Source organism: Patella vulgata, chromosome 4 (genome assembly GCF_932274485.2).
Source record: "Patella vulgata chromosome 4, xgPatVulg1.2, whole genome shotgun sequence".
Lineage (NCBI taxonomy): Eukaryota > Metazoa > Mollusca > Gastropoda > Patellidae > Patella > Patella vulgata.
Genome location: NC_065882.2, coordinates 56,601,736 through 56,730,628, shown reverse-complemented (window position 1 = coordinate 56,730,628; position 128,893 = coordinate 56,601,736). Strand labels below are relative to the sequence as shown.

At 35.5% G+C, this 128,893-nt stretch overlaps 3 protein-coding genes across 3 annotated transcripts; 1 reads left to right on the top strand and 2 right to left on the bottom strand.

Annotated features, from left to right (window-relative positions):
* Positions 1-31,770: 31,770 nt before the first annotated feature.
* LOC126817343 (peroxisomal multifunctional enzyme type 2) lies at positions 31,771-72,056 on the bottom strand. The gene is made up of 22 exons (XM_050544226.2): positions 71,917-72,056; positions 66,932-66,985; positions 66,628-66,735; positions 66,363-66,422; positions 66,026-66,094; positions 65,637-65,721; positions 65,311-65,375; positions 64,294-64,416; positions 63,345-63,461; positions 62,853-62,918; positions 61,339-61,401; positions 50,662-50,850; positions 49,618-49,775; positions 48,881-49,004; positions 45,458-45,630; positions 45,253-45,322; positions 42,684-42,790; positions 36,943-37,029; positions 36,244-36,330; positions 35,472-35,616; positions 34,114-34,247; positions 31,771-33,168 (listed from the first exon to the last, which is right to left on the bottom strand). Exons 1-22 carry the CDS (start codon positions 71,972-71,974, stop codon positions 33,079-33,081), a joined length of 2,232 nt encoding a protein of 743 aa, XP_050400183.1. The 5' UTR covers positions 71,975-72,056; the 3' UTR covers positions 31,771-33,078.
* A 264-nt stretch (positions 72,057-72,320) lies between these two features.
* LOC126817676 (myeloid-derived growth factor) lies at positions 72,321-78,727 on the top strand. The gene is made up of 5 exons (XM_050544785.2): positions 72,321-72,520; positions 73,424-73,474; positions 74,324-74,470; positions 74,915-74,975; positions 76,348-78,727. Exons 1-5 carry the CDS (start codon positions 72,368-72,370, stop codon positions 76,425-76,427), a joined length of 492 nt encoding a protein of 163 aa, XP_050400742.1. The 5' UTR covers positions 72,321-72,367; the 3' UTR covers positions 76,428-78,727.
* Positions 78,728-79,437: 710 nt separating this feature from the next.
* Positions 79,438-125,518, bottom strand: LOC126817675 (uncharacterized). Its single transcript, XM_050544784.2, has 3 exons — positions 125,361-125,518; positions 92,729-92,934; positions 79,438-81,031 (listed from the first exon to the last, which is right to left on the bottom strand). Exon 3 carries the CDS (start codon positions 81,001-81,003, stop codon positions 80,044-80,046), a length of 960 nt encoding a protein of 319 aa, XP_050400741.2. The 5' UTR covers positions 81,004-81,031; positions 92,729-92,934; positions 125,361-125,518; the 3' UTR covers positions 79,438-80,043.
* Between the last annotated feature and the right edge of the window lie 3,375 nt (positions 125,519-128,893).

Genomic DNA, 128,893 nt, shown 5'->3' with positions numbered 1-128,893 from the left:
AAAAGAACATCCAATGTCAATAATAGTATGATAATAGTATCGAATACAATACAGATTCTATTACTACACCTTTAATTTTGTTTCGAATCTGGTTACAACACAGATCATATTTCGTTACGTTTGTATGATTTAAAATTTATCTTTACTTTTCTTCACTTATACTCCATATAGTTCCAAGTGCAGGCCATCGAAAGCATCAAAATAGAACGAAACATAGTTCTGTATTTTAATCAGAATGATTGAAATTTATTGTTTGAAACTTTTGGAGAAGATATCGCTGTTGGTGTTGATTACAAAATAAACCGCCCTGTCAAATACCAAATCAAAGGTTTATTCAAAACGTACAATGACAGGCAAAGAAACAAAACAAATAAGAAACCGATTGGATTTCAGTCGAGTCCTGTGCACAATGAACCGAGCCAAGAAGACAGTTTGTAAGTCGGATTACTTTAATTCCACGGACGCGACCGGGGTGCAGCGAATAAAGACACTAGCTAACTTAACCAGGTACTGGCTCATTTAACCAGGCGCTGGCTCACTAGTTATAACTCACTTAACCAGGCGCTGGCTCACTTAACCAGGAGGTCAACCAGTTAGATACTGGTTTAGTCCGATAAAGTTTCTGGATTTTCGGCTTGGTTTCCCCTTGTCAGTGGTGCAGGATGTGTGTGTGCCTGTGTGTGTGTGTGGGTGTGTGTGTGTTGGGGGGGGGGACGTGTGGCTGCGTGTGTGTGGGTGTGTATGTTGGATGGGGGGGGGGTGTAGTCGTTAGGTGTGTACGTAAAAGAACCTTTGACAGTTGGTATTATGTCCATGCAAAACTCATAGCGTAGCACACTGTACACCTTATGTCCGTCTTCATTAGCTAGCTTGCACAAAAAGGAAAACGATGGGACCCATTTTATACATTCAATCCTACTTTAATTCTACGGGCTATACACACGTATATAGCCAATTGATAATCTTTACCTGAAGAACATGGCGCTGACAATCATTGTCAAGAATAAAAGTGACAAACAGCAGGAGATACGTTGAGCTCTGGTAAAGGTACTTCTGTTAGGTCTTAGAAATACCGATAACCATAGATGATTATCTGTAACATTGTTTCTGGCATGTTCGGTAAATAACCGAGTCAACTTCAGATCAACTTTGCCTGATACGGGTATAACCCTGTCTATCAGGCCATCATCTCGATGAACGCTTAACCATCGATTACAATAAAACACAGCTCTAAAAAAATGAAATATCATCTGTTAGTAATGGATACACAAAAATAGGATATACATTGACAAATGGTAGTGTTGACTCTTTGAATTATTATCATACATCCTGTGCAGATAAGCTATATGGATAGGATGTTGCACGAATCAAACATCTACTCCATAAAATATTCATCGGGTGAAGTGTTTGTAAACATTGCATTTAAAGTCTATTTTGAATCCATTATATTGAACACGTTTACCTTTTACGAGTTTGAAGATCTTCAACAATCATTTTATTGAAAAACCAGGAATTGAGTCGTCCTCCAGAATTATCATGCCATATTCGTAAATACACCATACCATCTAAATCGACATCAGTTGTCATAACAAAAGTCATCACACTTCCTGTTTCTAAAAACTTAAATAGAAAAAACCGAGATTTATATCTGTTTGCATAGACTTTTTGTTGGTATCTAATCTAGGTTAACCAAACCCATTGATCAACTTTTAATTCTATTTCCATATATTCAAACTATTTTCTCAAACATTTTCAGGCCAAATTTGGGACAAATAAACCAGTTTAAAATCCACAGCTCGCTACCTATCTTGTCAGTCTCAAGGGGTCGGCTTCAACTTGCCTGCTATATCAGGGCTCGGGCATATTCATTACGTTTTGGGGAAATTTGCGGTTACAAGGTGGATATATAAACAAGTACCAAATCAACTAGAGTCTTTGATCGTAGCTTTAGCTTATAGTGAGTGTGGACGCTACTGAGTGTTTCTTCAAACACCAGCGTTTCAAAACTAGCTTATATGGCCGTATGAACGGCATCTTTGGTTTTATCCAAGAGAAAGGAAGCCATTCTTACCCTTTCCCCATCACTTAATGTTCTAACACCACTATCAGCTTTACTTGCAGTTAATACAAAGAATACATTAGAACGAGTCCCAGAATTTTTACTTAATCCGGTTTCAACTGTCAGTAGATAAAAATACTTGTCTTGTCTCAAATTATCTTTTAAGTAACCGATCCGCCACTGAAATAAAACAAATGCATGAGTACTCATCATAAAAATCACCATTCTACAAGTAAAGGAAGGGTTTATACCAAACATGCAAATTTGATACGTGCATTCATCGTAGACCTATTCTTGAAACAATGTTTACGGGGATTATCAGTTAATGCTCGTTGCCATTGCTTTAAAAAAATGTCACTTCATTTGAAATTTGACCGCAACGTCAAGTCTAATCTTTTTATTATTTTATATTCTAATAATTATATTCTAACAAACCTTTTCTTTGTCACGTCTGTCACGACGTCTAGCCCAGATAAGGAGAAGCACATAAACAAACAAAGTGGCGAGAAGGGTACCATAAACGGCGGCGTTGCTCAGATCAAATTTAGCAAACACAGTTGTAAAATCTATGGTGTTAGGTGGTGCGTAAAAGGCACCTCCGAAAGTCAAGCCAGGCGGATCTTCACATTCACAAATTGTTTCATCCAGGGTCGAATAAGGTGACACCTATATAATTTAGAAAGAAATTGGATCAAATGGAGACAGCGGTTAATATATCGCTTTCCATATTACTTTGCGCGGATGGTGTGCAATTCATTTACGATCTTGTTTTATTGTTGTTAATGTAAAGATGATTCTTTACTAATGTTATAGTGTGTCTTTCTATATATTTTATTACTATTTAATTTTAGTTAAAATAGCAATTGACCAATGTCCGAATTGATATCTCTTTCATGTTTCTGGTCTTTTAACTGTTTGGGTTTATACTTAATGTAACGATATATATTACGTAATTATAGTTAACGCGCGTTTGTGCCATGTCGATATCTTTTTCTGTATTTAAACATCTGTTTCCTATGTACAATTTAATATCGCTGATCAAATATTATTATAGAATTATTTTTATCCTAGGCTTGTATATATGTTCTATATTCTAATGTGACTTTAGTCTGGTGACCGGCTCGCACTAGCGATACCTATCTCGTTATTGCGACCGTTAGCCAGTTTTGGACACTCGTTTATTAAAAGTACAATTTTAACGATTTATCTGAGTTTTGGACACTCGTTTATTAAAAGTACAATTTTAACGATTTATCTGAGTTTTCGTCGTTAGTGTTGGAATAAGCTACAATCCTCAGAAAAGAGCACTTTCGCACTAATATAAAGTGAGAATTATATCGGTTGTTGACACTTTAATAAATAAATTAGTATTGTCCTTATTATTTATGAGAATCCCGCTGTATGTTTATACAGAATATCAAAATGGTGGATACACCGTTGAGACTTGAACAACTATTTTAAGACGAGATTCATTAAATGTTCATATATATCTATTATGTTCTAGATACTAATGCTTTGCACTGCAACCGTTCATCCATTCAATTATTTGTGCTATTGAGATTAATCAAGATATTAACAATTGATGACTCGTCCCGTAAGTAAGATTAGAAGTCTCCAAAGTTCTGTCGACTGTTTGTTTCTAATAACAATAACAAGCAAAGATTAATTTACACCTTTTTATGTTTCGAAATAACATTTCGATAAAGTGACAAAATATGCAATGTGATATTTCAAAAAAAAAAAAAAAAAAAAAAAATTAAAACAAAAATGATTATTTCGTTATTTTTTTTTAATATCAAATATCTCGTTCTATCGTAATAATTATTTCGTTTTTATTTCGATAAAATTATTTAGTTTTATAAAAATATTTGTTCGATACAATTATTTTTTGTGAAATAATTACTATGTTATAAAAGAATAAAATCAATAATTGTTCTACGGTACATAGGTATAAATTTCGAACGCGTTCCGCGAAATTATCTTTCCGTTCGTATTCGGGGGGTTGGATGGCTGAATGGTTAGCGTGCGCGCGCTGTATCATAAAGTCTGTCATTGAGTCGACTGGCGTGGTTTCGAATCCCCGGTTGTACGTGGCAAGGAGTAGGGTCGCCTGTCCAACCTCGTGGGTTTTCTCCGGGTCCTCCCACTGCTAAAGACCCCTACGCGCAAGCGAATTATGTAAATAAAATTAAACCATATGTTAGTCCCGAAATGAACTAGTTTGTGTCGAGTGGACGTTAAACCCCATAAAAAAAAAAGAAAAAAAAAAGAACTTGTTCACCGGTGTTTTAAGGAGACGCCCTATCAAAAGTCACACTATTTCAAAATTTGGTGTTATCTTCGCGTTCATATTTTCACATATTTTGGGGGCCTATTTTGACTTTTAATAAAGAGGAACCATATCATATGTCAGAATATTTCGGTTTTAATTTTCGGCGTTATCTTCTCGTTTTAATTTTTAACGCGACACAATTTCGAATATTTCAGTGCTTGTGAGTTTGGTCATTGGGGCATCAGATACAACCGGATCGAAATTCAAAATTTTTGCATCTTTGTCAGAGAAATTTTTTTCTCGTTAACAATAACATTTGAAGTTAAATGTAAATTTTACAGAATATTTTATAAATGACACTTATTTTAGACACGTATGCTGTTTTTTGATCGTATTGGTCGATTTTTGAACGCTGAACCATTTATGTCTAAACATTGAGGCCCTAAAGTAATATTTTTTTTTATTTTAATTTGAAACAAATGACATTTTAGAAAACAATTAATATGTTCTTACTTTACAAGACTGGTCGTCCCAGTATTCCTTTTCTTTAACCCACACTCTACAGCCATCTGTGTTGGTTACCAGATTATATGATGTCAAAGCTGTGCTGTTTCCATCGTCTGAACCATTTCAAACAAAAGGGTAAAATAATCATCTAATTTAAGAAGAACATGTTTAAAACTCTGGCATCCAAAAATAGTTGTCAGATCAAAATGATACCCCCATCCGAACTACAGTGTCTCTTACCAGGCACAATTGTTATGGGTTATGGGTTTTTATATCCCACTGTTCTGCATTGTCTGACCACGGGCTAATAAAGACATACGGTGTTTGATGAGCAATAATTTTGCCCGGACAGTGGTGCTACGACCTACCCTTATTTCGAATTCCAACGCTGAAGGGTTCTTTTACGTGCACGCAAATGTGTACTTGGTAACTCGGTGTTTTGTCCCATCCAAACAACTAGACACTGTCCTTGCTAGACATCCCGTCCTACACCACGGACAACTGGAAACAACGCCGGAAAATCCCACTTAAAGTTCTCGGCCAATACTGGGAGCGATTCCGAAACCTTCTGGTTTGTGATGTAGTGCCTTACTCACTCAGCCCCTGCGGTGGTTAATATACGCGAAGGATTCAAGTTGCCGAAAAGATACAAACTAATACTTTTCAATGAACTATTTTATCGCTTCAATGGGTGTTATTGGACCTATTTTGTGTTCACGATTTAAATCAAGGACAGCCATGTACCAGGTATAGGCCTACATGTGATGCTTTATTGATTAGGCCCGACGACTACCAAGGGATGAATTATACAGATAATTACCTGTGTCATTCGAATGGATACTTCTTCGGCGTCTATTGTTTACTTCAGGGTCTGTCGGATCCGGTTCTAAAACACATTGAAAATAATTGTTACAGGAATTGATCTTCTGAGATATATTGTCAATTGTACCTCACCACTTCAATATCATTAAGGCCCCGAAGGGGATATGCATAACGAAATAAATCGGCTTATAAGAAAGTAAACGGCAACCCATTTTTACCGTCTTGTAAATTTATGAGCTCCTTATAGGTAGATTTATTTCGTTATAAATATCCCTTCTAGACCGTAATAATATTGAATCATTTGACTTCATTACAGGATTGTTAATTAGATATAGGAAGTCAGTCCACTTACCACTTTCCCGATTTTGCACAATCTTTATAAAGGCTCAGTCTTTGATTACCTCACAGCCATGATGTATCACTTACAGTATTTTAATTACATACAACAGGTTGTGCTCACCCACCTCCCACATATTCCCGAAGCAATGGCCCGAGAAAGCCCTCTTTGGCCATTGCTGGATTGGCTTCTGATACTTGAGCTTTTGAGGGAGTGTGTCTATTCTTCCCATTTAATCAAATCTATTCCAAGTGCATCAACATGACAGCCCTTCGTTTAATCTGGGGTCTTTCCTAAAACCTTGGACAGTGATTTAAGGTATTAAAAACGGTGAAAGTAGTGCACGTCTCCAAACAGTATTGTTTACATTGTATTCGTTTATAGATATCCTCGTTTGTCACGCAATTAGTTTTTCTGTGATATTCTGCTATGCACTGGATTATTGGGCAGAATAAAATCGTGAGTCATGACGTAACGTTCTGTAAATATATTTGGTCTAATTTGTTACCCAGTTAGCTACTGGCTGTTAATCGGACATAAAATTAGCAGTTACCATATTAACGATGAAATGCTAGGTTAGCTTTTGGCATGTTTATTGTTTTATTTCATACGTAGAATTAAATCTACACCCTTTTCCACACTATTACATATTTTTAACATCTAATAAGCGGGTGTATCCATTGTATTAAAGCCACCTGATACAGCCAATCGCTAATAAAATATGTTCTCTTGTAGGTAAGTCATATCAGATCAAAAGAAAATGTAGCTTTTATATTATTAAAAGACTGAAACCCAAGAGTCAAGTACGTTATTCTGATAAATAAAGAAAGCATGAAAGCGCTTTCATCTAATGCAATAGGTCGTGACACTCTAATATCCTAATCCCCGGTTGTACGTGGCAAGGAGTAGGGTCGCCTGTCCAACCTCGTGGGTTTTCTCCGGGTCCTCCGGTTTCCTCCCACTGCTAAAGACCCCTACGGGCAAGCGAATTATGTAAATAAAATTAAACCATATGTTAGTCCCGAAATGACCTAGTTTGTGTCGAGTGGACGTTAAACCCCATTTCTCTCTCTCTCTAATATCCAATATGTTTGATATACCATAAATACATAATACTACAGAGTATCAAAGTAAAATGAGGTTTAACGTCCTACTGTTCTGTCCCGACTGGGTTAACGAAGACGGACATACGCTATACAGTGTGCTATTTTGCCAGACAGTGGCGCTACGGCCTATTCTTATATCGAATTCCAACTGCCAAGGTATCTTTTACGTGCACGCCAATGTGTACACGGGACCTCAGTTTTTCGTATCATCCGAACGACTAAACAGCTGTCCGTGGTACAGTATCAAAGCATAAAAAAATCTAATGAATGAATATGATTATTAATAATAGTCATAACATTTGTTATAGTATATCTTTTCTTACCTTGCCCAAAGAGCAGACCAAATACAACAGTTCCTGGTTTTAGTGTTCCAGCGGGTACAAACAGCCTGAACATCGGTTCTCCACGTAATACAACAGGCTCCGCTTCAGTTTTGTAGTCATAGTGTCGCAACTTCGGGGTATTTTCAACTCGGAAATAAGCCGTCACGTTACCAGTATTATTTGGAGCATTCAAAAATATCAAAGACGAATCAAGTCGTTTTTTAAGGATAAAGGTGTGATAGTGCATTCCGTATGGTCCCTTAAGTGTTTCCTCGGTGTTAAACGACTTAAATGTAGGCGGATTCGTAGATTTCAGTTTCAGCGTGACTGGCATTTTTGGCGCATCTGTACCATTTGGACATTTCAGTTTCAGTGTAACTACCGGTGATTGAATATCATACGATGTTCCATTGGCGCCCCAAGAAAAGGGATTCCTCGTGAATACGGTAGCCTGCAAAAGGAAATCATAAATATCCAAATGAGTTATTGCGGTTCTTTTTTCAATTCACTTAGAAATGCATTATGTAAGACTTAAATAGATAAAGAGCTAGCAGTTAGCGCTATAATAGTGTAACCAGCGGTTGTCAGGCAAGATACGCCCACATTTTGCAAGAGATGAATAGAGAACAAGCTAAAAACAAAAGCGATTTTTCGTACAATCTGGGGCCATAATTCAGAAAGTTATGGTCTGAAATGCGCAAATATCGAAAGGGGCGGAGATCTTTGGGATATAAAGATATATTTTAAGTTTCGTCAAAATCGGGCAGTTCGTTTCGATTTTCCCTGAAATCGAAGTCAACCTTCATTATGGTGGAATGATGATATATTTAAACGGGTTTTTAACCTCTTGAGAATGTGCACAAGCTAAAGAACACGATTTTTCGTACAATCAGGGGCCATAATCCAGGAAGTTACAGTCTGATATGCGCGAATATCGAAAGGAACCAAGATCTTTGGGATATAAACATACATTTCAAGTTTCATCCAAATCGGATAGAAGTTATGACTTCTAGAGGGTCCACAATCTTGGTATTACAAACTTTTACATTATTTGTGTACAAGGACCGGCCATTTTGTCCAGCAGTTTCGGTCCGATTTTCACTACAATTGAAAGGTGATATATTCGAACTTTTTTTTTTAAAATCAGATAACAATTTTGACCTCTAAAGGGACCACAAGCTAAAAAGGCGATTTTTCGTACAATCAAGGGTCATAATTCTGGAAGTTATAATCTGCTCTGCGCGAATATAGACAGGAACTAAGATCTTTGGGTTATAAACCTCCTTTCATGTCAGAATCGGATGAAAAATTGTGAGCTCTAGAGTGTCCACAAGCTAAAAATGTCGTACAATCAGGGGCAATCCATGAAGTTATGGTCTGATACATGCAATTTCGAAAGGAACCGCGATATTTGGGAGATAGACATTTTAAGTTTCGTCAAAATCGGATAAAAATTGTGACCTGTAGAGTGTCCACAAAGAAATTGTGGACGGGCGGACAGATGGACGTCCGGACGGACAAGGGCGACTGCAATATACGTCGTCATGAAAATGTGGGCGTATAAAAAGGATAAAAGAATATATTGAAAATTTCAATCAGATTACTTTATCAGTGTTTGAAGTTTTGATAAGAAAGAATAACGTAGCCTCGATTTCCATTGCTACCATTGTTAAGATAATAAATAAAGTCTCGATTATCCATTTTTAAATTAAATTCTTACATGGCGGCCGTGTTTCAATGCATTCTACGGTCGAGTGTGTTGAGTATGGACTTGTCATTTGAATAAATGTCTAATTAAACTATAAAACATTTTAGACCAAAAGAAAGATCTGCACTGGGCAGAGTTGTTTTACAATTATACATTAACGATTTACAGTATACCTGGATATCTACAGCTTCGTTTTTTCCCAAGCCAGTGGTGTTAGCAGATGGCAGATTTAATGTAAAATCGCCGGCTTCAATGTCCTGTTTTGCTAAATCACCCGACATCAACTTCTGGGCGCGCAGCAACATATTTCCTCTCTTGATTGTTTTAGCGGCTTGACCTGTAACCAAACTCTTTACTAATGCATCATGACTTTTTTCAATGCTCTGCTCCATGCCGTTTATAACATTTCTAGTCTGAAATACATAGAAACGTGTAACGTATATATTTTTATATATTTGTTGTCATTTTATTCTTATGATTGTACAGTCTTCATTATCCCCATCGGTGCTGAAAAGTAGGGCGTTAAACACCGTTTCATTTCTTACCATTGCTAAACATTTGCTATTGTAAAACGTTGGCTGGGAATTATAAAAAGACCAACTGTAACTTACCGCATTCTTCTTTTTCTCCAATTCGAAACTCTGTGTGGTTGCTATTCTTTGTGCTATGAATGCTGCTTCTGCAGGAGATACCTCATCCCCGCCCGTTCCTTGTCTAGCAACCAATTCCCTCATATTGTCTGTATTTATTTCGGCAATTTGGCCTTTAAGGTTTGGTGTTAGTGTATCGATAACTTTATCCATCATTCCAGTCATGCCTAGAATAATACAAATATGCTTTTTACTGTTTGTATAAACCGCCTTGAGCATTTCTGTGAAGGAGGTTGGGAGGCGGTAAACAGTGATCATGCCTAGAATAATGCCAATATAATTTTCAAAGTTCGGATTAACCGTTATGAGATTTCTAGGGAGGGGGTTCTGGAACGGTAAACAGTCATGCCTGGAATAATACAAATCAACATTTTATAGTTTGTATTAACCACCATGGGCGTTTTGGGTGGGGTTTGGGATGGGGGAGACAGTTGAGTCAACTGCCGGCGTCTTAGCGGGTTTGTTACAGTTTGTTGCAGCCTACTGTGCGCCAGGAAGTCAGTATATTGTTTTTTGCTGAAAGTTACATAACTTATAGAGAATACAATCAGCAGAAAACTATTACCATAAACAACATCATCTATCCGTTCTTTTACTGGAAATGGTCTCCGTCGTAAAACTCCATTTAACCGATCAGACGCTGCCAAGGTTATATCCGCTCCTTGTATCTGTCAACATTAAAAATAATTTGTCAGTCAATGATCAGTCCCATTCAATAAAAATAATATCATAACAATGATTGACATCTTCGACTGATCAGACGTAAACAAACCCATAAATCTTTGTTATGGACAGTTCACTCTCAATGAACTCGCGTAAAGGAATCCACGTGTTATTATGCGGCAATACTATATACCGGAAAACAACCGGAAAACACCGAAAAACTACCGGAAAACACCATTTTATACTGAATACGGGAAAACACCGGAAAAACACTAAATACCGGAAAACACACTAAATACCAGAAAATTCCCTAAATAGGTAACTCGGAGACTGGCACCCTAAATAGGTAACCCGGGGCCTGGTCCTCTGTGTGCCTGGGTTAGAGTTGGGGTTAGTTTCCGGTTTATAGTACAGCCCTTCTCCGGGTGACCTATTTAGGGTGTTTTCCGGTATTTAGTGTGTTTTCCCGGTATTTAGTGTTTTTCCGGTGTTTCCCGGTATTCAGTATAACATGGTGTTTTCCAGCAGTTTTCTGGTGTTTTCCGGTTGTTTCCCGATGTTTTTCTGTGTTTTCCGGTATATAGTATAGCCCGTTATTATTGCCTTAGCCATCACAGACAATAAATATTCATATGCAGATCAGTATGTATTTAAAGGGATGTGGTCGTTTATATGTATGTCACTGATAGCTGCAGTCCATTAAACGAAATTGTATAATTATATAAGAAAGGCTTACTGCCGTGTCCAAGGTTGTGCTGTCCGGATTGTTCATTACATTAGCTAAACATTCTGCTACTGCTGTTACGCCTTGCCCATTCATCTCGCTTAAAGACTTTTTCCTGTTTTTCATTTCTTTCATAATATCTCCACTTTTCTGTGAATACACGTATATGAAAATGAGTTAATGTTCATTGGGAATTGCAAATAAAGAGCCACGCTTAATTCAATTAAAATTTTATTTACATATACATTTACATCTTTTATAAACTTTAAAATACAAACTAAAACCTCATCTTTCCTAAATTCCCTTCGGCACTATAATACTTAATCGATTAAGCATATGTTAAGACTTTGGTCTATAATTAATCAAAAATCATGCACATCATCTGCCATGTTTAGTCAATTAAAATAATTGCATCGATATTTCATTAAAGAGAAAGACTTCATCTCTTATTTTAGAAACTATATTCATATATAGATTAATAGCTTGATTTCAACTTACATTAGCTACAGCAGTTTGTGTTGACAAATCTCGAGGTCGGTTAAAATCATCCCATAAATCCTTCCAGTTTGGTTGAATCTGATTAATACCACCGGTTTGATCAATGAGCAGTGGGTCCTGGGGTAAGGGCTAAAACATAAGTAAAGCTCTCATGTACTAAAATTAATTTTTGAAGAAAATCAAATCTTCGGGACAAAAATTTCGAAAGTCCCATGTAAATGGATCCCAAAAATAGAAGGATATATAGCCACGTAATGGGAGGAAATACGACCACATAACAACTATGTCGCGGCAGCAGCTTAAATTGATAAAGGACCATTTATGCCTGCACACATCTAATCTCTATCGTGTTCACAAGCTTTTCCGGACAGGTAATATATATCTGAAACAGAAACTGCTAGAAAGCTGAGTGATTCTCATGACAACAATACATCACACCAAAATTGAAAAAAAAATATTTAAAACTATAGCCTTGAACTAGTTACCAAGGTTTTTGGATAAGGAAAGTAATTTCGGAACGGAAGGTCACAGAATGCAGAAAATCAATAAGGTTCGTCCACTCATGACTCCAGTGCTTTGCACCAAATTTGAATAAAATCCGTGAAATATTTTTTGCCTCGCTATATACCCTTCACAACCGAGATTTTAACGGATGGACCAACGGACAGACAAATCGCCCAACTGAAATGTGGGCGTATAATGTTCTTTTTTAAAATACTAAATGTAAATTTACCACGCTTTGTATAGCTGATACAACACTGTTTAAAGTTCTAGAAAAACGCACAGTACTGCTGCTGCCATTTACTTCTTTCAAATCAGTCTCTTTATTCTGTAAGAGAGCTTCTACTTGCTGAGCACCACTTTGATTAGCTAAACTATTCACAGGAGACTCAAGCTGAAGATTGAGAAAAATAAGAATGTTTTCAAAATAATGAGCATTGAAAGATATCTTATCATTTAAAAATAGAATCTTTAAAATCTAATTTACGGGTTAAAGGACGGATGACTCTATTTTTTTTAACCTTGAAATAGACAAAAATGGTTCTAAAATCACATATTAATGTAATATAAATATACGTAAAGTGATTTATATTCAATTTTTGAAAAAAAATATTGTAATTTCTAATCAACTATGTTGGGTGAAATACGTGAACAGATCGAATTGAACGGCGGTCGTGTATACCTTCTTAGTGCATTCTACACGTTTATTAAAATTATTTTGTCGTTTGTGAATCAGCCTTTACTAATTACTTATACATTGTGTTGTAGGATATGTATTATTTGTTTATTACAAAATGGCACCTGTAACCATAGGGTAAACGACTCGTGTGCTGATTATAAAATGTTAATTGTGTCTTAAAGGGACAATAACACTCTTGCTGGCTTGACAGCTAAAGAAAATAAAAAATAGCCTTATTCTAAGTACTAGATGTGTTAGTGTCTTACCTGTTGTGTAAATTATCCATTAAATCCTATTTTACTTGTCCAGAGGGTTCAAAAATATTTTAAAATCCAAGTCACATTTGAAAAGCTTTACGTCAGGCTTTTCAAATCATTTAGTTGAATTTTTCCAATTTTTTAAATTAGGTGTGTTAAGATGAAATTTGTATCATCAATTAATTGGAATATTGTAAAATAGTACAATTTGTTGACCAGAAAAAAGATTGGGACATATTATTCAGTTACAACAAGAGTGGTATTGAGCCTTTAAATATTGGATATTAGAAACCTGTAGTTTCACGGCAAGATAACAACATCAATATTGATTGAAATCGATCAATATTGAGTTCTAATTCGTGTTTTGAATTTCGAATATTATGAAAAATATTGAGTTAGAGACTTAGCTCCTTTAAAATAAGAGCCTTTATACCAAATGATAGAGAACAAATACCGTTATACCCAATGTACACAGCATTTTATCCAATACTTTGTCCCTTGCCAGGCTCTCTGTCCTGCACCATTGACAAGGGGGAACCACGCCGGAAAAACACGATGAACTTTCTCGGCCAAGGTAGGGATCAAACACTGAACAACCAGGTAAGCGAGCAAACGTCTTACTCACTGAGCCACAGTGGCTCCCGGCTATAGATGAACGATGATATATAGTTTCAGTTTTGGTGAAGATGTGTTCCTTTATACAAATTGTACAGCGGTTCGCGGTTTCTGGCAGTTTGCCGAGCGCAGAGACAATGAAATTTGATAATGACGTCACAGTGAGAACGACATAATGCCGTCAAAATGACATTACGACGTTACAATACGGTCCTAGGAAAAAAAATGTCGGCATTTTTGAACTTACGAGTATCGATTACCTATAGGTCGGTAATAAATTTATTTGCACTAAAGTCAACCGTTTCGGAGATTGCGTCGATTATCTAGTCCACTGGCGGTCATCTTGGATTCATGTTAATTATGCAAATTTCCCCAAGACCGCTTTTGTTATGGAAGTACTAAAGACCATGCCTGAACAGTTCCCAAAGAAATTATTTCTGTTGCAGTTTGTTCTAGGCCCACCTCTCATACTGTTATCTCTACCCACCTAATAGGGAATACATACCGTTCTGTTCAATGATGGAGAATAATACATACCGTTATACCCAATGACAGGGACTACATACCGTTATATCCAATGCACACACCATTCTATCCAGTGATAGAGAGTACATACCGTTCTATCCGACGATGGAAAATACATACCAATGATAAATAATGCAACCCGTTATACCCAATGAAAATTAATACATACTGTTATATTCAGTGATAAAGAATACATACCGTTATATCCAACGCTAGAGAATACATGCCGGTATATCCAATAATAAAGAATACATACCGTTATAGCCAATGACACTTCTGCGTAATCTTGAAGGATGTCGTAAACCCGAACCAGCAGAATGTAGTCAGTTCCATTAGTATCAGGGAATAAAGGCAAATCCATCTCAGGTGATGTACTTTCTCCTACAATATTTCGACACAGGCATACATTATGTGTCAAGTAATTAAACAAGTAGAACAAAAAGAATGCATAGATATAGAACTTCGTTAATACATTAAATTGGAAACAGACTATAGGGATAGCGGTTCCCGTCACAAATCGAGGCGTGGGTATGCCTTTTAAGAACTTCAAACTCAAGCGTTTCATTAAAAACAAAAACTTGGGTAATGTGTGCACCATTTAATTTTCCCCAAAAGAACAACTTAAAGGACCATCTATGTGTAGCTAAGTTTCGGATAATAGATGAGTTCGTTTATGTGAATTTCAAACTCCAAGACACATCAAATTTGTTACGACTATACGGAAACAATTATAGTTTCTTACATATTTTCTAAAATAAACATTTTGCTCGAAATATTTGAGCTAACTCTATAGGATAAATTAGATTAGTTTTCATTTTGCCATTTATAGATATTTTGAAATGAGTTTTTAGCTTTACCGCCATCCATCAAAGGTAACGTAACACCGTTTTTCTCTATGAGGTACTTATACGTTATGGGTTCATCTGCATCCAGTGAAGCATTATAACCACTTCTAAATCCTTCATCCTTCCAATCGGAACAAACAATTTGAAATTTAGTCTCTGTTGCGACTCCTGGCAAAAAAAAAAAAAAAAAAAAAATAAATAAAAAAAATAAAAAGAAGAGAAGAAATGCAAAATCCATATCATTAACACTTTGGAATGCCAGAAACGCCCGCTGATCTTTTGAAGAAAAAAAACCACAACAGATTATGCGAAGGACTCGAACGGAATTGTAAAAGGACTGTTATCTTACGTATGGACTGATAATCTATTTGATATAACCATGTATAGCCAAATTACCGACCCCTAAGATCTCCTAAGTTCTAATAACTCTGTAAATACTTACTTATTGTTACGTTTATCAGTAAGACATGTACAAACCTGTGGTGGGGTTGACGTAGCATGATCCACCGTAAGGAGGTAAGTTAGTAGTTATTATTGTTGAAGCAAGACCAGACAGGGGTCTGCCAGGAATATCAACCCTAACACTGATGCTGTATTCGTCACCTGGCACTATAAAACCTTTTTTCAGGACCAATGATGAAGGGTTATCTCCTGAATTGAAAGACAAGAATAAATTCATGTCATTATTGATGATGATGATGATGATGATGATGAGTATAAGTCGCTGAGTTTTCTATATTCTAAAAAAATAACCTAAACTAATGAAAAGCAGATCTGCGACGCACCTCCAACCTATAACCTGTACTTCATGTACAAATCAAACATATCAATTGATATCCGGAAATATCCGTTAAAGTGCAATTTGTATGACTCAATGAATGTTTATATGGACTAAAAGTGCTCACACATTAATTTTGTCACGGTAGTGTAGGAAGTATGCCAGTTGAATCCTTTTACGATAAATTTTGTACTCAAATGACCGTTTCATAAGTAAATCGTTCACCGAAAACAGCAATTTGCTTGCCAATGGATCGACGAAAACCTATTATTTGACATCCATGATCACCGTATTCCTTGATTTGGATTAAAAAAATGAAAATTAGAAAATGAAAATAAAATAAAAACTAAACAAAACAAAACCCTAACGAACCCTGTTTACTTGAAAAACTATCTGAAGGATTATAAACCTGGTGTTTGGCAAATTGGCGTAATTTTTAGTTACTATAAAAAGCCCCCCCCCCCCCTAAAAAACCCACCCAAAACATTGCCATATTTAATTATTATCACCATTTCTGATCTATTAAATGTTGCACATAAAAGGAAAAAACTATTATTTATAGTTTGGCACTTACCTGTGTAGATTACGTTATCTCTAAAATTTGGCACCTCAGAAAAATTTGCAACACTCGAGTTAGAACCAGGAATAGTTATATATACCATATTCCATGTAAACGTTGCTTCAAATATTTCGTCTTCAGAACAAGCGGGGCAGTAAACATCAATGGAATAATCAGATGTAACTGCTGTTTTTAATTCACAATTAATGATGCACCTTTAAGATAAGGAAATAACAAACACTTGACATCAATAATAAATCTTCAAAAAATAGAAGACTCGGTGCTTCAGCATCGGTCAAGTAAAGATGTAGCTCACATATTATTAGACAGTACATCATGGTTACCAGTCAGGCAAAATTCTTTGCATGCCATAAACCTCGCCCTTTTGGGCTGAGAATAACCAAGTTTTCAGTAGAATAGTAAATGCTAAGTATACTGCTCATTTCATTTTATTTTTCGAAATCGGAATAATTGATGATTTTTGTTTTGGGCAGATTATTAATCATCATCAATAATTTATGGTGAAATCTTACAGAATATTTTTAGAATGTTGTTTTACTTACCTTAAGTTCATTTTTGGAGTCCCGCCTTCGACAAGAAATAATTGAGTAAAAGAATCTGAAATACGATTTGGTTTTCCCACAGTCACTTTAAATACAAAGCCCTCTGGGTTGGTAAGGCCCGAAGCATCAAACATCAATACACCATCCACGAGGTTCGGTGCAATATTGCCACAGTAAACAGGCACAGATTCATTATGATAGGTCATCTGTAAGTCTTCCATCGACGTTACAGCTACTCTGGAACACTCCCATAAAAAGCTGATATTAGGGTCGTCCATTCCCATTTCCACTAATGGGTCGTAAGATACATCCTTGGCATTAATCTCGTGCTGCTCGAAGCTTCCACTCACAGCACTACCACCTACAATTTCTGCTCGTAATGGAGGTTCCCTGAACTCTATAAAAGTAGACTCGTCAAAATGAGAATAAGGCAATACGGCGAAGCTTACGTTAAGGTTTACTCTATAAGTGCCCGCTGGAACCGACCCTACCGGAAATTGAATTGCATCACCCCCGGGTTGTGTGATGGGAAAGAAGACTTCTGTGTTGTTGACGATCTCATACATAGCCCACATGTAATTTGGTCCTTTATTGATACAAAATACTGTCAAACGACTGGCTAAGTCAACTATGTCTGACGTATAGATTCTCATGGGCCTGGATATATTTGAATATTGTCTATCAAAAATGCCATTATTGGATACACACGTGTTAACAACTTCAATATCCAGAGTACCCGTCTGACTACTTAACTGTTTCGAGCAGTTATAGAAAAACGGATGTAGACCCAATGTAAAATAATGGTATTTATATACAATTGGGTTATCCACCGTCAAATTATAAATTTTAGTGTAAATTGCGCGATCAATGTCATCCCTAAAGTCAAAAACACACTCCAGGAAGAATAATCTTTTGGAACCATCAGGAAGAGATATGTTGAACTCTAAATCCCCCGGGGGCCAAATTATTTTACTTGAAACCAACAATGGCGTTAGACTTCCGGATACTATAATGTTTTCAACTATGATGGGTCTATCAAGACCAACATATTCGGTGTATGTAACGTTAGTACCTGTTATTATTGGATAATAATAATTATCATCAGGGAATATATGAGTGGTTATGGTTGCTGGGTTTATTGTGCCATCACCGAAATCACAAGTGATAGGTAATACGCTAAGATCATCATCCGATGATATACCCGCAGCAGCATAAGTCCATGTTTCGGTTGCTTGTAATACAAACTTGGGTGTTGTGAATTTAAGCACTCCCGTTTGCTGAATGATAAGAAAATCTGTTGATTCTTGATTCCTGGTTACGGTTACAGTTCCTTCGTATTCGCCCCTTTCCTCATACGTATGCCATGTAGTCCAAGATGTGAAACGAACGTCAGTCAGTGTGATTCCATCGCCAAAGTCCCACGTTAGTAAAATGTTTGATGGAGGCACTTGAATATCTAAGAGAGTGAAAAGAAAAGGGACAGGTATTGCTTGGGTATAGTTAGTTGTCAGTGGACTGGTGTGAGAGAATGTGAGGTCGTCCAAATCAAAGGTTTTTACGTTAAGCGTGGTTGTTGCACTGCCGCTTACGCCACTGCAGTTTGCCACAACATTATAATTTTTAGCGATATTAAAGTTGTGTTTAATAATGAAATTAAATGGAGAAGTGTTTATCTCGTTGACAATAAAGCGCTCAGTCTGTCCACCAGGGAAGATAACTTCACATGTATCTCCTACATGTGACGGTGTACTGAGGGTATAGAAAACTTCCGAGTTACCAACCGGGAGTATCAGCGATGGAGGTGAAAGAGTGACAGCACCCACAGAACCTGGAAATATAAATATCACTATTATTTTCCACACATACGGTGCCATTCCTGAAAATAAAACGGATTAATTCTGCGTGAACAACCTCAGAGACCTAAACTACCGAAGGATCTGATGCGCAGTTTTCATGTGTGATATGTGTGCAAGCCACACATACTTTGTGTTTCTGTCTGTATAAAATTCTCGATTGTGAAATATCAGTGATAGTTGCCATTTAATTAGGCTAACGAATACGGAACCTGAAACTAGAAACAGGATGAACGTTCTATTGCTTTACATTTCAGTGTTTTATTCAAGCTAATTTGATCAATACATGTTTTAGCCGTAAAATCCCTTTTGCCCTTAAGTTGCAGGTATTTTTCTTGACAAATTAACTAATGATGATATTGAAATACCCCCGCTTCTATCGACAGGGGTACCTTCTAAATAGTATCAAACTAGTCATTCTAGTAAATCAAAATATTTATCTAATCATAGGTTTATCACAATGACAAGGAGGCACACCCCCATTTACTACAATTCACTACAATTTACTACAAACCTACGAAAATGGGTAGAAAAGAACATGACATTGTAGCCAACTATCATTCCGAGTATCTACTAGAGACAGAGAGAGAGAGAGAGAGAGAATTTGGCGCCCGCTCAACACAAACTAGGCCATTTCGACGCGACTAACATGATCAGTGACATACCTTATCATGCAACGCGCACGCGCTAACCATTCTGCCATCAAACCCCTCTGATTTTGTGGATAAAGCAGGCTATGCGTATTATTTCTGGAATATCTAATCCATGTATAATTTAGAAATATCGCAAGACGATTATATTAAATTCCTCTAATTTTATGGTTAGATCTTATGTTACTAATGCCCCCGTCAGACAGGGGTGGCGCCCGTTCTTGGCTGCTGCGACCTACGGCGACCAGAAAATGTACAAGATCACCGGCAAACGTGAACACAAGGCTGGAAAATGTCCCAAAAAATTGCAAACTTGAAAAACGTCGCATTCTTACCGCGACCTAAGCGATTATACCGCATTCTCACGGCGCGCTCGTCACGACCTCTCCGTGCAACCTCTATTAAGATCTATTGTCTTGGCAAAGCAATCTTCGGCGAACCCATGGGGCTCTAACTACGCTCATGGGGTTCTTACCACACGTCTTCTACGTGTATCGCGATTGCACGTGCATTTGCACTACGTGATCACGGCGACTATTTAAGCTGGTCAGATTTTTGGAATTTTCAAGATAACGACATGTATGAACTTTGAATCGCCTGGTTTTTTTTATAGCAAGTCGTAAATGAAAAGCAAGGTTATCATGCCATGGTTGTATTAAGAACTCCATAAACGCAGTGGGAACCCAATAAGATTGCCATTGAAGCACTGTCGAGGGCCCCATGAGGACGTGGTGCAATCGCGCAACAGTGGAGAAATCATCCAAACACCGAACGCTTGGCGTGGTAGTGGCAGACACGCGACGGTCGTGGTGAAAACGCCAGGAAGTCGCCGGTGCAAATGTTCCAATTTTCGCAGCGCCTTTACGACGTGTGTACTGCGCGTGTACTACGTTATCACGCTTGTCTAGCGACCTTCGCGATCACACCACGTTCTCACAGCTTTCCAGGTCAGATCGCAGAACCTTGGCGTTTTTGAATATGCTCAAAACAAACGCCGTGACTCGGCGATCATTGGCGACAGCACGATATCTGACGTTTTCACCACTCTTCTACCACGGTTGGCAATCTTGGCGCGCTCTGAGACCATTTTCCATCGCCGTATCAGCGCAGTAAAGATTCCACCGCGGTTTGATTGGGCACTATCAATACGCAATCTTTTTACTCTTGGGTGACTACTTGCCACTACTTTGCTATTTTAACTTCAGTCACTTTGACATAAACTTTTACACCAGTGTGTAATATCGGAGATTGCAGATCGATAACATATTATATTTTATTCCAAGTAATAACACCCACGTCTTTTGTTCTACCATTTAATAATTTACTCGGCATCCGGTGTTTCAAATTTTAACCTTTTCACAATTTTTTATATCAATAAGATTTCAACATTTACCATCATGAAGTGGTTTCTTCGAAACTTACGCTGTTTCTACAATTAACTGCTTTTGAGAACAGTCGCGAAACTGGTTGGCCAACATTTTAATTCCTTCATCGACGATTTTAGTCGAAAACACCCAAGGATAATTCTGAGAAATATTTATTCTACTGTCATTCAATAAAATTTAAAATGTTCATTTACTCATGTGTATGAAAGATGTAAAACGGATTATAACCGGGATACAAAATGTTACGATAATACAGCCCAGAGATCTACTCTCAAAGTAGAATGTTATCTGTGTTCTGAATGAAAATGGTTGCAGGAATTTATTAAAGGTACATTCCCACGAACGTATTTATAGGGTAGTTATCTATCTATTCTACATATATATAAAATCAAAGTGTGTATGTATGTATGCATGTTTCTTTGTTCGCCCATTACGCATTATTGCCGCGCTCCACACCAACATGTGTGGCATCAAATTAACCATCAAGACCCCGCCGCCGCACTCCACCTCCAATATGGTATCAAATGAACCAGCATGACCCCGCGAATTTGGGCCCCTGTCGAATTGGGCTCCTGCCAAACTTGGGTTCCGGGCGAATTTGGACCCCTAGTGAACTGGGAACCGTGCGAATTTGGACCCGGGCGAAGCTGGGTATCCTGCTACTAAACCATGCATGCTACATCTTGTTAAAACTTTCAATACATCGAAAAGTGCCACGTTGTGTCATCCCAGCTACTGGATGTTAAAATATTTTCAGATATATTATAATTTTAATGAATTTTCTATATATACATTTTGTATTACCGATATCTTTTTCGGAACTATTATAGCAAGAACGGCCAGCTCTTTATTTAAATCTTACATTTAATCAACCACTTTTACACAAAGACTCTCTTCCAGAACTTATTTGTATAATAATGAATGAATGATATGGTGTTTAACATCGCACATTTGTGCCCCAGCCAGGATAATTCAGATAGGTGTCCGTAAGCGGACTACTAATCTAGGGCGTGCGGTATCTTCGGGTCTTCAATATAAGACACGCGCTGTTTAATTTTAGTCACAGTGTCCTGATTAGGCAATGACAGGTCAAATATGAATCACCTTATATTGGTGGCGTTTCTTGCGAGTCTGGATTCCGATAAACAAACTTTTTGAGATATCATTCGAAACTACGAAAGATTATATTACGGGTTTAGCCAACAGATTGGACAGTTATTATTACTATAGCATAGTTTCCAGTTATATTATGTGAAGACATCATAGTAGAATACAGATAACATATGCGTGGTTTTAATGTTTTGTTTCGAAAGATTAACCGGAAGTCGGCTTGTTGCCAATAAAAGTTGACAATTTTGGTATAAATGGAAAGTAGAGACACCCAATCTTACTAAAAAAAAACCCCGAATTCCATGGTGCGAGCACAAAACAAAGGTATGAGGGTGTCCAAGCAGCATGCCTCCTTAAGTGACGTATCACTGTAACATTGATATCGTTGACTAAGCAACAAATAACGGTTATAAATGAAAATATATGACACTAATAGATCAAAGTCATCAGTTTATATACATAATGTGTATTATTAGTTAGTTAAAATTGTTAGTAATCAGGCAGTAGTGATTAAGTAGGTGTTTTGTCACTAAGGTGTTAAAACTGTGACTATTGAATGATATACACCACTGTTGATGAGGTTTGTGTATTCAATAGTGATGGGTGTTATAAATAGTCACATTTTTACAGCTAGTTACACACTTGCTAACTAATGACAACTGTATAATTTCTAACCACTTTCTATACATACTAAACATTAGTTTAGAATACCGACCACTTACATCATTTAATGACAAACATTGTCATTACTAAAAGGCATAGCTTAAACGTGATAAGAGTGCTTCTTATGTTTTGATCTAATGGCTAACAGCTGTGAGGATATTGAAATAATTTAACGTCCAGAAGACGCCGCAATAAAATGCTGGGGAAAAGATTTGCCGCGGATAATCAAGAATTTACTTAGGCAACGATAGTTATGTTAAATGGATTCTCCGTCAATTAAGACACGTGATAAACCAGGCTGGCTCGGGATAGTTTTCTTCTGATTAAAATGTTTTGAGAGGGATTCGAAGAAAAATAGATCAATTAAATTGAATATGTTTTTAGTCCAATCATCGAATCACACATTTTGTACTCGTGAAGGCATCTTTAAAGTCTAAGTGTACTACAAAGTTTCTCACGTAAATTTAACAAAAAAATAAGAACATAAAATTGTTCCCTAGGTCTTATAGGTAGTAGTTTATACGATTACCTGTCTTTTTGAAATTCAGACGGCGCGGTTTCCGTACAGACAGTTACCGACGTATTATGAACATACACATTCATAGGTTATATGAATTTCTTTTTGTATCTAATGTTTTTACCCCAAATATTGAATCTAAAAACTAATAAAGATTTAAAGAATACCTACATCTATAAAAATCAAATCAAAGATGTCTGTATGTGTGTTCGCCCATCACGCTTCGTCGCCGCGATCTACCCGCCACATTGTGTGGTATCAAATTAACATGAATGTTTTAGGCCATCGAAATTGGGCCCCGGGCGAATCACGCTTCGTCTCCGCGCTCCACCCGTACATATGTAGCAAATTTTGGCCCCGTGCGAATGTGGGCCATGTGCGAAGCCAGGTATCATACTAGGTTTTAAATATGAGCCAGTTATTAAAGTTACAATATCATATTTTTAAGTTATATTTTTAAAATGTATTAAAATAAAGCCCTAAAATAGATGGTATCTATAAACAGTCCTACCTTGTTAAAGAATAATCCCATTTATCCTATAATTCACTATTGCCAGTTGAGAAATTCGCAAAAATATCATTTTCAACTTCAAATTCAAACGTTTGAAGATAGCTATTCCATGGTGGGGAATAGGAAAACAAGGAGGTAATTGGGAGGTAATTGTGTTATTATTTCCGGTGTGAAGATTTTTAAGTGTGAGAAAGATAACCTATGATCGTATAATTGTGAGTTGACAACCTATTGAGCAAAAGACATAGAAATAATTATGTTTTGACTTTCTTAGAAAATATGAAATTGTAACTTTAAGTTATTTTATATCAAAAATAAGTCTTATTTCAAAGAACTAATTCCAAATCTGACTGTGGATGCTTTTTCTTTTTAGATTTAAAATAGAGAATATGTAATAGACATACATGTACATCTTTAAGTCGACTTACCTTTGATGATTGAAAACAGGTAGATTGAAGAAATGAACCAAATTAACGACATTTTCAGTCTGTTATGTCGCGACATCTTTATTAAATATAGTTTCCTTAAACATATTTCAAATAATTCAGAGCTTAGTAAAATTAAGCCTTGTGTTGGCGGTAGTTTCTAAGAGAATACCTTATCAAAAATAGTATGTTATAAAGTACCACGAGATTTGTTACTTTTTGTCTTAACGAAGTCTTATTGTTGTATAAGGCGTGGCCTACAAACAAGGCAAACAGGGAAGTCCCAGTGGTAAAACTCTAACTGGCCGTGACTATTCAAGTGAATCTATATAAACTCTAGGCTGATCAATAATTTGTGAATGGTGTGCAACAAGAGAGTAGATCTCTCAAGAGTAAATGTATCAACATATAAAATATGCAGATATTCAATGCTTCATTGGGTGCAACTTTGACCACTGTTAGAAGGGAAATGAAATGAAATGGGGTTTAACGTCCTACTGTTCTGCTCCTAAACTGGGCTAATGAAGACGGGCATACGCCATACAGTGTGCTTAAAGGGAAATTTTGACTAGGCAACGGCGCTACGACCTGCTCTTATATCGAATTCCAACTGCCAAGGGATCTTTTACGTGCACGCCAATAAGTACACGGGATCTCGGTTTTTCGTCCCACCCGAGCCACTAGACAGCTGTCCTTGTCAGACCCTCCGTCCTGCATCACTGACAAGGGGAAACCATACCGGAAAATCAAGATGAACTTTCTCGGCCAATGCAGGGATCGACCACCCGACCTCCAGGCTAGCGAGCCAGCGTCTTACCCACTTAGCCACTGTTAGAGGGAATGCGGGTTTAGGTAGGCCTACTTCCTAAAGTAGACACCCGCGGCTTGTCAACAAGTAGGTCCTATTTAGCCAGAGTGTTATCACGGACTGGACGTGTTGCTTTTTTGTCAACAGTAAAACGGAAAGGGAATCAGGAATTATTCTGTCCGTTTATTCCTCTAAAATGGACTGTGTTAAAATAGACTGACATTACTCGATAAATTTTGACATTTGAACTTATACTCGGACATCATGCAGACGGAAAGATTATCCCAGGAGAGGTTATTTCGTAGTAAGATTCAGGACTGGACGGGCCCGTAGCTAAGCCCCCCCCCCCCAAAAAAAAAATCGAATTAGCCCCCCCCCCATAAAAATATTTTGACGACATTAATGATTTTTAGAAGTGTTCAAATTGGTAGGCGACCCGTAGGCTCGTATCATGGCCCACCGAGGCCTGCCTGTCATTATCACCTCCTGATCCTCTTGTCTTGATACCATACTGTGAGGACATTTTTGAACGTTTTGAGATTGAGAATTCGATAGCGACGAAGACGATGGATACATTTGTGATTAGAAAGAGACCATCGTCTTGTGATGACGTGACTATATCGTCTACCACACCGGCAACAGGATCAGCACTAAGGAAGGGGTTGTCCACCTCATTACGCTATAGGAATAAGAAATAGTTCAAAATTAGCTCGAGCTCTTGATGGTACCAGAGGCTGCATAATTTATCGCCATTTTCCTGGGACCTGCCCTTTTATACCCGGGTTACGGGTTAAAAGAGGCCCTGGTTTATTTGTTCGCCTACAAGGCGCCAGTTCAAATGTTGCCTATTGTGTCTAACATAAGGTGCCTATTGTGCAGCCTATACTGTTATTCTATGAATAGAATACCTATAGTTCACTTGAAATTTGATACTATACAGGGCCGGCGGAAGCAATTCTTGATTGGGGGGGCTACCATCCTAGGTCCTTAGGCGAGGGTGCAGGGGACGCCTTGTAAGCGATTTCTGGCTTTAAAATTATTCAGCAATGAAGTGAAATTTTATTTCATTTTTAACTCCCTTACCATAAAAACACAATCTATGATGGTTTAATCCTGTGATGCTGAAAAATGACAAATATATGCATGATGAAACTTACAATGTACGTATATTATCGAAAGATCTCGGTTCCTTTCGATATTGGCGTATATAGGACCGTCACTTCCTGGATTATGACCCCTGATTTTACGAACCGGGGACCCAGTAGAAGTAACAGTTTCTATTTGATTGTAAAAAAAACCCATTCAATTATAGCAGGTCAAATTTTTTTATCCGAAATTGACAGGACTTGAAATATAGGTCTATCTCCAAAAGATCTCGGTTTCTTTCGAAATTAGCATGTATTGGACCGTAACGTCATGGATTATGACCTCTGATTGTACGAAAATTGACATTTTTAGCTTATGGACACTCTAGAGGTCACAATTTTCATCCAATTTTGATGAAACTTGAAATGTATGTTTGGTACCTTACATATTCGCGCATATCTGATTGTAACTTTCTGGATTGTAGCCCCTGATTGTACGAAAAATCGCGTTTTTAGCTTGTGGTCCCTCTAGAGGTGACAATTTTATCCGATTTAAAAGGCATTCGAATATATCACCGTTACACCATAATTACGGTTGAGTTCACATTTCCTGAAAATGAGACGAACTGCCCGACAAAATGGCCGCTCCCCTAAAAGTATATAATATTCAGTTTAGATCTAAATATTAAGGCCACCTGCATATTTCACCAATGTCACGATATGTAAACAGGGCTACCGCAAACCCTAACCAAAGATCTAGCCCTTACCCTAACTCACAATCCTCTGCAACAATCACTTGCCCTAACCCTGTTTACATGTCGTGACCATGACGAAATCTGCCAGTAGCTTTAACATTTGGATATGATCGTAATACCCAGGTTGTAGACCATCCAGCGGTTCGAATTTTTTATCCAATTTTGATGAAATTTAAAATATATATTTATATCCCAAAGATCTGGGTTTCTTCGATATTGGCTCGTATTGGACCGTAACTTTCTGGATTCTGATCCCCTGATTGTAGGAAATATCACGTTTTTAGTTTACGGGCCCTCTAGAGGTCATAATTTGTATCTTATTTTCAAAACTCTTCAAATATATCACCGTTACACAATAATTAATTCCGCAAAATCGGACCGAAACTTCCCCGTCAAATAGCCACTCCACTTTTCGAAAATAATATTATAAAATCATGTAATACCCAGGTTGTGGACCATCTAGAGGTCACAATTTTATCCGATTTAGATGAAACTTTTTTTTAGCGTATCACTAGTTCAAAGCCCCCAACCACGGTCTCTTGGTCCCCCGGTGCCCCAAAAGGTCCTATTTCAATCATTATTTTTTCTAATTTGTTCACTTCTTCCGGGGAATTAGTCCTCGCGGCTACCCACCCCGCTCCCAAACTGCTAGACATAGCAAGTCAACTTTCTAAAGACTTTGATCTGAAGTTCAATCCAGATAAAACAAAACTTTTACTATCCCCTTTTAATAAAAAACTGTATCAACGCTGTTAAAGACGTATATATATGGATGGCAAAGGGTAAAACTACCCTTATGCGCGTCGCTCCCTTGCAATTTTTCTGCGCCGACCAGAAGTGGGTCAAAATGAAGCATAATTGTCATTTGACCTAGACCTTGGCCTATGGGGGCCAAAACAAGGTCACCATGTGACTCGCAGGGGTCGATTTAGTTTAAGAGGTCGCGACCTCAAGGTCGGATCCGGTTCGGGATGGCCGAGTTATCTTCCCATGGATCACACCAGTTAAAACTAAGCCGACTGTCCTCAGGAAATTGCCCAAAAACAAAAAGTGTCTTCAGATGGGCCCGGGATTTGGTGACTGGTAGACCGACCCCACATTTGCTCTTCATTTTTTTTTAAAACCGCCCACCAAACGTCGCGACCATGACCCGCTATGGGCCCCGGAAATATTTCCGTTTTTGTCCCCTTGACCTTCCGATATATCTACCGACTATGGTGCTCCGGAGCACCTGGTGCGTCCCCGGGCCCGCGTTGCAAAACAAAGGTCCTGGCCTTGGGATGAACACTTCATTGACCTTGACTTTTGTGTCGAAAAACTCCCAAAACTTCATGTACCATCTAAACTTTAGCCAAATGGGTCAAGGTCATGGGTCAGAAGGTCTGTCACGGGGCCGTCACCGCTCCTGGAACATGACCATGGGTGATCTTTGCTTGGAGGTTACTTGTCATCCTTGAAAATTGCACCCTTTTTAGGAACACGTTCACCGTGCACGATCGACTGACTTTCGATTAGGTCTGCTTTCCCCAAACGCCCATAAGAGCTCACGGGTGGGACCCATTAAGGTTGGATATTCTCGAACTAAATCTACCCCGGGAAGTCTTCCGTAACATCACCTTGTGACGTCATGTTGGACAAAAATAAACCTGTTGTTTGACTAACATACAGACTTCCCGTGGAACTATTGCCTATTTGCTTATATATTTTAAGAATTCCAAACGCTACCACTTTCTAATTTTGATGACAGTTTTTAGAACTATTCAGGATCCTTTTGTAATAAAAAAGTAAGAATATTGAGTGTTGTTTTCTTTATTTAAGCAAAAGAATGGGTCTGTATAATTCTAAATGGCGGAAATGGCGTCACGTGACCAATTTTAGATGGCAGTGTCAAGAAGAGAGAGAAATGGGGTTTAACGTCCACTCGACACAAACTAGGTCATTTCGGGACTAACATATGGTTTAATTTTATTTCAATAATTCGCTTGCGCATGTCGTTAGCAGTGGGAGGAAACCCACGAGGTTGGACAGGCGACCCTACTCCTTGTCACGTACAAACGGGGATTCGAAACCACGCCAGTTGACTCAATGACAGACTTTATGATACAGCGCGCGCACGCTAACCATTCAGCCATCCAATCCCCCGGCAGTGTCAAGAAAAAACGTCTTGAAGGAAAGGAGGTATCCCCTTGCAATTGTCATGGTACTTTGGCAGTGCCGTGACAAGTTTGTAGCCAGAGTTTTTAATTGGTAGTCATGGCATCATTGGTTCCAGCATTGCGCACGTGCAAAGGTCAAATATCATTTCTGCTCTGCGACATATCAGCACTGACCTTTTTGCTTAATTTTTGAACTAGGAAGCTGGAATTTTGAGAGAATCACCCTATATTATATACTCAGCCAAATTAAAAACTTGACACTCTGGATTTTTGGGGCTAGATTTTTAATATTTGGTTTAAGGCAACTATTTTAGTGTTATGTTGTGCACAGACGGCCTTGACATCAACAGAAAGCAAGAATATATCTCGCCGAAAGTCCTTGACATTGATAACGTTCGTGATGTCACAGTACCCCCCAAAATGAAATTCAGACTTGGAGAACAATCGGAATAGTGTTTAGTAACGGTTGTGGTCTCCTCTAGCGTCTCGTACTGCCACACAACGTCTTCTCGTGCATCTCAGAACATTAGTAAACACTACCGGAGGAAGACGTCGCCACTGCTCAACAAGAGCATGTTGAAGGTCCTGCAACGTCAGTGGTGGATTCACTTGCTGACGAACACGTCGACCCAGTTCGTCTCAGATGTGTTCAATAGGATTAAAGTAGCTAAGTCTCTAAATCAATATCAACCAAAATCTTCAACATTGAACACAAGGTTTATTTGTCAAATTAAATCAACATTGATGTTGTGGTCTTACCGGTAAAAGATGGGCTTTTGATATCCAATATTTAAGACAAAATAAACATTTTACCATTGGTACACGAGTCGTGTACCATAATGCGTTTCGATCCCAGTTGTAAAAAGAGACTCGAGGGACGAGGCTAGACACATTGCACCAAATCGAACGGCGTATGAAGACTGGAATAACCAGACGCTAGAAATTTGCACTTGATTGAGACTGCTGGCTTATTTCGCCGAACATAACTGATTTGAAATTGGAGTAAAAACGGAAACCATTGAATGTAAATCAGTTTATACACATTCATATTACAGTATTATATGCGTTGCGACCCACTTTTGTCAATTTCTAGGTCCCAAATGTTAGCGATTTAGCTCCTTTAAGGTCGGGGCTAAGTGATGGCCCACACAAGTCGGTTACGGCGATGAAGAGGTGTCAATATTGGTCCATTATAGGGCCCCCGAGCTCGAAGACCAGCAGCCTGCAAGTGATTTCGAACAGTTTGTGCAGTTACCCTTCCACCAAACATCTCTCTACTTGTGGAGGTTGCAGTGACAAATCTGTTTCTAAGATGACGTAATCGTATTGCTTAATCTTCCTGGAGTGACGTCACACGTGGCGCTCCCGCCCTTGGGTGGTCGGCAATAGTTCCAGTTTGAAGCACTCTCATTCTAAGATTAATTATTGTCTGGCGTGAACAATTAAAGGCTCTTGCAACAGTGACCACAGAATGACCAGCATAGAGCCTACCTATAGCACGTAGACGTTCTACATTTGAAAGGCTCTGCATTTTCTAACAAAGATGAAAATAACAATTTTAATTTGTTTTTCCAGTTCAAGTTACGTGTGCGTGTTCAGTTTAAGCAAACTTGCATCGATTGACCTAACGAGTTTGTGTTTGCACGTGTTTTTCAGGTTTTTCATCTTCATATAGCAAATTTGACCAAATGTCATTTCTTGGGCGTAACAGCCCCTTGACCCAACTTAGATAGCATGACCTTGACCATAAACTTTTCGACTAAAGCCTAGATGGTGCATGAGGTTTGGGGGTTGTTTGACCCCAAGGTGAAAGGCAGATCAAAGGTCAAGGTCACATATAAAGGTAAATAAATTATCCATCGAGTGGCGTGACCTTTTAATTCCCGGGGAGCCTGACGCGTCGGGGTCGGCCCTTATGTCTTGACCTTGAACCTTTGAGATGACCTTGAACGAATAGTCTTTAATATGTAAATAATCCACGAGTCCAGTTATGTAGTTTTTACCGCAGGCACTTTGCTTTTCCACATACGGCAAGGGGATTCTTTTTCCCTGCGTTTTTTTTTCTATTCGCACTGATGACGCCAAACATTGGTCAGCTGGACCTCCTGTATTAACCTGTTTTTATTATGACAAAGGGACAATATGACTGCACTCTTTCTTCTCACGACAGTGATTTTGTGAGTGTGTTTTAAAGTGGGTTTTTGATATACAATTTTTTTTAAATTTTACCAATATTAAGGTGACTTTTGATATACATGGGCTTTTTTATTTTACGTTTTTAGTAATTTTCAACCCATAAAGTGTAAATAATTTAATTAAATTAACCTGTCCATAATATCATAATTAATGTATTGTACGTATAAACAACAACAAGATCTTTAGGTTATAAACATGCATTTCAAGTTTCAAGACCTCTTGAGTGTCCACAAGCTAAAAACGTGATTTTTCGTACAATCAGGGGCTATAATCCATGAAGTTATGGTCCGATATATATGCCAATATCGATTGGAACCGAGATCTTTGGGAGATAGACCTATATTTTGAGTTTCGTCAAAATCGAATAAAAGTTATGACCTGTAGAGTGTCCACAAACAAATTGTGGACGGACGGACAGGGGCAACGACAATATACATCCTCATGAAAATGTGGGCGTATAAAATGTATTTATTTATGCATGTTAATATATGCACTTACTGCGTATTACGTATTTGTATATTATTGAAATTTACTTTAAAATCTAACAATGCACTTATTATTACTTATTACATGTATATATTTATTATATTATATATGTATTAATTTGTATATTATTAATATGCTGGATATGGGGTTTAATATAAGAATCCATATTATATGTATTTTTTACATGTAATCTTTTTCACTAAATATTGTTTAAATCATTTTGTTGAAGTGTCACAAACTTTTTACTATACTTTAAATCCCCTTTGTTAATTAATTAGTCCCCTTTGTTAATTAATTAGTCATGGCCTGGTGGACCCAGATTCTGAACAATAGATGTGGGGACAGTGAGATGTCCCCATTTGGATTACTAGTGCTATTCTATTGTTAAACTACTCATTAATCTGTGATTTGTGTTTCTATCTATATTTAATTTACTTTTAACTTACTTTTGTGAAATAGTGCAATGACAAATACCCTAATATACGAAGACAAATACCCTTATACACTAGTCCAAAGTTTTTCGTAAAGAAATGAAATGGGGTTTAACGTTTTACTGTTCTGCTCAGACGGGGCTAATGAAGACGGGATCAGTGAAGAAATGAATTCTGTTGAATAGAACAAATATTTCAAAATACAACAGGGACCGGTACTATCTTCACTATTCTACCTTGGTAGATTTGAGTAAAATCAGTCAAAACTATAACTTTATACGGTACTTACAGTTAATACAAGTAAAGGTGGCCCTATGGACAGGGCGAATAATGATAATAATCATGGCTGCATCATATATCCAGGGCCTTTTTGACACACACCCCCCATTGCCCCCTGTCCACATAATTGCCACAAAAAAGACCATACACCAATTATATGAAATTTTATGTCTATAATTGTGAGCAATAACATTTAGTATTCTTATAAAATTATAAACTGCATGTATTAATGTATTACATACTAAAACAGTCATCACCTTAATGGATTACATTAACAAACAATTCATCACATTAAAAAAACATTAATAATTTTTATATTTCACAGTTAGTACATCAAATTTGTAACTGGTTTTGTTGTAATTATCACATTACTGTTTCAAAGAATTTATTCAATTTTTCAATGATATATAATTATTTTAAAGCTTTATTACATTTATGAATTAATGAAAAGGTTTATTAAACATATTACATAATAAGGGTATAACTAAGTAGAAATGATTTATACAAGTTTTATTGGTTGCAACCCTTTAATTATCATTTTTATGTAGAAATTTATTTGGACTAAAATACACCATGTATTTTTAATCACCATTAGTTTGTAAACATAAAGACCCAAAATATGGTGTCTTTTATAATTTAGCTCAGAATTTAAAGAAAATAATTTTATATAATTAACTAATTTTAGAGGCATATTTATAAAGTTTTATAAGACAAAATTAAATGCTTAAATAATTTACAGATAAATATAACAAAATAGATTTAATGGTTCAATCTTGTTTACATTTTGGCTGCTTCCTGGAAAAGTTGCCCAAGTTTTTGAGCAAGCATGATGTTACCTTTGACCTTTAATTTACCAGTCATGAATGCCTGCAAAAAAGTGAAAGAACTGTATTTAGCAACAATATGCCCCCTGCAACAAACAGTGTAGCCATATGCGTGATATGCATGGTTAGATGTGGAAAGTACACAGGGAAACTCCCCACAGCTGACGTATGACACATACTCTCTCCTGTACTACATATTTTAATAGTCTTGTGATCCTCAGTATAGTCTCTGGTTATATTTGTTTCTCATTCTCTTCTTAAGATTCACATGTATTTTCTTCTATCCACTTACTCAGTTTATGGCTAAAGGAATAACAATACATTTTGTTTCTACTTTTATATCAAGCACTGGATACATAGGTTACAAGCATAGATTTACAATAAACCCATTCTTTCAATACCACTTGCTTCCAAACACGCCAGGGCGAGTCTACTGACAGAACTTGCTACATCTTCCTCTCTAAGAATTTAGCCGCTGTATTTCTATCGTCCAGAGCTCTAACGGTTTTCTACCCTTAATATGATGTAATTAATTAAAATGATTGGTTACTAAGCCAAATGATGCAATAGTAATTTTCCTGCCATAAATGATCTGGCGATATTTTGTTTTCACACAGAACCAGCTATGTTTTGGTTTTATAATTTATTTTATGTGTCAACCCATGACTCATTCAATTTAAGTGTGTGAGATATGACTTCTCTACAATACATGTATGTGAACCCATAATTAGTTAAAGATATAATATAATGCTATTATTAATATAAAGAGCAAAAATTCTACCCATCTTATTACAACAGCGGTTAAATTCTAGGTTTTAGAATTATGTTTGAATTATCTTTGATACTTCAATAAAATTATAGGAAATATTCCTTCTTTGTGTTTGTTTTGTGTATGTTTCATTCGCAGAAAAGTCTGTATCAATAGGCTCGATGACCATGACAGGGAGTAATGTTCATGGAATTATAATGAAATTACAATATAATATACCTGTGGTGCTGGTAATTTACCAGTAGTTATATCTACCATATTACCATCATCAACTGTTAATGTACAGTCAGCTTTCTTTCCTTTAGGTTCACCACGATATATCTCTCCTGATTTACTACTCTTCATATCAACAGCTACAATATATACGCATAAATATGCAAACTAATAACTTACTAATTCCTGACAAGAATCTGTACACCACTCACATTAAATGTATTCCACACATACAAAACAATGAGACTTAAATTAGCCTGGGTTTTAAGAACTAGTAACCTTGGAGGAAAAGTTGCCATTTTGAAAACCAGCTAATTGGTTAAGACGCTGGCTCACTAGTCTGGAGGTCGCAGATTCGCTCACGGTGTTGGTTGAGAAAGTTCATTGGGAGTTTCCAGCGTGGTTTGCCCTTGCCAGTGGTGCAGGCCGGCGGGCCTGACAAGGACAGCTGTCCTGTGTACACATTGGCATGCACATAGAAGATCCCTTGACAATTGGAATTCGATATAAGAGTAGGCCATAGTGCCGTTGTCCGGGCAAAATTTCCCTTATAGCACACAGTATGGCACATGCCTGTCTTTATTACTAGCCCATTCGGAGCAGAACAGTAGGACGTAAGTTTAAAAATATAGATTGAAACTAGGGATGGAATAAAATATATCAAAATGATGTGCAGGGTGTTTTCCTAGGCGAATTGAGCTAAAATATTCATTTCTTGCAAAGTTTTTGACCTAGCACTATTTTTTCGGTCAGGGATCGGCCGTTTTCCAAAATGGCAGCCATTTTCAGGTGAATTTCGATTTTTTCACGATATTGTATTAGAAAAACTCCGAATAGGCCTTCTTGGGAGTCCTTCTTTCTGTTTTCAGGGTCGAAAAACATGAATACAATATAATTTTTCATTTTCTAAAATCCGATATGGCGGAAATCCAATATGGCGGCCATTTTCCTTCACAAAATTTGGAAAATGGACGATCCCCGACTGCAAAAATAGTGCTAGGTCCAAAAATTTGCAAAAAATGAATTTTTCAGCTCAATTCGCCTAGGAAAAAACCCTGCAGATTTTAATTCAGGAAAATATGTTGTTATTGTCACATCCCTATTGAAACATCCATTAACTGCAACCTATTGAAAATAATTTTGATTGACACTTTGTACCTTTTTTTTAGCTTAATATCTGCACAGAAGCAATCATTTGGGAAATATATTGTTGCAATAGTGTAAGACCCGGATTAAATATGTATCTTGCTATACAACGATACAAAGTCTCCTGTTTAAATTTTAAAATATATCAATAGAGATTCCAATATAAAAAACATGTGCATTCACCATTACATTCCCTAAAAAAACAAACATTGACTCACTCCATTGTGAAGCTTGCTTTCCACCTTTTGTTATATTCCATAGAAAAATTGCATTTATCTTTGCCGCTAGCCCTTTACGCTGGCTAATTTCCTTTGATAACCTTTCAAAGACATCATCACTCTGTAGTTGAGATCCAGTAGACATCTACAGAATAAAATAAAAACAATTTTAGACTAACACAGCCTATGTTTGCAATGCAAACGGGAGAATTTTGGCCAGGACAGAAATGTTTCTGAGTATCTATATTCCACCCGGGTAAGACTTCTTTTATATTCATGCTTGTAGGTACATGTATGTCCCTCAATTCTTTGACAGCCCCACAGTAATTCAGATACTGGATGATAAGACTGACTCACATTAACCCTAGAAGAGGATAGAGTTCAATGGAGGACAGGAAGCCAATTTACACCAACCCCAATAAATATTTATTACACGGGTACTTGATACATGATACATCCAAGCAGTAATCAAAAACAAACAGACCATAACAGTTAAATTTAATAAACACCTTGCCAAAGCCAATTCTTTAAATGACATCTAGAAGTAGCATTACATATTAACAACAAACAAAATAAAGGTATATCTGAATATAACTTTTTTTCTGTTATTTAATAACAATGTACACATTTTCAATAAAAGAGAAATGGTTATATCCATATATACTTTTAGTTGTTTGTTGTGAATATCTTACCAATGTCTGGGGTAAAAATTAGGAAGGATAAAAATTGTGTATTAAGGAAATCGAGGAATAAGTAATAACATACAACTTACTGCTGGTTTCAAGGTTTCTGTGAAAGATACTGTATCTTTTAGATCAACATATGCTCCAGATATACATATATTACTATTCTCGACAACCTACATAATCAAATATAATATTTATTTTCCTTTTGGTAAACCAATGCTTTGATTTAGATATTTGCTTGTTCAATGTCAAAATTGTTTTCTAAACTTTTCCTTAGTTTGAATATTTGCCAATAAAAAGTGTCTCTGCATCACTCATACAAAATAGAGAAAATGTGGATATTCTATTCCTTAATATAAGACATATTATTTACCTAGTCCTAGATGTAAATATAATATTTATTTATTCACAGTTAAAGTCTTTGAACTTTATTTGAGCGATTGTCAATTTTGAAAGGGAATATCGTATTTACAATGAGCATCCACTGCAGTGGGACACATGTATAGGATACAGTCAACACAACACAAGCCAAAGCATCAAAGACTTTCGCAGATACCTTCTGATGGCTTCTTTTTAATTCGATTGAAACCAAGCTAAGTGATTATATACCATTCATATTTTGATATTGTTATCTTAATTAAATGTTAAATAATTAAATTTAAATAGGCCTTACATTTAGTTTTAAATTAAGTAGTGGAAACTCTGATATTGTCCAAACAATGACGCACACAGACTTTAATATATTTGTCATAAAAGACAGAAATCTGTCATTATATATAACATACCTTAGTTTGGAAGAAAATTCGATTTCCATCTTTCCACATATCAGTTTGAAGGGTTTGTCCTGGTAAAACTGGCTTAGCAAATCGTGCCTAAAGTATATTTCATAAAAACATTTAACATGCTTATGGTCCCTTTAAAAATGGCTTTTCACTGTGAAATAAACTAGATTTTATCATAGATTATTATAGAATAAGATTTATTTAAATCATCATAAAATATTGAATCAGCTTGTTTAGTGTGTGATCTGAAAGAAGAGGATGTACAATAAATACAAAGCAATATAGAACAACCAAAATTTGTGAGATATGAAAATTTAAATAGGAAGGGGAATTATGTGTTCTATAAGGGTTAAGCTTACCCTGCCTCATGCAAAACACCCATCACTATGTATAGGTAACAAGGGAAATTGTTACACAAGAGATGAATACATAACAGTTTGTTTTAAAAAAAGGGTGGGCGGCAACTACTTTACCCCCTGCAATGGATTCATCCATTAACAATTAATTAAGTGAAAGGCGCTAACAAACCATGGAATACCAATCGATCCTAAAGCTTCTTACTGCATCAATTACTCAATGGAATAGTATATCACTAATCTTCTCTAAATTAAATATCGCTTTTTGTTTAAAGCAATCAATGTTCAGTCATGCATGTTTGAAGAATATTTAATTCTTTCAGGGAAAAGAGACCCAACGGCCTTAATATCCCATCAGTAAATATAGGTGTGCTGAGGACGACATGATTCTTCTGTCATCTTGAGTTATAGTATACTTCCTACGACTTGGTCGACTTGGTAATGGAAAATTCCCTATTACTCACACGGTTGAGGTGTATGGAATCGATGCATGTGAATCAGGGTTGGATTCCCGACAAGAGCATCCTGTCACATAAGCACAGTGTACTATATGGGTCATAATGTAATTCAATATTACAAGCTGGTCCCTGTGTCAATTTTTCAAGTATAAGTACAGATTTTGTGTATTGACACATAGTCAACAGTATAAAGTAAACAGGTTAGTATTCATTATCTGTGCCATTACTTAATTTTGGAATGATGATAGAGATACTGTAGGTGTATTTCCACTTAGCCCATCCTTCAACCATCTCTTATGAACCAATAGCAATTATAACAATAACTGCGTTCAAGCCGTACTGATGTATTTCGGTACGTGAGGTCACTTCAGGCCACATCAAAAATCAAATTTACACCATGAACTATTAAGTATAGTAACATATATACAATACCTATTAAAGTGGAAAAACCTGTCATTTTGAATTTTTAATAAAACAAGAAGTTCTACTTTAAGATCAAACTTTTAGATATTAGTTGTCAGTTACATGGCTAAGTAACCAGATAGTAGGTCAAAAGTACAAAAAAAATCCAAAGTGAAATAAGAAGTAAACAAAACTGAAATTAAAAAATTGGCTCCCTAAGAATTGTTACCATTTGGAGTAGGTTCAAAACAAAAAAAAAAAGTTTTCGAAAATTGGAATCAAAATGGTGGTTGAATCTTTAATATGCAATTTTGACGGCATCAATATGTTCCTTATTCCTACCATCCTGAATGTAAAAAAAAAACACTGAAAAAAACTTTCGCAAATCTTTGATAACCTCAGTCAGAGCCCCTATGGAATTCGTTCAAATAATCCAAAGATAGGTTGCCAGGCAATGAAACATACGTCCACAGCAGCTAAATCGTCCGGGCAGTCAACAAGAGTTGTCGCATGTTTTTACATTTTTCAGTAGGCCTAATCAAACATTTGTAATACACTAAAATCGGATTAAGAGTAACAACTCATTAAGTAATTATCAGAAAATCATTAGAATTTGTTTGGTTTTTATAAAGTTCTGCCCCATGCTAACGTTTAGTATACGAAATATTTAATATCATGGATTTAGTTGTTCAAGTTATCAAAATTCAATGAAAATCAATATACTTGTTCGTCTTAAGACCTTAAACACTGTGTATCAATCTGAAGTCAATCAGATGATAACATAAGCCTCTAGAGTGGCACAAGATTTTTCGAAGGGATCAAGGGCCATAACTTTGGCAGTAATTATCCAAAATCGCTGAAAATCAATAGAGTTCTACATCTCTTAAACACTATGTATAAATTTAAAGTCAATCGGATATTATCTTTAGCCTCTAGAGCAACCACAAGATATTTTGAAGCGATCAGGGGCCATAACTCTGGCAGTAATTATCGGAAATTGCTGAAAATCAATAGACTTCTTCGTCTCATGACCTTAAACACTGTGTATAAATTTAAAGTCAATCGGATATTAACTTTGGCCTCTAGAGCATCCATAAGATATCTTGAAGTGATCAAGGGCCATAACTCTGGCAGTAATTATCAGAAATCGCAGAAAATCAATAGGCTTCTTCGTCTCGTGACCTTAAACACTGTGTATTAATTTAAAGTCAATCGGATATTAACTTTGGCCTCTAGAGCGTCCATAAGATATCTTGAAGTGATCAAGGGCCATAACTCTGGCAGTAATTATCAGAAATCGCTGAAAATCAATAGGCTTCTTCGTCTCATGACCTTAAACACTGTGTATGAATTTAACATCAATCGGATATTAACTTTAGCCTCTAGAGGGCCCACAAGCATTTGTGGACGCCGGGCGGACTGATGGGGGCGACAACAATATACAACCATATTTCAATGTGGCCGTATAAAAATGAAAACCCAACGAAGATCCGTTGCCAAAAAAATCGACATACGGGCGATCTAAGATTTATTTTTTGTCTCATCTGTAAAACACTTCTCGTTTGTCAAACATGACCCAATTAATATTTAATAAATAGTTCCGCAGAGGCCAACAATTTCTATGTTAGCGGAATATTTGCACCATGCACAGTTTTGGCTGCAACTTCTGACTAAAATCAGCAAAAAACACCTAATAAAATATAAGAAAAAAACTCTTTTGAAAACAATATGTGTTTCGTACCGAATGATGTGAAATGAATTGAAATGAATAATAAATAACAATGTATAAAAACATGATTGTTTACACTTGATAAATTTAACTACCATTACAAAGTGTTTTTGTTTCATATATTCTATAGATATCACATATTTGTAAAACATCAAAGTATTGCAGATATTGATAAAAAATATAAGCTTGTTTGAATGTATCACAAATTAAATATATTATGCAGAATACTATGAAAGTCCTTGTAAAAAATGAAATGAAATGAAATAGGGATTAACATCCTACTCCAACTGGACTAATGAAGATGGGGCCTTTGTAAGACAAACCAGATGTTTGAAACTTGTAAACCTGAGCAGCATTTGTTTTTGATAATGAAATGTCTAGCTCTATTTGTTTTGTGATTAATTAACTTGAACAGTTTTGTAAATTAGCTTTGGAAATATATAGGTTTCAATGGCTAAAGTATACTCATGACAAATGCGGATAAAAGATAGTTTGCCAGGCAACGAAACATATGCCCACAACAGCTTAATTGTCCGGGTAGTCAACAAGTGTTGTCGCATATTTTTACTTATTTCGGTAATGAAACATTTATAATACACTAAAAAAAATCTGATTAAGAGTAACAACTCATGAAGTAATTATCAGAAAACCATTAGAATTTGTTTGGTTTTCATAAATCATGGATTTAGCTGTTCAAGTCATAAATATTCATTGAAAATCAATATACTTGTTCGTCTCAAGATCTTAAACTCTGTGTATCAATCTGAAGTCAATTGGATATTAACTTTAGCCTCTAGCGCATCCACAAGCAATTGTGGACGCCGGCCGGCCGGGGGCGACAACAATATAGAACCTATTAAAAATTTGGTTTCATTTATCTTTTTTGTTTTTGTTGTTTACACTACATTGTTAACTAACTAGCCTACAATCAAACTTAAGTAGTGTTATGCCAGTTTTTGTAAATATTCAAACAGTCATACTATAACCAAAAACACATCTGATCCACTTTTATATGTTTGGCTTGATTTAGTCTATGTGTACACGTGATCTGAATGCCATCTTTAAAAACAATATGTAACATTTCAATGTAGTATATTTCCACATGACAGTATATGGCGAAATGAAATGAAATGGTGCTTAACATCCTACTGGGCTATATAACATGCAGTGAGCTAAGAGGGAAATTTTGTCCAGAGAGCAAATGTGCACAACGTTGTGTGCACAGGACCATTGTGTACACAATACATGGTCCCTTGCAAGGCCCTTGGTCCTACACGAATGACAAGTGGGAATCACGACGGAAAATCACTAACATCGTGATCGAACAAGGGACCTCCAGGTTAGCAAGTCAACGTCTTACTTACTGAGCCACAGTGGCTCCCACAGCACATGACACTATCAAAACTTCCTTAAAGTATCTCTTAAGCTAAATTTGATAGTATCGTTGCTAAACTCCAAAGCCAAGTTTTAAAAACAAACTTTACCTGTACATGTATAAACATATTATCAAAGTTACTTGGCACCAACAAATTGATAATTGAATCAATATTAGGATAATTCTATTACTATAGAATATTAATTTGTTTTTTTGACACTTATTAACAAATCATTTTAGAAGGAGTTGGATGGTTAAGTGGACTAATATGTGCCCTTTTGATTATTTTATACCAATGGCGCTTATTACACACCTTGGGTTGTTATTTCCTTTGATCTCCATGAATGTTATGAAACGTTTCAGTCAGTGGTGATGTCATCAGAGGGTGATATCTGATATCACCTGCACAAATTCTTTCATTTAACATTTTATTCACTATTGTTCAATGTTGTCAAACGATTCAGATGACGAACTATGACAGGCCCATGTTACTTAGCTTCTTCATCTGACCATCAAGAACTTGTCTAAAACTCTCCAATTCTGGATTGTGTAGTATATCCAAAACATTTGTATTAGCAATCCGTAAATGTGAAACTATTCCCATAACTAAATACGGATTTCAGTGGGTAATATTCATCATTTTATTTTGCTTAATTCCATGGCGAATCTAGACATCCCAAAAATAAGATCTTAAATACTCATATCTTCCAGCACACACAGAATTTTTTGCTCACTATCGTGTTTATTATTCTGCCACACTGACCAACTGTTAAAAAAGTTCACAGCCCACTGATTCCTGCGTATGTTTTTTTATGGGCACATCATTGATGGCACATTCACTGACATATTTTTGTCACTCGAAATTGATAAGCGTTTAACATTTCTATCTTTCTCACAATCCGAAATATCTGAGTACATTAAATCCTTGTTAAATATTTTCTGCATAAATTCTGCACTTTGACTAGCTTTAAATAATTCTTTGTCAGGATCTTCGTTTTCTTTTTCATCAACCTGACTTGCTCGGATCAGTTTGTCGTCCGAATCGTTTGACAACATTGTACAAAATGAATGCCAGTTTGTGAACATGTGGTTACTAAAATGTAATGCACGTGCAACTTAAACTTGTTTTCTTAATTTTGCCATATAAGGCGCAGGGCCGATATGGAATAAACCATGGTCTTATAGGTGAAATCAATTAGGATAGATTTAACATTGAAGTCAGTGTGTAAAACAAATATTACTCTAATACCCTTAGTCCATATGTGAAATAATGAGGATAATAGTAATCTCATAAAATCGTACCACATGTTAGTCCCAAAATGCTCTCTCTCTCTGTCTAACAATCTTTCTTAAATTTTGGATGGGGTTGAGATTGCTATAAATGCACATAACATCGATTATCTTATTTCAAAATGTATAATTACCTTGACAGCTTTAAACAGAGACACATCATTGTTAGCATACTGACGTAAGACATGACGTACAGCAAACCCAAAACTACATAAACCATGTAAGATAGGTGTTTTAAATCCTAGAGAAAAATAATACTTTACATATTAAACACTGCCTTACTATTAAAAGAAATATTCAGCTGAAAAATCAAATTCCCTTGGGGAAATAATCCAAAGAAGTTGGTTCAAAAATGATTTTCTTCCAGTATAACGGTTAAATGTTTCTCAACAATCATTGAATACTCTAATTGTCTATGAACATAGACCCATATTTGGTATTAGAGAAAAAGACCAAAACTAGCACTGCTTTTCTCTTCATTCAGCTTTAAAGATGCATTATGTAAAAACTAAATCTGCCTATTGCAGATCTTTATTTTGGCTTCAAATGTTATTTGAACACTGCAAGATTTAAAAATTTAACGATAAAATAGATTATCAAGCAGGATATATGATAAGCGGTATCGCATCGCAGTTTGCTAAACAAATCAAATATTTTTTTCAGGGAATTTGTGAATCGTTTCTTATTGAAAATCAAATGTGAAAAAAATGTTTAACAAACACGATTTAGTGTTCCACAGCGCCTGGTTGAACATTTATGAAATGGGTGCAACTCTTTATTATTATAGATAGTTGTGATTGACCATGTTAACTTTTTTTGTACTCCATTAGTAGTGATTAGTTATTACTGGATGATCGTAACACGCTGTTGAGTAAAGATAGCATCGTCTGCTAAATTTTGATGGTAAAAGAATGGAAACGTAAATAAGATCCCGATGATCGTTGACTTGATTATAATCTTGATGGGCCCGGCATTAGAAGCAGAGTACAATGCTGATTCTGTATTAAATATGAAAGTAGACTAAATCATATAAGAAACTTCAGTAGCGCCTTTTGTATCGGATTTACGGGGACTGCTCTAAAAGTGAAAAGTCCAAGAATATTTGTCAACACACAATTTCAGAACCATATTTACAAAGCATAAAAATAAATAACAATTATTTAGTTTTATATACTGGTAGATAATACGGCCTTTATAGATCATTCAATACAACACAGTGAAAAGTTACTTATTTGCTATTCAGTCAAGATGAACTGTTAATCAATTTTCAGACTCATTAGCACTTTTTTTTAAAACATCCAATAATTGCTAATCAATTATTTTTCCTTATCATATACCCTGTTATCGAGATTGTCTCAGCTGACAAGTAATTTGAATGGAATTTTTTATATATATATTTTCCATTATTTATGTCAGTAGCTATGATACATGAATGATTTTTCGCTCCCCTGAAAATACAATTTTACAGTTTGCATAACCCAGTGTTCTGTTCCATCGAACTTGAGTTATGCACATTTATGGCAAGGTTAGGCAGCTTTTGTGTGGAAACTGTTATGCTTCTTCATACTTGTGAAACTCATTAACAACTCATATAAGTTTAATGTTTATTAACGAATCACGCAAGTCTTACAATAAGATGTTGATCGAAGCGTGTCTCCCCGAAGAGTGAGATATACAAGATAAGTGGACATGAGGTCACATGTTAAACAGATTAATTACCACCCGAGTAACTCATTATACTATGAGTAATAATATACCACCCGAGTAACTCATTATACTATGAGTAATAATATACATATTATGACAGAAACTTTCACCACAAGAGTTCCAGAAGTTCGACTAAAATAAATCTGATTAAAATTTTGAGTCTATGGAATGTATTTTCGGTCTGTGTTTTTTCCCACAAGAGTTCCACAAGATATTTGACTTAGAAAATAATTCAATTTTTACAAAAATATCTTCTCAGACTCCCTTATCTCCCTGCGTCTATCATGGGTTATATGTGATGAAAAATGCCACAGAATAAAATCTTGTAGAATACACTATCACCACATCTTACAAGATGATAGGATAAACTAGGAATGTTCCAGCAAAATAAATAGAAAATTTTTCATAAATTTTCGTGGTCTAACTTTCTTGCTGGAAAATTTTCATATATTGCTTGTCTCTCAGTACAAAAGTAATTTTTTGATGTAAGATGTCACCACGTTTCAATCAAAATTCCAAGTGTTGATACTCTATTACTGGTACTAAGAATGCAGGCACAGATTGCTCACTTAAATCAAGGATGTGGAAAAAAAAAACCCATGTCTCCAGTTTAATGAATGAAGCTAGCAAAAATAAATAAAGGGACATAATACTCAAAAGAGAATACAAACAAACTTATATTCATTGAAATTTGTTTACGTTTGGTTTGTTCTTCATTATATGGAAAGAGAATAAAAAAACGAACTTATATTCAATGAAATTTGTTTCCGTTTGGTTTGTTCTTCATTATATCAAAATATTCTGTATGAATAGATGGATGTTTGTGTAACCACAGCATTACCTGAATAAGCGCTTGTGTGAAATTTTATAGCCTAGAATAGGAAAAGTTATAAAGGCTCGACTGATTTATGTGAATATTTATGATCACCTGCTCGCGCCTCACATACTTAACAAGCTGATAAGACAGTACATGTATGTACATTATTATATACTAACCAGCCATTGCAGCAAAATTTGGATCAATATGAAGAGGGTTACGATCTCCACTTAATCTGTATAATGCTGCCTGAAAAAAAAAAATTATTAGCAATATCTGATATAATAAAGTAGCTCAGAATATATATGTATACTTTAATTATAATAGGCCTGTTTGGTTTTTTTTGGGTTTTTTTTTTTTAAAAAAGACAACCAGAGTACATACCTGGTCTATTGAAGTGCTTTCTTTAATGGATGAATCTGGTTGACGTTTTGGTGCCTCAATAGGTTGTTTAATACCCTCACATGTCCTTACTCCACCAAAATTACCCTTACCAACCACAAATATAGCAAATTGACAGAAAGCAACTTTTTCATTGTTCTCATCAAATGTATCAACTAAAAGAAGACAAAAACATTATCTGGCAGGACGATCAATTTTTTAAATGGGGGTTGAATTTTCTATGATCCAATACCAAATTTAACTAGACCTGCATGATAGTGCTGAACCGGCTTTCATCAGGAAATAGACCCGAAAGATTCATGCCCGAGTCCATTCACCAGGTTATCCAACAATATTTTAGCTGGTAATATCATGTTTTTTTGGATTTTTTATTCAAAATATTGGATATGTTTTTGACTCCCTCTGGTTTACGGATCATTGTCGGGATAGATTTAACATGTGGCGTTGGCACTTAACATCCTGTACCAGAAGTTTCAGAAACATCCATTGCGCAGTTGTGAAAAAATATAAAAATAGAAGATCATTTTCAGTAATCTGACGATTTTTCAACTTTTTTCAAAGACTGAGACCCTTTTTCAACTACTTATTTCATTTAGAGGATTTTACATTTGGATGAACGTCCTAGACCACAGATAGGACTCTGAGTAACAGAAGTTTAAGAAAAAAAATAGTCGTAGTTTTCGAATAAAAGATTCTCAAAAGGCTCCAAATTGGAAAATACTAGATTTTCGGCGTACCATAATTTATTTCCTAACTATTGAATTCGTATCACTTAGATGCCATATGATAGTCCAGCCATTGGATTATTCAACGACACTTTAGTTGTTTTGATTCTGTGGCATCTGACAGAGAAATCGTATTTTTTCGCAAGAGTGCCAATTGTTTAATCTTCTTTTTTTTTTCCATTTTTTGAATACTTCCGGTATGGAAATCATTGTCGGGATAGTTTAACAACCAATTTGGCACTTGAATTGTACCATGGCTCTATAATGACATATTGCATTATCTGATCAGATAAAATCTCCCTGAGATATGGTATGTTCAAAGATGCTAAAAATTAGTAAAAATACAAAAATGTCAAAATATTGGAAATTAAATTTCAATAATTCAATACATATTATACATCGTTAGAATTATAATTAGGTCAACTATCTCAATATGTAACCTTTTTTTGAAAATGTGTAAAACTTAAGAAATAACTGAGCATTTTCCCAAATTTAACGATTTTTTTGACTTTTTTAAAATTTCCAGTATTATTTTCGTCCAATCCCAGTGATATCGCCGTTGTATTGGACTGCTTCATGCACAATACCTCTGAAAGGACTCCCCAGAGAGAAGATTTAAAAAAAAATCGCAAGAATAGTTTTTGAGATAAAGACATCTAAAAAGACCCCAAATCGGAAAATACTTGATATTTGGCATAGCATATTTGTCTTCCATAGCATCAGATCTGTGGCAATTGTAATTCATATGGTAGTACATTCGAGCCACCAAATCGTACCTTAATTTTTTTAATCCACTGATATCGGATAGAGAAAACACTTTTTTTTCAAAATATCAGACAATTTTTCGACTACTTCCGGTTTTTGGATCCTTGTCGGGATCATTTGAGAGCACGACTTCATGATCCAGATTTTTAAGAAACATCGATTGAGGCTTTAAAAAAAACAATAGTTAGAAAATGGGTAGTAAATTCGAAAACATTCGAAAAATAAAGGATGATAACTCTGAATGTAACTTATATTACTGGAATCGGGCGGACTACAGGTAGGCTTATTCATAAATGCAGGTCAAATTTGAAAATTTTGAAAAATAACAAAAATTGTGTCGTAAACGATAGAAGTCATGGACGAATGTTCGAAATTTGAAAAATGTGAGATAGCCATTGTCTTGGAAAAGATTCAGGGTTTCCCCCAAAATGTCATTTGTTTGAAAATAGGTAAAGAATTGAAGAAACAATGGCCGATTTTTAATTTTTGGCTACCGTTCAAAATTCAGCCACTTGCGGTCTGCGCAAAAGGTTCAAAAATAGTTTATGGAGCAACCACTACATGGTTTCCGAACAGAACATTAGGTCCCAGATTGATATCTGTTACAGGCACTGAGAAATAGGTTCCCAGGATAAAAATAATAATAATAACTAGATCTGCATAGCAGATATCAAAGCTTTCATATAAACTGCAAAAGGGATTATTAGAATCTATGAATCAACAACCACTTTGACGGAAGATATTCTCTCGGCTAAAAAATCTTTTTTCTCTCAGCTACGAGAGATACGTAGAATTAAACCGGCCCAGAGCCGACCGTGTTGATAAGAAGCCGCTTATTTGACATTGACACATAACTGAAGGTGAATAGGCCTACCCGTCCAGTTAATACAATGGGCAATCTCACATCGGTCTACTAAAGAGAGGCACATACTAGTCGCCTCCTACTTCCCCAAGACATTTAGTCCAAACCTTGACTCTCATACATATAAACCATTTGGTACTACATGTACATGTATTTCGTACTTATATCATATTAAACCCCTCGGCCGCCATGTTGAATCACACAGTATTTAACGTTCTATATCCTAACATCTTTATAAAATCAACGACAAATCTAAACCTGGGCACTACAACCATTTTTATTTTTACATCATTCAGTTTTTTTTAAATAAGTAATTCTATCACAAATTATAGTGAAGATACCCATTAATTTCTTCTTTGTGTTAATGCATTCTACATTTTCAAAGCAATGATTCTTATAATGTGCGAGCCGCCATGACACCGGCGGATATTATAACTTCGATAGGCGAGAAACTTCAGGTAACAGTTGGGTTTCATCAAATCATATAATTATGCGGTACGGCTTCACCTTTATTTCAATGGGAATTGGTTTATTATATGTGCAGTGCAGTTTTAGGTCAGTTTATGTGTAAATTAAGGGAGCTATACATAGGCCAGTAACCTTTTTGTAGTCATTTGACTACTGAAATCAAACAAATTTTACAATGTAGGTAGTGAAAACAAAATGTTATGTTAAGCGTTGTTCGAGGGTGGGGTGGGTGCATAAAATTCCAAGGGTTATTTTTCGTGCACGCCAATATGCACACAGGATTTCGATTTTTCGTCCTACCCAAAAAACTGCACGCAAAGTTAGTTATCGGGCCTTCGGTCAAGAACCACGGACAAAGGGAGAGAACGGGGACCTCTGTTTTTCATACCATCCAAGCGATGAAAAAATATCTAGAATTTAGACAAAATAAAAACAAAAAAATGATTGTCTGAGAACCAGAATATTTTTTTTGTGTGACCTTAATGATGATCTGCCCTTTTGTGAATGCCATGAAATGACATATTAAATTTCTGTACATGATTAAATAAACATATAGAATAATCATCTTTTATGTAAAATACTTACCATTATATATAATAACAGCTCCAGAACGCTTATCTAATATATCTAATACTTGAACTTTAGATGTCAATGTAGCAGATGGCTGGAATGGTTTATATACTTCACAATATTGTTCTCCATGTAATACCTAAAACACAGACAAAATAAACTAACATAGCAACATTCCACATTATTATAATTCTATATCCATATACGCTAAATATAAAATGTGTGTAGAAAGTATCCAAATTACATCAAGAAATTGATATAGAGAAAATTCAAACTTATATCTTTAATAAAAATAACTTTTTAAAAAACAAATATCACCCTTATTGTTTTTTAAAAATCTAACAAAATATAAATATCATTTTTTTGATTTGCATTTTTCAGAAAATACAAAAATTTCTCACAGCTTAACCGACGTTAGTATGTACTCAGAATAATTATTTAACATTTAATAAAGCAAACAAAGTCAATATACCAGCAACAGATAATCTCTTGGCTTGGATCCTATTGGATTTAAAACAGGCCCATCAATTTTGTTCACAGCGGAGGCTTGTTATAAATGCAAAATGGAATGGAACCATTTTTGGACTGATATTCTTATTCAAGATTCAAGGAATTCTAGGGCTAAAATCCTGCTCGTCTTAAACAATACTGTATAAAACACAACGTATAAAATATATATTATACAATTCATGAAGAACTGTTAGATAAAAATCTTTCTATATAAGCCTAAAATTAATATAGCTATCTCTTACATTGGCTAGAGGAGCATCTACACCTGGTATACCTTCCATTAAATTATCAGTTAAACTACCCATAGATGGTATAACAATATATGTAGGTAAAATACTAAAATCATCAGCTCCTTCATATAAAAACTTTAAATAATTCTCTTCTTTTGTTGACATACCCACTGAAAGTGCATACATAAAAAGAAATCCAATTACAGAAAACTAATTTCTCCCTTATGGAAAACATCGCTGACTAGCAAATGCAGTTTGGCTTAGACATACATGTACAGTATACATAGATACATAAAGACAAAAAATACCCAATTTAACTATACCGTTACAACAACTCTATTCTCCGTCTAATGTATGAAAGAATTTTTAAAATGATTTTCTAGTGCAAATTAACAAATATAGCTATCTTCTAAAGGGACTGGCTATACAATTATTTAAATGGAATAGATCTTATAAATTATTCAAGATTTTCAATGAAAGAAGATCAAACCTCTAATGTGGGTTATGTAATTAATATGGTTATTGTATGTGTATTACAATTAAACATTAGTTGTCAATAACCAAAATTTAAAACTCTATTTGTTGTTTAATATTTTCTTCGGGAAATCTGATTAAAAGACAGATCCTATTTCGTTTCGTTTTTTATAGTTCAAAATTTCGTTTTACTTGTCTTTACAACACTAGGATCTGGAAGATTTGTTATATTACCGGAATTTTGGTTGAATTGAGGGATAAGCCAATGAAACAGTCTGTTACGGCAACTTCTTGGTGTGCCATGCACAGAACTGTGTGTAAACCACTAGAAACACCAACGCTGATTGATTAATCAATGTCTGACGTCATAGGGTCAACAGTTGCTTGTACGACCCCTGACACGACCTTTGAGTACCTTTGAGTAGGCCATCGAGTATAAAAGATACGAAACGAAATATAGATCTGTATTTTAATCAGATTGTTTCTCCAGGTGATCTTTCAAAAATGCAATTTCTGTTTTATATAAATTTGGGAAGACTACAATGGTTTAGATGTAATTTCACAAAATATGATGAAACTTACCTCCTAAAGCATATAATATAGCATCACTAGCTGTATAGGAAAACTGACTAGGTTTAGTAGTAAAAGACTTGGCTAATTCAGCATTCATACCACCAGTATAAGCATTAAAAGTAGTTCTAGGTGAGTCTGATGATGATGATGCACTGGATTCTATTTGTTCTAATATCTTCATAGTGTACATTGTCGAATCTAAAATGATATAAAATTTTGTACAGAGGTTGAAGAATTGAAATAAGGATTAGGTCATAGATTACCGGTTATGTTGTTTTTCAAAACATTTAAAAGTGATATATCTAGTAGATGATTCATCTGAGCAGTTCACAAATGTTGTTCCATATTCATTCTTTTGTTGGTAATGAGAGCATTTACAGGACGCTAAAAACTGATCAAGAGTAAAAACCTGTGAAGTAATTATTATTATTTAGAATTTTAATATAGTGTGCCATTTCCACAAGGAGTGCTCATAGGTCCTTTATATTAAACAGATGCTAACCCACTCCTCCCTCCCCAGCACCAAACATGAATACATGAAGTAATTAAAATTTGATTGGCTTCTTTTTTTCTTTGTGCTAACATGCTAGCATTCTGTGATATCCGTCATCATTTTCATGTCCCAATTTATTTCCTTATTCAATCAAAAAAGTTTTGAGTAGTCTGTATTCTGAATATTCCTAATTAAGACATCAATCAGCGGTCCCGTCACACGATTTGCGTTCAATTAACATTGAATAATCTGGCCTTCAATCAGTAGGTGTTAACTAACAAGCAATCACAAATCAATCATCTGTGAGCATACTTAAACATGTGTCAGTCTTTGTTGATTTAAGGGCTTGGATGACAAGTGCTACAAGGTATTGGGCCAAGATCTCGCAACTGGGCGAAAGATCCCCTACTTTTGTCAGTCTACAAAAGACAAGATATGTAAGAGATCCTAGAAAGAAAAGCTTCGGCCAGGGTATCAGGGAAACAATCAAGGAACTGCAACTGGGGGAGCTCGTGATAAATGAACACGACCCCCCTTGGACGCTCCCTATACCACCGGTTAATCTAGATCTACTACAGAAAATTGACAAGAAAAACAACCCCACTGCTGCACGTGCTTTCTCTCTAGAACACCTGGAAGACAACTGGCCGACTGATGACTGGGACCATGTGTACATGGATGGCTCACGCAATCCTGAAAGGGGCACCAGCTCGTTTGGAATATACCTGCCAAACGGGAAACAGGGAATAAGCAGGAAACTGCCCAATAACTGTTCGGTGTGGCCATTCATGAAGCTATATCATGGATTTCCCATCAAAAGACTTGTAAGTTCCTCATTCCAAGCGACTCTCTGAGCAGTCTGATTTCAATCCAAAATGACAACTCGGACTCAAGACCAGAAGTCATTTTGGAAATCAGGCAGCTGTACCAGAGGGTTATAGAGAAGGGAAGCAAAGTAGAACTCGTGTGGATTCCATCACATGTCAACATAAGAGGAAACGAGGAGGCAGATCGACTCGCCAATGAAGGTCTCAAGGACACAGCACCACTCCGCACCATTGACTACAGCACCACGGAAATCTACAGTATGGTCAAAAGACAGGTCAATTCAATCTGAGAATTAAATCTCGTTGAACTTGACACATACAGATTCCGGCTGGATGACAAGATCTACACAAAGACAACACTCAATCACCCTAGAAGAGATATTTGTAGACTTATATCGAAGCTAAGGGTAAAAGAGCGGCTGCGAGACTACAAACACCAAGTCATCATCTGTGAGTGCGGAGAAGAATGTACCACCAACCATGTCCTGGTAGACTGCGAGGTATACGAGGAGGAGAGAAGGGAACTGGTGAGAACAATGGAGACCAACAACATACCATTCAACACTAAGAACCTACTCTTCCCGAGACCAGATCTGAAACTGCAAATCTTCGAACAAATCCACGCCCTAATGCACACAGTTGGACTAAGTAGAATAGTGAAGTAAGAGGGGGTCACGGTTAGACGGGCCCGGCATCTAAACACTAAACTACATAGGGGACTTATACCAAACTGGCAGGATAGTGGAGTACGGGGGAGTCACGATCAGACGGACTCGGCATCTAAACACTATTCCACCAAAAACAGACACCAAACCTACAGAATGGGATAGTGGAGTAAGGGGAGGTCATGATAAGACGGGCCTGGCACCTAAACACAAACCCCACAAAGATGACATCTACCAAACTAGCAGGATAGTGGAGTAAGGGGGAGTTACGGTCAGACGAACTCGGCACCTAAACAGTATTCCGCAAATAAAACTGATACCAAACCCAGAGAGTGGGATAGTGGAGTAAGGGGAGGCCACGATAAGACGGGTCTCCACCTAAACACTAAAACGATGACATCTACCAATCCAGAAGCAGACGTAATCATCTACCAAACGATATGTTTTATATTAAATAAAGGGAAGAACTTCCCACTAAACCAAATCCATGGCCTAAGGCCAAATGGAAAGATTGCAAAATCATATTCTAAAAAACAGGAATCAGCTTCGGCTCTCCTATGTCTTGTCTGCGATATCACTTATGTGGAAGCAGACGTTAAACACCAAGAACGAACGAAGTGCTATTTATTCGGGTTGGTGTATCTTCTGACAGCAAAGATGACGATATACCGCTTACAAAACTAATCAAATCCTTGGTACCGTCTTCAAACACAACAGAAGGAGATTTGATCAATTTCGACAATGGTATTCCGACGGAATGTGACGAAGATACGGATATAGAATGGCAAATTATTAATGAACGTGTGGCTTCGAAGATAAGTGTAACTTCAATTGAAGATGAAGAAGATGCAGTGTCAACAGATTTAAAGTATGCCAAATGTCTACACATATTACACGATTTGAAAACATTCGCTCAAATTAAAGACGTTGGGTTGAGTGATAGCATTCGATCATTAGAAGACTGAGTGCAGGACTCCGATTTACGATATTTAAACCAGAAGCAAAAACAATCAACTTTAGATGATTATATATATTAAAAGTCAATTGTTATGTTCATGTATTGTTATGTTATTGTGTCTTGATGTGCTATTGTATGATATAATGTATGTCACAATTGGTATGTTAATTTGCTATGTATAATTGTGACATGGTTTATTTCTGTGATTTAGGGTACCTAATTAATTTGGTACATGGCTAAAGGGAATATTTATTTCTTTTAAAGACATGTATAAAGGGTTGTACAGGTTTTGGTTAATAAAGTTTAATTATTTTCAATGTATATGCGTTGTTTTTACAGAACGATTGTTGGTATGTCTGAGCAAGTTAGGTAATGAGGGTGTAAAGTAATGAATGTGTCTGGATTGTGATGCATGTGCAGGTGGTGCATAATTCTGATTGGATGTTTGAGTGACTAAAAGTTTCTTGGTGTAGGAATTAGAAAAGTTTGTCAGAGAGGTTTAAATTAAGTTACAGGATAGACATGGCTGTTTTCTCTACTTAGATCAGAGAGATTTTAAAGGACCAGACATGACTGTTTTTCAGTATCTACAGTAACACCAATGACTGGCTTTAGATGCTTAGAACCTGGTAATTAAATACGATGTATTTAAGTGTGATGAATCCGTTCCTTGATGAAATAACATTTAACCGGTAATGTCTAGGTGATCGATATAAATCATATTTCAACCCAGGGGTAACCTTGTGAATCATATTGTAGTTTAATCTTGGTGAACTTTGTGAATCGTACGCATGTAGTCTTGGTGAAGTACATTTCAATCTTGGTGAAGTTTTAATACAATTAGTGAGTCTAGGTGAATACGAGAAATAGATCTGTGGCATGTGAAGGTTTTGTGTTTTCCGAGAATTTGTGTTCGGGCTTAAAATGTTTTAAAAAACCAACTTACGCGATTGGGATGGTGGAATTAAGACGGAGAATTAATCTGAATGCTAACCAGGAGGATTGATTGAATTAAAGCAACAGAGTATTAAATGCCGGAATGAACTGTAACTTTAAAGCATTTAATTTTGTAAAAACCTCTTAAATTGTATATGTAAATTGATTGTACAATATACATATTTAAAATAAATTAATTAGTTGTGTTGTTTGTTGGAAATTTGGAAAAGGGGGCAAGTAAGTTAAAGAACCTGAGGTCACTTTGTGACATTTTGGCGAGCTTGCCATTGCTTATATATATAATGAACCCTTTTCCGAATTGCCAATAACATTATGAAAGTGCACTGTAAAACATTTAGGGATACATGTATTTAAGAAAGTTAAATGATATTGTATTTGGTATGATATAGTATATATAGCTCTTTAAGATTAGTTTTTGAAATAGAGGCCTATTTAATTTTAATTTTATGGTATATTCATTAGTAATGTATATTGAAATGTGCATGCTTTGTATATGTATACTAACACAATTACTGAGACACTGACGGACAAATAACATAAGTTTATTATTTTAGACTGTGTAGGATCAGGTTTTGGATAAGATTTTTGGGTCAGTATGGATTTAGAAAAGATAACTAAGATAGGTAAAGATTTTGGTTTGAAAGGGGAGGCTTTACAAGAATTTGTTAAAGAGGAAAGGTTTAATCTTGAGAGACAGAGAGAGAGGGAGAAAGAGTTTGAGTTGGAGAGAGAGAAAGAGAGACGAGAACAAGAGAAATTGAATCAAGAGAAATTGAATCGTGAGTATGAGTTACAAATTGAGAAAGAAAGACGTGATTTAGAAATTGCAGAGTCTGAAAAAGCGTTTTTGCGTGAAAAAGAAAGTAGAGATTTGGCGTTAAAAGAAATACAACTAAGAAAATCATTATGCGATGCAGAATTCGAAGTTGCTAAAATGAAAAAAGAAACTGCAGATACCAGTTTAACGAGTACTCGTATTCACGAAGGGTCCGAAAATACACGTAAACCGTATATAAAACTTCCGCCTTTTGATGACAAATATGATGACATGGATGCCTACTTAAACAGATTCGAAAGATTTGCAACCGCACAAGGATGGGATAAGTCGGTATGGGCCGTAAATTTAGGTTCACTTTTAAAAGGTAAGGCTTTGAGTGTATATTCACGTCTGCCAGCAGAGAAAATAAATGATTTTGATGGTCTTAAATATGCATTATTAAGGAGTTTTGACTTAACCGAAGAAGGGTTCAGACGGAAATTCCGTAACTGTAAACCTTATCCCACCGAAATGTCCCAACAATTTATGGCCAGACTTGAGGGTTATTTTAATCGTTGGTTGGACTTATCTCGTACTACGAGAACCTTTAATGGGCTGAAGGATTTACTCCTTAAAGAACAATTTTTGTCATGTTGTCCATTTGATTTAGTAATGTTTCTTAAAGAGAGAGTACCGGATACGAATAAAGAATTGGTATCTTTAGCTGAACAGTATTTGGAGGCACATAGTAATAACCGTTTCACTAAATTTAATTTCAGAGAAACGACACAAAAGTTCATCAGACGATGTTACATCTGCAGATCACCAGATCATGAAATGAAATTTTGTCCAGATTTGAAAACTTTTCAGGATGCTAAAGTTCCAAATTCTAATTATCAAAATCATGATTTTAAGTATAAACCTTCATACACTTCTAATAGGTTTTCAGGTAATACACAATCAAGGGAGCCGATAGCACGATTAGATGCGTCTGCGCCTTCATATACACCAAATAGACATCAACAAAATAAATTTGTTAATTTTTGTCAAGCTGATTCATATCTTTCAGATGGTCCAGTTGAATCGAACCACGTAGAAAATACAGAAGCCAAGACTTTATGCAGTTGTACTAATTTAGAAAACGGCGTTGAACTAAAATGTGGGCATATTTTACCCGTTTTAAGTGTATCTTGTAAGGAAAATGTTTCTTCTTCTAGGGATAATTCAAATATGCCGATTACTGAGGGATATGTTAATGATAAAAAGATCAGTGTATTACGGGATACGGGCTGTAATGGGGCTGTAGTTAGAACAAGTTTAGTTAATAAGTTTCAATTTACAGGAGCAACTCAGCGGTGTGTCTTAATCGATGGAACTGTCAGAAATGTACCGGTTGCTACGATTTATGTAAAAACTCCTTATTATACAGGTAACATTGATGTTGTTTGTATGTCTAACCCAGTTTATGATCTTATTATAGGCAATATACCTGACGTAAGACAGCCTTTCAACCCAGATCAAAATTGGGAAAGTGTTTCTGAACCATTAGCACAGGCTGTAGAAACTAGAAGCCAGGTAATATCTAAAAATAAAAAGTTTAAATCTCTTTCAGTGCCTGCAGCGTTAGGGGAAGTAACTGTAGATGAAATAAAGAATGAACAAATTAAAGATGAAACGTTGAAATCTGTAAGAGATAAAATGACTAATGGTGACAAAATTGAACGTGGTTCTAGAATATCTTGGTTTATACTAATCACGGGTTTAATCTACAGGTGTTTTATGTCTTCAGATGTTGAACATGGGGAAACTTTCAAACAACTTGTCGTTCCTAAGTGTTACAGGGGTCAGGTTCTTAAATTAGCTCACGAGTCTATATTTGGTGCTCATTTGGGGATTCGTAAAACTACGGATAGGGTATTATGTAATTTCTTTTGGCCAGATGTTCATGGAGATGTTTCAAGGTTTTGTAAATCTTGTGACATTTGTCAACGCACGTGCCCAAAAGGTAAAGTAGTTCCTTTAGGTACTATGCCACTGATAAATGTTCCATTTGAACGTGTAGCTGTTGATTTGATTGGTCCGATTTTTCCAATAACTGACAACGGTAAAAGATATATTCTTACATTAGTAGATTTCGCTACTCGGTATCCAGAAGCTGTCGCTTTAAGGACTATAGAAACTGAGCAAGTAGCGGAAGCCTTGGTTGACATTTTTTCTCGCATCGGCTTTCCGAGAGAAATTTTAAGTGACAAGGGTACGCAATTTACATCTTGTCTAATGAAAAAGGTAAGTGAACTATTATCTATAAAGCAGTTAGTAACGACTCCTTATCATCCAATGTGTAATGGACTCTGTGAGAGGTTTAACGGTACTTTAAAAAGTATGTTGAAAAAGGTCTGTGCAGAGAGACCAAAGGACTGGGACAGATATTTACCAGCAGTTTTGTTTGCATATAGGGAATCTAGTCAGGAAAGTCTAGGGTTTAGTCCATTTGAACTATTGTATGGAAGAACAGTGCGTGGGCCGATGGCTATATTACATGAATTATGGACAGGTAATGTTGCGGAAACTGAAGTTAAAAACACTTATCAGTATGTATTGGATCTGAAAGAACGTTTAGAAAGTACATGTAAGTTAGCAAGAGAAAGTTTGATTAAAAGTACAGATCGATATAAGAAGTATTACGATAAAAAGAGCAGGGTAAGGAATATTAGCATAGGTGATCAGGTTCTCGTATTATTGCCAACAGATGCCAATAAACTACTCATGCAATGGAAAGGTCCTTTTACTGTTGTGGATAAATTTGGAGAAATGGATTTCAAAATCAGTATTAAAAATCAATTAAAAACTTTTCATATAAATTTACTTAAAAAGTATATTCCAAGAAACAATGATGATAAAGATCTGAATTTTTTACAGGCAGATGTAACAAATATTGATATGGATGTTGATGAAAATGTATTTTGTTCAGCAGTAATAGAGGATTATGATGATCTTGTCGAAGTTGATACAGAGACGGAGATGATAGATTTACCAAACTTGAGCCAAAAAGAAACCTTTAAAGACATTGTTTATAATACAGATTTAAGTTTAGATAAAATAACTAATTTAATTGATTTATTCCAGGAGTTTTCAGACATATTAACAGATGTTCCAGGCTGTACAAACTTGGGTGAACATAAGATTAATTTAATTTCAGATAAACCAGTAAAACTAAAACCATATCCAACTCCGTACGCTATGAAAGATGTTGTGATTAAAGAAGTTGAGAATATGTTACATTTGGGTATTATTGAGCCTTCGACATCTCCGTATAGTTCTCCTATTGTCATTGTTAAAAAACCTGATGGTTCTAACAGATTTTGTATTGATTTTAGAGCACTCAATCGTATAACAGAATTTGATGCTGAGCCTATGCCTAGACATGATCATATCTTTGCTAGGATTACAAAAAGTAACTACCTTTCAAAAATAGATTTAACAAAGGGCTACTGGCAAATACCCCTAGAAGAGAGTCCTAGGTCAAAGACAGCTTTTGTAACCCCTTTAGGTTTGATGCAGTTTAGAAACATGCCGTTTGGCTGTGTAACAGCACCAGCGACATTTAGTAAAATTATGAGGAAACTCTTGTATCACTTGGATGGAACTGATAACTATTTAGACGATATTTTAGTTTTTTCAGAGACTTGGTCAGATCATCTACAGATACTTCGATCTTTATTTGAACGATTACGGGCTGCTAATTTGACTGCACGTCCCAGCAAATGTTCAATCGGGTTTTCAAAGTTAAATTATTTAGGACATTTTGTAGGTCAAAGAGTGATTCGTCCCATGGAGAATAAAATTGAAAGCATCAAACAGACAGAACCCCCTAAAACGAAAAAACAATTACAATCATTTTTAGGGTTAGTGGGATATTATCGACAATTTGTACCTAACTTTTCAGCGGTAGCAGTTCCACTCACAGATTTAACTAGAAAGGGAAAACCAAATAAACTAGAATGGGGAAATGCTCAAAATAATGCTTTTATTTTTCTAAAACAGGTTTTGTCAAATTCACCAGTGCTGCGTTTGCCAGATTTTACTAAAACATTTATTTTAAGAACTGATGCTAGTGGAACAGGTTTAGGGGCTATTCTTTTACAGGAATTCGAGGATGGCAAGTTTCCATTGGCTTATGCCAGTAAGAAACTTTTACCGCGTGAAACAAGGTATGCTATTATCGAAAAAGAATGCTTAGCCTTAGTTTGGGGTATTAAAAGATTTGAGGAATACCTATATGGTGTTGAATTTTTGGTTGAAACTGATCATGAACCGTTACAGTATTTACACAAGGCCAAAATTGCTAACAGTAGAATTATGAGATGGGCATTAAGTATACAGAATTTTTCATTTATTGTCAGGGCAATAAAGGGTAGAGACAATATTGGGGCAGATTATTTGAGTCGATCAGTTAGTTAGTTAGTCGGATAAACTATTTCTCTTAAGTTTACCCTTGGGGTGGGGGGTAATGTCACAATTGGTATGTTAATTTGCTATGTATAATTGTGACATGGTTTATTTCTGTGATTTAGGGTACCTAATTAATTTGGTACATGGCTAAAGGGAATATTTATTTCTTTTAAAGACATGTATAAAGGGTTGTACAGGTTTTGGTTAATAAAGTTTAATTATTTTCAATGTATATGCGTTGTTTTTACAGAACGATTGTTGGTATGTCTGAGCAAGTTAGGTAATGAGGGTGTAAAGTAATGAATGTGTCTGGATTGTGATGCATGTGCAGGTGGTGCATAATTCTGATTGGATGTTTGAGTGACTAAAAGTTTCTTGGTGTAGGAATTAGAAAAGTTTGTCAGAGAGGTTTAAATTAAGTTACAGGATAGACATGGCTGTTTTCTCTACTTAGATCAGAGAGATTTTAAAGGACCAGACATGACTGTTTTTCAGTATCTACAGTAACACCAATGACTGGCTTTAGATGCTTAGAACCTGGTAATTAAATACGATGTATTTAAGTGTGATGAATCCGTTCCTTGATGAAATAACATTTAACCGGTAATGTCTAGGTGATCGATATAAATCATATTTCAACCCAGGGGTAACCTTGTGAATCATATTGTAGTTTAATCTTGGTGAACTTTGTGAATCGTACGCATGTAGTCTTGGTGAAGTACATTTCAATCTTGGTGAAGTTTTAATACAATTAGTGAGTCTAGGTGAATACGAGAAATAGATCTGTGGCATGTGAAGGTTTTGTGTTTTCCGAGAATTTGTGTTCGGGCTTAAAATGTTTTAAAAAACCAACTTACGCGATTGGGATGGTGGAATTAAGACGGAGAATTAATCTGAATGCTAACCAGGAGGATTGATTGAATTAAAGCAACAGAGTATTAAATGCCGGAATGAACTGTAACTTTAAAGCATTTAATTTTGTAAAAACCTCTTAAATTGTATATGTAAATTGATTGTACAATATACATATTTAAAATAAATTAATTAGTTGTGTTGTTTGTTGGAAATTTGGAAAAGGGGGCAAGTAAGTTAAAGAACCTGAGGTCACTTTGTGACAATGTAATCAAATTTTGAAAGTACAGAAAGCGTTATCATATTTTAAGTTCCGAGTATTCGAGGGGGTATTATAATAATACTTCTGGTATTCGATGGTACAATAATACTTCTGGTATTGAGGCAGTTGAGTATTCCGACACACTGTGTAATCCGGCATATTGTATCGATCCTGTACAATGTCGGAATTGACAGAGACCACTGTATTATACAAAGTCCTATATAACTTTTAACTGTTTGAGTTATCAGAAATCAGGGACTTCTTTTGTCTCATCAACATAAACATTGTGTATTATAAATTTTGAATCAATGCGATAATCACTTTTGCCACCTAGAGTGTCTACAAGCTATTGTGGATGTTATACTAATGGGGTTGACAACAATATATGACTATATTTTAATGTGTGTGTATAAAATGTTATTTTATGCATTCTAAATACATATTTGGTCTTTATCTACTTTACCTTGAATTGTTTTTGGATAAGTAGGATGATCAAAATCTGTAATTTTATCCCAGTTAGCTCTGACTGTAGAAAAAGAAAATAAACAAAATTTAATAAACAAAATATTCTGTAAAAGAATGATTCCTTTCAGAAGCATGAAAAACCTTTTTTAGCTATAAATAAATTCCATGATTATAATATCCCATAAGAACATCTTCTGCTCCATATATTTACATGATTGACACATCAAACCTCTTCTATTCTGTGCTAGACATTAGAAAAAAACAACATGTTGAAACTAATGCCAGTTGTTAATTCTTAGCTGCACCTAAGCTAATTAGAGATAGACATCATCTTAAAATATTTCTATTTGTAGTTAACTCACATAACCCTACATCAATGGACTTTCAGAAGATATGAGTAACATTTCTGGTATTAGTACTTGTTTGTTTTTCTTGTTGTCACATGACTATATTTCATTCAGGTTTTGTAATAATAATAATAATATGTAAATTTATAACGCGCACAGTTCCATGACTGTAAAAGTTGTATGCATGCTCATGGCACTATAATAGGCTGTAAATGGACAAGTTTTTAATGTAGTTTTGAATGTTACTAGGCTGGATGACAGTTTAATGTTCGAAGTAAGAAATTCCACAGAACAGGCACAATGTGAACAATCGATCTGTATCCAAAGGATTTGAGTTTATATTTTGGGATTATAAGGTGTTCTTGTTGAGAACATGTCCATTAAAATATGGTGATAAAAGATCTGCTAGATTTGGCCCGAAGGCCGGTTTCCAGGTAAACACTTAAACGCAAGACACCGGACAGCTTAAATGTAGCCAATGAAGTTCTTTGAGTGCTGGTGTGATATGCTAGTTTCTGGGTAAGCTGCATGCTTCACTGATGACTCAATAACTACATAGAATATTAAAATCAACCATTTCTGCAAAATTTTAAGAAAGTTTGTCCATAAGCCTTATTCCTATGAGTTCTCTGGTTCCATAGAAAGAGATTAATCATAAAATCCAAGGACTAAACACAATTTAAACTGTAAAAAATCACTGAAATTATCAGAGGTTCAACTGCCAACTTTGTATAGGTTTCACTCTAAAAATTCTTCTTCATGTAGTCAGGCTCTAGACAATCATTGAAATATCATTATGTAGTAAATACAACTTGTTCTCGGTCGACAATAAAGTTTCTCTACTCAAGGCTGCAATTTTGTTGTTTCTTTAGGATTACACATAATTATTGATCTTTAATCATGTCACAAAAAGCAAAATATTGTTACCAAATAATATTCCTTTAAATGGCTTTTGAAGATCACTAAATGATCCACTACCAATTATTAGATGTAGAATCCAAGGCTTATGATGACAGTGCTTTCAGAGCTTCCTGTGCATTGAAAACCAAAATATTGTGAGCAGCTAGTGGTCGCCAAAGGGTTAATCCTAAATATTTAAAATAATTGTAAATACCGGTAATGTAAAGATTTTTTTCTTATTGATTTAAAACTGTAGTATCTTTACCTTGTTCTGGTGTGGTGTTTTGACCTTTTTGTCTGACAATAGCACCTTCTGTTCTCTGCCATCTTACTATAGATATTCATGAAAGAAAAAGTTAACATGCAAATACTTCATGCAAAATGATGTACATGTAACTGAAAATGATTTCATGAAAATAATTGATGCCAAAAGTACAGCTAGTAAGCAAAATAATATTTTATTGCAACAATATTTTTATGCCCTCATTTTGCAAGAGATGGATTAGAGAACAAGCTAAAAATGCGATTTTTCATTAGATCAGGGGTCGTAATCCAGGATGTTATGGTCCGACATGTATCAATATCGAAAGGAACCAAGGTCTTTGAGGTATAAGCATATATTTTAAGTTTTAACAAAACTCAGATAAAAATTGTAACCTGTAAAGTGTTCACAAAACAAAATATGAATGGATGTATGGACAAAGGCACAATACATCCACATGAAAATTTGGGAGTATAAAAATTGAGATATCCTTACATTTTCCAATCCATCCTGCACCAACTTCGAACAATGAACCATTTTCTTCAGTTTCTTCATTACATAGATATAAAACCAAGGGAGAAACATATATTGGTTTTAATGCTTCAACCATTTCTGTAATTAACACCATTATAATAAGGATGTGAAAAACTTGTTTTATACTTTGAATTATCAAATATATATCTACATACAGAATTAATAATACATGTAGTTATTATCATACCATAATGAAAGCAATCAGACACCAAGGTTCGTGTAGGTGGGAGATGGAAGGAGCCGCATTCTCTTTAGAACTAGAATATCTGTGCCGATGTCTGTTGACCCGAGATATTTGTTTTGTTCTCTGTGCAGAATGCATAGGAAAATAGAGACAAGGGAGATAGAACTGTGGTCTAACATCCATTCAAGAATCCTAGATCATTTCAAATTGCTTGCGTGCAGGGTTCTATAGCAGTGGGAAGAAACCAGTAACTTGAGAAAAGCCTGGGCTCGAAATCTAGTGGCAGTCAATTCTTTTTATGAATTGTCAGATATCCTCTCACAGTCTCACACAACAACTTTTCGTCTTGGAAGGAATTATTAGTGAGCAGAAATTCGCCCATGTATCTGTTATCACTTGTCACTTCAGTCAGTTATATAGAAGGATGACTCGTGTCAGGAAACCTGTATTACTCAGCTATCGTAGCAATGATCTCTGTGTTAAAATTATATTTGGAACGTGTTTAATTAGTTCTATCACATATGTGATAATGACTGACACCAATATTGACGTTTAAATTCTGTATAAATCCCTGGAAAAAAAATCCCTGATGTCAAAAGGAGAACGATATGAAAGTCCTGAGAGTAATAAATAAGGATGAAAATTACATTTCCTGAGATGAAAATTTTGTAAATAAACTACTATACTGTACCTGAATAAAAGTCAAATAAAGACGTTAAAACTAACCTGAAGGCATTACTGTTTCCGTTAATCTAGAGCCTGCTATAGGAGCAATAGTATTACAATGTATATTGTTCTTTCTTCCTTCAATACTTAATGTATTACTTAATCCTAATAACCCTAATTTAGCTGAAAAATAATATTTATTAGTGTAAAAGTATTAGCATCTTAATACAAATCATTTAAACCTTGGATTATCAGGTCATTACAGGGCCAGATTAACCTTTGAGTGATGTCTGGGACAAATAGATTTGATTTGGTGCATTCGGACTCTCAGGTATACTAGTTGAGTAACACAAATTAAATAAACAACCAGGACTGAATCACATTGACCTTCATACTTTCAAATCTAAATTAGAACCTCCTGGTCATCCAATGGAACTTGGCCATGAAGTTGATTGATCTTCCAATATATTATTCATGAAATCGTGAAGTTACAATTTTTAACCAATTTTAAACATACATGTAATTTCATAATATTCTTAGTAAATAAAAAAAAAATACATTTAATGTCAGATGTGGTAAAAAATGTTTTTGACCATGAGATTTTCAGTTTTATTAACAATACAACCAAAAATAGTTGATATTATACTGTCATTCAATTATATACACAACCTTAGTAGTTTTGGGAGTTTTAACTATTGAAAACTAACATGGATTTTAGTCCCTTATGAATTTATACAACTGAATATGTTGGTGTAGTAACTTCAGCAATTTCAAAAGATAAAGTTTGGATTTAATAAGCTATAGGCTATGTAATGTAAAACAAGATTTTATTTGTGATTGTTGGTGGAACTTTTAATGTAATTTAAATACTGGTCAATTATAGCAATGACAATGGTCATTTAATTAATTTAATTTAAGTCCTCATCATCTATGATATACATGTATAGGTATTACATAGTGATTGGCTTAATTAATAAGGAAGTAAAGAAGCCACCTGTTATAGGAATAGTCAAGAATCAATTAAGGATTTGTCAGGTGAATGGTGTTATACAGTATTTTGTGCAATATTTTAATTACCTGCACTGTAATTAGCTTGACCAAAATTTCCATAGATACCAGCAGCTGAAGCTGTCATTATTATTCTATATATTAATATAAAAAATATGTTATAATGTTGTATATTAATTCTCCAGCATTGAAACTGGATAGAGCAAAAAATTGGACTCGAAGTGCTGGTGAGACATAATGCTGCTGTGATAATGTGCTATCTTGTCATGGCTTTGCCACGTCTCTGGTACTTATGAATTAATGCAAAGGTGCCCTTATTAAAAATCAATTATTTTCTGTAAATATCTTCTCTAATCTAACTCTAAAAACTGAATTTTTGTTCAAACCATCATCACCTTCCATAATTTTGTTTCTTCATATGTGGCCATGCTGCTCTTGTTACTAAGAAGGATCCTCTCAGATGTACTCTGTGTATTAGATCTATAAAATAATAAAACAAATATTCCTAATACTGATATTAATCTACCGGTACTAGGCTATGAATGTGCAGTAGTTAATGAGAGTTTTTATTTCATTGAGATAAAAAAAAAAACGAGTCATGCGACCCTTTCAGCGTGATATTGAAATATCTGAGGAACAGAATATTTTTTTATATGGCCTGATGATTATTGATAGAAAAATCAGGTAATTAATGTAGTAAAATATTATTGATATCTAATGTATAATTTGGAATATGTTGGTATGTAGCAGATTAAAACTAAAAGCAATAGGAATATAAACTTACCCCAGTCCTGATCACTCGTTCTTGCAAATGACTTATCTCTTAGAATACCGGCATTGTTGACAACCACATCTATAATACAATAATATTCTGCACTGATGGGAATAATGAAGACGAAAAATACAAACAAATGGCATTTAGTACAGGGCATTTAGAACAATTTCATGAATACTAATGTAAACAATTTACACATAAAATAAAGAGAGTTTTACAAATAAAAACAATTTGATTGTATTTCACTTTTATATTTGTTTGGTAGGGGTGGGGTGCAATTCCAATCCTATTTATGTCAAGGGTAAGATTTATATTTGGTGCAGACATTTTTAATTTGTATACAAACCTATTCTCCCAAAGGCATCTAAAGCTGTTTGTATTAATTTTTCTCCATCTTCAACTGAATCTACAATTGAAAATATAGAGCTTTATGATACACTGAAGTTGTTATGCAAGCAGATAGAAGAGGAAAAAAAGAAAATATCATCAATGTAGTACAGCTTTCTAGCACTGAACATGCACTCACAAGAATGTGTCTTGGGATAACAAGAATTCCATTATAATGTCGCCAATGACAATGTTCAACTATACATGTTACTGTGACTACATACCATAGTTAGCTACAGCCTTTCCTCCTTTACTTTTAATTTCATTAACAACTACATCAGCCGCTCTTGACCCCTGACCTTCACCTCTCATATCACCTCCAAGGTCATTAACTGAAGAAGAAACATATTTTCAATCTGTTAATAAATTCATCCAGCTTGACATAAGTATGCGGTTGTGACTTAAAAAGATACTAGCTAGGATATATTGGCAGCGGTTATTCAAAGCAAAAAATTCAATACAGTTATTGCCAGTTTCAACCAAAGTAGAGAGAATTTGTTTTTTAGTAATTATAAAACTTGATCTTACCAACAACAGATGCGCCTCGTTCGGCAAATGCCAAGGCATATTCTCTACCAAGACCTGCAAAAGAATACAAACACAATTTAAAGATAATATTCCATGATTCTGTGACCATTGTTTATTTACATATAGTAGCTAGGCCTGCATAATGAAATTCTTTGACATGGAGTTATGCCTATAAAAATTTCTTGTATTGTTCGTAATTTGGATACATGTGTATATTCTTACATGGAACTTCAGTTCCAGTTGTCAAAAGAATATAAATTCTTTTTATTTAATATTAGTTTATAAAACTATGTTTAGAACATATTGAAATTCAACCGATTTGGTAATGCTACCAAACCAAATTATTCTACCAGTATTTCTATTGCCATAGTAAGAAAAAGAAAATACAGGTATAAAAAATTGTTAAAAAAAACTTGCTTTAAAAATAGAAGATCAACTGTAAATAAATATATTGACTAAGAATTGAGGACACATTGTTTAATGACTGTAGATGTGCTTTCATAGTTTAATGAGAAGATGTAACATGTAGGCTATAATGTGCATGATGAAAACTCATTTTGTTAACAAATTTATCAAATCATAAAAATTGAAAAATAATCACTGCCATAAGTAACTAAAATGAAAAAATTTAGGCAGAAGAAAATAGAATTTTGAAATTATATTAGAATAAATGGATTGAAAACCGAATATCAAAACACAATGATCACTAAATGACTTGTGCATAGAAGTCTGGGAGCAAGCTGGCCTTCCAATTTCAGGCAAAACATATTAGAGTATATTTGGGCAAATGCAATAAGAAAGATAGGTTGCCAGGCAATTAAACATATGCCCATAGTAGCTTAGTGATCTGAGCTGTCCACAAAGGTTGTCTCATATTAGCTTCTTTTGGATTATTTTCTGTATAAGATTTTCATATAAGAATGGAGTTATTTGTTGACTAAGTAACTAAGTTTAAAGCAGTAACTGATATGATGTTGAAAATGTACGACAAGTGTTAATATTTGACCGTCAAATTTTGGGAATTAAACCAGGGAAAAGTTCAGACCAAAACAAAGAAAATCGCAAATTGTGACTGCAGGTTGGCAATCAGGATTTGAATTATTTACAAACACAACACACTATTTCAGTAAGAAATCATCCATGGAAAATTAAATCACTTGAACTTCCACGACTCTCGATCACACACAGATAAAGCAGGATTTTGAAATTCACTGAACAATCTTATTTTCCAGTTAGAAATTTATAATCTATAACAATTCAAGAAGGGAAAGGTCTACTTTTAACAATGTTTCTGTCTTCTATATCTTTAAATAGTGTTTTACGTCTGCTTCCACCGATGGTGATATCACAGACAAGTTGTCTTATTTTATTATGTTTATCGCACATGCAGGGGTCTTTCCAGTGGGAGGGGGGGGGGGCTTTCCAGTGGCAGGGAACCAGAGTACCTGGAGTAAAGAAACGAGGATGATAAGGTGCCCCCATCTCCAAGCCACATACACTCACACCAGGGATCAAAAACCATGACCGAAAGCCAGAGGTCACCAGCCAGCACGAGATGTAAGCACGACACTCTAGACCACTAAGCCATTCCAACCCCCCTTACACGTATGTATGTATGTGTTTGTTTATTTGTAGCTTTGGTAAGGATTAGTCCAGTCAACATGTTAATTGAGCTGTGCTGTCAATAAACATCAGATTATGGCTTTAATCGAAAAGTGTTTTAGAGCTTCTGACACATTAACAGTCATATATGGAAAAATCGTAATCTGAAATTACTGTAAAGTGTTTATAATAAACATACCACTTTTATATGGCCATTTTGTGTGCTCTTTAAGATGTAGCTGTATGTATTTTTAATTCATGGATAAAAGTATACAAAGTAATAATTTACTTCAAACATACATGTTCTTAAAAGTCCTACTATCCTCACCATCTTATTGCTAGTATTCAGGTATTATTACAGTCAGGAATAAATCTGGGCTCTATACTAATATTATGTATACACTTATATTTCACTTAGTTGTTATCTAGTTATACAGATTATTGAAAACTAAATGGTAGGCCCAATTTACAAATTCTTCTAGCAAGTACTAAAGTTATCATGTTTATCCATTTGAGAAGTTGAACTAGTGACCTGTATAACCACATATATGAATATATGTGTAGATCTAAAATGATGATTATAAACTTTATGTGGGTCAAAGTACATACATCGATAGCAAATTACTTGTAAGGTACTGATTAAACACACTTTGTTATCCATTATGATTGGAAATACTAAGAGACTCGGAAAAACTCAAAAGGCTGGACTGGCAACCCTATTCCTTGTCACATACAAGTAGGGAATCGAAACCACACTCAATGACAGACCTTACGATCTAACGCGCCACATTAGACCAATCGACCACTGATCACCAACACCAACCCCACCCCAAAAAGGAAATGGAAAATAAGTAGGCTATATTGTTTTAAATAACTTACATGGTTAGTGTGACACTAATATTTCAGAAATACTAAGACAACAAAATTTGAAATACGATGTTCTTTTACAGTTTAGTAATCATATACATATGTTAATATATCTCATGAAAATACACGACAAGCTCTTATGCCAAAAAACTTATTCATTATGCCACAGAACATGAACAGATAGCCATGCAAAACATAGAAATATGCCCACACAGCAGCTATGTCTAAAAAAAACCAACAACCAAAAACACTGAGACAACAGCTTATCAGAAAACAAAACTTGGATGTTTTTCAAATTTGATAAGGATACCTTCAAAAAATGCCAGATATAAAAGTGTTATGTTAGGTGTAGGCCACTGTGTACACAGCACCTTTTTTTATCATCTGAACAACTAGATGATGTTCCTTGTCAGACACCCTTGTTCTGTCCTACACCACTGACATATAGAAACTATGCTATAAAATCCTGTGTACCTTTTTTTGGCCAACACCAGGAATCCTGTTACTCCTGGAAAGCTCCATGTTCCTGAAGCAACGACTGCGAGTTTTACAACATCTGGCCGTTGCTAGTTTACTTCACAATTAACCGAACTTATAGCTATTTTATCTACAGACACGTGAGCAGTAGAGCCCTATCAGAGGTTGTGACATCGTGACCTCCACGGAAACCTTGACATTGAATGAACCTTGAACTTTGCTACTCGATTATCTCAGGTAGACATTTTAGCTTGAAAGCACGAGACTTGGTATTCGCGACGATCGAAGAATTTGATAGGCTCACATTAAGCTGGGCTTGTACCCAATCGAAATTAGTGCCAAAATATGCAGGGTATTACGTGAAGGCCTTGATAAGATGTACGTAGTTAAAGCGAGATCAAGCCTTCTATTGAAGATGGGAAAGCTCTTACTACCCTTTACTCTAATCATGAATCTTTGTTATAAGACTTCCAAGAAATACTAACAAAAACATCCAGTTTACAAGTGGAGTGGAAGATAAGCTTTTTGAAAAGTAATAACCTTGTGTCTGTAACTGAAAGGTGTGTGCAGTGACAATTTCCCACTATAAGATTTTGCAGCATTTTGAAGGAGCTAAACCTCTTAACACAATATTTTCCATAAAATTAAAATTAAAAATACGAATTAGAATTCAATATTGGTCCATTTCAATCAATATTGAAGTTGTTACCTAATATCGAATAATAAAAAGACACAATGAACATTTTAAAATCAGTACACAAGTCTTGTTCTGTCTTCGTTCGTTTGTTCGTTTCTGGGGTTTTACGTCCACTTCCACCTAAGGTGATATCGTAGACAAGGATGTTTCCTAGGAAACTTACTGGAGGAAGCCGTATGGATTAAGCTTTGGTCCAGTTTAATTTGAGACATAGTGTCTTAGCAGGGAATGCCCAAGTTAAAAATCTCATCGAAAGGAGCGGAGAAAGTTTTGGGGTTGTTCTGTCTTGGTTTGGGGTGCCTTTTATATACAAATGAACAGAGATAAACATGTCCTACAAGACAATGTGAAAGTAATTAGTAATGACTGGTTCATATACAACAAAATAATAATAACAAAAACATGTAAAATGGACTAAGTAAGAGTAAACAACTGTCGTTAAATTTGGACTGTTTTAGTGTTTACATATTTCACCGAACATAATTGATAAGAAATTAGAATAATTTTGTTTAAAATTTGAATATACATGTATATCCCTTTATATACATCCATATTACATTATCAGTAATATGTGCTTTTAGACCTTTGAAGGTTCCAAAGAATAGAGTCATACACCCTTTAATTACCTCCTGGCAAAGAGTTAAAGTTGGGTCATTCACAGAAACATTGTTTAACTAGCTGCAATGATTCCAGTAGTGGAACCATTAATTGTAGAGCTTAACATCCTACTTTACTACACCAACAGGGCTTATGATGACCGTATCCACCTTTCAGTGAATGAATTTTGTCCGGAGAGCAGCATTTCTGCCTACCGTATACTTTTAATTGAATTAACTGCCATTTTCAATGCTGCATGCCAACAGGTGTGGTCCTGGTTTCAGTCGCAGTTTTCACCCAGGTTTTTATTGGCAGTGAAAAATAGACGGTAAGGATTCCAAAATAGCCTTAGAACCGAGGTGGGGGAAAAGCCTTATTTTATATAGGCCTATACTATAATATAGAGTTGACAGTAGTGTAGCTCTGCTCGGTGGAAGGAAGCGGACATAAAATACAACTAACTCAGGATCAGGCAGTAATGGATAAGAATCCGTTAATAAAGTAACTATTGACAAGGCAAATAGGCATATTCTTCACATTTTGGCGTTTGATAAATTTGAACATTTTACTATGAATGACATATCTAAAGTCTGCTCAAGGAGCAAAGTTCAATTCATCGAGATTCAGTGTTTTAGGCAATAAGAAATACAGTCAAAAACAACCAGGAAAATAGTATTTAAAAAAAAAACAATCCATTGACCACCTATGACTTTGCATAAAGACAGTGACGTGACAATATACTGACCTCCCCCTGCACCAGTAACTAAAACAACTCTACCATCGAATCTTACGGGGGCTGACATCTTGGATATTTGTTTACTTTTATAAACTCGATTCTTCTAATCTCCACAAAAATCCGCGACGCCATAGGCAGAAAATGGCTTCGTTTCGATATAACCGAAATAAAAAGAATAACAGAATCAGATTTTTTTTATATATTTATGGGTAAATTTTATTTGGTCGGAAGAAGTCTTTATAAATGTATATATATCTTTGCATTCACTTACGTATAAAACAAAATTAAAGACATGATTATAGGAATATTGTTTTTGTATCTTAAATCTAGAATAAGTAACATGATCCAATCAAGTGCGCCGCTGTAGGACGCCCTCTGATTGGCTGAAATACTAAATGTGTGTGATTATTTCATAGGCCGATTCACATTGAAGAAATTAAGGCCGAAATCAACAAGCAGCATGTATCTTTTAAGCGACATCAAATGTATTATTTTAATGATCATATGTCTTATTCAATGGATAATTTGTTATGAAATGAGTGAAGACAAGATTCAAGTCAGCGAATTTGATGTCATACCTGGAGGATCGTTACTGTCTCATGAGAAGGAATGGGTAATAATTTAATCAACAATGTGAATGCCAATTGTAAATTAGTTTACATATTAACATGATATATCAATATATATAGGGTTCTAAAATGCCAAGTGCTCAGATGATTCGATCAGATAATGCCACTGGAAAAAGAAGGGTGCCAGACTTGTATTGGGAATTCCTTGTATTCGGTGTAATTGACCAAACTCCATTTTTCAGGGATAGGATCTTGAATTGGAGTCGCATCAACCATGAATGTCCTGTAATATCCCAGTTACTTTAGTAACGGATATTCATATCGCTTTGCTCTCTGTCCGTTACTATACAATTAATATGAAAATAAGGCTCCCCCCCCCCCCATCTCGGTTCTAACTCTCAACACTAAGGCTATTTTGGAATCCTTACCGTCTATTTTTCACCGCGATTCTTCTTTGATCACCAAAAGGAATCATTTCTTGTCACAAATTTATAATAATCTAACACTATTTTCATGTAGAATTGTGCATATAAAAACACAAACAACATTCATTTGAATTGATCTGCCATTATCAAACTCACACCTGTGCAGACCAGTTCATAGCTGCGCTCAGCCAACATTCCAAATTTAGGATTGAAAATTTACTGTAAACAAAAATCAAATTATATTTGTTCATTTTATTTCTACATTTCATTGTAGTAAAATATCTGATAGTTTTGATTGTTGCATCAGTATAAAAATACGCCGGAATTAAATGAATCTTTTTTTTTTCTGTTTACAATGAAAAGTAAGTTACCGTAATTTATATGCATTGCTACAAATTTGTACAAGTAAGGTGCAAGTAAAAACAGATATTTTACTTACATGTAAGTTACCTCATGAAAATGGTAAACTTATATTTGGTACTGCGGAATATTATTAATTGTTGTATTATTTATAATTTTCAGAATGGTTTTGTGTGTAAATTTTCCTATACCTGTCAAGGGGGAACCAAAGAGGTTTGTATATATTTTAGTATGCTATAAAACTCTAGTATAATTTTTATACATGAACATGTAAGTCCATATAATTAAATTTACCATGATGATACATCTGAATAAATACCATACATAGATAGTGCACGCATCATGTGTGCGCATTCTTCTTTTTGTTTTACTTGATAAAGGGGCATAATCATGAAATTTGTTCCAGTTACTCCTGTCGTCGGGATTCTTACTTTTCTAAAATATTTTGTTGGATGTTAAAATTCTGTTTTACTTGAATTTGAGATAAGTAAAATTAATGCTGAATTCAATTTTTATTGATTGTAAAATGTGAATTCTGTCAACTATATATGTACTTGCTCATTTAATCTCTATAATATTTATAAACATGTTTCCCCTACTCCCTCAAGTCATGTCCATCTAGGATGTATTGTTACCGATACTGGACATTTTCAATTGCACTTAAAAATTATACTATCATAGTTCATACAGATGACTTGTGTTATACTTATTTTTACTTTAAAAATGCATTAACGTATCCAGGCCATAATCAACTCTTGATGTCAATGCTAGCCTGCTATATTTACTGGATTAGTATCCCATTTGCTGCTCAACTTTCATTCATTATTTAATCATGAAATGGATAATCAAGACTATGTTTTTTATCATCCCGACTTTAGTAATGATGATCGAGGCTAGGCCGAAAATTTAATCACTGAAATCTCGGTTCAGAGTGGAGCAATTTGACTGAAATTTTCAACAAATTCCCTTTAAATTATCTAGTTTTAACTATTATAGTGAGAACTGTATCTCCTATAATGTATATTTAATAAAGTGCTGGTATATCAAATTCTTCAATTCCAGCAATGGTTAATGGGATTGAGTTTAAATGAAGATCAAACCAAGTTTCAGTGTTCTGTTGAAAGACCTGGTGGTGGGGGTTCATATTTATTTTTCCAGTCTTTTAAATTAAAAATATCTGGCGCCGATGTCAAAGAAGGAGATGCTGCAGTAAGTTATAGATAAACTATCTTTTGTTTCATGGGAAATACATTTGTGTTATGTCAGTTTTAATTTACTGTAACTTAGAGGTGGGTGATATGTCCCAAAACATTTATTGTGACATTTTCACAATATTTTCTAAAATCAGAAATATCCAATTATGATTGATGTCCACACATTTGAAGCCATGGCATAATATCTACAGGACCATTTCTCTTCAGAATGATTTCTTTTTTTTTCAAGTTCCACATTCGTTGTCTCTTGCACTTTCTGTTCTGCCATTCCCAAAAGTAACTCAGTTAAAGTCAGTTCAAAACTGTGATTACACATGTTGGCATTTGAATGTTTTTTTTGCTCCATACGGTTATTGTATGATGTGAAAGTACCGACTAAATATCTTTACATTGTCATTCATTAAATGTTGTTGAATTAATGGGTTTATTTCTTTTCCAGGGTTCGAGCAATGCCCCATTAAAACCCAGTGAATACATTGTAGATTTAAAAGAAAATATGAGTAAGTGTTTTTCTATATCTTTGGCCAAAGGATTCATATTGTTGGTCACTTCTGTCTGTGTCTGTCCATCCAGCATTATGTGATCATGAGAGAGCCTATTTTGACTTTTTACTTTAAATATTTCAGCAAGGTTTTAATCAGATAATAATATATGCCTTATAAGGATTACAGAATATATGCCTTTTATGGTTTTTTTTGACAATTTTGATTGTATTTTTGATTTATGCAAGCAAGTGCAAATTAACTCGGCTTTAATTATAAGTGTAAACCATGAATTGTGTTTGTTTGTGTCGTTAGGGTACTGTCTCCTCCTGTGTTGACCACACCTTCCAGGACTCAATTATAACAGCAGAACCATTATTTGCAGTTACCTCCCTTGTATTGTGGATAGCTTAATCTCAGTTGATATATGCTCTTCAATAAAAGTAGGGAATCTTCAGAAACAAAACAAAACTGAGGAAAAGCAAAAAAAAATTGCTGTTTTTATTTGAGGTAACCAGTGTACATTGTGTATGTTAATAACAGGCCTATTGCCTACACATGAACATAAACAGTTCATATGGGCGGCTTATCTGAAGGTCCCATTTCACACGCAAAGAGATACACTGTCAAAAGTGAAAATGGACGTTTTTGATTTTTGTCTTAATAATGAGTAATTGCTCCACCAATCCTCAGACATTCAGCAATTCGTCGTGGCATGCTCCTAATCAACCTTCCAATCACGATTTTGGGCAATCTGACCTACTCCTCTTGCAGTGCCACGGCCAATTCTTGCAGTGTTGTCGGTTGACATTGACGTCGACGAACACGTCTCCTGATCAAATTAAACGTAACACACTAAAGCAAAGATACACTAAACAGTAAATCTTATGCAAGAATCGATTGGAAAGCAAACATGGATAGGATAAACCAGCAAGCAGCAGTTTTCATCAACCCTTCCTTGAAGTGTCAAATTTGACAATGAACCCCTTGACAATGTATGGCGCTATTGCGTGTGGCACATGCAGCTAAGTGGTTCTGTTGGGGTGATAAGTTCCTCATCTGTGAAAATACTCTCAAAGCATGTCAAGTGTCCATGACTATTTATCATATCACAACCTGCATAGGTATTTGCATTTCAATATCCCCTACTTTTTTTGAAGAGTATATATTACTATTACACTTAACAAAAGCATCAAATTATTATTCAGTCTAATATCATAAATATAAATTTGGAATATTTTTTTTTTTTGGGGTACAGATCCAAAATTGTATTTAAAATATAAATATATATATTTTAACCTATGACATGTTTTTTTTTTGGTACTGATCCAATATTTTATTTAAAATATAAATATATATTTTAACCTATGACATATTTGTTTTATTTCAGTTACTGATGTACCTGGTAAATTTGCATCTCATTTAGAAAGAGTAACTCTTTATTCTGAGAAAGGACGAAGTGAATTATAATCTCATTTTTATTTTTTTCATAATTACTCAAGTGACTTTAAAACTTTGTTTTATTTTCATTAGCATTGCATTCTTTATCAGAAATATTTAAATGGGGAATAGCATACTTTAAAAAACTTAATTGTTTGGTTGTGAAACTAAACGAGGACATGAGAAACCAAAATAAATCATTGGTTATCTACTAGTATATATTTAAAAAAAACGTTATTATCCGGGTTTTGTTTCTGGAGCCATTCAAGATATGTTTACGAAACACATGTCAGCCTATTATGATATACGTAGTTGTGCCTTTTATCAATTATAAATTTAGGAGAATTGATAATTTTTTGGTTTGTATGGATATTTTTATGATAAACCTTGTATGTGGTCAAAAGGTGTATCATAACATGTTACTGTGTCATGTACTTTTTGTAGTTATCTAACACTGCACACACTTTAGAAACCTATTTGTCTAACCAATTTGTTATCTATGATATATGAATACCTGCCTCACTAAATAAAGAGTGATAATTGGACACAGAGAGATGAATACTATGATTAAATATTCTCTGTTGAATGATTTTTGAATTTTTACTACACATTTTATTTTCTCATGCGTAAAGCTTAATGGTTAATGTGTACATATGACCATGATTATTTGTCCCATCCAACTAACTAGACGCTGTTCATTGCCAGGCCATCCACCTTACACAACTGACAAGGGACAACCATGCTGTGCCTTACTAATTGAGCCATGGTAGCTCCCAAGATATATTCAATTGAATAATATGCAGAGGATATAAACAAACCAGTCTGATTAAAACACAGATCCTATTTCGTTTCGTTTTTTATCTAAACTAATATTTGTGATTGTCGTTTGTCTGTCTGTTTGTCTGTCTGTCTGTCTGTCTGTCTGTTCGGGTTTGGCGGCTACACTAGGTCTGCCCCGAGTCTGAAATTTGGGGTATAGGGGTAGCTCAGACCGGGGAGTAACATAGGCCAGGTGGCGTTAGTCTACCACTTCCGGTTACGGGGTTATGACCCCCGAGCGAACCGGTCTGTTTGGGGTTGGCGGCTACACTAGGTCTGCCCCGAGTCTGAAATTTGGGGTATAGGGGTAGCTCGGACCGGGGAGTAACATAGACCAGGTGGCGTAAGTCTACCACTTCCGGTTTCGGGGTTATGACCCTCGAGCGAAGCCGGGTATCCTGCTAGTAGTTCAATATTTTGTTTTACTTGTCTTTACTACAATAGGATCTTGAGGAGTTGTTATATAACCCGCATTCTGGTTGATGTGAGGGATTAGCCAATGAAACAGTCTGTAGTGGGTATCCCACTAGAAATATCAATGGTAATTGGTTAATCAAATGTCTGATGTCACCTGACGCGACCTAACACTAAAACCAGTCAGATCTGCAGGTACTGGAGGCCATCAAAAATATTAAAAAAAAACAAAATGAAATATAGATCTGCATTTTAATCAGATTGTAAACGAACCAACAGTTTTGATGGGCCTTTTTCCTAATCTAATTGAATCGAAGTCGGGACTGTTATCTACTCTTGATATGTTTTGGTTTTGCTTTCTTAAAGATGCAATTGTTACATAAACTATTATGTAGACCTTTATTCACATGACAAGCCTATAATCAACTCTCTGGTTCATTGGATGTGTCAAGATTTAAAAGGATGAGATAATTGAAACTTAGTCTTGATTATCAAGTACCGTTGTTACGATAATAAGCAATCTGCAAACCCTCATATATTCACTTTTCATTATCTATATTTTTTTTGAAGTAATATAGAAAGAACCACCAGCTGTTTATGTAAATCTTTCATAATGTATCATTAATTGGATGTTAAAATTAAATATAGTTTGGAAAATGCAAATGATGATCATTGGCTTTAATGTAGTTTTTAAACCACATGACATTCATTTCATTCTTATTGTTATTGCTAGAGTGTTTTTGTTTTGTTTTACATGTAAGTGCAAAAGAAGGTTTATGACATAATGATTGAGATACCTTGCATTGAGTTGCATGTATATTATATTATTATAAGAAACATCTGAAGCTTTGTGTAGCCATACAGTTTATCCTTTAAATGTTTTATAGAACTCAATAGACACAAAGGTTAGAGTTTGACTTGATACTATTTGTAATTATATATTTATTATGGGTATTGATAAACTGCTGATATAGGGTATATTTATGTATTTGATTGTTGATAGTATATCTGTTCTCATATCATTATTGTTTTAATAGTTCATCATGTAAATATTATCTTTTTCATGTGTTGCACATGTTATAAAACTGTAAACAATATATCAAGACTTCAGTCTGTTCTTATTAAACTTTTTATAGTATCTCAATTACAAATCCCAAGTGCAGCATGTGGGGGGATTCAGTATTTTCACTAAGAGAGGGTGGAGAAGTGGACAGTTGCTAGATTCAGTGATAGAGCCATTATAGACGTTATAAGAAACTGGGAACATTGAACTTTATTGGTTGGGTGTGGATTGACCCAACGTACGCCGCCACTGCCTTATAAGGCATAGACCTTTATTTTACACTGCCACAAACCCTTCTACACAAACTGTAGTCATCAATCTCAACGTTGCTCAATTGTGTTCAAAGCACTCTTTCACCTTCTAGTCGTGAGGCGGGGTTAGGTGTTGAGAGGGGCCTCATAAGTGGAATATTCCTATTGCCTTTCTTAATCTAAATCCGGCGCAGCCATTGATTACTTATCGAACCATAATCTATGTTTGTCCAATAATATTGCATAGCGTTTTGTAAATTGGGAGTTTAATATCCACCCAGCCATTGCGGGACTAAGAATATAATATCTTTATATGGTGATTTCTTTAATGGTGGAGCTCACATTGTCACACACAATCACAGACCGAACTCGTACTTGCATAGATAGCTACACTGTAAACCAGGATGAAAAGGGAACACTTTGTTAGCTACTATACACTGTAAACCAGGATGAAAAGGGAACACTTTGTTGAATGTATGGATGTACTCATTATTTTATTTAATGTGGTTTACAAGGGATATAATTTCGGGTAATCAACCACTCAAAACCCACCTGTTTCAATATTCATATTTATAACCTATTTCCAGTAACTTTTTTTCTGCGCTTTGAGCATCCCATACTGTTTGGAGTCTAGGGTTAACCCTTATTATTATTAATTAAGACCAGACATGTTTGCATGGCCATTTTCTTTTTGATGATACAGAAGTGAATACTGTAGAAAAAAATATGCCTATCAAGTGGATATTGTAATAAGGACCCTTCAGACTGCAATTATTATCCAAGCAAAAAAGTAAAGCCATGATATATGTTTTAACGATGTGTATATATAAATATTTAAATTGGGCACCCAATACACCCTGCGTGTTTCCTGTCAATTACGTATAGTTTAAAAGTTCAAGCTAAATATTTTCAACACATTTATGATTTCTTAACTATTCCCTGGAGCGATATTAGCTATCTTTCATCTAGTTTGTGATTAAGAATACAGGAAAGGTTTAAAGCAGAATCTACACATGGCACGCAAAGTTTCATAACCAAAAGTCTCTTTAAACGACAAATAGTTCATTCGATAGACCCCCGATGTCAAGCATCTTAATTTCTACGACACTTCTAAAGTCTTAAAGCTATCATCAAAGGTATAATTGTAGTAACTCGACTCTATATAATTATCATTTAAAATATCATCCACACTAAAAGCATCTTCGGAATCGACGGTATTTACAACCGTACTAAAAGTAGTCCACGGATTCACATGTCGATCGTATTCCGCTTGAAATTCAACAGACGATACTGAAGAAACACGATCATCCGATGCTGACGATGACGATGGAGTTTGGGCATCGGGACTTAAAATGTATTCATCATCAGAAAAATCACTGTCATCATCTTCGCAAGCCATATTTTCCAGAACGCCATCTACAATAGCTTCGTAGTATCCACTATAAGGCAAAGAACTATCCGAATCACAACACGCACCACCAACACTGCTGATGTCTGAAGAAGGCGAAAGCTCAGTAATGCCGCCACCTTTTAGACTGGTATTATTTGAATGTAAAACTCCAATCTTTTCGTCTAAGCGTAAACCAATTGTAGCGATTTGTGCGTTTGACGATTGTGGGATTTTCGAGACTTTTCGTAGATCTGACAAACTAGAGAGTCTCTCTTTACTCTCGGCTTTCTCGCTTTCTGTGAGTCCTAAATAAGACCAATCGAGATCGGGGGAAAAGTCAGGTGTCTCGTATGTTTCTATTAATGTCTGCCAATGCTTTATATTATTGGATAGAATTCCTTGGGGTGGGGTCTTCGTATTGGTTCCATCTAATGATGACAGACAAGTGGTTCGTCCATTTTCCCGCCGTTTCATTCCATTTCTCCCATCAATTCTATTGGTCACGCTATCGATTTGAGCTACCAACACGTGAAGATCTCCCACTATGCCATGTAAGTTGGTGATGACGTTTTCTAGATTGTATGCCATGTTTCTGACGGTGTTCCGCACGGCGTTACCAACATTTCTTTCATCCTCCACTACGCAGTGTTTACTTCTGTTTTTAGACATATTCTATAAAATCAATATAGTTGTTCATCTAAAAATATAAAACAAAATATCATTAATAACTAGAGCAATTAAAAGATAGATAACAAATGAATTATTAAAGTATTTTGGGGAGTAGTCTTTGAGAAAGAGGTTCTTTGATAACTCCATTCTAGGCCCACATAGATATCTGAACCTCTGATACTTTTCTACCTATGTACTCTTGGTTTTACACAGGTCGGCGCCAATCATAAATTAGCGATGGTGTCATTACATTTTTGCAATATCCATCTACTATACATGCTTATTATGATAGAATAGCCTCATGGGGACATAAATATTAAACTTAGCCGAGTGTATATATGTCCAAAGTGTATGACTCTTTCCTTTGACTGTTGGTTGACAACCAGAGGTTAGTAAGTTTTATTCCGCGTTTGGAAATGTGTTGAGCATTTCTACAAGGATTTCGTCGCTAGTATACCTTACATTATGCACTTTTAGAAGCCTGCAATCGCTACCTGCTCAAAGATACATTCGATCTTTCTGTGGAGTTGGTGTTGAAAGTTGTTTGCAAAATAATCGACCCGCCACATATCAATATAATCAAAATTTTGGGCCGACATGAAATACTGCCTTGGATCCAACCCCCAACATGCCTGCGATACATCTCTCGGAAGATTTAAGTTTTCGATGGAATTAATATAAGGTGTTTCAGAAAAAGTGAATTCTCGCAAAAAAAAAATAATATAAAAATCCTAAAATTAAAACAAACTGTTTCTTATACTTACAGAAACATGGCCATATACTATATCTATTTAAAGGGTCAACAAAGACCATGTAAGTATAAAAAGATATTACATACACAGTAAGCAATAAATAAACCGTTTGCTGTGTAATATTCGAAAAAGGGTTTAATCCTGGCATGGCAGTAAATTTGTGTTTTTGCATCCAATGATTAGTATATCGTTCTAAAACTGAAAGGTCACAATAATCTACTCAATAGTTAAAATTCTTCTAACTATGACATAATCTGGTAAACCTTTCAACTGACATTAAGAAATGTCCACATCTTCATTAAAAATTCATCTCTTGGAAATCAATGTCAATGTCTACGCCACATTACTTTCTTATTACTGGACGGTTGGGGGAAAGAAAGAGTGGTTGAAGCATCAGGACATCTAGGGTTCGGGTTACTAATGAAGCTTTTTGGAAATTAACAATGCACTTTTAGATCTAACCAATTCTTTAGACAATCGCTGTTGTGTTTAAAGTATGGCGTAAATCATTGTGGATCATCTGTAAGTAAGCCCTACACAATTTGTATGTTATTATCACATTACTATTTTCTTAAAGTCAAACTGCAGACCAGCCGTTAACATAGTTTAAGATGTATTAATGGCGAAATTCGTTTCAATATTCTCATAAAAAAAACAAATAATGCTGGGCCTTTATAGACGAATTCCTCGCCATCAACAATCAAACAAGCTGTATAACAAGGAAAGATCAGTGAGAGCCTCAGACTAGTCTGATCCTACACCTGAACGAATCTCTTGAATCTGTCCCTACGTTTAGAATATTAGGTGTATAAAGCTAAATTATGTCTTTAATTAATATACATCCTTATTAATGTTGATCTTAATGAAAAACGGCCGGGTTAGTCTGACCTTAAATCCATATCCAAGAAATCTTATCACGAAACGCCGAGAGTTAATTAACCTCACATGATGATGTATCTTTATCGTGATTTCTGTAATTTCACAAAATGACAAACATCAGCTTATCATTGAAATATTATCGAGATTTTTCAAAATATCGATTATTATTTACTTTGCTTGTGGGAAAGCAGAACACACACAAACACACACATATATATATATATATATATATATATATATATATATATATATATATATATATATATATATATATATAACCTATAAGTATAGACGGGTGTAGAGCAAGAAGGGTGGCATGCGTGTTTTGTTAGAACACCTTTTCATTCAGGATTTCGCATAACTAACACATCACTTTTATATTGCATGCCTTTCAGAGAGAGAGAGAGAGCAGTATATATACATATTGCCGCCGTATATGGTCTGTGATATTGCTTTAAAGGAAGCGAACGTTAACAATAAACTTTTATTTTATTGTAACAAATCACACCGACATATTTTGTCGTGCCCATGGACAAGAATGTTTTGTGACGTATTAAAAACGAAATCCCGTCACTCAATGTACAATTTATTGTCCAAGGAACAATCATGCCAAGTTCTGGGTCGATCGTATATGAATTGTTTTTTACCACGAACGGCAACAACATATTAGCGTACAGGGTCAACTACAGTTTCTGATCGTCATTTGAGGTACTTTTAATCCCAAGCATAAAATGGTTCAATTCCATTCAGTATTTAATAAATCGATGAATGACAACATTCGGTATTCTCTGTATTTGTGGTCGGAACTAGTCAATGTCATCTACAATTTTCGCTGAAAACTTTTGACGGGTCATTTCTAATCAATAGCAGCCCAAGACGGAAGATTATCTGCAGTTGATATTTTGATTTTTTTTCTTAAACATACATTATGCAAGAGTTAGATCTGTCTATTGCAAGTCTTTCTTTAGGCCTAAAATGTTATATAAATGATCAATTAGACATTAATTAACTTATCCAGACCATAATCAACCCTCGATACCATCGCTACCCTGCGATATTAAGCGGATTGGTATACATGTTTTGTAAAATAATTAAACGTAAAATTGGATAATCGGGACTTTGTTTTCATCGTACCGAATTTAGTAATGATGATCGAGACTAGCTTAAAATTCCAAAGCTAATATCTTGGTTCAGAGTGGAACAATTTGACTGAAATTTTCAGCATATTCTCTTTACGTTATCTATGTTTTAACTATTATAGTTAGAACTGTCAACTCTTCCTCTAACCTACAATAATGCCCCTTTATAAACAATTTGATTAAATGACGATCACTTCGACATCAACTTTAATTATTACAATCGCCGTGAGTGACGTCAAATGGTCATTTGTAAGAACATCTATTATAAGGTCTTATTACCATGCCCTATATCATAGCACGCTTTGCTTCAAGAACTCTTAAATGTCACCAGACGACTTTGGACCCTTTGACAAAAGTTACGAAGCACATCTAGCTAAAACAAGGACAACTCTCCGGTGATTTTACAGATTATATTATCTAACAGTGTGTTTAACCCGTGTGCGTCTACAGTAGGTATTTCGGGACCCCACGACCATATTCTTAACGTTTGTGAGGAACTGGTTCGTAATTGTCTAGCTAGAATTGTATACATTGTCAGCTACTTAATATTGATTATAATGCTGCAAATAGAACGGAAGTGGGGCCGTGGCAACATTCATCATTTGACAAGAAACAACGAGTATTATATTATCGGACACAAGGGATGTTGTGGACTCCCCTCACCTTTCCTTTCAACATTTTTCTGGTTACAAGTGTCTAATCTGTTCTGCGCTCTGTGCTAGCTTTGTATTTGGTGATATTGTGTTGGTCATTCAAGTAATCTAGACCTGAAAGCAAACCTAGGTACTTTACCAAACCCATCAATAGACGATTCTACATGGAAATGACAATTAAGTTATTTGTAGATTTGAATTGTTTCAAAAATACCTTATAATTCATATCGTCACTGTTAATAACTCAAATATATATATATTTTACTTTGATTGATTATTATCCAGTCTTTATATGGAGCTGTAGTTTGATCGAATTTGAATAAAATTATACATCCAAAATCCAATTTATGTCTGGGGGTCTTAGATTACCCCTTGTTGCCGACAATGTCTTTCGTGCGAAGTGTCCGCACAAGGGTTAAATTGTACTCTACGGGATAATGGCCATGCCATTGTTAAGGTATTCTTCGCGGCATATGGTATAAAGTTCAATCTCGAGCAATTACACTTTGTAATTATGTGTTAAAAGTAGTACTAGCTTTTCTTTCATTATTCTAATCTGGATTAAAGAACAATATTTTTTAAACGCTCTTACTTTAAAATCAATCAATATATGGGCTATTTTCATAAAAACGTACAATTACCCAATCTTAACACCCATCCAAAAAATATATATATTCTACATAAACATAAAAGTGCCTTCTGTGGGTTAATATGTTGACAAAGTTGTTATTCAGAACTGTCTTTATTAGCCCAATCGTAGATGGACAGTAAGAAATTCAACCCCATTTCATTTATTATTCAAAATACTAACTGTTATGTGGTCAAAATGTTCATTCCGTTACACGGTAAAACTACCCATTCCATACTCTGACCTTGAAAATCTCCTTTTAAAATTTAAAGTTCAACAAAAATTACAGTGCTTTTCAATTAGACATCCAATAGAGTTGAATAAAATCGCCCTACATGGCCATTTAAAACCAACGTAGCAATCAACTATATCAAATATTGTTTCTGTCGACATTGAGAGCGATTTGTCTTTTCTGTTATTACTTTGTTTGAGATTTATTCATGGTAGGGGTGGGTTTGGTTAGCCCGTGCGCGCGGTATCATATTGTCTGCCATTGAGTCGACTGACGTGGTATCGATTCACCGGTTGTACGTAACAAGGAGTTGGGTTACCTGTCCAACCTCCTGGGTTTTCTCCGCGTCCCCCAGTTTCCTCCCACTGCTAAAGACCCCTACGCGCAAGCGAATTATTGAAATAAAATTGAACCATGTGTTAGTCCCGAAATGACCTAGTTTGTGTCGAGTGGACGTTAACTCTCTCACTCTCTCTTTCTCTCCCCCTCTCTCTCTCTCTCTCTCTCTCTCTCTCAATTTAGCAGTGGGATGAAACCAGAGGACCTGGAGAAAACCCACAAGGTTGGACAGGCGACTCTACTCCTTGTCACGTAATACTGGGGAATCGAAACCACGCCAGTTGAATCAATGACAGACCTTATGATATAACGCGCACGCGCTAACAATTCTCCCATGCAACCCCACGATAACGGAAAAGACTTCTTGTATCGGGATAGACAAAACAAAGGGTCTTTTGTTAAAATTATATTGCGTAATCGCTTTTTTATACGCCCACATTTTCATGTGGACGTATTATGCCGTCGCCCCTGTCCGTCCGTCCGTCCGTCCGTCAACTATTGTTTGGGGACTCTCTACAAGTCACAATTCTTATCCGATTTTGACGAAACTTGAAATATAGGTTTATCCCCAAAAGATCTCGCCTGCTTTCGATATTGGCATGTATCGGATCTAAAATTCATGGATTATGGCCCCTGATTGTACGAAAAATCACGTTTTTAGCTTGTGGACCCTATAGAGGTCACAATTTTTATCCGATCTTGTTAAAACTTTAAATGTAAATTTATAACCCAACGATCTCGGTTCCTTTCGAAATTCGCGCATATCGGACCGTAACTTCCTGAATTATGGCCCCTGATTGTATGAAAAATCGCGTTTTTAGCTTGTGGACCCTATAGAAGTCCTATTTTTAAAATCAAATTTAAAAAAAAAACCGTATTATTATATCACCGTTACACCCTAAGGACGGCTGAGTTAGAATTTCGTGAAAATCGGCCCAAAACTGACAGACAAAATGGCCGCCCTTCGTTCACAAATAGCGTAAAAATATGGTATATCAAGGTTGTGGACCCTATAGAGGTCACAATTTTTATCCAATATTGTTGAAACTTGAAATGTAAGTTTATAACCCAAAGATCTCGGTTCCTTTCGATATTTGTGCATATCGAATTGTAATTTCCTGAATGAAGGCCCTTGATTGTAGGAAAAATCACTTTATTTTTAGCTTGTTCTCTATCCATCTCTCGAAAATGTGGGCGTATCCTGCCTGGCAGCCGCTGGCTATGCTTTCTAATGGTATTCAAACCGGCAGTGTGAAGTTAGCTCGATTTTCGTTTTTCGATATTGGTGAATAACGAAAAACGAGTGGCTCGTTTTTCGATATTCAAACTTGAATCTCAAAAAAGTAGATTTAATGGATGTAGATCGACAGAATGTCTCCAAAACACATTTGATTAAATCAGTTTTGTAAAACGAACTAAATGTATCGTAATAGAAGATGCCTGAGCAGTGTATTCACACAAAACTGATATTTCTCCTTGTTTTTTGATATTGGCGAATCTCGAAAAACGAGCTACTCGTTTTTCGATATTCAAACTTGAATTTCAAAAAAGAAGATTTGATGGTTGTATATCTACAGAATTTCTCCAAAACACATTTGGTTAAATACGTTTTCTAAAACGAACTAAAAATATCATAAATGAGTATGCCTGAGCAGTGGATTCACATAAAACTGATATTTCTCCTTGTTTTTTGATATTGGCGAATCTCGACTCGTTTTTCGATATTCAAACTTGAATCTCAAAAAAACAGATTTGATGGTTGTATATCTACAGAATGTCTCCAAAACACATTTGATTAAATCAGTTTTGTAAAACGAAATAAAGATATCATTTACTTATGAGGATGCCTGGGCAGTGGATTCACATAAAAAATACTCTTTCTACTTGTTTTTTGATAATGGCGAATGTCGAAAAACGTGTAGCTTGTTTTTCGATATTCAAACTTGAATCTCAAAAAAGTAGATTTAATGGACGTACATCGACAGAATGTCTCCAAAACACATTTGATTAAATCAGTTTTGTAAAACGAACTAAATATATCGTAATAGAGGTTGCCTGAGCAGTGTATTCACATAAAACTGCTCTTTCTCCTTGCTTTTTGATATTGGCGAATCTCGAAAAACGAGCTACTCGTTTTTCGATATTCAGGCTTGAATGTCAAAAATACAAATTTTAATCATGTATATCTACAGAATGTCTCCAAATCACATTTGATTATATAAGTATTCTAAAACGAACTAAAAATATCATAAATTGGGATGCCTGAGCAGTGGATTCACATAAAACTGCTCTTTCTCCTTGTTTTTTTTTTATATTGGCGATTCTCGGAAAACGAGCTACTCGTTTTTCGATATTCAAACTTGAATCTCAAAAAAGTAGATTTAATGGATGTACTTCGATAGAATGTCTCTAAAGCACATTTGATTAAATCAGTTTTCTAAAACGAACTAAAGATATCATTAATGAGGATGCCTGAGCAGTGGATTCACATAAAAATTACTCTTTCTACTTGTTTTTTGATATTGGCGAATGTCGAAAAACGTGTAGCTATCATAAATGAGGATGCCTGAGCAGTGAATTCACATAAAACTGATATTTCTCCTTTTTTTTGATATTGGCGAATCTCGAAAAACGAGCTACTCGTTTTTCGATATTCAAACTTGAATCTTAAATAAGTAGATTTAATGGATGTACATCGATATAATGTCTCCAAAACACATTTGATTAAATCAGGCATCCTAATTTATGATATTTTTAGTTCGTTTTAGAATACTTATATAATCAAATGTGTTTTGGAGATATTCTGTAGATATACATGATTAAAATTTGTATTTTTGACATTCAAGCCTGAATATCGAAAACGAGTAGCTCGTTTTTCGAGATTCGCCAATATCAAAAAACAAGGAGAAATATCAGTTTTATGTGAATCCACTGCTCAGGCATCCTCATTAATGATATCTTTAGTTCGTTTTAGAAAAAGTATTTAATCAAATGTGTTTTGGAGCCATTCTGTAGATATACATCCATCAAATGTGCTTTTTTGAGATTCAAGCCTGAATATCGAAAAACAAGCTACACGTTTTTCGACATTCGCCAATATCAAGAAACAAGTAGAAAGAGTAATTTTATGTGAATCCACTGCTCAGACTTCCCCATTAATGATATCTTTAGTTCGTTTTACAAAACTGATTTAATCAAATGTTCTTTGGAGACATTCTATCGATGTACATCCATTAAATCTACTTTTTTGATTCAAGCCAATATAAAAAAAAACAAGGAGAAAGAGCAGTTTTATGTGAATCCACTGCTCAGGCATCCTAATTTATGATATTTTTAGTTCGTTTTAGAATACTTATATAATCAAATGTGTTTTGGAGACATTCTGTAGATATACATGATTAAAATTTGTATTTGTGACATTCAAGTCTGAATATCGAAAAACGAGTAGCTCGTTTTTCGAGATTCGCCAATATCAAAAAAACATGGAGAAAGAGCAGTTTTATGTGAATCCACTGCTCAGGCATCCCAATTTATGATATTTTTAGTTCGTTTTAGAATACTTATATAAGCAAATGTGCTTTGGAGACATTCTGTAGATATACATGATTAAAATTTGTATTTTTGACATTCAAGCCTGAATATCGAAAAACGAGTAGCTCGTTTTTCGGGATTCGCCAATATCAAAAAACAAGGAGAAAGAGCAGTTTTATGTGAATACACTGCTCAGGCATCCTCTATTACGATATATTTAGTTCATTTTACAAAACTGATTTAATCAAGTGTGTTTTGGAGAAATTTTGTCCATGTACTTCCATTCAATCTACTTTTTTGAGATTCAAGTTTGAATATCGAAAAACGAGTGGCTCGTTTTTCGACATTCGCCAATATCGAAAAACGAGCTAGTTGTTTTTCATTATTCGCCAATATCGAATAACGAGTAGCTCGTTTTTCGTTATTCACCAATATCGAAAAACGAAAATCGAGCTAACTTCACACTGCCATTCAAACCTTTATTTAGACAACTGGAGTCAAATTAATGACTTTGAATTTTTATCTTTTCCCTTATGTCTTTACTGTTAAAACATGGTTGTTTACATGGTAACTGAAAAGACATTCCTACAAATTTATTTTTTGTTACATTTTTGTTATTATGGCCCATATTTAGTTTTCTTTATTTTTAACTATTATAGCAAGAACGCTCATAGACGCCAGTAATGTGAAATATCTCTTTTACTAATAACATTAAGCTGATGCTAAAATATTATGCCCAAAGTCCATTGTGTTCGTATTCATAGAAGTGAGAAAATCAAGTCAGTGTCAAATAAGAAACAAGGATTTTATACCTTGCTACCTTCTCTTTAAATTTTTCTCAGGTGACAACTACGTTCGGCAAACAAAATTTTACTTGCTTCGGTGAATATATGACATTTGATATATTATAAGTGACTGTGTGTCGACCAGTTTGCTAAAATATAAAACTGTTGAATTCTGCAGATATTTTGCAAAATAACAGTAGATTATACGTATTATGTTCTAATGAACAGCTCAAGAAATCTCTGACCAACTCTTACAGGACTAATAATAAAATAATAATAATATATGGTGTGTTTAATTTTCAATAATACGATTAAACCCACGAGGTTAGGCAGAAGTCTACACCTTCCCCTTGCCATGTAGACACCCGAGATTGAGACAATAACGTCTCTTTAAATCCGATAATTAAGCTTACTGTTAATTTATGACTTATTGACCATTATTCATTTAGGTACATACAAGTCTATGATCGATAATAGGTAGCTTAATTTTGATCTACTTACTTTACTATCTACCATACTAATATTGATTTTAACTTAAGGCTATACAGGATAAGTCATTTAAATAATTCACTTTGGTCTTAGATTATTCAAGTGGAATTATATTGTGACAATATGAACAATTAGTACTTACAGTAGTGACAGATGAATGCCATCAATAGCTCTTTAACAATGATATTTGTCCGTGTATGGGGTATGGATTATACCATAGTGATTTATAACCAATAGTCCAATGGCAATGCAGTAAATATTGCGAGTATCTAACAGTTGCAATTCATGCGAATTTTACTTTATTTCAGATGGCTGTTGCATGTAGGTGCAGACAATACGTGTTAAAGAGCCTTCCTGGCACGAAGACCTACTTGGTTCTAAGGAAAATTACTCATGATCAGAGAGAGAGGAGAGAGAGAGGAGAGAGAGAGAGAGAGAGAGAGATAACGTCCACTCGACGTTAGACGCCCACTCAACAAAAACTAGACCATTTCGAGACATGATCAATTTTATTTCAATAATTTCCGTGGGTATATTAGTCTTTAGCTGTGAGAGGAAACCAGAGGACACGGAGAAAACCCACAAGGTTTGACAGACGACCCTACTCCTGGTCACGTACAAGCTGAGAATCCAAACCACACCACTTGACTCAATGACGTGTTAAACCCAACCCCACTAATTTATCATCAGCGCCCATCAATCTGCATACAAAATGTTTCAAACTGAAAATATGTATTTTTAATAACGATTTAACTGGCCAATCTTAAGATCGAAGTCAAAGAACAATTCTTATAAACACCCATTCACTACCAGAAAGTGCCATCTAGATAAACTTGAATCACGCTTCTGCTTGGAATTTACTTGTATTGGCATCACGACGAGAAGCGTCACTGGTTATCAATAAAATATTATAAAATATTGGCGTTTTTTTAGTCTAATCTGAAATATTCTATTTCTATCTCGACTGAATACATATTTGAGGTTTCTTTGAAAATGGAAATACATTATGTGTTTTAAAAAAAGTAGTCTTTGATTTTTTTTGAATAAAATTCTAGATACATTCAATGACATTCAGTAATTTAGCATTTAAGTTTATATGACGTATTAATATTACATTATCAAATGGAGACAATGACGCGTTTTAAGTCCGCATATGATTTTGAACAATGAGTGGAAAATTTTAACAGCTGAATGCAAATGGGTTGTTATAATATTTCTCATTAAATTTAACGATTATACAACATATGTTTGTTAGCTCAAATTGTTTTATCTTCTGACATTATAAAAGTTGAAATGATATAAATTTATTTCATAATTCTCAGGTTTAATTTCATGCATGTGCGCTAAATGTGTATAACAGCCATTGTAGCTTAGTGGTACAACAAAACGTAAAACATCTACATGAATAACACACAGCTCAAGCTAATCAAAGCGAACCGCTCTCATACGATTACAGATTAGCCTGTCACAAGAAGTATGAAGTTCCGAAATAACATGAAATACGAGGCGATAACTAGCCAGAGTTCTAGGGGAAATTTTGCATAAAAGGGAGAAATTATAGACTCTTAGAACACGCGCAATAAATATCCACCAAAATGTATAGTCCACAAACACAGCCATCTTTAAGTAACCGTAATAGTGACGAGCGTATTTGATTTTTAGAATTGGGTCCATGGATTTATTTACTTCGCACAAGACTTAATGAAGAACTAAATGACATATCAGGTGATTCGTTATATAAGACGATTATACCATTATTTTAAATAATTTGTATGCAGTCACTGATAAAGCCAATTCTGGGTAATGCACTTTCTTTACGGTTAATATAACGTGTTCACTAGTTTATAACCAACACACATCAAGGTCATCCAGGTATTTCATATCTGTCTGTTTGTTTTAAATGAATACGATCTGAATGATAGATAATTAATGTGTAGGGTCTGGTCTATCTATCTGTAGAACGAAAATGATACGATAGCAAGAAAAAATCATCAAACGCTTTGGGGGAATACCATGTCTAACGTTACATGTCAGAGGATGTCAAAGAAATCGTGTCTAGCGGTTTAGATAGAAAGTCCCCGTGCACATATTGTCAGTTCGAAGAAGTGGAGACGGAAACGTCGCTGTCCCGACAAAATCCGCTATACTCCCACCCTCGCCTTGTAGAGCAACCAAAATTATGACAATTACCATGAACTGAATAAACTGTGTTCGAGAGGTTAAGCGATAGTCTAAACGCCCGTTTAAATCCCGTTAGTCGAGGAATGGATATCTACACTAAAATATGTTTAATCATACCTGAATTCAATGGCGTTCTTTTAAATGTACATCTTTCATTCTAGCATATTTGTCTCTTCGTGTTTGTATAACTCATACATCTGATCTCACCTACGCCTTGACTTAGTTCAAGTTACTAATTATTATCAACACTAGAACGTACAATTTGAACGTTCTCCAGAGTAGACTGTATACCAAGTCTTCAATATATTGATCACGAACCTTTCCTGTTAACAGATAATATATATCTTCATGTTACACATCAATATGCATGTTTAAACACTGTTAAATATCACTGCTAAAATGCTTTAGGGGCATTGTTTTCGACAATAACAAGCATTATAACCAAGAGCCAATTAAAGAAGGAAATAATAATGTACTGAACTTGAAAATTTAGGAAACAAGTAAAGAAACGTTTAGTAATAGTATGGCACGGGGTTATATGGAGTAAGGAAAAAAATTATGTTATTATTATATGTATTAATCATCAGAACCTTCGGACACAATGTATGATAACGAGTTTACGGTTCTAGTTTAAAGTGGGGGGGGGGGGTAGACTTATATATTTTTTTATATCTTAAATGGTATTTAACTCTCTGGGAAATGCACCTTGCCCAACAATTTGACAACAGTCGTGTTCATATCCACACACTGTTAATATTAAGAGTATGTGTGTTGGGTGGGGGTGGGGTAGTAGGCATTTATTATAAATACCGGTAACAAATTATACAGATATGCTTGTGACAACAAATGTTTAGCAATAATAAAATTGATGTTTGATAAAATTGATAAAAAGTCAGGACACCATAAGCTTTTGTTTTAAAACATTTACTTTCATTAGTATATTGACAACCCGATACTGTATAATAAGGTGATATTCTATTTCATATATATTATACTACTAATACTTATATAAAATTCATAAATATATATTGAACAGCTGTCTATATGAATATAATAGACATATTTATATTCATAAATGCTTTTATTGATAATTTAATTAAATATGATATAGTCAAGCTTGTACGGTTTATCTGGATTTATGACCGTACCAAACTAGACCATTATCTTTTTACCTATTGTCTTTAATTTCCGTATTTCATTTTTCATTACATCCATTAATAAAAATACCCCAGCTCTGTGGTAGCTTTTATTGTATTTAAAATGTGTTTAAAGACTACCTTAGTTAAAGGGGTATTATGTAAGATCAGATATAGTAGTTAAAAACTGGGTAATGAAAAGGGGATATGTTGAAAATTTCAGTCAAATTACTTCACTCTGAGCCGAGTTATCGTCCTTAGAAGAACAGTGTATTGCTACCATTGTTACGATAATAAACAAAGTCTCGATTATCCATTTTTACGGAAAATCATTAACCGCAAAACGTATTTAAACCTTTTGAAAATTTAGACTATACGATTACACCGAGAGATAATTATGGTCTTGGTTAGTTAATTAATGCCTAATTAATAATATTTAAGGCCTAAAGAAAGACCTGCAATGGTCAGATTTAAGATTTAGCTCTTGGATAATGCCTGTTTGATAATGTTCATTCTGCTGAAATTGATATATTTAGTTCGTGCTTTTGGATAATCTATATGACAGAACCATTATAGTTACATATACACTCTGTGTAATCCGACATATTGTAACGATCCCGAACGATGTCGGATGTGACAGAGTGCACTGTATAGCATAATACCAATAACAATTATTTTCAATCCACCTTATTGCACGGGAATATCATAATCATGTGAAACACGAAACTTTTAACATGTTTTTGATAAACTAGACGTTCCTAACACCAAACTTTGGAATCGGTGCTATACTTTGGATTAAGTTATGTAAATATCCGTAAGACGCCGGCTCACTAGCCTGGAGGTCGCGGTTTCGCGCTCCTGGTTTTGGCCGATAAAGTTCATCGAGATATTCCGACGTGGTTTCGTTTTATCAGTGGTGCAAGACGGAAGGCCTGACATGGGCAGTTCTCTAGTCGTTCGGGTGGTGCGAACAACCGAGGTCCCGTGTACCTATTGGCGTGCACGTAAAATTTCCCTCATAGCACACTGCATGGTATATGCCCGTCTTCATTAGCCCAGTTAGAGCAGAACAGTAGAATGTTAAAAAAAACTCCCATTTCATTTCATTTAATTATGGATATTGATCATGAAAAAGCACACTGGTTGGATTTCAATTTCAGAAACTGCCTGAAAGCTACATGTAACCACCGGAAACAAAATAACCCACTCATGTATTCGTTTTCCACAAGTACATACCCTACAGTTTTCATTGAACAAAGTTTGTTTGAAACAAAATAATAGAATTCAGACAATTCCTGTAGGAAATACTGTGGATGGTTTGTCTTGAATCAATTGTGACTTTATGACACTTTTATCCTTTTTATAGACAAAATTATGCCTTATCTACGAAATGCTTTATTGAGTTTTCAATGGGCAAGTAAGCTTCGGTTCTCTTGAGATATTATTTCGCGCGTTTCTGAATGTCGCAATATATATTAAGATTTCATAGAATTCTACCGTAAAGCCTGTGTCTATCTTTGATAATTTTATCATCGCTGCAAGGCTCTTTGTATTTTAGGACGGTCCAATTTGTTACTTTTAAACAAAATACACCCAGTCTTGATAACTATTTATATTACAAGATTGTGTATTGAAATATGGGGATTATCTTCGTTTCGTTATGATTTGAAAAAGAAAAAGAAAACAAGAAAAATACAAATCGTCTTTTCTAAAAGTATCGCTCCTATGACATTGTGTTTTTCTTGAAAGATTTAGTTTGATCTTTTAGATAAACCCAAGGCGGGCAAAAAAAAACATAGGATGATGAAAACAAGTACGACATTAATGCCCATCTATATTAGACCTTTTCCAAATATAGTTTTTAATTCCAAATTTATTATAATATTAAAAGGCCAAAGTCCAATAAATGCAATAAAAACTAGTCTGGTCAAAAATGGTGTATATATTGGCCCAAAAAAGGATGTAAAACGATCAACTAACTTAACGAATGGTTAACGAAAACAAGCGTTACTAAGTACATTTTACTTATTTCTCGCGGCCATCTTTATTTTATCCGTAATCCACACCAATACAACCAATACTTATTTGCCTTTACATTTTGTTAAATACTAGAGACTTTTGGCAAGTGGAATTTTTCCCATCCGTATAACGTATCCGTATCGTCACGTGATACGTTGCGTTAATTTAGTTTTAGAGTTTTGGCAGATTTTTGCGCCGTCTACGTATGGGTAGCTGAGCTGAGAGTAGTTCTATTACAGCATGATGGCAGTTATCTACCAAGATCAATATCAGTACTAGTCAAGTACCTAGCCTACAAATTCCTGAAGGGAGTAAAGTCGTTCGACTTTCGCGGAGTTATTTAAAAAAAAAAAAAAAAAATAGTGTCGAATCTTATTAAAAATATACCTCTTTTACAGATTTGCAAGGTCCCACCTCCCTAAATTTAGCACGTAGATCAACAAGCGTGCATACAGATAGGAAAATATGAAAATTCCGCGAAAATCTCATCCAAAGTAATAATTAAATTCCAGTCTTTGCCATGGTTAAAATCACATCAAATATACACCTTCGTTCTAGGATAGACATATAGATTCATAAAAACGCTACGGCACAACATTTCAGCGTCTAAAAGTAGCAAAAAAGACGACGACATTTTCCGTATTAAAACTGTTTGATACGTGCTGCCGTATCCGTGTGCCGTATCACGTATGAGAAATACACACGAATTGATGACGTTACACGCAAAATCATTACGGATACGCGATACGGACCAGGAATTTACGCTTGCCAAAAGTCTCTATTGACATGTTACAGCCGTATGTCTTTAAAAAAAACTATTTCCTCCATTCAGATTAATAACATGGAAATTTTAATTAAAAAGTAATATCTGTTCTTAAAATTTTCGACATTGATTAATTCTAATGTAAAAAAGAAATATTTGGCGTAAACGAATTTCCCCAGATTTGTTTTTAAAATGTTCAATATTAACACTTGATTAACATAGATCCGTCTCTAAGGGGTTGATCTTAGGAAAGAGTTTTATATTAATGTGAAGGTAGTGGAAGAAGGCACCACGTAAATTAGATGCATTGATTGGTACAAACACAGATAGCTCTTCAACATCTTTTTGTCTGAGAAATTTTGAAAATGTCATCTTCCTCAATTTCCTGCTTGAATCTGTTTAATGCATGATTGCACAATTTGAGTTATTTGATAAAATTATGTGATTCAAGTTCTTTAATCTTGCAGGGCTAGAGTAAATTCCAGTTTGCCATATTATTGTTGCAGATCTGTAATTGTGATAGATTTAATATGTGAAATGATTCATATATATGATTTTGAAATACTATATAACACACTGCATACATGCATCCATAACTCGGTAAACTCCTATTTATTTATTAGCGGATCTCTATAAAATTTATTTAAAAGAATGTTTAAGGAATGACACAAATTACCACACATGATGATGATGATGATGCAGATATAACAAAATCGAACCACTCTGTTAACTGACGTAGATGAACCGTTTCGTAAAATTTGTGCATCCAACCTCATAAGAACCAGTAGTCAAACAGAATAACACAGAAAGTGCAACCGCACCACATTACCATTAACGATAATCTGACCTACACCGAATTTTAATAGAGGGGAAATAATTTAAAAACCTTTGAGAGCACTTTTCATCAAATAATACTATCAACTGTATGTAGATCAGGAAAGATGAACTGGTCCAATTACCTCGGTAAAAGATGAGGAGCCCCTTCATTTCCACCAGTATGTGGACAGGATGACAGATGGGACTGCTATTCCAATATACCATTTATGAAGAACATTTGACAAGTTCCATTACCATACTGTTTAACCTATAGATTGAAATACTCTTTAAAATAAGAGTAAAACTAGTTCCATTATTAATACAACTATCACATAGCCTAATAATCCAAGGGATGACGCACATTAAAATCCAATATAACATTTCTGATTGAAAACACCATCCGATACAAATTGAAACTCTATATCTTATACAAATAATTTAAAATATAATTTGTATGAATAATTTCATAAAGCTAACAAAATTGGATACAGACGCTTTTTAATTCATGCTGTTTACAGTCAAAGTATATTTTTTAAAACAATGCGTCAATGTAATGGTTATGTAAATGTAATAATGTCTTTATTGAACAAATTAAACTGAACACATGTGTCCTTTGCGATAACTATTTTGTATACAAACCACAAAAGGCATTCTTTATGAACATTAGGAAAAAGGCACATAAGAGAAATAAATACCACCTTTTGTAATACCCAAAATTCTTTTGGGTTCTTTGGGCTTTTGATTTTTAACATAAGGCTCTTGTTGACCTGTATACCCAGTACAACAAGGTTCGGTAGTTCTCTTCTGAAACGTTATTCTTCTAGTTCCAAAATCGTCAGCTGTTAATAGGACATAAACAATCAACTCATATTATTTCTCTTTCCAAGATTTTAATCGAAGGTTCCGGCTAGTACATGTAGTCTGGCATTGGTACAAGGAACGTAATTTGTTCAAATTAGTCTGGTGATGGAACGAGTTGTTTTGATGGGCAGGGATAACAGTGAGATCGATTACATTGGATATGTCAATTTATGCTGCGTCCGAGGTCGATGACATTGGATCCAATATCCCCTATTTGGGACGTATATGACGTCATCCTCGGAAATTTTCAGAAGACTGGAAGACTGGTTTTGTTAAGATTCGTGTTATATTTCAAGTGTGAAATCTAACGTAAAGTGAACCTTTACGTATATGTCCCATGCTGCGCACGAGACCGGGTTACTGTGCTTTGCAAATGATAAATATTTATAGCGTTTGTAATCCAGACTGTATCTATTACAAAAAAAGAAACAACCAGTCATTATAAAAATTGTCTATCTAATATGATGAAACAAATCATAAGACCTATAAAGGGATATGAAAGACACTCCCTAAAGACCAAATACAAATATAAATAGTCTTCCTACGACGTTGGCCCACACTGGGAGATAAATAGGTTTTGGTAGTCTACACCTTACTCAATCAAATAATCTTCTTTTCATGTCGATTTGATCTCCCCAAACATAAGACACTTACCAATGGTCATTATGGTAATAATGAGCATGTACGTAAGATAAACATTAGCTGAAATTTATTGGTATTTGCTAGACAAAATGTAATTAATTTTCAGCTAGAACATCTAAAAATGATTAACGAAGATGATTAATATATCAACCTCATACTGATGAATTAATAACAGGTTTACGAGCAAAAATAGCCTGGAAAGTTTAATCGGTTAACTTTTATCAACTCACATTGATCAAAAGGGTATAAAAATGAAAATGAAATCAAAGGAGTTTAACGTCTTAATGTTCTGCTCCGAGTGGGCTAATTAAGACAGGCATTAGCAGTGGTGCTATGACGGAAATTTTACCCTATGGCCTACTCTTGGATCGAATTCCAATTGCCAATATATACACGGGACCTCTGTTTTTCGTCCCATCCGAACGACTAGACAACTGTCCTTACCAGGCCCTCCATCCTGCACCACTGAGAAGGGGAAACCACGCCGGAAAATCCCGATGAATTTTCTAGGCCAATGCAGGGATCGAACACGCGACCCCCAGGCTAGATAGCCAGCGTCTTACCAACTTGGCCACCGTGGCTCCAGGGTATAAAAACTAACAAACGTCATTTTTGGTTGCCAACTAATTTAAGAATTAGGGTATAAATTCTTGAATTAGCTTGCGACCAAAATGGCGTTTGCTAGTAAGTGACGTTATTGGGAGATAAACAATAGGCACCACAGCGTAAACTGTTACATTTACAAAGTATCAAGTATATTCAACATTCAGTATGATAAAAGTCTGTTTGATGACTACAAATTCTGGCAACATCCGTGGACTCATTGCCCCTTTAAATAAATGGCCATTTATAACCTACACTAAAAGGATGATTGATTTTGCATCCAATAATTATCTCATGTATCGCTTCCTAGCTTTAAATTGTCTGAAGTGGCAGCGACAAGGCTTAATCATTTTCTTTCATAAAATCATAATTATAGCTTTTGATATTCTCGTTTACAGATAAAAGATACGAATTAGTTCTGTAATCAACAGATCAATTATTTATGGCCACACAAAAATAAGGTTTGAGTGGATTTATCTTATGTATATTTTGGGAGGTACCAACTAGTGTACGGCTAACTAATGTGTAACGCTTTAACCCTAATTAGCGTAACCCTAATCACTAATGTACTCCTAATCAACGATAGTTAAGCCTAACTATAGTGTGACCAAGCCTAACTAGAGTAACCATAACTAGTTTAACCGTAAATAGTGGAACCATAACTTGTTAAACCCTAACTAGTGTAACGCTAATAACTAATCTACGCCTATCTAGTTTTGTATCACTTTTGTAGAATTTTTGCTGTTAATATTAATGATGACATTATATTGTATTAATTGATATCTTTAGCAAGTTATTAGATTCACATATATGTAGTGTGTACATATTGTTATATAAAAAGAGTCATAATGTGCTAAACATTCAATTCTAGGCTGATAACATATCTTGTGGGAAGTTTCTCCGGTATATTTCCGCTTTCCAAATTAGGGTGGGTTTCGACGTCATTAGTCTAAATTGACCAATCTCTTTGATTATTTACATCATATTTGACCAATTTGATAACTGAACGTCAAAACCCAAGCTACAAAACTATCATATTTGTGAGAATTCGCCAGACAGCAGATTCTGGAAGGAAAACATGTAGCAATTTCTATCAGCAGACTCGCCCATCGAGTCTGACTGGCTAGTGTTTGAGAATGACTTTAGTATTGTAATATATACTATGCTTGTATCCATATATCCGGCTATGATATATAAAATGTAAAAACGAACTGTTGCATTGTTATTCCTGATAAGACAAACGTCTTAACTAACTGAGACAGAAAAGAAGAAGTAAATACACAACGTGAAGGGAAAGCAAATACAACCAGGGACAAATTCTAGACGATCACAAGGCTACTAAGATATGTAGTAAGAAAAGATGCATGGGTCATACGTAGGATGTGGCGACCGGTTTTGGAATATCCCGCTCCCCACGTCTGACAAAAGACCCATGGTGATACAGTTTAACCGTAATGTAGCGTAACCTTAACGGTATTTCACGCTGACTAGTGTGACCATAACATGCTTAACCCAACTATTTTAACCCTTAACTTATGCACCCCTAACCAGTTTAACCCTACTGGAATGTTACCTTAACTATAGGTCTAACTAGTTTAACCCTAAGTAATGTAACCGTAATATAGCGTAACCTTGACGGTAACGCTAACTAGTATGACCATAACATGCTTACCCCAACTATTTTAACCCTAATAACAAATGCTCCCCTAACCAGTTTAACCCTACTAGATTGTTACCTTAACCCTAACTAGTGTAACCATAACTGGCTTAACCCTAACTGGCATAGTCCAAACCAGTTTAACGCTTATATAGTAAAACCTTAAAGAGAGTTAAGCCTAACTAGTGTAACCATAACATGATTGACCAGTGTAAACGTAACTAGTTTAAACCTAATATAGTGTAACCTTAATGAAAGTGTCAAGTTCGTGTGTTTGCTAACATGGTGTTAAGCCTACCTCTCGAACTATACCCCAAATCTTCAACTTCGATACTAAATACAGGTAGTTGCTATATCGGCAGCTATAAACAGTAACATGTGATCATGTACAAGACAGGGTATAGGCATTTCCTTTTAGCGCAACAAACTATTAATTAATATGTGGAATGCACGCAGTATACATTACACGGGCTGTTAAAATTAATTTTTAATCGAAATATCAACGCAAGGTAAGCCATAAATTATGTTTTATTTTTATTTGCCAGGGGTTTAGTATGCGTTGTCGTGACAGCACGGTTTTATACTTTAATATGTTAGAACACGTGTAAAATGTGTATGATTAAATGCTGTGAGCAAGTATATTAATATGGAATGATGACATTAATAGTACATGTATATAATTACAGCTGATACATGTAGAGATTAAAACTAATAATCTGAACATTATCTTTCTCATCAGATCATAATCTGCCTTCAGATAGAGTATTTTTAATAATATATTTAATCAAGAGAAAATAAGCCACATTTTCTATTTTCATCTTATTAAAGGAACACACTCGGCAATTTGTTTACACCACAATAGGCTATTCGATCATATTCGAACACAGAAATGTGCTTTAATTTGATCATATTACAAGGAAAGTTTTTATGATTGCGCAGCTCAGTGAATTCTACATTTATTTTGCCATGCTTCAAATGAGTTAAAGATACATTATGGGAGATTTTTTATAAGGAGTTAGCCATTCTTGCTATAACAGTTCAAAAATAGATGATGAAAGAAGAATATATTGAAAATTTCAGTCAAATTACTTTATTCTGAACATAGTTATCACCAGTGTAATTTTTGACTAGAAATGGGATTGAATTCCATCTTCACCGATTCTTAGTATGGCCGATCGCTTGATTGACAGGCGTTAACTGTTAACTCCACCTACATAATCTCTTCTGTCTTTTGTCTGCTGTCATTATATCCGAATTTGTGTTTTACCTTTTTGTATTTTTATAACAATTGGACAAAATGAGTGAGAGGGTAAATTTTCATTCTTACTTGTATTTTGGGCATGCATTAAATCAATTGAATATAGGATATAATATTATAATACGATTATGATAAATCTATAGGCCTAGGTCATAGACATACTAATATTATTATTATGTCTATGGCCTAGGTATACACCATTGGCGTCGTGCCTATTGGGGAAATAAAAATATTTTTATTGATATTATTAAGACAGAATACCTGTCCGTCTGTATTAGTCATCACACGGTCTCCAGGAATTGTATAATTTGTCATTATCTGTGGTTAGTTTATTGCACTTTAAATAGTTTAGATGTCATTTGTTAAGGCATCTTTCAACATCGGCCTCGCTTCGTACACTCTATCATTTAGCCTCGATCCGAGAGTATGACGTCAAGGTAACGGTTAATCTCCGCTCACGACGCCATTTAAAATTAAATCAGCCAAAGAAATCCCTTTTAAATCCAAGCTGAATCCAAGCCATCCGTGGGTCTACAGAGTTGATTTTGTGCTTGTTGTGTAAATAAAGATCTAATTTATAATTTCTATGACATCTGAAGCCTAAATAAAGACTTGCAATAATCAGATTTAGCTCTTGCATAATGTATGTTTAACAATACTGCAATACGTGCTGTGAAATAAAATTGACACTACTGCGCACAAATTCGCCATTGCCCTATGGGGGACAATTACGACACTCGTGAATTAATAACAAGAAAAACACGCAACTGAAACAACCTCAGGGGCGGATCCAGAGCGAGTGGGGGGGGGGGTAGGCGTGTTCAAACCCCACCCTGCTCAGCTACATAGAAAATTGCTTTATCCATTGTTATCAGATGTTTCAGATGGTGGGATGGGATTGGCAGTCCAAGCGCGAAATAATGATATAGACATGTGGGATATCATCAATTACATTGAATCACAATGCTCAGCTACATAAAAAATTGCTTTATCCATTGTTATCAGATGTTTCAGATGGTGGGATGGGATTGGCATTCCAAGCGCGAAATAATAATATAGACATGTGGGATATCATCAATTACATTGAATCACAATGTATTCCTATTAATTCATTATCAAATGGGGTGTTGGATTTCTCTCTTTAAAAAGCTCAATGTGTATGTATGCCTACGTAATTTAGAGACCATGTTGGCATCATGCATTGTCAACTGTTAAATGTCCTTAACATGAACCTGGCAAAACCCCTCCTGCAAAAATTCCTGAATCCGTCCCTGGATCTCTACACACTTTAAGAACAGAAGTTGAAGATATGTGACTGATACTGAAGGAGTTTCGCCCAAGAAGTACATATGTTTCGTCTTTAACAAATTAATACACTGACCGTGGCATTATATTGGTTATTGTCATCCACTGCCAGTCAACAGCACACCACAACATTACTTTGATTCAAAACTTCCTCTATATTGTATTCGACATATTTTTTTTTACAGACCACGGATAGTAGCTATTTATCGCACAGAAACATGGTTCATTAACGGTAACTTACAGTCTCCCATTTAACACAGCGACCGTTCTAGGTGAAATGACTTGCACATGATTGAAAATATCTTAATATTAGGTAATGAATAAAATATCTGCCACGACGACAACGTATCACAAAGAATTCATTGGTCTGTTTATAGTCCGTTGTAAGAAATTTATTTTTGTATATTATTTTTTCTGAGTGCATTCCTAGTGTATAATTTTCGGTACGAAGCAGATTAAGGTTCGTAATTAAATTTTCAAAGGTAAGAGGTAACAGGATTAGATTGTTTCTTTTTTTCTATTCTAGTTAGGTATTGATACACGTAAATTACGTTTGTCTGCAATGTTAAGATCGATCTTTAAAATTTGAAAATGTTAGATTTAATTTGAAGCTGTGATACGATAGCAGAGTAATTACTCCTACTATCGATGTTAAAAATTGTCTTTATTTACTGAAAGGTTACATAGTATTGTTTAGTAAAAACAATAGAACGGTAATACAAGTATCCAGACGTTATAATCTGAATGACAGCCACATACGTCGTAACTATGACACCGGAGACATGGCTAAAATGTCTCCGGTTTAAATCCCGTCGTGTATGTCTCAAAATAACTAAAGTACTATGATGAGGAGGCGTTAAGTTCCAGTTTAATGTGTTTTCCGATTAGTACTGAAGCTAGCGAATCTTTGTTTTAGATGAACATACCTTGTGGAGCAAGACAATATTCTGATCAAGGGAGTTTCTGAGAAAGTCTAAAACATACATTATGCAAGAGCTAAATCTGCCTATTGCAAATCTTTATTTAGACTACAGAAATTAGACCTTTATTTACACGAAAAGTTCAAAATCAACTCTGTGGACCCTCGGATGGCTTGGATACAGCTTGGATTTAAACAGTCGTCCATTTAAAATTAAATCAAGAAATGACCGACCAAGCTAACGTTTACCGTTAGTCACTGACCTCACAACCGGAAACTGGTGATGAAAGTTACTTGATAATCGAGAATATGTGGGTGGAGTTATCGTCTGTCTGTCAATTCTTAAACCTGTACACAAAGCTCTTGTGTGATCGTATTTGATTACAATTATACATACAGAACTCTTCAACAAAGTTTTTTTGTGCGACCTGTTTCAACAAGGGTTGTATAATCGTAATTTAGCGATGGGACCGTTTGCACCCAGCAGATCATCCAATTCACATTAATGTGCAACTGACATCAGGAAACATTTTAGTAAATGAAAAGAAAAATCCATTTAGATTATGACATACTTTTCAATATATCACAAATATATATATATATATATATATATATATATATATATATATATATATATATAAACTATGAATTCCAAGAACATCGAAAAGGATCGACAAATTAAGAATAATCAAATAAAATAAATCTGCAATCTCATAACCTGGTTAATATTTCTTTGAAGAAAAGATTTAACAAATAACAACCCAATGTTGTTAAGTTGCTATAAAGCTACAAGTTTCAAGTGATGAAGCGCAGATGTTTTCATATGTAGGATTTAGATTGACATAAATATACAACCGGTTGTTATACTTAATTGGATCCCGTCCCTGTTTAATATAATGATAGAGTCCAGAAGTAAACAATCTCAACGTTAAAAAAACCCCACGAAACAAGTAACCTTTTAGGTCCAGAAAGGACAGCGAAATCGACAATTCGTCTCTGGTTTGTTGTTTGTTTCCCAAACTACAGTACGATTTTACAAACGTGGGGGGGGGGGGGGTCAATATATATATACCGTCACCCCTCCCACCCACACACACACCCACACACACTTCCGCATGACATTTTGAGGTGACTGTTTGGAGTACAATCGAAGGAGATTGTTTGATTTTACATTTTACGACAGATTGAGAAAAATGCGTACAGAAGTGACTAGATTCCAGATGATATAGTTATGTTAATATATTTGGAGAAAGTGGTGCCTAGCTTAAATGGAAAGCTGAAAGTAACATTTGCGGAAAATATGAAACCTTTGTCCGGGACGTTCACATCAACTTGCTAAGCTTTGATCGGACGTATTCCTGTGATCAGGCGTATAGCTAAATATTGAGACGGTCAACACTCTTCTATATTTTATCGTATGATTGTGACATGTTGGGTTCTTTGTGGTTATAAACATCACTGTCACTGGAATGACATAGACCAAGGAATGACATGTATTTAACATTGATCACCGTGTGCAGAGGATTACTAGTCCATCTAATGACATGGTTCTGGAATTCTGGGACCCTGACTGATTAAATAATATACATTTGTCACAAAATGAGCCTTCAGATCAATTATATATATATATATATATATATATATATATATATATATATATATATATATTTATATATATATGAAACCATAATTATGGTGTATTGCTAGGGTCGATGGGATGATGTAACTGCTTGTTCACTCGGTGATGGTGATGTTTTATCAAGTATTCTAGAACGTGTAAGCATATCCTATCTAGAACACGGAAAATTTATGTTATTACCCGCGAGGCGATGTGACACAATATACTCTCAATGCTGTGCTTATTCATGTTTTTCACCTGCAAGCGCCCCCACCCCTACCCCCGAAGCTCTGGTTCTTTAAGAATAAAGAAGTGTTTACAACACCCCACCACCTGGCCAAATCCGCCCGATCATTTAAACCAACTGTCGTGCCAGTAGGTAGTTTCAAAATGTTATTCTACATAATTCTTGATAACCACAATACTGGTTCTTTTTATATATGACAAGAAAAGATTCGACTGAGATTGCCGATCGATATTGCATGATTATACAAAGCGCACACAAAAATAATTTGACAAAACAAAAGCTAATTGAAGGTTTGAGATTTGTAAGATATAAACCCATGTCTTTCTTCTCTGTTATGTTAGCGTCACATTGTTAAAGATTAAATTAATAAATTGACTCAATAGAGTTTTCAGAATATCCCCTGGGGCTTTGCTACATTAAAAATATTATTTCTTTAATATAGTTAGCGGATCGCTAGCTTAGTGGCGCACGAACAACCTGTCTTTCAAATACGTAAATTGACCGACACTAAATTCAAAGTTGTTTTTCCTGTCAATAAATCGCGATAAAAAAATCAATTCAATTTGTAACCAGATTGAAAATATCATGTATGATTTCAACAAATGATAAAACCACTATTTCGACGTTCATGGAGAATGGCCTGGACGAAGTTTACTGTTTAATCAGATATTGGGCCTGGGGTAATGATACTACGTGTGGTCTGTTCGAATCCCGCTGCAGGGCAATTTACCAAGCACAACCCAATACCACCAATACTACTGAATACTAACCCAATACTACCCAACACCACCGAAACTAACCCTAGCCTATCCAATACTACCCATACTAATCACATACTAACCACATACTAACCACATACTAACCAATATCATTACATGCCACCTGATTATGATTAAAAACAGACCGAATGCATAAATTATTTCAATACTAATAAGTTAATTCCATATACTATGCCGCGGAAAAACCTGATTGGAACAAAGACATCCTAAAACCAAATATAACACCATCGATCCTAATAATGTCTCGCATGTCAACGGCATGATCCATATAAAACACAGATAATGACAGTCACGCTATGAATTTGGAATTCCTGGAATGCTATTAGCTTATATATATCCGTGTATGATCAAGCAAGAAGTTTAAAGGGTTAGGAAACGTGAAATTTCCGTGACTGGAACATGACGCCCAGATAATCAGCAGGTCTAATCAAAAATCTTCTGAGGTTATCTATCACCCGAGTATGGGTATTGTGAGGACTCTAGTGGTACCCAGTACGGAAACATAACTTCGAAAATTCAATTGCTGTGCGGGCAAACTTCTACCCTGTATTGCATAGGTTACAACCATGTGGTAAATTAAAAACACTTATATGGATATACTACTTCTGAATTTATTAACATGCTACGTTTCGATACACATACAGATATCGTTATCAAGCAAAAAATTATTTGTGAAATCTACCTCTATATGTCTTATAAGGATTAACCATGTGGTAATCTCCAAATATCAGTCGCGATCTCGCGGATCACCATTTCCACTTCACGAGTTCTTTTTTTCATATCATAGAACTGAACAATAAATGTTTATTTGATTAAAACAGCGAAAGACAATCATTATTTTAAAAGCAATCTAAAGTCGTAAATTGATCCGAATTCTTGTTTAATGTCTCGTAGAGTGTGAAATTTAAAGTAATTCGATATCTGCAATCGACGAAACAACATGAAGATATATAGTCAGGTTATGTCAAGTATCTGACACTAATCATGTCGGGGGGAAGTAAGTTGTGTGATGTAATTCATAGAAATGATGTATAATTGGAATGAAACTAATGCAGAATTAAACATTTGAAAATTTCCTTTCTTTGCCAAGAAAATTAAACCTGCATTATGCAAGGGCTAAATCTGCCTATTGCAGGACTTTCTTTGGGCCTGAAATGTTATCTAAATTATTAATTAGGCATTAATTAACTTATCAAGCTATAATCAACTCTCGATGCCATCGTTAGCCTGTGATGTTTACTGGATTTGAATATATATTGTTATGGATAATTTAACATAAAAATGGGTAATCGAGACTTTATTTGTTATCATACCAACGTCAGTAATGACGACCGAGACTAGCCTAAAATTCAATGGCTAATATCTCGGTTCAGAGTGAAGCAATTTGATTGAAATTTTCAGCATATTTTGTTTTCATTATGGATGTTTTAACTATTATAGCGACAACTGTCGGCTTTTTATCTAATCTTGCCTAATGCCCCTTTAAGGAGTGCAGTTTATAAGTATTTAATGAGGCGAAAATATCCTTATACTAACACGTTATGCATTTTATCCAGTTCGTTTGGTTTCCTTTTTTACATTACCTCTATGTTTTATGTTACCAAGGTCTGATTATAATCAAATCATAATATATTTACAGCATTTTATATTTACGCAAATAATCATTCATCTTGATATTTTAGTTTTACATAACCAGTTGCAGGTGCATTTATATTTCAGACAATGAATATTAACGATCGATTAGTGAACAATGCATATAGTTATGTGTTGGAAATATTGTGGTACAGATAGAACAAGTAGTACTGTTGTGTATGTATTCAGTAGACCGTCGTGCGTCTTAAATGTGACAACGTGAATTTGGCACTTTATTCGGGATTCGGAAATCAGCAATAAATCAGACCGGCCTACCTAGCATCCGACAATTTCCTCGCTGCGACCGTTTGGCAAGCGAGTAGGGTGCTGATTGGTTTGTTGGCGTGCAAGGGACCGTTCTCTCCTCGCTACCTTCTACCGTAGGGATGGCCGACTAGGAAGGAGACTGCCGTTTGGCAAGCGAGTAGGCAGTTGATTGGTTTGTTGGCGTGCAAAGGACAGTCCTCTCCCGTACTCACCTGCGTTATTGCCGAATCTCGAAAAATAGTATATTAACCATTATGAGACTAACATCTAGGGTTTATCAAGTAAATTCACTTATTACTCCAATTTAGAGTTATATGTTTTAGTACATTTTAACATTACTTCAGTCAAAAATGTATATATTTCTTCTACAGTATCGATCTGGTATTGAGAATTTGTTTCTAGATCGCTTTTCCCAAGGGAACTTTCAATTGTTTATCATGCCTAAAATATGATCTCATTTGATGTTGTCAGACATCATTAAACACAGCACTGAATAGATCAACCGTTTGATTATTCTTCAACAGAGTTGGTTTTCCAAGAAAATGGCTATTATCGGATCTCTTGAGATAATAATAAAACGAACGATATCAAATTTAAATTCCGTGCCATCGTAAGTACACATTTTAGTTAGTTTAGTGTAAAATTAAACACGCATCTAAACAAAAACATCAAAAGGCATTGTCACTGTCGCGACCAAAATAAGTGTAATTAATTGTGAATAACATAATCATATTAAAATCTCCGACTTCCCGAAAATCTAAGCACTGACTGATATAGAGTATCAGCATTCATTAAACTCATCGAACGAAATCGACTAAACTATGCACGCCACTCGTAAATGGATAGTGAAAACCTTGATATATCAGTAATTAATCTACTGAATAATTAAATGATGGAGTAGTCGGAAGAGGGGGTGGGGTGGGGTTGGACGTTCTGATTGGGATGTTTACTCACATTTATTCACAAGTAACCGAATCGAGGATTAGACAATTCCCACCGTATCCAGTTTTCATATCTTTGTAAATTCCGTACATTATAATTGGGCCGTTATTGGACTGATACTCCTTTCAGAGATTCAACATGTAAAGTTATGTAACTTGTAAAGGATTCCCCAGTCCCACCAATGACGTTAAGATTAAGACATCTGAAATTTGTATTTCGTACTTTTAACAATAGTGTAATACCTAATTCTACTAGTCTGGTAGAAGTCTTCCATAACGTTGAGAACACGTCAATATAACAATGAACAAGTAAGGTAGTTATAAAATGAAGCCAAAGAGAGCGTACTATGATTGATCTTATAATAGCATGAGCAGACAATATATATCAAAACAGATTTAACCATTTGACATTATCTGCGACAGTATTTTAATGTGGAAGCGGACATTAAAAACGCCATTTCATACGAAAAACTATCATCGCGATTTTTGATGACCAGCTTTCTAATATATCCGTATATACCTTCTATATACAGTTATTACGGCTAGAAGTTAATTCACGATACTATTTTTGATAAGATAAGGGCCACTTTAGAAATTTCTTTAGTAGTTAAGTTTTGAAAAAAGCCCATAGTAAGGACTATAATTCCCGTCAGAGATTTATATGGCATATTAAAATAATGAATAAAATAAAACCAAGTACGAACAATCCAAACCATTAGACAAAATCCGAAGTCCTAAAAAAAAAAACGGTATAGGCAAAATAGTGTAATAAGGCAAAATAGTGTAATCAGCATATGGACTGTTCACCGTGTACAAAATACACGACAAACAGTGGTAACAGGTGTACGGAAGAGTAAGCTTACCCTGCCTGTTGCCACACCCGCCATAGCTGCATCCAAACTATTAGGCGAAATCTCGGTAAAATAGCGTGATTGGTCAATGGACTATCGGTATGCAATATATACGTGATGAACAGTGTTAACGATGTAGTAGACAAATATTATCAGGGAGATTGTATACGCGTCAATTAAATATATCTAGAATAATAGCTGAGAGAGACATGTTATATTTACCAATCAAGTCAATATGACGCCCATAAAACTTTTTAAAGGTTTTAATAGGTTTAGTTCGCAAGTATCCCTGTAGTTGAAGCCTCGATCTACTTAAAAAATCAGAATAAAATGAACAAGCCCTCGCGTAACGAATTAGTTGAGACACAAACACTCCATAAGCTGGTGATATTGGAATGTTACTACTAATAAATGGAAAGTTAACAATCGGAAAGTCAAAGTCATCACGTTTATCGTACAATTTAACACTAAGTTTATGGCAATTGCCAAAATCGAGACGCAGATCCAAATAGGAAGCGTAATTGTCACTGTCAGTAGTGTTTTTAATTTCGAGCTCATCAGGATATATGAATTCTACATAATCACTAAATTTTGGATTATTCAGTGATAGAACATCATCGATATATCGATAAGTGAAATTAAAATGTCTGACTAATCGTTTATTTGATTTTACGAGTGTCTGTTTGACAGAACATGGTTGGTTGAGATTAATGAAGTATCCGAGGAATTTAATAATATATCTCAAACTGTTCCACACTCTTGATGTGAAATCCTTTTCTCAACACCGTGAAAGATGGCATGACATATTACATAAGTAAATAGATTTTGCCAGACAACTATAGAGCATCAACATCATTTTTCAATTTGATCAAGGGCCACAGCTCAGACAGTAATTATTGATAATATATATGATTTTTCGTCCCATGAATATAAACAATATGTTTAAATTCCCAAGGAATCCACAAGATTTTGCAATTTATGAAATGAGATAGTTCCGACAGCAATTATCAGAAATATTTAAAAAAGTAAACCTAAACACTAAGTCATTTCTCGACTACCACATGGTTCAATTTTATTTCAATTATTCGCACCCGCACAGGGGTCTTTAGCAATGGGAGGAAACCGGGGGACCCGGAGAAGAACCACGAAGTTTGCGACACTACTCCTTGACACGTACAATCGGGGAATCGAAACCACGCAACTTGAATCAGTCAGACCTTATAAATCCACACACACGCGTTCATCAGTTGTTTTGCCATTTAAAGTAACGACCCTATATGTTTTCTTCAAATTTACTTTAAAATTCTTCACTTAATTTTCAAATTATTTCAAAAATAGTTTCACATGTTTATCGACAACGTCTCAGCGATAGAAGCAATGGAGCAAACATTTACTGCGGGCAGGTTTAGATGACCTCTAAGTATCTTTTGTTACCCGTGTATTGTAAACTATTAAATAGATTCCGTGATGTAAATCTTATCGAATTTCTTATCTTTAATATAAGCCACTTCTATTTCTAGAATGCACGTGGAGTATCTTATAACAGGCTGTAACATAATAAATCTAGCAGACGCAGACAAAAGAAAAATCCTTCACATATAGAGCCAAATACAGAAAAAAACAAAATATTTCAGGGATTAACATCTAACACCACGACATCGGATACTGGGACGATTCAGCATTGTCTAAAATGTTTTGAAAATATTAACAAAAGTAATGAATATTTTAAAGATTAATTGCAGCTAAACCTCTTTTATTAAGATAGATTATTCGACTAGATTTGACTAGTGTTTTCACCTCTGTGTCATTGATGAATTTTCCCATGCGCGGTTGAGCAGTTTTCTGGAAATGGCGCATTATAAGTATTCATATAAGTATTCACCCAAGTACGCTTACTGTGTCGGCGGTGGAACACAACATCAGTTAACTCTGACTTAATCTTTGGAGATACCTTAAACAAACAAATTAACATATCAATTTCAATGCAACTGAATACATTATTTTAAAACCACATACATTGGAACATTGCTTTGACGTAAATATAAAATCCAGGAGTCCCTAATTAAAAGCGTATTTAGAAATATAACTACCCATATGTATAATATCCGTATCAGCTTAGAACAAAAGACATTTGATTATTTGCCGATCGGAGAATATGTTAATGTTGTCGCATCTTCTTAAGGATTCTACTTTCAGGTTGTGTAGTTAGCTTCCAGTAATGGCATCGTATGGTTGCCAACAGCTACATGTTGACTCATAACATATACTGACTAGAGGCTGTTTTCAACAAGAACAGGTGTCATATGGACAATGTTAATTGACTATTTCGCCATTTAACTCCAGAAATGGCTAATTGACATGAGACTGGGACTAGATATTGGCAGTTAAAAACTTACTCTTCCTCCAGGCTGTTTCTTTTAATGAGGACACGACTTTTGTTTGTAAGATGGATGTTCGCCTATATTTCAGAGATACACAAACACGCGTAAACACAGAAACAGTAACAATATCTTACAGGCATATACTTTAGCTCATTTACGTTCAGAGAATATACATCCATCCAAATGCTGATGATTCAGTCGTATGAATATTCACCATTACATGTTGAAATAGCGTGTTACATAACGTTGGTATTGCATTTACATATTGCAAAAAGGTAGCCTGATTAAAACCCAGACCCTATTCCGTTTCACTTTTATAGTTCAAAATTTCGTTTTTCTTCGAGGCCATCGCAATCGTAAAAAAACCAAACAAATCCGAAACGAAATATTTATCTGTATTGACAAGAAGGTTGTTGTTTTTAAGAACATTTTCATGGCAAATACATCAGATGTATAACATTAAAGGCTAATAAGAATACTATCTATACTATCCGAACATCTGCTTTTAATTATTTATTTATTTGTTTATTTAGTCTCTAGGGTATCGACAGAATCAAGCTTTGTAGGCTATCTGATATATTCGCTGCTGTCAAACATCTTGATTCATTGTCTGATTTTATTTTAGAAATATATATCTCGGTCAAGAAATGATTGACAGTACTACCTCTATTAGTAGAAAAGATAACTAGCTGAATTATTATGCGAGTATTCGACTGACTTTTAATCGATAAACACCCAGACAGCTTCATTGAATCTTTTGTTTCATTAAATTATTTACTGATTGTTCTGTCTAAGCTTTATGTTATTTTTAATGCGTATTTTATAAGAACAACCGCACAAGCAACGGTGTCATGTTCAGGGGCGTGTCCAAACAAAATGACTTTCCAGATTATATGAAATAAAATGGGGTTTAACTCCCTACTGTTCTGCTCCGAACTATGCTAATGAAGACGGGCATACGCCATACAGTGTGTTATGAGGGAAATTTTAACCTGACAGCGGAACTACGGCCTACTGTTATATCGAATTCCAACTGTCAAGGGATCTGTTACGTGCACGCCAGGGTGTACATGAACCTCGGTTTTTCGTCCCATCCGAACAACTAGACAGTTGTCCTTATCAGGCCCTCCGTCCTGCATCACTGACAAGGGGGAACCACGCCGGAAAATCTGGATGAACTTTCTCTGTCAATGCAGGGATCAAACACCTGACCTCTAGGCTAGCGAGCCACCGTGATCCCCCATTAATATAAGAGTCTAGACTATACAATAAAACAAAAATGATCATTGTACAATTTGCGCATCCGATTGATACAACCAAATATGTATGCTATGGTATTTCTATTACTGATCGAAAGCATATTACGAATACCATTTAGATGTGTGCATCTTCAACCGCACAAGGCTGCGTGGGATTACACTTAATTATACTATTCAAAAAAAAATAGGGGATATTTGATTTTGGGGGCATAATACTTAAATATGCAAATGACTACGAAAAAAGTCACTATAGAACCTAACAGAAGAAACATTTCCAGTTACATGTGACGCCCAAACGCACCAATAGCTACCGCATGGAATGCAGGTGATGCTTGGGATCATCATGGGGGTCCAACCCAAGATTTGCACGACTCTGACTTTGAATGTTACAGTCATTGTGGCATTGAATTCCAGGGTGGAAACATCAGTTTAATTGTTTTAGTGACCAGAAAACAAATTTTGGTATGCGTCGGCTTACCCAAAATGAAAGGTTACGTGCCCTTGGCATGCTACAGTTCGGCACAACACAGGCGGTTGTGGCGCGGACGATGAATGTTTCTCAGTCTGTCATAAGCAGGCTATGGTCCAGATACCGTGATACACAATCTGTACAGGACAGACCACGCTCAGGTCGACCAAGGGCGACAACTCAAGCCCAGGATCGATTTATCCGTACCTTGGCCTTGAGAAATCGTGTCATCACAGCAAATCAGATCAGCGCTCGTCTTCAAACAGACACTGGTGTGAGAGTGAGTGGCCAGACGATTCGGAATCGACTGCATAGGGGTCACCTTCGCGCCCGACGTCCTCGCGTGATCCCTTGTTTGAGAGATCATCACATTCAGGCAAGACGTCGTTGGTGTAGGGATCGTCAACACTGGGATAATCGACGCTGGAGCAATGTGATGTTTTCAGATGAGTCAAGGTTCACTGTTGATTTTTTGGACAGACGTAGGAGGGTGTGGCGTCGTCGAAACGAGCGCTTCCAAGACGTTAACGTCATCAGACATGATCGATTTGGGGGTGGTTCTGTTATGGTGTGGGGAGGCATCACTGTTGCTGGAAGAACCGCTTTACATGTTGTTGCAGGGCGTGTTACAGGCCAGTACTACCGGGACAACATCTTGGCAGTCCATGTTGTGCCGTTCGCACGACGTCATGGCCGCCGTTTCATTTTCCAGGATGACAACGCAAGATGTCACAGGGCCAGGATCGTTACAGGTTACCTCCAACAACAGAACATCACCACATTACCTTGGCCAGCACTGAGTCCCGACCTCTCCCCCATCGAGCATGTCTGGGACATGCTTGGACAGAGGTTACGTCAACGTCAACAATGTCCTGCCAATGTCCAAGAACTTGCTGCTGCGTTGCAACAGGAATGGGACAATCTGGACCAAAATGACCTTAGACGTCTCATTAGGAGTATGCCACGTCGGATCAATGCTTGTTTGGCAAACAGAGGAGGATTTACCCGTTACTGACTTGGTTGTGATGCTGTGGTAACTTTGCTGTTTGACCCCGGGTATCATTTTACCCTTATAATGGTCAGTCTGTGCCTTACTTAGTCTAACGATCATTTGGAATAAATCGATGAACGTGAACTTCATTTCATTTTGTCATTTGTTTCTTCGTCAGTTTCATTAGGTGACTTTAATAACACTTAAAAATCAAATATCCCCTACTTTTTTTGAATAGTATATCATGATTTAATATAGTGTCAGTTCATTAATGCGCAAAACGAGGAAAGGCATTGCCCATTTCAGATTAATAAGTGCATGCTTATTTTATACACTGTTTGAGTCAATCGCCAATGAGATGGTTATTTGAAGAATAGACATGACAATTCCAAGCCCTGGCATTCAACCGGATTTATAATTTGATACAAAATTGAGTACAATATCCAATTCCATTAAATATCGATGATTTCCCTTCAAACGATTATATCACATTTCAAGCACTGACATTCAATCGGATTATAGTTTGATACATAATTTACTACAATATCCAGTTTCATTAAAGATATATCACATCAATGATTTTATTTCATTTAATTATATCACATTCTATTATACCTGAAATATGATGAGCAACACAAAGAAATGAGTCATTTTCATCGCCTGTGTTTTGCATCATTAACAATAGTTCATAACACCATTGATTAGGTCCACACAGGTAAAACGATGAAAAAGAAAATCTCTTTTATTATCGATCTATTCGCCTTTTTCTGTTTTTAATTTCAAGTACGAGTAGAGTTCATCGTTTATTTTAATATGGATGTCAGGTTATTTTATACACTAATTAACGTAAGATAGAGTTACCAAAGCAAGATATCTATTTTACAGTACAATACTAATGTTAATTTATAAATACGTAACATGAGTCGAAATCGGTTATTAATCTCCTAAAAGATTTCTGATATTTCTCTTTGTTGTCAATTTGTAAAACCGAACCCACTTTATTGAACTTCGGTAATCGTTTTTGTTTTTAATTTGCCCTGATGATTTGAATATACATTAATACAAGGTGCGTGTTCAACTTAGACACAGATCGATCCATTTATTGTGGAGATACAGACGTTTTAAGATTATCGAAGAATTGTGGCCATGGTTTTCAAAAGTTTAGCAGAACAATGTTTTTGTTATTTGAATATGATAATATAACCGTTAAAAGACGAATGCATTTATAATTTATACAGCCATGTGGAATCTTTATTTGAAAACTATTTTCGGGAACATGACTAAGCAATGGAACAAATAAATCCGAAAACACATAGTTTACCTTTGGTTAAAGGAAACATTTAGACCCACCAACTGTCAAATCCCAATCACACTGACCAGAACACCGGAAGAACTAAAACAATTACATATCAAATCGCGTATTACATAGAAAATCATTGGCGACCATCGTAAACTTACTGGCCATAGGCCCCATGTCTTGGTGAAATATGATGTTGTCAGCGTTTTGAAAATTATCAACACCTTATTTCGATATCAAATATAATTACATTCTAATACAATATAGGTAATCATGACAGCTACTTGAATCAAGTTTTCAAAAAATTATAGGTGTTGCCTTTTATGATTTATGTCGACTGTCATGGATAAGAAGTTGCGAAAACAATGTGAACATTTTTGATCATAGCCAAATACAAACAAACTAATGAGCACGGGATTACTAGTATTTATGGTACCATGGATGTTACTAATTACTTTTTTTGGAGTAATTATAATACAAATTCCTACCCCAAATCCCAATTTTTTTTCACGTAATCAATGTGTGCTTTTAAGTATACAATATTCATACCATACAGTGTGCTAAAAAGTAAATTGAATTCCAACTGGCAAGACTCTTTTAAGGGTCCGCCAACGTGTACTTCGGTTTTTAGTCCCATTCGAACGACTAGACGATTTTCCTTATTAGGGTCCACCGTTCTGCACCACTGTTGAACTCTCTCAGCAAACCCTCGGATTGAAATCCGGACCTCCTTGTTAGTGAGGCCAGTGGGTCAGCACGGTAATCACCGAACCACCATTACTCCACCTTTGGAGAAAAAACAATAAATCAGGTTTCCACAAGTAGTAAATCACACATGCAGTAAACGTTAAGGAGAAAATGGCAACACAACTGAGAGGATAACCTTTAAAAAGTGGTAACACAATGACGCAAATCGTTTACTGTAGACGAATTCCATTTAATCAATGAAACATACAACTCTCTATGTGCTTTAAAACACAATAAATTTTGAATGGTCAGACCGTAAATCATGAATATTAACAAACCTTATAGCATCCAAATTTTGGAATATCGAAATTCAATAACCACGATTCATTGTTTGCAGTTCTCCATAAGACATGTGGGATCATAAAATGAATTTTAAGGCCATCAACGAAAATCAATATCAGTTAAATGTCTTATTGGGAAACTAAATAATCTTAGACTGTCGGTTTACCATGGCGCTAAACAAACTTTATGAGGGCTAAACCTAGACGCTTTAATTTATTGACCAATATACTAAAAGTAAACCCTATTTCATCAAACTGTAACGCATCAAAACAGCTAAATCCATTTCTTGTACATTTCGTACGAGATGACCCTACTCCTTGTCACGTACAGACTAGGTATCAAAATCAAGCCAGTTGTCTTAACTCAATGACAGATCTAATGATCTAAGGCGTTAGACCACTCGACCACTCCATCCACACCCGTTAGATTTACAGGAAGAAGTAAAATATATATATATACTAGCAGGATACCCGGCTTCGCTCAGGGGTTATACCTCCGAAACCGGAAGTGATAGACTAACGCCATCTGGCCTATGTTACTCCCCGGTCCGAGCTACCCCTATACCCTAAATTTCAGACTCGGGGCAGACCTAGTGTAGCCGTCAACCCCGAACAGACCGGCTTCGCTAGGGGGTCATAACTCCGAAACCGGAAGTGGTAGACTAACACCACCTGGCCTATGTTACTCCCCGGTCCGAGTTACACCTAGTGTAGCCGCCAACTCCGAACAGACAGACTTCGCTCGAGGGCCATAACTCCGAAACCGGAAGTGGTAGACTAACGCCACCTGGCCTATGTTACTCCCCGTTCCGAGCTACCCCTATACCCCAAATTTCAGACTCGGGGCAGACCTAGTGTAGCCGCCAACCCCGAACAGACCGGTTTCGCTCGGGGGTCGTAACTCCGGAACCGGAAGTGGTAGACTAACGCTACCTGGCCTATGTTACTCCCCGGTCCGAGCTACCCCTATACCCCAAATTTCAGACTCGGGGCGGACCTAGTGTAGCCGCCAACACCGAACAGACAGACTTCGCACGGGGGTCATAACTCCGAAACCGGAAGTGGTAGACTAACGCCACCTGGCCTATGGTACTCCCCGGTCCGAGCTACCCCTATACCCCAAATTTTAGACTCGGGGCGGACCTAGTGTAGCCGCCAACCCCGAACAGACCGGCTTCGCTCGGGGGTCATAACTCCGAAACCGGAAGTGGTAGAGCCGCCAACCCCGAACAGACCGGCTTCGCTCGGGGGTCATAACTCCGAAACCGGAAGTGCTAGACTAACGCCACCTGGCCTATGTTACTCCCCGGTCCGAGCTACCCCTATACCCCAAATTTCAGACTCGGGGCAGACCTAGTGTAGCCGCCAACCCCGAACAGACCGGCTTCGCTCGGGGGTCATAACTCCGAAACCGGAAGTGATAGACTAATGCCACCTGGCCTATGTTACTCCCCGGTCCGAGCTACCCCTATACCCCAAATTTCAGACTCGGGGCAGACCTAGTGTAGCCGCCAACCCCAAACAGACAGACAGACAGACAGACAGACAAACGACAGTCACAAATATATATATATAGAAGATAGATAGACAGATGATATGCGAATATGCAAAGTTGTTAGGTGTGAAATGTAAATGGTGTCTACTGATTAGGGAGAACAACCGTGGATTAACAAATGAAAATTAAACAAACCAGGAACAATAATTCGGGCACAAAGGTAAGGGGGCGCGGCAAATCATATCCCCGACATTATTCGCTAGAATTTGGTTTAATTGAACTAGGACCCACAAAAAGTATTTTTATAACATTGGTCGGGTTAATACAATACACCTAATACTTTAATCGTTTCGTTAATCTGCAGTTGAATAACATTATCAGGGATTTTTCAATCCTAATTTCCCTAAAAATAAACATTGTTTTAAATTTCAGAATGCATTTAAGTTTTTATTTCACTTCGAATGATGAACATTTAGTTTTTATTTAGTATCATATTTATTTCGACCCTCTCGGTTCTCAGATATTTATACTTTGTACCGAGATTCCAGACCGGCATTCGTCAAACTTGTGTGGTTTGAATGCATTTTCTGTTCTCGTATTTCGCGCATATTTGAAGATCACGGCTTTATATTCCAGAGCTTCAAATTTAGTTGACAAGAACATTCAATTTGCTACACAACGATGTCTTATTTTTATGTATTTTAAAACAGAAATAAGATTAAAGTGGTCGTCCATTTTCATTAACCCTGTTGGGTTGGAATATAGTATGTTAAAGTATCTGAGACAGATTATAAACAATAGTCAGAAGTGAAGAAAGATTAAGTTTTTCAACTTAAACGCAAGCCGACCTAATAGTTTCAACATTTATACCTCTGAGAAATGCCATAACACCGACATAGACAAAAATTCGCCACAAATTAGAATCAACCAATTAACAAAACGGTTAAACTTAAACATAATTTTAATTAATCTGATTAAAATACTATATTTCGTTTCGTTTTTATTATACTTTCGATGGCCTACACTACACGAAGATCTGAACGTTTGTAGCGATAGGTCGCGTCAGAGGTCATACGAGCGGCTTTTGACCCTATGACGTCAGACATTTGATTAACCAATCAGCATTGATATCACTAGTGGATTACCCACAGTTCCGTGCAAAACACGCCTGAAGTTCGCTGTAACAGACCGTTTCATGACATTGGCTGATAGCTCACGTCATTCAGAACACGTCAATGATAACAACTCTTCCAGATCCTAGTGAAGTAAAGACAAGTAAAACAAAATTTGAACTATAAAAACGAAACGAAATAGGATCTGTGTTTTAACCAGATTGAATATTAATCTGATTACCAGGTTGAAAAAAATATACAGCTATCAATCATGTAATCAACTAGAGATAATAAGAAATCAGTACATCGAAGAGGAATATCCTTTTTCTCATCTGTCTGACAATCACTGCGTAATTTCTGTTTTTACACCACACATGTTAAGATCAGTGATTATCATTCACCATTTAATTATAAGGCTTCAAACATTCACACAGCCCCGATTCTAAAAGGATAAGAAAAACAAAACGCGCGGTCATAATTGGCCAGGAAATAGAGGCTAAATGATAGAGTTTCTTTTAATCCCGCAAGGTTTCATTTCATGTTCCGATCTAAGCATTTTTTCATCAAACAATTACCAGATAACTGGACTTTCCACGTGTGTTTAATAAAAGGTTTTGCTCGTAACATGTATTAAGATAAAAAATCATCGGCATCCTGCCATTTGAGTTAAAAATCACGAGAAATCGATAGTGATTTTTATAGCTCAACTTTTACATATAACCGTTTTAATAGAAACAAGAAACATGCCTATAATATCTGCCATCGGTAAAGATGGTGTTTTATATTCTCGATGTACATGTAATGGTAACACACATTATCAGCACAATAATATTGCCACATGGACGATTATTTCCATTGCTCTAGTATATTCGAAGTGGCATTAACATAGACAATGGAGGCTAAGATCCCGAAGGAACTGCACCATGTTGCAAGGTAGATGGGCGTAGCCCCTAGAGATAATCTGCTTTCTATCCTCTACACCTATACGTGTAGTCGGTGTAAGAGCCTAGAATTAATATATATATACATAGTTCTATCGATCCTATTGATTTACTATCAATATATCGAATTCAATTTACTATATTTAGAGGAATCTCGCCTTCGTATAGTTGCGAGTTCTAGTTATGACTTGAGTGACTACGCTTTGATCCGGAAAACTATGGCGGTGGCAAAGGATGTTGAATGAGTGTGTAGAAACATCCGACGGGCATAAAAAAAATAACGTATGCGGTTTCCAGTCTAAGCCAGACATACCCAAGCTCCACGAGGCAATTTACCCCTTTCTGATCGATGCTAAAATGTTATTTCTGTGATGGTATTTTTTATCCAGGACATATTTCACAAAGAATGTTTGAAACCTTTGAAGGGGGTATCCAGCGAGTGCCCTTCTGGTGCCTTCACTGGGAGAAAAGGCGGCGGAAAGCAATGACAGAACTTTATTTCACTCTCAATTAAGAAAGTCTTGTCCCACACTAAACAAACAATCTTAGCTACTACCCACAGGTCAACAAGTAAGTTCAGAAACTTATAAAGAAGAAGAAATTGTCATTTAAAAGACCCAGTTCCGGTGCATTTTTTGCATCGATTGAGTACAGTCAGATCATGTTTTACTTTTAGTAACATGAGATCAATGGGACAGGTTGTGATCTATGACTCTTGTGGACTTTCACTAAGAAGGTAGACAACAAAACAGATATGATCATTTTGAAAGGATTTATATTCATTTTTTTTATCAAAGTATCAAGACGGTATGAAGGCATCAATTTACCCTCGTAATAGCCTCAAGAATCCTATACTTTCTGTCGATATTACATAATGTCATTCCACTTCGTGTCTGAGAAGACTTAATTCATGGCTGAGAGGGAAGGCGTGTAGAAATGACAATTAGATCCTAACTCAAAATCAATCCTAGGCTAGACATGTGAGATAGTTTATCAATGACCATTAACAAATCAGAGTGACTATGTAATCACGTTTCTTGCACCAAGGGTATCGATAAGAAGTGTGATATGCTTTTGAAAATATGTTGGTTATTGATAGAAGACGGTGTCAATTAGAGTTGCGTGCAATCATGTATAAACATAACAGAATACAACCCTAATTATTAACATGAACACTGAAACATAATCTGAATGTATTCAAGACACGGTGTGCTCAATCTGCACTTCTAGGTTTTACTCATGGTCTAAAAGGGTCCGATGGTTGTTGTGCGTTTTATTTATATCGTCTTCTTATAATTGACTTGCATAATATCAAATTTTCAGCACCCACTACGTCTTTTCGGAACAAACATATCGTTTATTTTATTGCATTAAATAGGTAGTGGGGCGGAATGGAGTACCCTAGATTGAACCAAACTGATCTACAGCGCACTCTTTTGGCCACCTGACCCCAAGTTCTGGAAATGGAATGATTGTCATGATAACTTAAAACACAATGTCCACCAGAAAACTATGTATGTATAGAAATATATCAAAGTGTATAGCAAATTGTTAATATGGAGTAATGTAACATATTAATAGGTGACATGCATAATGTACTTATTAATTAATAAAGTTATTTATTAATTATTCCGAAAATCATAGACATACTCTAATACTGCTGTAATAAACAAAGTCCAGCTCCTCATTGGATCAACGGTGGCCACATATAACCAGCCTCTGTCGCCCCATGAAAATGTGGAATCAGTCTTCCCAATCCTTTGCAAACCTCCATCAGACGAAAAACATCAATATCTCTCGATATATTATAAATTTACTGCAAGATATATACACTGTAAAGTAATGAACACACCCAAGGTCACCATGCCATGTCACCCATTCATTCAAAAATAAATCAACAGATGGGTTAAAGATGCATTATATAAGATTTAGATAAAAGAGCTGGCCGTTCTTGCTATAATATTTCAAGCCTAGATAATGAACAATGAATATATTGAAAATTCCATTCAAGCAACGACACTTGACAACTAAGACTAAGCCACTGAGCAACACTTGTGTTGGATATTCGGCGCTATATAAATGATACATTATTATAATTATTTAGTAATAGATGTCACAAAACAAAAGAGCCGAATATTGTTAACTTTGGTGACTAATCAAAAGCTGAATCTGCCAATTTATAGATATTAAAGATAGAGCTAAGTGATCCTGATTTAAGAATAATGACTCGGATTGGTGTGACAGAAAGCTTAACGTCGGAAGGCGGCGCGACCTCACACAAATGAAGCGTCTATGTCAGAGAGACGGTTTTGGTCTAAAACCCCAAGAGATGAGACTAGAGATGTACTTTTACTCCAAGTTTAACTACTTTAAGGGGCAATAAGAAATTGAAATATGTAATAAATCCAATAAGATAATATGGAACACAATCCCTATTTTAATTTAATGCGAAGTTGTCATCATTTGCGTGATCACGTACAGGTGATTCTTATGAAACGTCGCTTTAAATTAAAATACTTATTGTGTTCCATATTATCTACAATAAGCTGTGGTATCAGGAAGTGTGAATATACATGTAATTGATAGGTCAGTGTTTCAGACAAACTGTCAGTTACAACCATTAAATTACCACCATTAAATGCAATTTCCTGTTTTTGTTAGAATATATATATATATATATTTATATATATATATAATATCTTTCGGACCATAGCGGCGGGGGGGGGGGGGGGTATGGGTGCAGGGGACGATGGGGTTGAATAGTCTAACTCGCGTTCTATAGTAGGTTTACTCCGTGTCATCTTGTATTACCTAACAGGTACAGATTATGTTCTTTTAAAATAAAAGCGTGTTGTATTATATTTTTTTTAAAATCACACGTAGCGTGTTATATTCGGAGCTCCACATAATCACTTCCAATATAACTCGAGGACAAAAAAAACGTTCATTCCGTCATCACATTTAAACAAAAAGCCATGTTAATCTAGAAACATAGACTTCGCGACAATAAATAAAGCGCCCAAAGACAGTCTTGTCGTTCATTCTATTCATAGAGGTTTTCTCTTGTTGAACGATTTAGAAATAATTTCTCCAGAACTTCAAATAATCAAAGCATGGTCCCGTAGGTTGTTTCCAAGGTTTGATGCTAGATAGGCTTTTGGCTAATTCAACAATCCCGACTAGTATTAAAGATGCATTATGTAAGAGCTAATTCAACATCTATACCAACGTATGTCTTTAAGCATTGGCGAAGTTTGCCTTGATGGATTGGGTGCTATTGTTTGCTTATTTTCTATTTAATGCCTGGTAAAGTGGAACCACTGGTTTAATTTAAGGAGTTACATGTTTGCACACCCATAATATTTTTTAGACATCTGGTGTATTTCGTATTTGTTCAGTTTTAATATTGGAAATATACCTAATTACTGAAGGCGTGCATCATATTGTAAATAAATGGCTTACCTTATGGTAAAAGACCGACTTTTTATGGTAATCTATCCACCGGTGATCCCCAGACAAAGAAAATTACAGAAAATGACACATAACCAATTTACGGGTACTTAAATGTCGAATACTCAGCGCAACTGTCGTCTGCTTCGGAATGTTCACGTGTCCGGATACTGCGCGTGATCTTGTTCAGTATTATTGTTCACAGTCGCAGTATGATCGATCTACTCTCATCGGCTTAAGCGAACCATTGATTTTTCCAACACTATTAAAAAGTTTCGGGAATGAAAGGTTTTCCGCTCATACTGATTCTTTTTTTTAAAATTATATTATATATTTTTTTTTATTTGGTCTTCGATTTATCATTTCCGTCAACATCATTAGCGACGATTGACTTGAATTTGTGCTGGGTTTAATTAATTTTTGAAGATGTAAAGAAATTTTAACAAATTAACATTAATTTGAACGTCATTGTTTACGTGGGCGATTCAAAATATTAACGTAGGGGCGTTCTATAGGCCAGGAATCGAGTCTGACGTTATTGCCGCTGAAGTCCGCCAGTCGATGGTACAAGGAACAAACATGTTTCTCGTAGATCGTACTTGAAATGATGGAGCCTTGCTCCGAAGAACAAGAATGCATAGAACAAGAATAAGATGAACAACACGATAAGCAAAGAAAATTGTCAATGTCAATATAAAAGTCAATGGTTAATCTATCTATATATATTTGTGACTGTCGTTTGTCTGTCTGTCTGTCTGTTCGGGGTTGGCGGTTACACTAGGTCTGCCCCGAGTCTGAAATTTGGGGTATAGGGGTAGCTCGGGCCGGGGAGTAACATAGGCCAGGTGGCGTTAGTCTACCACTTCCGGTTTCGGAGTTATGACCCCCGAGCGAAGCCGGTCTGTTCGGGGTTGGCGGCTACAGTAGGTCTGCCCTGAGTCTGAAATTTGGGGTATAGGGGTAGCTCGGACCGGGGAGTAACATAGGCCAGGTGGCGTTAGTCTACCACTTCCGGTTTTGGAGTTATGACCCCCGAGCGAAGCCGGGTATCCTGCTAGTTAATTACATAATCGTGTTTATTAAAAAAAAAGTCTCACAACTATTTTGAAAAATGTTACACATCGTCGTCTTTTTACCATCCTTTTTGCTACTTTTGGACCCTGAAATGTTGTGCCATAGCGCTTTTATGAATCTACGTGTATGCTAGAACACGAAGGTGTATATTTGGTGTGATTTTAACCATTATAAAGACTGGAATTTAATCAATATTTTTTATGAGATTTTCTAGGAATTTTCATATTCTCGTCTGTCTGTCTGCATGCTGGTTGATCTACGCGCTACATTTAGGTAGGTGGGACCTTGCAAATCTGTAAATGATGTGATTCTATGGTAAAGGTGTATACACTTTCTGAAATGATTCATTAGTGAAACCAAACATTGCTGTCGAGTCGAAGATTTTTTAAAATCAGATTTGACATATTTTTTTTTTACTATTCACTTGACTAGTACTGATGGTAGATAACTGCCATCATGCTGTGATAGAACTAAGTTCAGCTCAGCCAGTCATACGTACGCGGCGCGAAAATCTGCCAAAACTCTAAAACTATATTGACGAAACGTATCACGTATCACGGATGGGACCCCCCCCCCCCCCCCCTTTGCCAAAAGTCTCTATCTCCTGGTCCGTATCGCGTATCCGTATAGATTTTGCGTGTTACGTCATCAATGCGTGTGTATTTCTCATACATGATACGGCACACGGATACGGATAGACGCTGAAATGTTGTGCCGTAGCGTTTTTTGTGAATCTATGTGTATCCTAGAACACGAAGGTATATAGTTGATCTGATTATAACCATGATAAAGACTAGAATTTAAACATATTTTTATGATGAGCTTTCGCGGAAGTTTCATATTTTTCCTCTGTCTGTATGTCTGCCTGTCTGCATGCTAATTGATCTACGTGTTAAATTTAGGGAGGTGGGGCCTTGCAAATCTGTAAAAGAGGTATATACTTTCTGAAATGATACATAAATGAAACCAAAAATTGCTGTCGAAGTCGAACATAGTGAAATCGTTTACAATGTGATTAGCGAAAAGGGATTTAAAAACAAAAATAAAAAAAATAAAACAAATAAGTAAGAAAAACATAAAGATTAAGAAAATAAATAAATGAATAAAAACTGAAATTATATGGCATTCTGAAGGAATGATCATATAGTTGATCGTAACATATATATATATATATATATATATATATATGGTCTTAAAGGCAATCTTTATTTTGAGTGCATATTCAAATACAATAAAACATTTAAGATAGTTACATGGATGTGCAATCATTCGTAATTTAAAAATATATATAGTATAGTGTAATAAATGAGACGCAATGTGGTTTGCGTTTCCCTCTGTTGGATCTTTTTTGCGCTTCACCCTGCTTTGGTTGTTATTTTATTTTTGCACAGGACGGAAGGTTTCCCTCTTAGGGACAGTTTTGCGACCCCCCCCCCCTGCTGTGTATCTTTTAATTAATAAGTTTATTTTCCAGATGGTTAACGTTTCTCTTCAGGAGACATTTTTACATTTCACCTGGCATAGCCTTTGCATATCATTATATGCGTTTTGCCATACCTATTTGATCAATGAAGTCCCAGATAAGCCAAGAAATCCAATGTCTATCATCCGGGGATGCGGAAAGCTGAGCATCGAGTTAAAGTGTTTTATCCCTCCCTAGCAAATTGTCAACCATTAATTGACGTTCGTTATTTAATTGATCACCATCGACTAATAAATAGGTGTGAAGGGGTTGCAGTATGTCCACACAGACATTTGATCGGTGTATAGGAATAGTCTTTGACTACGTCTATTGTTTTTAGCCTCGTGATGAGCTTGCAAACTTTGATTAAAGGGTGATTGACGTAAACTTTGTCTACAAGATTGCCATCTATTTGATAGCAGTGGGTGTTTTCTTGTTTTAGACGCAGTTTCCATGCATTTCCATCTTCTTTTTTGCTATGCTTGTAAATTCCTGCCAACTGTATTCTACATCTGGAAGAGTTGTTATATAACCCGCGTTCTCCTTGAAATGGGGGAGTAACCAATGAAACCATCTGTTACGGCGACTTCTTGGCGTGCGATGCCCAGAACTGTGGGTAAGGCACTAGAAACGGCAACCCTGGTTGAATAATCAATGTCTGATGTCATAGGATCAAAAGCCGCACGTATAACCCCTGACGCGGTCTCCCAGTACAACTGGTCAGATCTTCATGTAGTGTAGGGCATCGAAAGTATAAAAAAAAACGAAAAGAAAAATAGATCTGTATTTTAATTTGATTGTACTGATGTTGATCTTGGTAGATAACTGCGATCATGCTGTAATAGAAATAAGCTCAGGTCAGCTACCCATACGTACGCGGTGCGAAAATCTGCCAAAACATTGATGCAACGTATCGCGTGACGAAACGGATACGTGATACGGATAGGGAAAATTCCACTTGCCAAAAGTCTCTACTCCCATTCGCCACGTCCGTTCAAATTGTGTGTGA

Coding starts and splice junctions, on each gene's coding strand:
- LOC126817343 (XM_050544226.2), bottom strand. CDS start 71,974: ATGTCAGCCCCCGTAAGATTCGATGGTAGAGTTGTTTTAGTTACTGGT. Junction 49,005..49,617: donor TAGATGCTCCTCTAGCCAAT/GTAAGAGATAGC, acceptor TCTGTGTTTTAG/GTATTACATGGAGAACAATA. Junction 37,030..42,683: donor CTCTGTTTAAAGCTGTCAAG/GTAATTATACAT, acceptor AATATACTTTAG/GCACGATTTGCTAAGCCAGT.
- LOC126817676 (XM_050544785.2), top strand. CDS start 72,368: ATGTATCTTTTAAGCGACATCAAATGTATTATTTTAATGATCATATGT. Junction 72,521..73,423: donor TGTCTCATGAGAAGGAATGG/GTAATAATTTAA, acceptor TATAATTTTCAG/AATGGTTTTGTGTGTAAATT. Junction 74,976..76,347: donor AGATTTAAAAGAAAATATGA/GTAAGTGTTTTT, acceptor GTTTTATTTCAG/TTACTGATGTACCTGGTAAA.
- LOC126817675 (XM_050544784.2), bottom strand. CDS start 81,003: ATGTCTAAAAACAGAAGTAAACACTGCGTAGTGGAGGATGAAAGAAAT.